The 142,499-nt window shown below is 37.0% G+C and overlaps 14 protein-coding genes and 1 long non-coding RNA gene across 26 annotated transcripts in view; 6 read left to right on the top strand and 9 right to left on the bottom strand.

The window, feature by feature from the left end:
- Positions 1-9,692, bottom strand: part of oxr1b (oxidation resistance 1b) — a 77,329-nt gene extending 67,637 nt beyond the window's left edge. For both annotated transcript variants that reach the window (XM_067425966.1, XM_067425967.1), the window contains exon 1: positions 9,594-9,692. In XM_067425966.1, coding sequence (XP_067282067.1) covers positions 9,594-9,679 — 86 coding nt within the window. In that variant the 5' untranslated portion in view covers positions 9,680-9,692. The remainder of the gene's footprint in view (positions 1-9,593) is intronic.
- A 766-nt stretch (positions 9,693-10,458) lies between these two features.
- naxe (NAD(P)HX epimerase) lies at positions 10,459-16,627 on the top strand. 4 transcript variants are annotated; one of them, XM_067424894.1, is made up of 7 exons: positions 10,459-10,547; positions 11,163-11,337; positions 14,160-14,268; positions 14,356-14,466; positions 14,569-14,679; positions 15,830-15,977; positions 16,183-16,627. In XM_067424894.1, exons 2-7 carry the CDS (start codon positions 11,180-11,182, stop codon positions 16,383-16,385), a joined length of 840 nt encoding a protein of 279 aa, XP_067280995.1. In that variant the 5' UTR covers positions 10,459-10,547; positions 11,163-11,179; the 3' UTR covers positions 16,386-16,627. The 4 variants fall into 4 exon arrangements, with proteins under 4 accessions (XP_067280995.1, XP_067280996.1, XP_067280994.1 ...); XM_067424895.1 differs by having other exon boundaries at positions 10,478-10,558; XM_067424893.1 differs by having other exon boundaries at positions 10,480-10,616.
- A 537-nt stretch (positions 16,628-17,164) lies between these two features.
- On the bottom strand, positions 17,165-27,076 carry rab25a (RAB25, member RAS oncogene family a). Its single transcript, XM_067424896.1, has 5 exons — positions 26,861-27,076; positions 26,480-26,675; positions 18,908-19,101; positions 18,576-18,656; positions 17,165-17,703 (listed from the first exon to the last, which is right to left on the bottom strand). Exons 1-5 carry the CDS (start codon positions 26,895-26,897, stop codon positions 17,588-17,590), a joined length of 624 nt encoding a protein of 207 aa, XP_067280997.1. The 5' UTR covers positions 26,898-27,076; the 3' UTR covers positions 17,165-17,587.
- A 1,144-nt stretch (positions 27,077-28,220) lies between these two features.
- On the top strand, positions 28,221-32,550 carry sf3b4 (splicing factor 3b, subunit 4). The gene is made up of 5 exons (XM_067425369.1): positions 28,221-28,311; positions 28,631-28,759; positions 28,842-29,384; positions 31,822-32,148; positions 32,240-32,550. The coding sequence occupies exons 1-5, from the start codon at positions 28,278-28,280 to the stop codon at positions 32,404-32,406; spliced, it is 1,200 nt and encodes a 399-aa protein (XP_067281470.1). The 5' UTR covers positions 28,221-28,277; the 3' UTR covers positions 32,407-32,550.
- Positions 32,551-33,026: 476 nt separating this feature from the next.
- On the bottom strand, positions 33,027-42,854 carry gabpb2a (GA binding protein transcription factor subunit beta 2a). The gene is made up of 8 exons (XM_067424891.1): positions 42,649-42,854; positions 41,727-41,834; positions 41,323-41,490; positions 40,489-40,683; positions 38,863-39,004; positions 38,569-38,736; positions 35,100-35,212; positions 33,027-34,946 (listed from the first exon to the last, which is right to left on the bottom strand). The coding sequence occupies exons 2-8, from the start codon at positions 41,832-41,834 to the stop codon at positions 34,617-34,619; spliced, it is 1,224 nt and encodes a 407-aa protein (XP_067280992.1). The 5' UTR covers positions 42,649-42,854; the 3' UTR covers positions 33,027-34,616.
- A 722-nt stretch (positions 42,855-43,576) lies between these two features.
- On the bottom strand, positions 43,577-46,984 carry mllt11 (MLLT11 transcription factor 7 cofactor). Its single transcript, XM_067425340.1, has 2 exons — positions 46,825-46,984; positions 43,577-44,401 (listed from the first exon to the last, which is right to left on the bottom strand). The coding sequence occupies exon 2, from the start codon at positions 44,393-44,395 to the stop codon at positions 44,141-44,143; it is 255 nt and encodes an 84-aa protein (XP_067281441.1). The 5' UTR covers positions 44,396-44,401; positions 46,825-46,984; the 3' UTR covers positions 43,577-44,140.
- A 5,148-nt stretch (positions 46,985-52,132) lies between these two features.
- mindy1 (MINDY lysine 48 deubiquitinase 1) lies at positions 52,133-66,891 on the top strand. Its single transcript, XM_067426039.1, has 11 exons — positions 52,133-52,358; positions 52,630-52,693; positions 52,851-53,934; positions 56,392-56,449; positions 59,099-59,163; positions 61,317-61,475; positions 61,549-61,651; positions 63,856-63,998; positions 64,362-64,550; positions 64,774-64,914; positions 66,283-66,891. Exons 3-11 carry the CDS (start codon positions 53,311-53,313, stop codon positions 66,364-66,366), a joined length of 1,566 nt encoding a protein of 521 aa, XP_067282140.1. The 5' UTR covers positions 52,133-52,358; positions 52,630-52,693; positions 52,851-53,310; the 3' UTR covers positions 66,367-66,891.
- A 2,384-nt stretch (positions 66,892-69,275) lies between these two features.
- LOC137048223 (uncharacterized) lies at positions 69,276-70,084 on the bottom strand. The gene is made up of 2 exons (XR_010899345.1): positions 69,971-70,084; positions 69,276-69,764 (listed from the first exon to the last, which is right to left on the bottom strand). It is a non-coding gene; the product is annotated as an uncharacterized lncRNA (long non-coding RNA).
- A 1,899-nt stretch (positions 70,085-71,983) lies between these two features.
- LOC137047400 (uncharacterized) lies at positions 71,984-73,199 on the bottom strand. Its single transcript, XM_067425031.1, has 3 exons — positions 72,612-73,199; positions 72,281-72,403; positions 71,984-72,124 (listed from the first exon to the last, which is right to left on the bottom strand). Exons 1-3 carry the CDS (start codon positions 73,173-73,175, stop codon positions 71,984-71,986), a joined length of 828 nt encoding a protein of 275 aa, XP_067281132.1. The 5' UTR covers positions 73,176-73,199.
- Positions 73,200-76,611: 3,412 nt separating this feature from the next.
- rfx5 (regulatory factor X, 5) lies at positions 76,612-93,005 on the bottom strand. Of its 5 annotated transcripts, none has more exons than XM_067425247.1 (10): positions 92,929-93,005; positions 91,468-91,615; positions 89,197-89,230; positions 88,767-88,849; positions 88,446-88,565; positions 87,608-87,724; positions 86,563-86,641; positions 86,230-86,428; positions 83,903-83,988; positions 76,612-82,482 (listed from the first exon to the last, which is right to left on the bottom strand). In XM_067425247.1, the coding sequence occupies exons 2-10, from the start codon at positions 91,557-91,559 to the stop codon at positions 81,487-81,489; spliced, it is 1,806 nt and encodes a 601-aa protein (XP_067281348.1). In that variant the 5' UTR covers positions 91,560-91,615; positions 92,929-93,005; the 3' UTR covers positions 76,612-81,486. The 5 variants fall into 5 exon arrangements, with proteins under 5 accessions (XP_067281348.1, XP_067281351.1, XP_067281352.1 ...); XM_067425250.1 differs by lacking the exon at positions 92,929-93,005 and adding an exon at positions 92,861-92,905; XM_067425251.1 differs by lacking the exon at positions 92,929-93,005 and adding an exon at positions 92,740-92,754.
- A 791-nt stretch (positions 93,006-93,796) lies between these two features.
- mrpl24 (mitochondrial ribosomal protein L24) lies at positions 93,797-96,903 on the top strand. 2 transcript variants are annotated; one of them, XM_067425252.1, is made up of 6 exons: positions 93,797-93,940; positions 94,138-94,324; positions 95,493-95,588; positions 95,686-95,789; positions 96,407-96,537; positions 96,651-96,903. In XM_067425252.1, exons 2-6 carry the CDS (start codon positions 94,142-94,144, stop codon positions 96,785-96,787), a joined length of 651 nt encoding a protein of 216 aa, XP_067281353.1. In that variant the 5' UTR covers positions 93,797-93,940; positions 94,138-94,141; the 3' UTR covers positions 96,788-96,903. The 2 variants fall into 2 exon arrangements, with proteins under 2 accessions (XP_067281353.1, XP_067281354.1); XM_067425253.1 differs by having other exon boundaries at positions 93,804-93,940; positions 94,141-94,324.
- Positions 96,904-97,642: 739 nt separating this feature from the next.
- On the top strand, positions 97,643-107,938 carry prcc (proline rich mitotic checkpoint control factor). Its single transcript, XM_067426025.1, has 6 exons — positions 97,643-98,250; positions 98,327-98,374; positions 103,855-104,334; positions 104,428-104,520; positions 106,654-106,800; positions 106,931-107,938. The coding sequence occupies exons 1-6, from the start codon at positions 98,020-98,022 to the stop codon at positions 107,081-107,083; spliced, it is 1,152 nt and encodes a 383-aa protein (XP_067282126.1). The 5' UTR covers positions 97,643-98,019; the 3' UTR covers positions 107,084-107,938.
- A 3,527-nt stretch (positions 107,939-111,465) lies between these two features.
- Positions 111,466-113,887, bottom strand: mrpl9 (mitochondrial ribosomal protein L9). The gene is made up of 7 exons (XM_067425724.1): positions 113,604-113,887; positions 113,184-113,343; positions 112,988-113,112; positions 112,241-112,294; positions 112,039-112,140; positions 111,774-111,857; positions 111,466-111,668 (listed from the first exon to the last, which is right to left on the bottom strand). The coding sequence occupies exons 1-7, from the start codon at positions 113,709-113,711 to the stop codon at positions 111,555-111,557; spliced, it is 747 nt and encodes a 248-aa protein (XP_067281825.1). The 5' UTR covers positions 113,712-113,887; the 3' UTR covers positions 111,466-111,554.
- Positions 113,888-114,099: 212 nt separating this feature from the next.
- lix1l (limb and CNS expressed 1 like) lies at positions 114,100-125,233 on the bottom strand. Its single transcript, XM_067425135.1, has 6 exons — positions 124,537-125,233; positions 120,364-120,527; positions 120,021-120,161; positions 119,123-119,218; positions 118,957-119,034; positions 114,100-117,588 (listed from the first exon to the last, which is right to left on the bottom strand). The coding sequence occupies exons 1-6, from the start codon at positions 124,868-124,870 to the stop codon at positions 117,334-117,336; spliced, it is 1,068 nt and encodes a 355-aa protein (XP_067281236.1). The 5' UTR covers positions 124,871-125,233; the 3' UTR covers positions 114,100-117,333.
- Positions 125,234-130,546: 5,313 nt separating this feature from the next.
- On the top strand, positions 130,547-141,878 carry pbxip1a (pre-B-cell leukemia homeobox interacting protein 1a). Of its 3 annotated transcripts, none has more exons than XM_067425131.1 (11): positions 130,547-130,914; positions 132,350-132,441; positions 132,536-132,620; positions 133,531-133,607; positions 134,234-134,855; positions 135,430-135,660; positions 135,869-135,892; positions 137,421-137,452; positions 137,556-137,618; positions 138,030-138,207; positions 139,791-141,878. In XM_067425131.1, the coding sequence occupies exons 2-11, from the start codon at positions 132,376-132,378 to the stop codon at positions 140,729-140,731; spliced, it is 2,319 nt and encodes a 772-aa protein (XP_067281232.1). In that variant the 5' UTR covers positions 130,547-130,914; positions 132,350-132,375; the 3' UTR covers positions 140,732-141,878. The 3 variants fall into 3 exon arrangements, with proteins under 3 accessions (XP_067281232.1, XP_067281231.1, XP_067281233.1); XM_067425130.1 differs by having other exon boundaries at positions 130,548-130,914; positions 133,531-133,625; XM_067425132.1 differs by lacking the exon at positions 135,869-135,892 and having other exon boundaries at positions 130,549-130,914; positions 133,531-133,625.
- Positions 141,879-142,499: the final 621 nt, after the last annotated feature.

The following is a 142,499-nucleotide window of genomic DNA, read 5'->3' as shown; positions in this document are numbered from 1 at the left end:
GTGGACAAATATGATGATCCTTCACCATAGATAATCCTTTACAACGAACTTGGTTACAGAGCGGCAATTTATTTGTTAAATAAAATACCTTACTCACCCGTTGAGTAATAAAAAAGCAATCTCTGTGTCGCTTTTACAACATTTCAAACACCTCAGTTATTGGCATTTCAGAAAAGGCAAGCAAATGTTGATTCTGGTTTTATTACGAGCTCTGTCACATTCTCTTTTTGCCAGCAGGCTCTCGTCTGTAGCTCCTCACAAGGCTATTGCTCCTACATAAAAGATTATTTTTTATCAGTTCTTGTCTATTGGTCGTTATATTTCTCAAAGATTTCAGCTGGCTTCAGCACTGCCACTCTGAGCTCAATTGCTATGCCTGAGGTAAAACACGCTAGCCTGATGTGGTCATAGTCAATTCTAGTCAGAATATGAGTCTGAAACTGCTCCATTGGGCTGTGATTATGGGGCGTGTTTCAACCGAACCAGGAAAGACCTCAATTGGATAGACCTACAACCAATCAGAGCAATGAAGCGACGCATTGTCAAATGTCAACAGAGTTCAACTGCACTGTGTTGCCAAGTCCGCGTTTTTTCCACGGGTTGAAACGACTATTATGTGATATATAGACCCATGAGTGCGAATTTTAGCAGGCAACCTTGCCAAAATAACACACATTTAACCCCCCAAACGCCATTTTTTTCCCCGGAGAAACCCCCGAGAAGCTATTAGGGCTAGTAGTTGGCGCGTTTTGCTGTAAAAACTTGGCAACCCTGTCTGCACGCGCGCTGAAATCAGGCTGGAATACACGATCTTTGCCAGTGTTGTAAAATAATTTAATGATACACAGAGTACTTACCCAACATGATCATCATTTCTGAGAGAAATTGAGATGGCGAATGCAGATACAAACAAGCTCTCCGTTTAGGATTCAAACACATATAATCCAAGCCCCTTTGATGATGTGCATGATTACGTTAGGCTACTGTTTATCATCTGTCCGTCATCGTCTAAAGCCCGCCCTGATGATTTCATTGGCCCGAACAGTTTCTGTTCGGAGCTAATTACTCCTCTATGGAGCGATGCCAGACCGAACTGCTCGGCCTAAAAAATGTGTGGGCGGGGCTAAGTTCGGCTGGCATCCAGGCTAAAAACACGCCCCCCAAATAAAGAAATATAAATAAATAAATGTGGAAATAAAGGTTTTACATTTCTTCTTTGTATATTCATTCATTTATATTGTCAGCTTTTGGAATTCCATATATGATCAGCGACTAGTCGGCGTCAAGCTTAAAGTGTCATGATAGAGCATTAAAGTCAAATAGTCGGTGCAACCCCTAATAGCCGGAGGAACTATTCTCTTTTGACAGATACGACAAGACACACACGGCTAAGAGATGCATGTTTGCAATTTCCTGCAAAAACCTGACATGATATACAGCAGGTCTAAAATATAAACACTTATAATAGGCTTACCATAATTTTTAAACATATTTTGGAAGAAGAACTGACGATGAATTGACTCATTATTTACCTTTTGAACACAGTGTACCTTTAATTCTTTAATGAGTATCTCATTAAATACTGAAATGTTTAGCTTGTTTTCTGTTGCAAACAGTTGTTTAATTTTGCACAAATTAAACAACCGTAACCAAATACTGTAATAACAGATGCTTTTCTTGTGTTCTAAACAGGCAGTGTGTCTTCAGGTAATCAGGTAAAGGCCAAACAGCTCTCAGCTTGATTTAGATGGTGTGGATTAGTTAAACCTGCCACTGTGATCCTTATTCACCTGAACCAAGAAAGCTGTAAACTAACACCTTTCTTTTCTAGACTTACGTCATGTACTGACGTAGTTACTCCATTAGACGAGACAAATCCAGAGATGAGTCTTGATAATACTGTGGAAAACCTTTCAAAATGAGCAGTTCTGAACTCTTAACACCACCCCTTGTAGTTTTAATATAATCAATAGGAAGCTATAAAAAATGTGGAAGATATCTTTTCCCAAGGAATCCATCACTGTTTCTTGCAGAGATAACAGCCTGGTACTGCGGATAAAAATAACTCAAAACAACAAAGGACCTCAGACTACCTTCCAAACAACCCGAAACACCACTAAAATAGGCATGAATGCATTTTAACTGGCACAAAGGAATAACTAACCAACAGTATATAAATAAAACAATCCCAAAAACAGTCATCAATAAAACACAAATGTGGTCCTCTTTAATGCAATTGGCCCCGCCATTAGAGCACGTCTGGAAGCCTTAAGGAGAATATTTCATCCTCATAATAGTGGAATGGAAAGTGCATATGGAGAAATGGAGATTATGGCATCCATCAAGCAGGACGACAGCTGTGTAGTGAGGTGGGGAGGGGGTGTTAGGGGTTAGAGAGGATTATGTAATCCTCTTGAGATTTTTACGCTTGAACCCTTCAATGATGCATCGCAGGGCTAAAACAAAAATTCAAGAGCCCTGCTCCTGCTTATGTTCAGCAAAGTCTCATTTACAGCCTGAATTTATTCCAATCCAGGAGTATCTTCACCTGGGGTCTACGCCATTTAAATGATGACGCTTTGATCTCATCTCCTGTGGTTTCCTACCAGAGCTCGATTCTCATCACAAAGTTCACTTTTAGAAAACTCACTGTCCTGCTCTGCCACGAACGTCAACATCTCTTAAAGGGATCTGCTTTCGTGTGTGTGCGCCTAAAGCATGGTGCAGTCACACTGAATTCATAAGTATCAAGTCACGTGGTCATACTGATTTATGGGCAATCAATAATTGTATGATGCATATGTTTTGAATGTAAGTCTAACAAGAATGTATACTGTTGTTTCGGTCCATGTATTAAAAATGATGACCACCAGCTTTTGTAAATAAATGACCATTGCCTGCCACTTCCTAACATATCTACCACTACATATAATTGTTAAAAATCCTGTAATAAATAATAATTGTATCCCTTTAAACTCATATTTGATCACCAAAATTACATATTAAAAGTTTTCTCCTGTAAAAAAAAAAAGCATTCATGCCTTAAAATAGCTAATGAATGTAACTCTACAGTCTTGATACACGCATCTATAAATATGCAAATGAGCCCGCATCCACTCACTCATACAGGCTCAGATGTATCAGAATGGTAATGCGTTTTATGTATCGCTCTCTACAACGCTGGACACAGCGGTAATCAATGATTAGCCTTTGGCTTGACTATGTTATCAAACAGTTAATAATGTGTTGCTAAAGTTATACAAACCATGTTTCTGTTTGCCCTCTCAGAGTCAGACAGCTGCCTTCTAAAAATCTGCATCCAGAAATACTTTGAACAACGTAGAACATCAGTGGAGAAATGCATGTAGGTCATTTATCAGCTATATTGCTAAATGTTCCTGATTTTTCATATCAACAGAAAAATATACTGTGATAACCTGGCTTCTCCTGCTGCAGAGTATAGTTAATGATATGCTAAAGCCCCTCCTGACAGGATTGGTTACAAGTTAGTTTGTGATTTAAGAAACACTGACGACTTCAAAATGTGTTTTTGTCTTTTTTCACTGCAGTTTTAAGGAGAAAATACTAATTTGAGCATTAAAAACACCACGTAGACACATACAACATTAAAAACTTTAACAAAATTATCTTGATTTTGAAAGTGCCTTTACCTACATTATCCCTCTTTAGCATTTGTATACAAATCAGTTTGCAAATGCATGACACTTCCTTGTACCCAATAATCACAAAACTCCGTTATACAACGTTATTGAGTTGTAGGTGGTTGCCATGGTGTTGCTATGCAGTTGCTAAAATGCTTACCAGTATTTTGGTCTCAAAATATGGATCTGATCCCTCCTTTATATAAATCTCAGCTTTTTATGATATGCTTCGAAAAGTGATGGCACACATCTCAATCAATTGCACAATTAGAGGTTTCATTCATATGCATAGTTACACATTAATTTAATACTTAGGATAAGTGATTTTGAATGTACATTTAAGCCTAAGTATGTGCAAAATCATGCTTGACTCCAAAAAAACATGTACAAACGGTGTAAACCACTGTGTACTGACCTCTTTGTGTTGAACATTCTGAGTCCTTGTTATCCTGTGTTGGATGAGTGACACAAAGACAGCGATAGGCCAGCTCTATGGAGTAGACCTGAAGGAAGAGAGTATGGTTACAGGGAGAGGTTCAATCAACATCTCATGGTATCAGGTTAAAAAAGAATCCAAGGACCAATAACCTCATCTCTGTAAGGGGTGTGACCTCTACGGGTGAGCAAATTACAACTGAGAGTCACAATCCAAGAGACTTGAGCAAAATCAGGGGGAAGCTGGACATGTTAGTTTTATGTCCACTAATTGCCGAGCAGATGGTGTTTACCAAGGGATTAGTTTGTAGATTTCCTGTCTACAGTCTTATCTTTTGTTATATAACTTCCCCAAAGAGCAGAAGAGAACATGATTATAAATGATTATTGTCTTCTTTGGTTGAAAGCACCAGAGCTAACTTTGTGCTAACTCGATTAACAAGTCAATAAGAAACCAAAGATCAGCTTTAATAGACCTGCCTTAAAGGCAATTCAAATACAAATGACTATAATTCTGTTTTTCCACTCTCTATTTAAACGCATGACATTGAATACCGGTATATGTATATTTAAATATTTGCAGACACCTGCCATTGCAGGTGTACACTAGGCCCCAAAACTTCTCGTGCTCGTCAAAATCTTTTTGTTAGCTAATGAGATCAATGGCGAGATAAGTCATATGTCAACTAGGGCTGCCCGTCCAAGCAGAGTGCATCAATAATGTACGAATACGGCCAGTGTAAGACGTAGGCACTCGTAAACCCTCTGTTAGTCTACTAGTCTATTAGTCAACCTACCTCAACTACAAAGCTTAGGTGAAAATCATTGGTATATCATAGATTTTAATACGTCAAGCAAAAGATGCGATTCATCTCTGGGATGAGATTGGGAAAGTAGAAAGCATGTACACAATGGACACCAGAAATAGCATGGCTCCTGGTCTGAATATTGATGAAAAGAAAAGGAGATATTAACTGAAGACTGCCTCAAATGCCCCTCGTCTAAGAGGTAATGGATAACTTTATGAATGGAAATGGATTTTCCTTTAATTGAGGATGACCTTCTGGCCATCTGGTTTCATTAGAGTGAGCCATAGCACGAAATGACAACGGTAATTGTTCCGACGGTGATGCAAACAGAGCCAGTAGACTATAATCGAATTGCCTAAGACCATGACTAAACATGGAGGACTTCAGGCTGATGCAAACAAATAAATTCACTGTATTTTGCCAATGCGTGCCATGCATACAATCCATTACAATTCTTCAGCATGTAGTCATAATAACATTCAACTTACTGTGTCAAACATAAATTACATGCACTTGTATGTGCATGTGGCAAGGTATAAATACAAAGTACACACATTTGCATTGGATTAAAAGTCACTAATGAGCCTCATTAATAAACATCTGGTCCATATATCGCACAACAGCAGGGAAAGATCAAAGTGCACCACGCTAGACTGAAGGGATGTGGCCCCTGGGAGAGAATAGCTAACACTCATTACTAACAGTTGCTGAGTTTAGTCAATTACTCCATGAATGGCAATTTCCACCACTAGCGGATTAGAAAAATACATTTTTGTTCTTAACCACAGCACCGTTTCGACAGTGGTGGGTTATAAACAAATGTCTTTTTAGTCATTCAATTATTTAAGGTAGCTTGATGGGTTTCTCCTAAGAGAATAGCAGTTTCAAATGTATTATAAATGTAAATGCAAGCGTGTGTCCCTGCAGATAGTTTATGGATTATCTACAGCAGACTTCAAGACTTTTCACTGCACCAAAATACTAGAGAAGAGTGGGATAAAATGTATCACTTTAACTAGTGGTTGAAATGGGTACTGCAGGCCAAATTCAAAATATAGTTTGCCCCGAGCCTCCTCAGACTCGATGCTCACGCGGGTTGCCAGTTTGAGGACATGTAGCAGAAACGAGCGCAACTGACAATGAAAGGTGAAGAGACTTACACACTGTAAGTTGATGAGTTGATTTATCCGCATTTTAATGTTCTTTTTTAGATTTAAAGGTGTCATGAAGTGACCTTTAAAAAAATGTTATACTGTTGTCTGAGGTCAACTAATGACGTTCGTACGGTTTTTACATTCAAAAACATCATAACTAATAAGTAATAGGCCATTTTCTGCACTGGTTTTGAAGCTCTCTCCAAAACGTTGGGTTTTGATGGGCATGCATCACTGGAGACTTGGAAGTAAACGCCCACAGCTAGGATTGGATAAGATTTGCATATTTAATTTTGAAAGTGGCAACCGGAATGATTCAAGTACGTCTTTATCAAACAACCACAATGATTTATTTCTCATCCACCCGCGACTGATTGGACTATAATTCGTGGATAACGTAGCCCGCACGATTGTTCAATATAAGCACGAACCGCACACACACACACACACACACATACGTGCGTGCCCTTCAAACGTCAAGTCAAGAAAGAGAGAATAGAAGAATAAGAAAGGAATATTATTAAATTCATCGGCTTGCTGATAGGCTTACGTTTTGGTAGCCTGTCTGGAAAACACACAGCCCCGGGACATTGGGTTTTGCGAGCCCTGGCCCATGCATGTCTAGCTTGTCCAGCGTGCTAAAGGTATGTTCCATTAGACACGTACACATAAGCAAAATGATCTATAACAATGCAATACTGTTACATATTAAAAAAAAACAGGTGCAGCGTAATGCGCTCTGATTGGTCGGTTGGCCCAGTGTGTTGTGATTGGTCAACCACTTTGAGTGTGTTTCAGAAATGTCACACCCCTTTACCATAACTACTAACACAACACAACCAAGCCTCTACCCCCTTTTTTGCATATGCTTTTGGCTGGAATTATTTCAATGAGAGATATTGTCACATGTTCTTGCCTAAAAGCGAATTGCAACTGCCCTCCGCTCACTTTGGAAACATAGAGAAGCTATGGTGGCCGACAGGACAACGGGTTACTGTAGAAACATGGTGGGCGAATAATGCGACACTATCATAAATGCATATATTCATAAATTAGCCAGGAAAGGTTTGAATGAAAACAACAACATTTTGAACAAGTAGTTGCAATATTAAAATAATTTTGTAATACAATGTGTTGCATTTGGAGGCTAGGCTTACATCCATAATAATTAAGTCACTAACACACTTTATGTGATACCTCGTGGTTGTCACTGTCCGGTGGGAAACCGTATCTCCAAAAACTCAACCTTTCAAGAAATGTCTTTTTAAATTATTTACACCACGTTTTCAAAGTTGGTGGTGTGGCATGTGGTAAGATACTTGAATGTGTCACTATATTAATAGCATTTGAACAAAATCAAGCTCAAATGGAGGTACGATGTTTTTGACCAGCGAATTTCGAGAATTTGTATTGAGAATGGGGAGATGGCCTACCGTAGGTGTTTTGTCCATTATTATAACAGCCGTATCTGAGGTAATGCATTACTTTTTCACCAACATACACGTTCAGTGTAGTTTACGGCTATGGGGATTATTAAAGACGAAGTGTTATGCACAGGAAAGCATTGGATGACTCGATAAATGCTAGACTAAGACACTCTTCTCCGCTCCTCAAATAAATAAAACATTAGTATTATTTATATATATTTTGTTTCTTGAGTAAAATAAAACGCTATGCTTATTCAAACAACCAGTTCTTTAATTACCTTGCATTGCAAACAAGCAGAGTCGGTTCAGCCTGCGTGTGGCACTTCGTTCACGATGGAGGAGGGGTGGAGTTATGAGGTTTGATTGACAGTGTTAGGATCCAATGGAATTACGAGGTTTAGACGCAAGCTCTTTTAAATTCTTTTCATTGTTTAAATAGTTGAGAGACATAAAGGGTGAACCATAGCTATATGAAAAAAAATACGAATTATGAAAATATAAGAATGCAAAGATATTAAATAATAAAAATGGTTTTGATACACTCACAATTCAACATATAAATATTTTCATTTCACCAGCCATGTATAACTTTTACTTGAACTTTTTATTATAATTTTTTTTATTACTTTTTTAGCATTAAAATGCTTTTCATTGTCCTAATGTGCATCAATCAGATTACATGCAGCTGTATATGAATGCTAATTTCTAAATACACATGATGAAAAACATGCAAAAATGTGATTGTTAGAAAGAAGAGACACCATTTATCCAACTCTCCCCAACACATATAATTAGATACATTATGGAAATATAATTTTAATTATATGACTAATTCTAGCCAACCTGAAATCTGTCCAATATGAAATCGGTACTGATTTCAGCACTGGACAGCGGCCAACAGTTCACAATCACATGATTTCCCTCTTCAGGCATACGCTGTTGTTTACAAATCTACAAAAGTAGTCTACATTAACATCGATGGTATCCTAAGAGACAAGCATGAGCCACTAAAAGCTCTTGCTGGAAAACAAGATGGCATTATTGAAGTGCAGCAGCCATGACCATTGGAGCACAATGAGCATATTTATGTAACAAGGTTAATTTACAGCAAAACAGCACTCATCAATAACATTGATATAACAGAGCCACTTCAGTTTGTGAGTGCATAGCTCTGTACAGACTGCTCTTCAGTCATTTCAGTGGCTGGATCTTTACAGCAATGTGTCTAAGCCATGCAAACAGGCCATCTCTTTGGTAATTTATAGACAGCAGCTACCTAGACATTATTATTCACTGGGTTTCTCTATGGCAGCTTTCCATGAGTGTGGATGTGAAAGCACTGCTGCTCTGAGATCGATCAATCAATGAGGACATACCAACAGCAATACAGCATCTCTGGGTTTCAATTACAGAGTTTGCATCAAAATCTTTTGGTACTACCGTGACACCCTTTGACAGAATGGCTATATATATACTTACTTAGTGAGATTTAGTGTCATATTATGTTTAAATTGCATGACCAGACGAAATTATGGGGGGGGGGGGGGGGGGGCTTGCATATTTACCAATAAATGCAAGCATGTTTTTTTTTTCATTAACAGACGGATCAGTTATCTCTATCTGGAAAGTGCAGATATAATATTTTAAAGTAAAACAAAGTATTATCAAGACAAAACAGAAAAGAGATTTAAAAAAAAAAATAGTTTTTTATTTTTTCTATAACATACTCAACAACATGTATACAAACATACAAACATACATATACAGTAAACTTCATTTCTGGATTCCTTAAATTATGCAGCCCCAAATAAATACTTTTATAATAAAAATAAATGAAATGCAGTGTATAAAATGAAACTATAGTGCAACAATATAGTCCCATTGGCAATTTCAGCTCCCCAAAAAATGTCCCTCTTGTCATCCAAAACTCCAAGAAAAAAAAGTACATTATTTCCTGGACTGTTATTCTGTCCTATACGGGTGCTGCCCGAAGAAACAGTCAAGTTCAAGTTAAATAAGCTATGTTTTCCTTCATTGTTTTATTTACATCCAGACTCAACTGTTCATTCTTATAACAATTAGCACTTGAAATAAATTCGTGCCTACCTTAAGCCAGGTAATGCGTCAGCAAATCCAGTGAATGTGTCATACCATGCAGTGTTTATGAATACACCTGCCAGAGACTCTACCATTCACACTATGCCAGCATTAGCGTTCTGAAAGTGCTATTAAATGACCGGAACATACCATCACATCCTGAGGTAAAGGGGTGCGGAAGATCCCATCCCACCACAACGAGACCAAACATAGACGCATGGATGTGAGCTCTAAATGCGTGTTCCATAATTATGGAGACATATAGAAACACTACATATACACGATGATATTCAAGGATACATTAACAGAGAAGGCAGGGAATAATTAAAAAAAAACGTATGTTTTCATCCACACATCCCTTTACACACAAATTACAGACCAATAAAGTTTATGTCCTGGAAAAAGCTCTAAAATAAGAGCTTGTTATAAGAATTGTTATTATTATAACAAATGATTATGAGGAATATCTTCATCATTGTATGTGATAATTTAATTTAATTGGAGACATATAGAAACATTACATACATGATGATATGCAAGGATACATTCACAGAGGAGGCAGGGAATAAATAATAATAATAATAATAATAATAATAATAATAATAATAATAATAATAATAATTTTAATAATTATAATTATAAAACTTCTGTTTTCATACATATGTTTATCCACACATCCCTTTACACACAAATTACAGACCAATAAAGTTTATGTCCTGGAAAAAAAGCTCTAAAATAAGAGCTTGTTATGAGAATTGTTGTTATTATTATTTTAACAAATGATTATGAGGAATATCATCCTCATTGTAAATTATAATTTAATGTAATTTAATTTTTAACAAAAGTCGGACTATTATTATGAAACGCGGCTGAAGTTCACTAACCCGGATATTGTTTTTAACTGTCTTTCAGCAGCAGAGGTCTGCAAGTATACTTGCTGTTTAATATAGGCTACTTCTGCATGTTTGTATCCTGTAAAGTTGAATTTTTGTTTTGTTTATTCTTCCGAAAGTGTCTTGAACATTTCTAAGTGTTAGTGAATGTTACTGAGCGTTTAACCTCAATGAACTAAATGCTTCTGGGTTTTATATATTTAGATAAGCTGATTCTCCCCTGTAACAGTCTTTAACCCGATGATATCGTTAAAAACCGTTCTAAATTGTTATTTTAAATGTGTAATATCAGTTTTTCTTTTGATAAAGTTGCCCAGGTTAAGTTATATAAAATGGTTATATATATTATATGTATATTTATATTAGCCTACATATAAGTATACACAATATTGTGTTTATTTAATTTATATCATTTGTATATTATAGAATCACACAAACAAATATGCATATCTATATGTAAGACATCTGTTCAATAACCTTTTGGATAAGGACGTATGTGTGTCAGCCACCTTACCAGAAAGTGAGTGACCGAGTTTAGAATAAATGGTTTGCAGTTTATTAGGTTTCTCCTCTCAACATTATTACTGTCTGTGCCTTTCCCAGAATACAGCAAGATAATTGGGCAGAAATCAATACCATGCACCATCCTTTCTTTACAACTTTCCTATTGTTTCTCCTCGTTCAGGTGCTTAAGCCAGGTGAATGTTGGGAGTTCGAGCCCTGTTCGGAATCGGTCTTCTTGTGACAACACGAGGAGGCTCTGTCCTGACACATACAGGAGCATGTGCCAGTAACATCTACAGTAAAGGTCCCGCTCACAGACAGGCTTGCACTATGGCCGGTACTATTAAGTACCTGGGGTGAGTGTAAATGCACTACACTCTCTGATAAGTATTGTTGCATGTCAGTCATTATTAGTCAGTTGTAGAGTTAGTCCCATAGACTGTAAAAAAAAATAGGTTAGTCCATAACATAATGTTACATTACTGTTGTTTTGAATATCAGTAATAGTCTCTCTGACATTTGAGCTAAGCTAAAAAAAAAAGTATTGTACTAAGTGTATTGTGCAAATGCTGAGAAATGCTGCGTCCATAGGCAGGATTAGGAGGTAGGAAAGTAACAAGACACCAAATTTAGTCTTCAAGCCACAACCTGATTACTTAGACATCTTCATCTGATCGATTTTTGAAGGCAGTTTATATGTATCCTTTTGTGCCTTTGATATCCTACAATCCTGTGTCTTCCGTTCCATGACAGTTACGCTAAAAAACAAATATGGAGGTTAGTGTGTGGTTAGTGGTCAGTTTGTGTGTAAATCTAACACACTGACTAAATTTTCCACCTTTGATGCCATTTCTAGTAAGAAATTACTATTGTAGTAATTCATTAAATATCCGCTTAGTTCTCACCAAAGCTCTGTGTATTTTGCTGTAAATCATTAAATGTTACACCGTCTGTCCGAAAACAGCTTTGTGAGGTACCTTTGTGCGCGAACTTCAGAGTCATTGCCAGGCTTGGCAAGTCTGCGTAACACAACTAGTCCAATGGCCAATCAAAAATAGCCCAATGGCCATATCCCAAATATCAAAATTCTAAATATGCTACATCCATAAATGAAATACATATTTTACAGTCACTGTTCAGCAAATGGAAACCACTATAGTAGTGATCATAAACACAGTTCAAAGTCTCCATATCAGTGGCCATCCTTTCCAAGACGTAACATTTAGCACAGTTTTTTAATTCTCAAGAATATAAAATTTCAATAGAAGCATTTCAGTTTAATTTAGCAAACCTTTAACCTACGGGGGAATAATAAACCTGGGTCAATAGTTTAAAAGTCAGCTGTCTCAGCTTTCACCATTGAAGCGGTGTTATTTTAGTATAATTGAAATACTATTGTAATAATGTCTATATATTTTATTTTTATTTTTTTTAGTTATTTTAGTACATCTAGTTAAACTAAATGAGAATGAGAAATGTTGCCTTGACATGTAGGTGAAATAAAAAAATTTTTTAAAAATATTTTATTTTAGTTCAGGTTTGTTAAATTTCAGTTAATCAAAAACTAATCTAAATGATTATCACCAGCTATTTTTGGACATAAGAGAAATGTTCCTACAACATACTCTAATATACTCAGATGAATCTAAGAGTAAAAACCAAAGTACAGGGCCCGGTGGCATAAACTGCTTATATAAAAGTCTTAAAAGTTAGTCATATAATTTTTTTCTTCAAGACCGGTCATAACTTTAAGTCAGTTACATAGAAAAGGTTGATTGGTCTAATTTAAATCTGAAAAGTAAGACTGATTGCCACTTGACTAACTGCTGGTGTGCCAAATTAGTGCTTCTTTTATTGGCATTAAAGTTCATTGAGAAGAATTTTATATTATTTTCTGCTGGGTACCAGGCCACTCAGGAATATCTGGTAAGCAAGGAAGCATTACCTACAGATCCAGTAAATGCTTTATATCTTTCACAGATCTGAGACCAACATTAAATATATGCACCAAACATAAAAGAGAAATGGAATGGGACCAGTGACATCATTTTTTACAATCAGGAGAAAACTCACCAAAGTGTACATCTTATCAGAATCCACTGTCCATTAAACATATTTTTCTGGACTGTAATACTTCTACCCCTTTGAGAAACGTATTTTATTCGTTTGATGCTTTCAAAAAGTAAATCAATATTTTTGAATAACTAAACCTTGCTCACGCCTTGAGCATAGCCATAGAAGCTGGATTGGCGTTAAAGGCGTTATATATATATATATATATATTTGACGCTAGAGGTCGCTTATTCAAAACAAAGGCGTAGCTTGATGACGCCTTGATTCCGTTTTATTATGCCGCAGATGAACACTTCCGCTCATGTGTATGTGGGGTAACGCAGCGCTGTTTTATCATATCAGATACATGATTTGAGTGTGCTGAAACTTATGTTATAATGCTACTCTGTGCGTTCGCTCAGTGGCTATGAGACACCTGTTGCACACACATGATAAAACATTGAACTCGCTGTAAATCAAGAAAATAAGATTTAAACAATAAGACTAACTGTGTTGAGATATATAACAATGATTCGTTTTCTGTCGATGAATGTATCCAAACAGTTGCTCACTTGTCTAATAAAACACATATTAAAGCGTTTTTTGGTGTTTCCATGGTTTCTACAAAATAAATCAAGGAACTCGAGGGTAGCTCGGGTATGATGTCATTGATAGGTGACACACGGATACAGTCCGTGTCCTGATTTAAATAGTTTATTTCTCTGATTTTAAACATTCTTGGAAACATTTGGTATAATGAAAATACATGAGTCAACAAAATATATAACATTGTTCTAGTGGGTTTTTGGATATTTTAATCCAAAAATCTTACATATTGTGCCTTTTAAAGGTGTAGTAGAAATTCCCCTATGCACCTGACTTATGTTTACATGAGTTGTCTCCTGCTTGATGCTTACAAATGTGTCCTCTACCGCATCTCCTAATCGACGTCGGCTGAGTTGGATTACTAAGGAGAGTTTTTCAGGGTCTTAGATTTAGTTAACGCCAATAACCCTGCATTGAAGATACACTGTGTTGCATTATTTGCCATTAAACTACAGTATGCAAAGGTTTTTTGCACAAACACAACCATGACCATTTTTATTCCTGGTCTTTGTAATTACAGACAAGAAGAGGCTCAGCACATTGACGAGGAGCTGTTTAATGAGTACAGCTTCAGTGTGGATCAGTTAATGGAGCTGGCCGGGCTAAGCTGTGCCACGGCTGTGTCAAAGGTACATCTGACGCTTCATCATGCAGAACGAATCAGTCTAGCTTATACACATTATACTCAATCAATTTAATAATCATTTACGTCATAGGGCTATCCTCTACAATCATTGCTCAAGAGTCCACCCAGAGTGCTGGTGATCTGTGGGCCTGGAAATAATGGAGGAGATGGGTTGGTTTGTGCTAGACATCTCAAACTGTTTGTGAGTTCGAGTTATTGCACCTTTCTCAAATCTTTCCCTCATTAAACTGAATATTTTATGAAGGCGTATTGATTTTATTCATATTGCATGTGAATCTCCTAGGGATACGAACCATCTGTATTGTACCCAAAGCGCCCCAGCAAACAGCTGTTTCAGAATCTTACCACCCAGTGTGAGAAGATGGATATATCCTTCCTGACAGAGATGCCTGAGGTACAGTAGTCAATACCACATTTTTTACACCATGGGGGTGTCCGATTTTTCCTTAATATGGGTTCCCTCTCCTCATTAATAACTGATGAAATATTATGCTGACTGCATTGAATGTCCCAGGGACACCTATCTGACATTTCAATGTTTTAAATTTTGTACCTTTACATAAAACATTTATTTATGTTAATTTATTATTTATGCTAATGCATATATATGTATCTTTTTGTATATGTGCACAACCATTTATAAGTTTGGGGTCAGTATTTTTTTTAAAAAGAGAGAGAACTTAATACTTTTATTCAGCAAGGATGCATTCAATTGTTTAAAAGCATCAGTAAAGACATTTATAATGCTACCAAAAAAATCAAGTGTCCAATAAATGCTGGAAATTTACTATTCGTCAAAGATTCCTGAAAAAAAATATATCATGGTGTATCATAATATCACAAATATTATGATACAGCACAGTAAATGATGACAGACTTTCCATTTTTGGGGGTCAGTGAGATTTGTTTTTAAGAAATAATTCCTTTTACTCAGCAAGGTTGCATGAAATTGATCAAAAGTGACAAATATTTTGTAACCTCTTAAATGTCTTCACTGAATAATTGAATCCATCCTTGCTGAGAAAACCTATTTTTGGGGGATTTTCTGATGAATAGAAAGTTCAAAAACAGCTTTTATTTCAAATATTTTTAGTAACATTAATTGTCTTCACTGTTTCAAATATTTATATATTTTTTTAACTTTCTAATCATCTAAAGATCTCCAAAAAAAGTATGATAGTTTCCACAAAAATTAAGCAGCACAACTGTTTTCAACATTGACAATAATCATAAATGTTTCTTGAGCAGAAAAACCTGTGTATTAGAAAGATTTCTGAAGGATCATTCAGGAAAATTCAGCTTATCATCACATTAATAAATTACATTTTAAAATGTATTCAAATAAAAGTTATTTTAAATAGAAATAATATTTCACAATATTACTGTTTTTACTGTATTTGTGATCAAATAAATGCAGCTTGGTGAACATAAGATAAATCTTTCAAAAACATCTTGCCATCGGCAGTGTATATATTTAATATGTATACCATACTATGTGTACAATATACTGTGTGTCATGTATATTCCCATCATGCTCTCTTTAGGCTGATGTGATTGATGAAGCTTATAACTTGGTTGTGGACGCCATCTTTGGATTCAGTTTTAAGGGTGCTGTGCGAGAGCCGTTCGGTGGCATCCTCTCCAAACTAAAGAAAATTACTGTGCCCATTGCTAGTGTCGACATACCTTCAGGTGAGAATGCACACACACCATAATCAGGAAGAAATAATCACAAATTTTATTGCAATACAAGCAAATATTTGGGGTTTATTCAATTGTTTGATTAGCATTTAAGAGCCAAAAGGCATTTTTAAATTGCATAAAATGCCTGGTAATGATCAAATAGTTTAAAATAAATGCAGTGTAATTATGACAAAAGATTTATTTCGCTCTTTAGGCTGGGATGTGGAGAAAGGCAGTCCTGATGGGATTCAGCCTGACATGCTCATCTCCCTCACAGCACCTAAGAAGGCAGCCAATCACTTCAAAGGACGCTATCACTTCCTGGGAGGACGATTCGTTCCTGCTGCACTTGAACAGAAGTACCAGCTGAATCTGCCTCAATACCCAGGCACTGACTGTGTGTATCAGCTGAACTGAACATTAGGCTTTCATGTCAATTCATGTCAGTAATCAAAAAACCTGGAATGAATATACTGATGGGTTAAAACTGTATGGTTTATCATTCTGAATACTTTTGCTTTTCTTATATTGGGTAGATATGGACTTGATTATAAGCATCAATGTTTAATCATAACATTGCCAATGATTGTTAGAGAATGTTTCAAAGGAACCACTCTTATTAGTTGAGGATTTATAAAAAATAAATATTTAATTCTGGATTTTGATGGTTTTTCGATTTCATGACCAAGCCTGAATGATATTACTTTATTATTGTAAATATATGAATGTTACATATGTAAATATGTAACATTTAAAATGGAATAACAATAATAAATCTATAACTGTTAATGGATATGTTTATAGATAAACACATCCACACACACACACACACACACACACACACACACACACACACACACACACACACACAGGCAACTGTATTGAGCAAGTCACACAATAAGTCCAGCACATTGCTGTAGCTTGCATAAAATATCCTATATTTATTGAAACAGCAACTTTTTGTGTCTGACTAAGGTCTTAAAACCAAAATAATTAATATAATTAATTTTGCAAGCTGCAGCAGTGTGTGCAAAGCTCTTCACATTTATATAATGAATTACATTATTTTTAGATCTTTAAGATTTTTATTTATAGTTAGATCACAGTGTCATCCTTTAGGATAATAAAAAAGTAATGCAAAAATATCAATAATCTATAATCCACACATACTTTCCATGAGAAATGTCTAATTGATCAGTCCAATATATTTATATTATTCAAAGACTGAGTTTATATTTTATTTAAATTTTACAAACCTGAAGTCTGTACTGAAATATGATATATTTTTGTGTTTATTTTAACACCATATAAATAGCTAATAATACATTAACCCATTTGTGGTTTATCTGTAAGAGTTATTTACAGTCATGTCTAGTCGTAATGAACTATCTAAAAACACACCATGTCTTACATCATGCGTTCCAATCTTACATCTTTTAAAAAGTAAAAAATAAGCTATAAAACAATAACTCTTAAAAAACGCTGCTCCCCTCCCAATTTTTCTCATTGATATGACATCCAGTGAAGGCCAAGTATGAAGAAGTACCTCCATACGGGTATGACGTGATCAATGTCATAGGGAAATGTCTTAGTTTTGCTCTTGATGGTCTTTCATCTGTTCAGGAGCCTTTACAGCAGGACTGTCTCTCTTCCTTGTACTCGCTGGTGGGCCCCAGGGTCACCGCGCTGATAGAACCTCTGGTGACCTCTTTACTTGCAACTTTCTTGTGTATTGCTGATGGATGAAACATTGAACATTGTCTTTATGCATTTAAAGTGAGTTCAAGTCAAGAGGGATTTTAAAATGGTTGACACCACACTGTAAACCAAAATAATTTGGCAAAACTAAAAAATTTGAGGCAATCAGTAAAGAACTCCAAAGTTTATGTAAGCAGAACTGGCAGATTTATATTTTATACATATATATTTTAATTGTTCTTAACTTGAAATGTTTGAGTACACTAATTCATACATTTAACTTTTTTTCCCCATGTAACCTCAATGTGAACATTTGTATTAGCATAAACATTGCTATCTATAACAAGATAATTCAGAAAATGCTAACTTGTTAATTTGTTAACATGTTAATAATAGCAGCAATATAAAGCATTAACATACTTGCTCTCAAACAAAGCCACATGCACTAACTCTCCAAAAACCCACAATAACAGAAACTCTTCCACATTAGCATAACAAAACATGAATCACTACTAAATCTCCAACTTAACATTAATCTTGCACAATAAAACATTATACTCTCCCTTTCGAGCCTCATGACAAAGCGTGCTGGGAAATAGAAATCCCAGCCCAGTTTCAGTTAAACTTAAGTTCATCTAAAGTCAAAGAAATCATTTCCTAAAACCCAAAACAATGAAACAGTTGAGCTTACCAAAAATATATTAGTTATGTTAACTTGAAACAAAGAGAAAGTGCTAAATACACATAAAAGTTAATTTGACTGAACTATTTTGTTCAATTTATGTTTGTCCTACAAAAACCAATGAAGTATTTTGAGTGTTAGAGTTTACAGTGCCTTATAAATATAAACCCCATAATAATCTGCTGTGCCTCAATGTTAATCAGTGACAAGGTCAAAAGAAAACTCACCTGTTAGAACTTCAAGGAAGGCAGATTCAACATTAGTTGACTCTAATGCGGAAGTCTCCATAAAAAGCAAGCCTTTGCCCTCTGTTTTATCAACAAACAAAAAAAGTGTTAATATGTCTATTTCATATTATGTCATAAAGCGATGAAAATTCTGTCATCACCTTCATGTTATTCCAAACCTGCTTGACTTTATTGTGCTTAGGGTCCAAACAACACTGGCCCCCACTGACTTTTATTGTATGTATAAAATTTATTCCACAAAAAAGTAAGTCAAATTTAGAACAACGTGGGCTGAAATGTCGAAAACAAAGGGTAATAAAATGTATTGACACCTGCAAAGTCCTTAGCCTCCTCTGTTGGTACAGTGCGTACGGTTGCCAGGTCACTTTTATTTCCCACAAGCATGACTACCATATGAGGATCAGCGTGGTCATACAGCTCCTTCAGCCATCGCTCAACGTTCTCATACGTCAGATGCTTGGTGATGTCATACACTAGCAATGCACCCACTGCTCCCCTGTAATACCTAGAAGAGCCCAACTATTCATTATTACACATGCACAAACAGGAAGTGTTGGCTCAGATTGTGCTTGATGATTCATCATTTGGCTTACAGTGAGGAGTAAGGTAACAAGATCTATACTACAAATAATGTCTACTGGAAAAAAAAGTAGAAAAATAATCAGAATATTTTTTGAACAGCAAATCAGCATATTAGAATGATTTCTAAAGGGTCATGTGACACTTAAGACTTAATGCTTAATGCTGAAGATTTAGCTGGAAAATAGACAACAGTTATTTTCACAATATTAATGGTTTTGCTGTATTTCCAATCAAATAAATGCAAACTTAGTGAGCGAGACTATTAAAACTACACTGTAAAAAATTTGTGGTGTTTTTTGTTGGTTTAACTTAAAAAAGTAAGTAACCTGGTTGCCTTAAAATTTTGAGTTTATTGAAAGTAAAAATTTGAGTTGATAATATGAAGGAAATTAGTTTAATAAATAGAAACTCAAAATATTTTTGAATCTGAACCACATAAAAAATGTGATAAATCATGAAAATAGCAAAATTTGGCATGTTTCACTGTGTCATCAGAAATAACATACACATAATTACCCAATATGCTTACAAAATCTTTGAAAAATCTTTTAATAAAGGCTGTCGAATCTCAAAAAATGTTCATTGTATTAACTCAAAATTTTAATTTCAATGAACTCAAAATTTTAAGGCAACCAGGTAACTTTTTTTCTAAATAACTTTTTACAGTGGATATATATATATATATATATATATATATATATATATATATATATATATATATATATATATATATATATATATATATATATATATATATATATATATATATATATATATAATTGTATTTTTTGTATTATATTTTTGTATTATATTATTGTATTATATATATATTTTTTTTAAATGGTAGTCAATTAGTTATTAAATATCACAACATAAGTAGTGGCTCCCAAAAATTATTCTGGACACTTAACACTTAAAAGTGTATCAATGTCACTATATTAGGTTCAGTGACAGAAAATATTAAAGAAAATGGGTTCATTCGGGGGTAATTTATTAGCCATAGTTCCGCTAATGTATGCCAGTAACATATCAGTTATACTTGTAACTATACCCAGGGGAAAAAAAGGATTGGCTCTGGGTGTGATGCTAATCATAAAATATAGCTGCAAGCAGCAATTCCGGGGCCAAGCGCAAAGAAGAAAATGAGGCATGCCAGCATGGCTGGAAGTGACCAGCTGCAAAAATGCACAGTTTGGTGTCAATATGTCAAAACATTGCAGAGATACAACCTTAAGAGTTATTTTGGCATCATGCCTCAGCGCAAAGAAGAAAATGAGACATGCCAGCATGGCTGGGAGTGACCAGCTGCAAAAATGAACCATTAAAGACCTATTAACATAAGCTGAAGCAAAAAAGACATACAATTATACATAAAGTTAAAAATTAATAATGTATCACGTTTTACCTATAGGTGGCGCTGTGACCAAATGAATGTGGTGTGGTCAGGGTGAGGTGACAATGACACATGCACAGTTTGCTGTCAATATGTCAAAACATTGCAGAGATACAACCTTAAGAGTCATTTTGGCATCATGCCTCAGCTTCGTCGCTGTGTTAAACAAAAACTATTTAATCTATTGATGTGAAATCAATAACTTTGTGTCGGGATGGGCTGAAGATGATACGAGTCAATTTTGGTGAAAATCGGACAAACGGCCTAGGAGGAGTTTGAAAAAGTAGGTTTTTAACTAATAACAAGATGGAGGAGAGGACGTTTTACCAAATATGGCAAAATTGATATCTATGTTCTCAGCAGTAGCCAAGGAATGTATTATGACCAGTTTCATCATAATAGGTTAATTTATTCAAAAGTTATTAGCCTTAGTGTAAATTTTGTTATACATTTTGACCACAAGGTGGCACTGCCCCGAAACTTTTTGAGCACCTTCAGGGCATGGTGCAGAAGACACATAACAAGTTGCGTAACGATATGCTAATGCATTCGTAAAATACAGCATTTTTAGACAAAATTCAAAATGGCCGACGCCCAAAATGGGTGATACGGGATAATTGGATATTTATCGACTCGGCATGATGTCCCGAATCTAACAAGACCACTTTTATGATTTTTGGAAAAACCCATCAGAAGTTATAAGCCAAAATAGGCATTTTTTGTATCTCCGGACCAGTAGGTGGCACTGCACTGAAATGCTGCAGATCACTTCAAGTCATGCTCGTGAGGACATGTACCAAGTTTGGGTTGAATACGATAAAGCATTGCAGAGATACAGCCTTAAGAATATTTTTGCAACTGCTACGTAAAATTTGTTTGCGCATTTATCAAAAACGATTCGACTAATCAACTTGATTTTAATAACTTTTTGTTGGCATGGTCTGATGATGATCTGGATCAATTTTCGTGAAAATCAGAGCAACGGCCTAGGAGGAGTTTGAAAAAGTAGCTTTTTTGAAAAATTCAAAATGGCGGGAAAATTTTCATGACGGAAAAGGACGTCATAGGGTGCAATCGAATCGGCTTGAGCCAAGGAATCAAGGGAAAAAAGAATTTTGTTTCTAGCCCTTATGGTTCAAAAGTTATTAGCATAAACATAAGTGCAACTTTGGACAGACGGTGGCGCTAGAGGGATTGAATTGGAGACTCAAAATTTGCTATATTGACAGATGGGACTGTCCTCTATCTGTGTGCCAAATTTCACAACTTTTTACCATACGGTTCTATGGGCTGCCATAGACTCAAGAGCGGAAGAAGAATAATAATAATAAATATAGCTGCAAGCAGCCATTATCGGGGCCAAGCGCAAAGAAGAAGACAAGACATGCCAGCATGGCTGGAAGTCTCAAGCCAACTGCAACAATGAGCCATTAAGGACCTATTAAGTTGATTTTAGGCAAAATAGCAGTCAAATTTTAAATACAGTCAATAATAATGGTTTAATGGTTTATCACTTTCGACCAATAGGTGTCACTGTTACGAAACTGATGTGGTTTAGTCAGATTGAGATGACAATGACACATGCAAAGTTTGGTGTCAATATGTCAAAGCATTGCAGAGATACAGCCTCAAGAGTAATTTTTGCATCATGGCTCAACTCTGTTGCAGTGGTATATGAAAACTGTTTTGTCTATCAATCCGAAATCCATAAGTATTTGTCAGCATGGTCTGAAGACGATACGGATCAATTTTGGTGAAAATCGGACAAACGGTCTAGGATGAGTTTGAAAAAGTAGATTTTTAACAAATAACAAGATGGAGCACAGATATGTTTGCAAAATATGGCAAAATTGGTATCTATCTTCTCGGCATGAGCCAATGAATGTATTATGACCAGTCTCATTACAATAGGCTAATTTAATCAAAAGTTATTAGCATTTTTGTACATTTTATTACAACTTTTGACCACAAGGTGGCGCTACCCCGAAACTTTTTGAGTATCTTCAGGACATGGAGCGGAAGACACATACCGAGTTTTGTAACGATACGCTAATGCATTCGTAAATTATAGCATTAGCATTTTAAACCATAATACTGCATTGAAGTCAATGGGAATTTCATGTTTTGTTTTATTATAGCGCCACCAAGAGGCACAATCCCACCAATTTTTTTATGTGTCCTCATAGTGAGCCCATACATATGTGTGTCAAGTTTGGTGAAAATATCTCATTTTGTTTTGGAGTTATAGACATTTATATGAAAAAACACGTAAAAAAGGACTGACACCTGACTTTGATTGGATTTTACTACCCCTTACTATCAATATTTTGAGATTTGGGCATTAGCGTATAGCTATCGACCTATGTTTCCGAACTTCTGAGGCTGGTTTCGTCTCGATCGGACTAGCGGTTTCGAAGATATCAGCAAATGTTTTTTAAGCACTAAATTACAACTCTGCGCAAACCATATGCCGAAACCTGGCAAGTCTGGTATCGTTGGAGTCGGCAAGGATTCAGGAGACCAAAAAACACACTCCCATCAAAATATGTCAACCACACCCAAAGTTATAAGCGTTTGAAAAAAAAAATTCTCCACTAGGTGGCGCTGTTTCGAAACTTCTCAGGCTACTTCAGGGCATCGTGGTGATGACCCATACCAAGTTTCATAACAATCTGTTCATGCGTTCATAAAATACAGCATTTTTGCACATAATTCAAAATGGCCGACATCCAAAATGGCCGACATGGTAAAATTGGATATCAGTCGACTCGGCATGACGCCCTGAATCTAATGAGACCAATTTTATGATTTTTGGATAAACGGTTCAGAAGTTATAAGCCAAAATAGGCATTTTTCGTATCTCCGGACAGGTAGGTGGCGCTGCGCCGAAACGCTGCATGTTGCTTCAAGTCATGCTTGTGATGACATGTACCAAGGTTGGTTTGAATACGATAAAGCGTTGCGGAGATATAGCCTTTAGTGTGTTTTTGCAACCTCCACGTAAAATTTGTTTGTGCGTTTATTGAAAACGATTGGACGAATCAACTTGAATTCCATAACTTTTTGTCAACATGCTCTGAAGATGATCTGTTTCAATTTTCGTGAAAATCGGAGCAACGGCCTAGGAGGAGTTCGAAAAAGTAGGTTTTTCAGAAAATTCAAAATGGCGGGAAAATTTGCATACCGGAAAATGACATCATAGGGTGAAATCGAATCGGCTTGAGCCAAGGAATCCGATGAAAAAAGAATTTTGTTTCTAGCCCTTAGGGGTCAAAAGTTATAAGCATAAATATGAGTGAAACTTTGGACAGGTGGTGGCGCTAGAGGGATTGAGTTAGAGGCACCAAATTTGCTATAGTGACAGCTCAGACTGGCCTCTATGAGTGTGCCAAATTTCACAACTTTTTACCATACGGTTCTATGGGCTGCCAGAGACTCCTATGGCGGAAAAAGAAGAAGAAGAATAATAATAGGAACACTAACGATTTCAATAGGTGCCTCCGCACCTTCGGTGCTTGGCCCCTAATAATAATAATAAATATAGCTGCAAGCAGCCATTATCGGGGCCAAGCGCAAAGAAGAAGACAAGACATGCCAGCATGGCTGGAAGTCTCAAGCCAACTGCAACAATGAGCCATTAAGGACCTATTAAGTTGATTTTAGGCAAAATAGCAGTCAAATTTTAAATACAGTCAATAATAATGGTTTAATGGTTTATCACTTTCGACCAATAGGTGTCACTGTTACGAAACTGATGTGGTTTAGTCAGATTGAGATGACAATGACACATGCAAAGTTTGGTGTCAATATGTCAAAGCATTGCAGAGATACAGCCTCAAGAGTAATTTTTGCATCATGGCTCAACTCTGTTGCAGTGGTATATGAAAACTGTTTTGTCTATCAATCCGAAATCCATAAGTATTTGTCAGCATGGTCTGAAGACGATACGGATCAATTTTGGTGAAAATCGGACAAACGGTCTAGGATGAGTTTGAAAAAGTAGATTTTTAACAAATAACAAGATGGAGCACAGATAGGTTTGCAAAATATGGCAAAATTGGTATCTATCTTCTCGGCATGAGCCAATGAATGTATTATGACCAGTCTCATTACAATAGGCTAATTTAATCAAAAGTTATTAGCATTTTTGTACATTTTATTACAACTTTTGACCACAAGGTGGCGCTGCCCCGAAACTTTTTGAATATCTTCGGGACATAGAGCGGAAGACACATACCGAGTTTTGTAACGATACACTAGTGCATTCTTAAATTATAGCATTAGCATTTTAAACCGTAATACTGCATTGAAGTCAATGGGAATTTCATGTTTTGTTTTATTATAGCGCCACCAAGAGGCACAATCCCACCAATTTTTTTATGTGTCCTCGTAGTGAGCCCATACATATGTGTGTCAAGTTTGGTGAAAATATCTCATTTTGTTTTGGAGTTATAGACATTTATATGAAAAAACACGTAAAAAATGACTGACACCTGACTTTGATTGGATTTTACTACCCCTTACTATCAATATTTTGAGATTTGGGCATTAGCGTATAGCTATCGACCTATGTTTCCGAACTTCTGAGGCTGGTTTCGTCTCGATCGGACTAGCGGTTTCGAAGATATCAGCAAATGTTTTTTAAGCACTAAATTACAACTCTGCGCAAACCATATGCCGAAACCTGGCAAGTCTGGTATCGTTGGAGTCGGCAAGGATTCAGGAGACCAAAAAACACACTCCCATCAAAATATGTCAACCACACCCAAAGTTATAAGCGTTTGAAAAAAAAAATTCTCCACTAGGTGGCGCTGTTTCGAAACTTCTCAGGCTACTTCAGGGCATCGTGGTGATGACCCATACCAAGTTTCATAACAATCTGTTCATGCGTTCATAAAATACAGCATTTTTGCACATAATTCAAAATGGCCGACATCCAAAATGGCCGACATGGTAAAATTGGATATCAGTCGACTCGGCATGACGCCCTGAATCTAATGAGACCAATTTTATGATTTTTGGATAAACGGTTCAGAAGTTATAAGCCAAAATAGGCATTTTTCGTATCTCCGGACAGGTAGGTGGCGCTGCGCCGAAACGCTGCATGTTGCTTCAAGTCATGCTTGTGATGACATGTACCAAGGTTGGTTTGAATACGATAAAGCGTTGCGGAGATATAGCCTTTAGTGTGTTTTTGCAACCTCCACGTAAAATTTGTTTGTGCGTTTATTGAAAACGATTGGACGAATCAACTTGAATTCCATAACTTTTTGTCAACATGCTCTGAAGATGATCTGTTTCAATTTTCGTGAAAATCGGAGCAACGGCCTAGGAGGAGTTCGAAAAAGTAGGTTTTTCAGAAAATTCAAAATGGCGGGAAAATTTGCATACCGGAAAATGACATCATAGGGTGAAATCGAATCGGCTTGAGCCAAGGAATCCGATGAAAAAAGAATTTTGTTTCTAGCCCTTAGGGGTCAAAAGTTATAAGCATAAATATGAGTGAAACTTTGGACAGGTGGTGGCGCTAGAGGGATTGAGTTAGAGGCACCAAATTTGCTATAGTGACAGCTCAGACTGGCCTCTATGAGTGTGCCAAATTTCACAACTTTTTACCATACGGTTCTATGGGCTGCCAGAGACTCCTATGGCGGAAAAAGAAGAAGAAGAAGAAGCAGAATAATAATAGGAACACTAACGATTTCAATAGGTGCCTCCGCACCTTCGGTGCTTGGCCCCTAATAATAATAGGAACGGCTACGGTTACAATAGGTGCCTCCGCACCTTCGGTGCTTGGCCCCTAAAAATTCCAAAGCCTCAAGAATCTTAAATAAGAATTCATTTGAACATACATTGATCAGAGGTATAGGATTAAAGATAGTTTGAGATGGCATAATGAGGGACTTACGCTGAGGTAATAGCTCTGTAGCGCTCTAGACCCGCAGTGTCCCAGATCTGGGCCTTGATGGTAATATTATCCACTTGAATGGAGCGAGTGCTGAATTCCACCCCAATGGTTGTACGGCTGTCATGATTGAATTCGTTTTTGGTAAATCTTGACAGTAGGTTGCTCTTTCCAACCCCTGATTCCCCAATTAAAACCACTGAAGGACACAAAAAGCCAGGCTTGGTTTTGTTCTAACTAACAAAATTAATACAATTCATATTAAAACACAGAAAGAGAACATGTATTCATGCATTATTCATTTATTATAGGCTGTATATTATCATGGGTTTCAATGATCATTGTAAAAACAGTCTGAGATTTAACCAAATGAATCAAACTTACCTTTGAAGACAAAGTTGTAGGCTAAATCTGTCCCCATGTTCACCCTTGCAGTAATGTGTCAGTCTGTATTTAGTGCTTACGTGTTACTCTAGCTTAAAATCCACTGGGAGGAGAAAAGCAGATGCTCAAGTTTCTGAAAAGCTTCATGAATCCATTCTTGTGCTGGTCTAAAGGCAGATTCCACACGGCCAGACTCTTCTTTGAGACAGTTGGGGTGGGAGAGCAGGTGAAACAGGTAGAACCACTGACACACAATGCGGGAGTGACTTAATGATCTCACACAAAACTGTTAAATCACAATCGCTTCTCAATCCAGCACATAATCCTGTTCTGAACATCTGCAAACCAGACATAAAGCTGAGTCATAAAACCAGCCATCCTGTTACAGGTCAAAATGTCAAATTCAGACCCTTATATATGTTCTTGTAAACATATAATAAACAGGGTTTTACGTATGACATGAAAACAGGAATGTCCTACTACAAAAACTTTAATTGAAAAAACAAATTGACTTTATTTTGATGAAAATGTACCTGTTTAGCCCCGTGTTTCTTTTATCACTGTTGAAAAAACAGCTATATTGCACACAGAAAAGGGTGTCAAAATACTACCTTTAGGGCAACAGCTTAGTACCATTGAAAGGACATATTTGTACTTTTTTACTCCTACAAGGTGCATATTAGTCTAGATTAGAGTACAAATATGTACCTTAAGATACTACTATGAACTTTTTTGTGGTAAAAGAAAAAAGAAGAAGAAGAAGAAGAAGAAGAAGGTAGCACATCTGCTGGCCCAGTTGTGCTGGTCCTTTGGTCATGAGCTGTTTTAAACCGGTCCTGAGATGGTTATAAGCTAGTTTTGAGCTGGAGCTAATTGGGACCAGCTTAAAGCAGCTCAAACCATGTCATGCTTCAAAACATACCAAACTAGCATATGCTGTTTTAGATTGTTAAAATGTACCTCTGCTGGTCATTTACTAAATCATTGTCATATTAATTATTTTGCATATTGATATGTATACAAAGCTCGTGGTGATATTAATAAACTGCCCTTTTTAAGGACAGTTTTGTTACTTTTTGTATTGTAAACAATACTGTAGCCTACTGTGTGCTAGGTTGCCCCAGACAGATGCCCAGTCAGTCTAGGTCTGTACAATCTAGGTCCTAAAACGCTGGTATATTTATTTATCATATTATAGTTATTGTATTAAAAGCAAAAAATAAGGCACTTTCATAAAAAAGAAAAGCCAAGAACGCAGTAAAACTAATTTGAGTCACAAAGGCATGAACGTTCAACCTCCTGTCCTGTAGGCGGCAGCACCGCGCTGACGTGGTGCCATTGTGTTGTTTTGTACCGCGAATCGCTACGGAGGAAAAAGAAGCGCTTCCGCCAGTACAGTACACACGCCGGGTTCATCATGGCGGCGGGACCGATTTCAGAACGAAATCAAGGTAAATTTAATGCGTGCAAATTCGTAAGGATACTTTTATATACTGTTCAAGAAAAGTATTGCGGCACAACTTTTTAAGATCGTCCTGTCCTCTCTACTAGCATTAAGTTGCTCACTTCCATTCATTCAAATACGCTTGCTTAAAACAAATAACAAAGAAAAGTGTGAGGTTTAATTTAAATGAAGTTACCAAAACAGTATAATATATGCATATACATATCGCCAGTGATAATAATAACAACAGTAATGCGTATTTTATAGACCGCCATATGTTTGTGTCCAGTGCAGTAGTGTTTATTTTGATCATATTTTATTTTCAGATGCCACTGTATATGTGGGTGGTCTGGATGAGAAGGTCTCTGAACCTCTTTTATGGGAGCTTTTCCTGCAAGCTGGACCTGTTGTAAACACACACATGCCCAAAGACAGGGTAACAGGGCAACATCAGGGTGAGTTTTCATATCATTCATTGAGGGTTCAGATGAATGATTTTGTTTATGCTTTAAATTGATGTTGGTGTCTGTTGTTCAGGTTATGGTTTTGTGGAGTTCCTCAGTGAAGAGGATGCAGACTACGCCATAAAGATCATGAACATGATCAAACTTTATGGCAAACCCATTCGAGTCAACAAGGCTTCGGCGCACAACAAGAACCTCGACGTCGGCGCCAACATCTTCATTGGCAACTTAGACCCTGAGATTGACGAGAAACTCCTGTATGATACTTTCAGCGCTTTCGGTGTGATCCTTCAGACACCGAAGATCATGCGAGACCCGGACACAGGCAACTCGAAGGGTTACGCTTTCATCAACTATGCCAGTTTTGATGCGTCGGATGCAGCTATTGAGGCCATGAACGGCCAGTATCTCTGCAATCGGCCCATCACGGTTTCATACGCCTTTAAGAAGGACTCAAAGGGTGAAAGGCACGGTTCAGCTGCAGAGCGCCTCCTGGCCGCCCAGAATCCACTTTCACAGGCCGATCGCCCCCATCAGCTTTTCGCAGACGCCCCACCGCCTCCCTCCATGCCCACACCTGTCATGACCGCCATGGGAGCAGGGATGCCAATGCCAGGTTAGATATTATGAGGGTATTCAACCCTTTCTGACGTTTTTATATATATATATATATATATATATATATATATATATATATATATATATATATATATATATATATATAATGCATATATATATATCATAAACCTAAACAATCTTCCTAAAAAAATCTTAATTCTTATTTTGTGGGGAAGGAAAGTAATCTATAACTTTTAAGATTTGGTTTAAAAAAAAAAAAACTCGCATATCAAATTAACAGAAGCAAAAAAGTTAAATTTATGACAAAAAGAAAATGTGTAATTTAACTTGGAATCTGCAAAGGAGTTGAAACTTCAAATACTTAAGACATTAAAAAACGTATAATAATAAACAAGCTTATGCGTTTCCCCCACAAAATGTGTTATTTTATTATAAACTGTTATTTTTACTGTAAGGATGTAGCAGGAAACATCTGGATCAGGTTTGCTTTTTTTTTCCATCTCTGGCCATAAGTTTAACCTTGAAATCAGGATTAGACATAAAATAATGTCATACATGTGAAAATCGCCTGAGACAAACGGTTGTAGGAATTATGGCATTGTCAAAAGCAAAAATGCTCCAAAGACTTGTTTCTTACTAATTTTGGTGTGTGAAAAACACATCACACTCTCTCACAAAGTGATGTGCACCATTTTTGTGTGAGAGAGTGACGTTTTTCACTAAGGCTGCACAATATATCAAAATATATCGCAAATGTACTTATCGCGATATGCATATCGCAACGGCACGTAATATCTGAAGGATTTTAAAAGGCTACTTCAACATTGTGAAAAGTGTACGCTTTAGGTCATCCACCCCTTGTTCAGGTTCAGGATGTTCTTGATATTAAGTTTTAGGTTAATATAACTATATGATATCAAGTCAAGCAAAGATTTTTTAGTATTTAAATATCTGCATTAGATTTTTTGTTTGTTTACATTGATGTTAAAATGATATTGTCAGATTTGTGACATACATTTTTGCTAAAACACTGCTGGTCACTTTCAAAAGTTGTAGCGATGCTTTCTTTTCCCAGAAAAATGTGAAACGCATAAATGGTATCATTCTCAGTTTTTATATATATATAATATTTTAATATAATTTAAATACATTTTACACACTTAAGGCAATATCATATTGCATTATTTAAAGGGATGATTCACCCAAAAATTAAAATTTGATGAAGATTTGTTAACCTGCTATCAATATGTGTGTATATATATATATATATATATGAGATCGTGCCAGGTTTTGACCTTGTCTAGTGGTAGTAATGGCGTTGGGAATACTGAGATTTGTTTGATATGAGGTAAAAAATAACATGAACTGTTTGGTTTCTCACACAACCCATCGTTTTGTGTCTTAAGACATCAATTGGTCGCCACGAGCCACAGGGTTTAATATGGATTCGTATGTCTGTGTGTTTTTTACTCTCAGAATTATACCCCATTGGGTGCGTTTACATGCACACCAGTTAGCTGATAACTCCAAAAAAATCAGCTTATTGAAATAACCTGTTTTCCTCGCTTACATGCAAACCAGTATACTGACAACACAAGTAAACCGTGTTTACATGACTTTATTTATAAACCAGGTTATTTCCTTGTAGTGACGTCAAAAATAATAATGTCCATATCTGACTCGGAGTATTCCAAATGTTACGTCAGTTTTGATGTTACATAAAGCATGCGCAGTGTCAGCGGAAGATTTACGGTTCATATTATCCCTCATGCAGTTACAGATGCAGCGTTTTGACTGAACCTCTTCTAGGCTACTTCTGCTGCATGAGAAAAGAGAACACCTCTTTAAAATTTTCTGGGTCTTAAACGAGTCTGCGTTTGTGATATATGTCCTTATTTCATGCAAAATGCTCGCTTGCTCTGTCTGGATGCATATCACACATGCGCACTTCAATAAGCCGACAGAAAGCAGGTTAATGCGTTTACATGCAGCGCGAAATCGAGGTAAGAGGAAGAAAACTACCTGTCCCGACCGGTTTATGCTTACGCTGTTTATGACATTACTCCGACAAAAGAAAACGGGTTACCGCGTTTACATGACCATGTTCATTGTCGGCTTATTGGGCATAATCGGCTTAAGAACGTGTATGTAAACGGACCCATTGACATGCATTATACGAGCAACGTTTGCAGTTAAAAATCTTCATTTGTGTTCTTCTGAAGAAACAAACACGCATACATCTTGGATGCCCTGGGGGTAAGCAGATAAACATCACATTTTCATTTTTGGGTGAACTAACACTTTAACAAGGTATTGCATTTCACATTTTCTTCAATATCGCACAGCCCTATCACACACCAAAATTAGTATGAAACAAGTATTGGCTTTCATTCAACAAATATGATGCTGGGAGGTGTTATTTTTGGTACAATAAATGTCTTTTGCATCAATTTTTCTGTACCTTGATCTTGCAGGGATGCCGCCTCCTGGTGCTTTCCCACCTGTTCCACCTCCTGGCACAATGCCACCTGGGATGCCGCCTGGTATGCCGATGCCTCCTGCACCAGGTACTCCCTCATCACAGGGTGGAGGGGGCCACCCGCCGGGACCCCCACCCTTCCCTGGAGGAATGCATCCACCAGGAATGCCACCAATGCCGATGCCTCCGTCGGGACCTCCCGGAATGGTGCCTCCTCCGCCTGGCCCGCCTGGATCTACGCAACAAAGAGCACCTACTCCACCCGGCATGCCTCCTCCCCCCATGGGTGTCCCTCCCAGAGGACCGTTCGGTCCCCCAATGGGTATGTGTGTAAAGAATTGGCTTGTGCATTTATACGGAAGCAAAATATACATAATGTTGTTGATGCAATAATTCCTCCTCTTTTTTTACAGGTCCACCAATGCATCCAGGTATGAGGGGGCCTCCACCAATGCCACCTCCAGGTTACGGTGCCGGCCCACCCAGACCTCCCCCCTTCGGATTTCAGAGGGGGCCTCCCTTGCCGCCACGTCCTCCTGCACCACCAAGGGGTCCAATGAGAGCACCAATGCCTCCCTAAACCCTAATGTGAAGACCTTTTTGAAACCTTTGTTGTTTTTATTTGCATTATGTCCTTTAATAGATGGGTCTTGCTTCTTTGTATACAGATTTCTTAATTTTGCTCATTGTACCTGAATTAGCAAGAATAAACAATTTTATATAACGGTGTCTTTATTGCAAGTTTTGTATCCTCTCTACTACCTAGTTTGGGGTAAGACATTTTTGAAAAAGATTTAACTGATCAAAAGTGACGTATATTGTTATAAAACAAGTCTATTTCTAATAAATGATGTTCTTTTTTCAAACTTTTTAATACCATATAATCCTGAAATGTCAAACAAATATTAAGCAGCAAAATTTTTATTAATAAGTTTCTTGAGCACCAAATCAGCATATTAGAGTTCCTGAAGGATCATGTGACCCTGACAACTGGAGTAATGATGTTTAAAATTCTCAGAAATTATTTTGATATTACTATTTTGACTGTATTTTTAATCAAATAGCCTTGCTGAGAAAGAGACATTTAAAAATCTTACCAACCCAAAACATTTGAACTGCATCGGTGACCTAAATGTGCTATGAGCTACTTTTGAGTTGAAAAGAATATGAGCAGTAGAAAATATACACAGAAGCCTACAATTGATATTTGCAACATTTTTAATCAAAAATAAGTCAAAAGCTTTATACATTTAAGCAAGTGGGAGAAACTCTAAACTCAAGGTTTTTCCTTTACACCAGTGGAGGTCCATAAATCGTAGTGCCAGTATATTACTGTGGTTCATTTTTACAAAGCGAGGACGGTGATGTCTTTACATAAAAAAAACATTCATAATTTGAGCGTTTTAAAAAGAAAATAATGACATTTCTTATGTGAGAAGCAATCAAAACTGATTCAAATTGACCATTCTTCTGAGGTCACTACAATTATGTCCTTGACACGCATCATTTATTATCACATTTTTTGTTATATAGCACAAAATCGAATTAAATTTAAAAGTCTTGCTAATGCATCAATATCTCAGATTATGTGCCTCAAAAAACTATTATTTTGTCAGCTCCGGGAGATGACATTACACAGTATAAAGGCTAGCTAGACGGATACAAAATCCTGATACTGAAATCTGACTTTCTACATTTGTGAAAGCGCTGTCAAAAGGATAGCTCACCGAATTGTTTTATTCTATCATGATTTACTTACCCTCAAGTTGTTCCAAACCTGTAAATTAATTTCTTGTTTACCACGCAAGATGTTATTTTGAAGGATGTCAGTAACCAAGCAGTTGACGGACCCCGTAATATGGAAGTGATGGGCCCAATCAACTGTTGCTGACATTCTTCAAAATATCTTCTTTTGTGTTCAGCAACAGAAAGAACAACAACTTGAGGGCAGGTAAATGATGACAAATGTAATTTTGGGTGACCTGTCCCTTTAACTGTCATTGTGAACAAGAGCTCTCAACTTTAGATTCAACGCAACTAAAACAAAATAGCAAACATATTATACATATTGAGAGAAAACAAATACATGTTACATAAGGAATGTGAGTTAAATGTTCAATGGGAATTATGCTTTATACCCATTTTAACAAATACTATATATATATATATGCAATAATTCATGTATAATCCTTTATGTATGACAACTAAACATGACCAAAAAAAACTCCAAGGCACTTTAATTCACCTACAGATTTTAAATGGTCTAACAGAAAAACAAAAAACAGATTGCCTACAAATTAAATTCTTGAAACTGGTGCATTCATTTATATCCAATGCATAGAACACATATCACTGCTGCATTCGGAGATGAATTTTCATTGTTTAATTTCAGAAGTGATGAAACTAACTGTCTGAATAAGGCAGCTACATTTCTAGGGGAGCTTGAAAGACATGCAATTAGCAAAAAGTTCCATCCTGAGTGAACCTTTTCCAGCTGTTTTGAAGAACCCCATCTAGGACAACTGATGGGTGACCACTTCTTAGGACACTGCAGATACAGACTCCCAGAAAGAATCATCTTCCCTGGTCAAGTGTGTGCATATGATGCACATTGTGGTTGTTTCTTTGTGAACTTTCATTTGAAGCAAGAAACATTAACCAAAACAGAACAAGGAAATAAATTACAAGAAAAAGGACTCAATTGCTGGAAAATCAAATGAACCGAACCAAAACCGTGCCGAAGCACTCTTTGGTTTCTTGAGCATGGAGTCCACCCTCTTGGGTGCTCTTTTATGAGATGACTTCCGTGTGACCCGCCGTGGCTTCCACTAGAGTGATCTGCTCGTCCATACACTCGATCTCTTCTGTTTTAATGACTACGCCACCTTCTGAAAACATGACAACTTCCTCTTCTCCCTCCGTTGTTTCTTCGTTACAGACTTCCTCCTGCACAAACACGATGTGCTCCTGGTCCAGAGCCGTGGTGCCGTTGGTCTGTCCGTTTGACATGGCCTCCAGTTTCATGCGGTAGCCCTCGGCTTCCTGCTCTTTGCGGAGCAATTGTTGGCGATAGGATTGGGCTTTCCTGTTAGCTTCCTGTAACTGCCACTGGAGATGCTCCTGGAGATTGAAGATAAAATGGACATGGAGTGGGGTGGGGTGATGAACAAAGTGATCAGTAACTAACATCTGATGGCTTTGCTCGTAAGGTTCATTAACATATAGCAGTATGCTTGTACACACACACACGGCTTTATATCATATAGTACTCACCGTTTCACCAGTCTCTGCATTATTGGATGAAACTTCAATTTTCCTTTTGCGAGCAGGAGGTTCAGAGTCCTCTACCACTTCCTCTGTGATTTGATTGGCTGGAACTGCCAAAACTGATATAAAAAATAAAAAAAAATCAAAGAGGAACATCCTTAATTCAAGGTATAAGAATGTCAAGACAGCAGTGATGTATAGATACACACACACACACACACACACACAATTCAATAATATAATGATTGGTTAAAGGACAACTCCGGTGGGAAATTAACCTAGGGATAATTAATACATGGTTACAGATAGGGGTGTAACGGTTCACAAAATTCACGGTTCGGTTCGATACGATACACTGGTGTCACGGTTCGGTTCGGTACGGTTCAGTATGTTTTAGATACAGCAAAAAGAAAAAATTGGCAGAAATTACCTTTTTTTATTATTTTTTTATTAAAACTAACAAAGTATGATTTTTTTTTGTATGATTTTACCCATCTTCTATGTAGTTACAGGAATAAGACATTAGCTCTTTACATTAGCGTGTGCGGTGCGTGTTGCGTTGCGTTGCGTGTGCGTTGCAGGAGCCCCACACCCTGTAGTGCTTTACATATGCTGTGTTTGCAGTCCGCAACTGATCCGCTGTTGCATATCACAAACACAGCATTTATTCATTATTTTTTATTTAAAATCCAAAAGTTTTTACTAAACATGCCTCGTCAGATTTCCAATTCTCTTTGTTTACTCTTTCATAGAAGTCAGGTTACGTAGCCTACTACATTTAAACAACATTTTATTAGATTCATTTATTCATATTTATATACTTTAGATTTAGCTCACACAAGTGGCAAAACATTTAAACATAGTTTATAGCCTTAAATCACAAACATTTTAAATTAGAAACTTACAATAGTCCATTCAAAAACAGCCGACTCTAGTCTTTACTTTCGTTTTTACACCCTTTTAAAAGAAATCCTGCAGGTCAAAAAGAACTTTGCTTTTCACCGCCAAGAGTGCTCTCCATTATGGCACTTTTTTTTAACCTAAATGCCAGGTAAGGTGTCGTTTTGTTGCTTTACTTGAGAAAAAAAAAGCTATGTGTTGACTTTGAAACAAGAGTATATTTTAAATGATATGCATCTGTGGTGAAATTACTAGATTTTCGCGTCAGTACATGTTTATTTTAATGCGAACAATGTTCTACCACTTTAATGCAGCAACGCAGCGCAGCGCAGCAAAAAATAGACTCGGTACGCAAACGATCCGTGCACTGCTGCAGACGCAACGCTCCTGGAACAGACTGACGGACCGCATCCGCGTGCAGTGTGAAAACTGTAATCCGTTAACATGGGTACGGAAAAAAATACGCACCGCACACGCACTGCAGACGGAGTATGTGTGAAACGGGCGTTAGGTCTCATATCCGCGGCTATAAATGGACCACTCGCCGCAGTGATGTCTTTTGCCATTTGAATAAGTTGGAAATGTCTGTCTAAATGCTGCGGGGATAGTTTGTGGGATAGTTTGTGGCTGTTTCTCCTTTTTATCGTCTTGTTGTCGGCGTAAAGACAACAAGATCGTCTTGTTGTCGACTTTGATTGACATGACATGAATTATTCCCGCTGCTGTACCATCAGCAAATGCGACATACCGTTGTTTTTTAATCCATCAATCTTGCCAACACCATCATAGCTTACCAAGAATCCAAAGTTCACCCAAACACCAGACATGTTGGTTATTGGAGGATCTTCTATTTCTGGTTTGTTAAACGCAATAGCCATTTTGCCACGAGCATTCAGCGCGTAGCCTACTCAGTAAGCGAGCACCTGAGCAGCCTAAAACATATTTGGTGGTTTTTTTTTTTCCTTTCACTTCGGCGGTGTCAGGGGCATTGCCGGTTATGTCGTTTTTGTTATTGGGCTACCTTGTTGAACGCATATTATTATATTTCACACACTTTTTTATTTTCCAAATCTAATTAATTAGTCCAAGAACCGTTCGGTACATAATGCGTACCGCGTACCGAACCGAAAGCCTCGTACCGAACGGTTCAATACGAATACGCGTATCGTTACACCCCTAGTTACAGAGTAGATCGTTCTCTGGGATGCGTTTCATGAAAATCGAATGTAACCGTTTTATCTCTAAAAACAGATTAGCTTATAACATGTGTATGGAGCACATGGTAAGAGAGAGCCCACTTTTGAAAAAGTGTGAAAGCCCTTAGGAGCGCAAAGTCACAAACTGTTTTTTTTCTGAATGCTGTATGATATAGCCTAGTGTTGTGTGATAAAGACTTGATTTATTCATTTATTTTGTTTCATTTTCTTAACAATTAAGAACTTTCCCAATAAAAATCCCGCCCTGGAATGCATACGCCTAAATGAGTTTAATGCATGGTTTTTCGCGTGCACTTTATGGTGTATTATACGCACAAACCAACCACCCCACCACCCCCATCCTACCCAAGAGCGTGTCATATACGTAGGCTACACGCCATAAAGTGTGTATCATATGCATGCGAAAAACTTTGTAGTATATGCAAGGCAAAACTCATTTTGGCATACATTCCACAAGATTGCACACTTGTATTATTGATACGGATTACCATGTGATCGTGTGGGACATTACTGAGCTAGGCTATATGCGTTTAAAAAAGGATAGCCTATTAAAATGGTAGGCTACAATAGCATTGCTCAGCTCAACGTGCTGGGAAATCTGGCATTTTGGGTCATGTTTATTTCAAATGACCTGACCGACCGCGACCAGAATATCATAAAAAATATTTTTGGATGACTCCTAACCACGGGTACCCACGGGTGACCACAGGCACCAGCACCTACACAAATGCACCACTTCGCTTCAGAAAGACTTTATTAATCCCCGGGGCCGTGTGGAGCAGTTATATGATGGATAGATGCACTTTTATGGACTTCAAAAATGACCCAACAAGTCATTGTCATTATAAAGCTTGGATTAGCCAGGACTTTTTTAAATATAACTGAAAGAAGAATGTCATACACACCTAGGATGACTTGAGGGCGAATAAATCATGGGATAATTTTCAGTTTTGGATGAACTAAGTGATAGTTCACCTAAAATTGAAATTCTGTCATCTACTCACCCTCAAGTTGTTACAAACCTGTATAATTGTCTTCCTTCGTGTTCAGAGGAAGAAAAAAATTCAGGTTTAGAACAACTTGAGGGTGAGTAGATGACAGAATTTCATTTTTTTAGTGAACTATCCCTTTAAGTTAGGGTGTATCAAACTGATCATGTGATTGATCATACATTGATCTGTAAAGATTTTTTTTTAATCTAATATCTCACAATTATACTGTTTTGCTATATTTTTGATCAAATAAATGCAGGCTTAGCGAGTGTAAAATACTCAAAACTATATATAAATCTTAAAAGTATATCATTGAGAAGTGCTCCAAGTTAGTTCAAAGTCCAAAATAAGAATAGTTATTTATACCTTGCCGTCCATCCTGCATTGTGACAAAGAACGGTTGGCCGAGTCCATTTGTCTGCAGGTTTCCATGTTGATCTGTTAATATGGTAATGACCCTCTGACCCGATTCATTCACCACTTGTTGGATACTCGAGTCCAAGGAACTGACAGCTATGGCCTCCTCTGTGTCTCCTAAACATCATGAGAAAGCAAAAAGCAATTGTCGTTTCAAATTTAATTAAAGATAATAAAATAGCCAACAATGTTCATAATTATTACATTCGTTTATTGCACAATTACTTTCTAGTCGCATCAAACCTGAGTTGGCTTTGATCAAGTCACTGAGGCTGACGACTCCCCCTTGGATGTTCGGGACGCCCTGAATGATGAACTGTGGGGTGGAGTTCCCGTTTATGATAGATGCTTCGGCATTCCTGTTCACCTGATTCTGCATTCCCTCCTAAAAGGCAAAATGAGGATATAGGAGTAACATTTCTTAGGGTGTTTTTCACACCTGGCTCATTTGGAGTATTTGTTTTGGAACCTGGTGCATTTTCTCCCTTAGTTTGGTTCACTTGCCCCCGGTTTCACAGCCTAGTCCCAGACTAAGATAGGTATGTATAAGCTGTTTTAACTGAAAGCAACTTGCACTGACATCTTAAAATTGCACACAAATTTTAAAAGATGCACACCAGTAATCTTTTTCACTAAGACATGTTTATAAATGTTACTTAAATGCCCTAATCCTGGGGCATTTAAGTTAATCGAAACCCTGTTTGTGAAATCAGGAAATTATGCTCAGATTCTCACCAAAAATTCGTCAGATAGCCTAAACGAGGTGATCTCCGCCCAAACTCTGGAGCGATTCACTTGTGGAAAGAGAAAGAAATCTGACCCATCAGACCATTGAACAAAGCTGTATCACAATATATGATTGTTAATTAAAGGTGCAATATGTAATCTCTGAGAAACGCTGTTGAAAGTGGATCGGACCGAGCAGCACAACACACTTGTAGCCAATCAGCAGTAAGGGGCGTGTCCACTAATAATGAGGGAGGAGAGACTGAGCAAGAGGGAGATTTGAAGAATGACTGCAGAAAGAAAGATGGCTGAGAGACATTACAAAAGAGAAAAGGTCAGAGAAATATCACTGGATAAAGACGGGTTCTGATCAGGCAAGAGCATTAGGTTGTGTTAATATTAGAAAAGCATTCCAGCTCTGGAGATACTAAAGCAGGAAGGCCTGAAAACGGACGCAAAGGTTGTATTGTTTCTACTTCATACATGAGTAACACTGGGTTTGTCGTTTCAAAGAAACCAAGATATGCTGTTGTTATAATGTTAGCAGGACAGCACACCTAGAGAAATTAAGGGAGGGGTTTGTTTGTTTGGGGTGATTTCAAATATCATAGTTTTTTTTCTCAGAAATCACCTACTGCAAGTTTATATATGTAGCAGCAGTGCTTGTTTAGCTAATGCCTCTCAAAATAAGTCGTCAGTTAACCTGTAGCAAAGATAAAAGTGAAATGCCTAATTGAACTTTGGTCATATGAACATATTTAAGAACAAATGTTCAAAACTCAAAAACACCAATGAATTTGACACCTTGACTCTTGCTCAAAATGAAAGTAAAATACCGAACGCTTCAAAGAAAGCTTGCGGAGCTGTTGTCGATCCATCCTGACGGATGACCGTTATGAGCAGAATCCCGAAACATTATCAGGTGCACTCTGACCAATGACAGGACAGTTTACTCACGTGTCACTTGTATTAAAAATGTTTTCCATTTAGAAATGTTGCATAGTGAAAGCAAACCAAACTAAGAAGAAACTGCAACATTGTAAATTTTAATCCCATTTAGGAACAGAGTAAACGTGGTCTACAGGTGTAAGAACGCACAAAATATTCTCTAATGTTTTGCCGTTCTCTCAAAATATGACAAACCTGTAACAGGTGTATGAGTTCTCCATGTTGTATGTCGACTGCGATGTCAAAAGCGGACTTATCAAACTTGCTGAGGGCATGTACATCAGCGCCGTGTTTGATCAACAGCTCTGCGACGTTCTGGTGGCCGTGCTGGGCTGCCCAGTGAAGAGCGGTCATCTTCAACATGTCTTTGGCATTGATGTCAGCACCACTCTAAAACATACAAAGAGACTTTTATCAATCTCCCCAGTTTGACAAATTGGAATGTTTTACAGTACATTAAAGGGTTAGTTCGTTCAAAAATTAAAATTCTGTCATTATTTACTCACCCTCATGTCGTTCCAAACCCGTAAGACCTTTGTTCATCTTCAGAACACAAATTAAGATATTTTCGATGAAATCCATGAGCTCTTTCAAGATCCAGAAAGGTAGCAAAGACATCATTAAAAAAGTCCATGTGACTCCAATGGTTCAACTGTAATGTTATGAAGCATTGAGAAAACTTTTTGTTCGCAAAAAACAAAAATACTTCATTTAACAATTTCTTCTCGTCTGGTCAGTCTCCTACGCTGTTGACGTAGTAAATACAGTGCAGTGCTTCTGAATTACGTCAGAACGCTGGCTTACCATTGGCCGATGCTGTTCATGTGAGCGCCACGACGCATGCGTGTGATGCTAATGCAGGAGCTGGCCAACGTAAACTAAAAAAAATACCTTAATTTGTGTTCTGAAGATGAACGAAGGTCTTATGGATTTGGAACAACATGAGTGTAAGTCATTAATGACAGAATTTTCATCTTTGGGTGAACTAACCCTTTAAACCATCACAACACAAGACAAGCCTTGTCTTACCCTGATTAATAAATCCACGATGACCTCATGGCCCTCTGTAGCTGCCATGTGCAGTGGGGTCCTGTCCACTTTGGTTCGGGCATCTCTGCTGACACCCGCCCTCAGCAGGACTTCCGCAGTGGAGTAATGACCATGCTGGGCTGCTAAATGCAATGGAGAAGTTCCAAGCTGCAAAATAATTACATGTAAAATAAGCTTCTACATCTCTATTTATTTTACTGCCTTGTAGTACAGCCTTGTGACGATTGGCAGTGCTATTCACAAGCAGGTAATGTCAATGACATATAAGTGCCAGATATGATGTAAGGATTGTGTCAGATCTTTATAAATTGGCTTATGATTCTTAAAAAGCATTGATAACACCGTTTTCCAGATTGATTGTTTCTTGTGATAACATGACCAACCCAGTCAGTAGTGAACGGAGCTCCGTTGGCCATCAGTGTCCGGACCTCATCATCATGACCATTACGGGCTGCTTCTAAAAGACGCTTTCCCAAATCCACCAACGACATCTAGGCAAAGACAGAGATTAGACATACCATACTGGGACTAAAAACTGTGTTATTATATGAAGATAGTGTCATTAATCTAATAGAGATATTGGACTGAAAAATGTATCTGCCACTGACCAATACAAAACATCATTAACTTAATTTCAAATTGTGTAGTGATTGCCTGCATGCAAATTTCATTTGTAGTGTGAGATGTGCACCAAATTATGAGATTACAGTTTTCATATTGACCGATATTTTACATACATTTTTCATTTTTTTTTTTTGGAAAAGTGGATGTCTGAAAGAATAGGAAGAAAATAATGTTACCAACTCTCCTTAAAGATATCTGTACTTTGTATAAAACATTTGCATCAAAATGCTAATCGTTTAAGCACAGATCTCGACGCGTCATTCGCGTTTATTTTTCAGGGGATGCTTAAAAAACACATCTGATTCATTTACACTAGTGCAGTAACTGCTGAACAGAGCATAAACCAAATGATCAAGAGGATACTGGAATAAGTAAACTAGTAAACAACAGCCGTTCTGCCCATATCATTAGAAAATGAGTAACGTTAATGATAACAGGGGACAGAAATAGCAGGGGGAGACTCCGCATATATCAAAATAACTCATATAAAAACACATACAACGAACTTATAAGCAGAAACATATGTTTGCATCAGTAAGCAAATATTTAACGGCGCTTTTAAAGCACGTATTTTACATTCCAAACTCATGTGCCATGTGGAGTCAAAAACAGAGCCGAGCAGATCACACACATCCTCCATCTGCGCCACGAGCTAACGAGGACTGCGCATATCAAACTCACCGTTATAGCTTGTCTGCCGGACGTCTATAGGGTGATATTAAAGTACTATATAGTTCTCGCTGCTGTTTTTCTGAACTGGCTGCACATAAACATGTCTGTGTTTAAAGCGCATTCAGATATGGCGGCTGCTTTAACCCCGGAAATAAAAGTGAAGCTGTTTAGACGCTTTGGACGTGTCTCAAAACTAGAAAAGCTACCTAGACAGCATGTTTGGGCCTAGTAGGCGAGGTTACCAGAGAGAGTTGCCCATTTAGACAGCATGTTTTGGCATGTTAGGTGCGGGCACTACCGAGCTGCCTACTTAGACAGCGTGTTTTGGGCCTATTGTGTGCGTTTGAACCCTCAAAATAATGCAAGAGCCTATAACGCCCAAAAAATGGTGACTAGGTAGGCAGCTCGCTAGGTTTTGAGACACAGCCAACCCATTCAACTATATAGATCCTACATATTTTACTATTTTATTTATAATATTTATTAATATCTATTTTGTTATACATATAAATGTTACATTTTTATTTACGTTCTATTTTTTATTTATGTTCTATGTTTTAAAATATGTATATGCTTTTCTTTCTTTGTGTGGTTTCTTACTATGGATGTTTAGAAATTACTCTTGATCTTGAATGTGTAACTTTGCCTGGTATAACACACACACACACACACACACACACACACACACACACACACCTTTACATTATGCTGTATAGCATTTTCCTTGGCTACTCAGCTGTGACATAACACTTGTGATTATCAGCTCAGCACAATTAACCACAGGGAAAGAAGAAGAAAAAAGATCAACTCAACCAGAATCTACTGCAGTTAAATTATGAGTGACATACTTTTGTTTTTTTGTATACTCTCTCCTCTCAGTCAATGTTCAGAAACAATGCATTTTATACCTATATATAAAAATAAAATAAAAAACATGAACACAAATGCATTTTTCATTCATTTAGCAGCAAGCTCAATTTAATTGGCATCTGACACTTGTCATCAAACATGGCGGGGAAACAGTGAAAAGTGGTGTGCATTATTACATGGACATCTTTTCAATACAAAAACACCTTCAAGTGGAATTTAAGTTTAGCTAAAGTCACTGTATGCATTAATATTACAAATAATTTGCCATACAATAATATTATACCGTTGTAGATTTACCATTTGTTCTGAATCCCCTTGCCTTTAACATGAAATGAATTGGCAGATTTAGGATCCGACTATCCTAATCTTATTTCATGTGCACAACCAATTGAGCAGTCATGTAGAATTTACAGGGCAGTAAAGTAGTGTACATAAAACATCCATATTCAGTAATGCCTTAATAGTTTTAGCAAGTAATCACAGTTGCACTGACATGGCTTAACAAGAAAAGACATAATACATGACTCTTGTAATTAATTCATCAATATCAGATCGGTGTAGAGAATTGGTGCAGCCACATTGGCATTAAACACAGATTTTGGGCGGAAACTGATTATTACTTTGCAGTGTCTTATAACAACAGGTTGAAATCCAAGTTCTCAATACTAGCGATGGGCTCTTTCCAGAAGTTGAAGGTGGAGTACTTCATCAGTTCCGAATCTTCTTCCTCCTGTCCTGGGGGTTTTGGAAAGCTCTTGGTCGACTTTGCTTCCTTGGATTTGGACATAGAAATGCCAAGGTCTTCCAGCTCTGACAGGTCCAGTGATGGGATGGGCTGCCTCCAGTACAGGAAGGAGTTGAACTGGCTGTTGGCTGTGTCTAACATTTCGATCTGTACATAAAATAAAAAAAGGAGATTACAGCGTTTTTTTTAAATAAAAACGTTGGCATTTTGGCCATTAATTTACATGACAATGTTTTTCAAAATCCAAGTTGTTGAAAACAATACCGTTATCGTTTCTGTGTAAACTACAAAAATGCACATTTTGTGAACCGTGATTACATGTTCAGTCAAGGTGTGTAGTGTTTCTTTACAAAGTTACATCGCCAACAATTGGCCTGGCATGCATAATACTGCATTTTAAGTCTGCATAATTAAGGGCGTGGTTACAGGTGGATAGCTATTTGTCTGCCGTCTATAGTCATTGCGTCACCTGAGCTCCGCCCACATCCCACCTTTTGCCCATTTTCTGTTATCCGAGAGTGACACACGATGACTCGCTCGCAAGATGGCAAAGCCCAGCTCGCCCCTACTTTAAGCTTCAGAACGGCTTATCGGAATCCTATGGGTGACGTCACGGACACTACGTCCATTTTTTTTTTACATTTTATGGTGTGAACGGAATCGTTTTGACCAAGTGTACCGTACACGTCCTGAAAAGTGAAGCCAAAGCATCTCGATCACTCCCAGGTGATTGTGAGACCAATCTCATTGAGCCCCATGTTAAAATGCCCAACTTTACATCAGAAAAAAAAACATGTTTACAGTCTGGTACAAATTGTGGTTTTGGTCTATACGGCTAATTTTGCACTTCATGACAACAGTGAGGGGGGTGATATTTTTTTTATAACGCATTAATTTACATGATATAAAGCCTTAAAGTTCTGCATAATTAAGGGCGTGGTCACTTTGAGTGACAGGTGGATAGCCATTTATCCGTTGTCTGTTAGTCATGGTGTCACCTAAGCTCCGCCCACGTCCCACCTCTTTGCCCGTTTTCTGTTATCCGGGCATGACGTTCGATGATGCGCTGCCAAGATGGCAACAGCCAGCTCGTCTCTACTTTAAACTTCAAAACTGTTCTTCAGAATCCTATGGGTGACATTACAGACCCTACATTTTACAGTCTATGAATGACACGCAAGACAAACTACAATTTTTACTACGACAAATTACACGTTTTTTGATGGTTTCTGTCATTTTAGGTTGTTTATCACTCTGATGCAAGTTCAAGTGTTTGTTAAAAAAAAAACAAAGTTTAGTTTTAGTTAGTTATTTGATTCTATAAAAACGGGGGTGTGACATCATGATTGACAGTTTATCTGAGTGAAGCATTTCCTTTTTTTGGAGGAGATTGGAGCATTAGCTTTAATTTATACATTTCCATAACTGTTTATTTCACACCAACATAATGAGTTGTTCTGTAGTAAACCATTCTAAGAGATACTGCAGGAGTGTGAGGCCGGGGTTTTGATGTCGCGGCTTAAATATCAATTAATCCAAATATTAATTTGGATTAATTGCATGCAATGTTGCAATTAAATAAACACAATAATCGAACTAACTAATTTCACAGAATACACTGCATTGCTTGCTATTTAAAAACCTGTTTACATTTTCCCTCAGCGAGCTCCTGCCTGACTTCCCCATGAGCTATTTTCAGTTCCCTGCTATTTCCAGGGAAACCTGAGCAATTTACATCTGTAAAACATATGCAGGTCAAAGGCTAAAATATACATGTAAAATAAAAAAATATATTAATTACATTGTGATATTATAATAAACTAATATATAAATTACGATATAAATTAATCAAAAATAAAGCAATTAATATTATGAACAAAAATATTATTTGCGAGTTGTAAATTGGCTAATGAAATGTATAAGCAATGTACTGAAAAAATACTGAAGAAGCCTACTAATAATAATAATAAAACAGCTTGTTATTTAATATATTTATGATCGTTATAAATTGTGGCATAAGAAATATAGTATATGCAATTCAGTCATGCAATTTGGGAGCTGCGATTTAAAACCATGTGAATTCTAATGAAGCTGTTCTGATGAGCTGAACTATACATGTCTCGCGCGTCGATCGTGGGATGATTTAGCTCTGCTCACACAATGCAACGGCGGAATACGCCCATATATCCAGAGAGAATCAGTGGATGAGGTTTCGAGACATGACCATCATGAACAGCCTTGCATGTTTATTGCAACATCTCAAAAGAACGTCTATTAAAAGACAAGCTCGCGCAGCTCCAAAAATAGTGATGGCGCATCTCATGACAAAGCATTTTAGAGATGCTTCAGTAACACTGGTAAGAATGATTTACCAGCAAGCAACACACCTAACGTTAAACAGGCCTGACGCAAAAACATTAACGAGTAAAAAAAACGTTATACTATATATATAGTATTTTGTAACCTTGGACATCATGCCTATTTATTTGCCTATTATGAAATGCTTTAAATAAATTGGACTAAAAAAATTGAAATATTGCTCAACAAAAGGACATTTTAATAAAACGTACCCCTAGTATGTGGTCGGGTTCTTTCTCTTGGAATTACAAGCAGTTTTGTCGTAATTCAGATTTGAAGAAGAACAGACGATGCTGTTTGGGCTCAATCTTCTAGCCGGCTGCTCAGCATGAACCAACCGCACCCAACATCACTAGTGGGCGATTTGCATTAGTCCCGCCCCCTTTCTGTGGGCGATTGAGGGACCAGTGGCAGGTGCATAATTGGCGTCAGTGGGCGTGGTCAATCTATTGTTTTCTGTTGAAATAGAGAAAATTAGTTACTGGATTTATGGTTGTATGTTAGTAGCTTTTGTGCTATATTTACCATTCGTGCTTTCCATTTGCATTTGTTAACGACCCCTTCTTCTTTTCTTCGAGTGGAGTCGTCTATTGTGAGATGTAAGTGCTGCTTGTTGATTGGCTGAGTCCAGCGTCCATCAGGTCATCGACCCATCTTTCCACCGACTGAACTTGGCGCCCTGCACGCAAAATGGAAGTTTTTTTGGTATTTTCAGTGGACTAAAATGTACTTGTTGATCTTAAAAGCAGTACAACTTTCGTGTGAATAAGTATTTGATTAAGTGATGCACAGATTGTACATTTTTAGCACATAAATATTAAAATAATAAATGTAACTATGTATTTTAAGGAAGTCAGAGAGTTACAGGAATATAAAGACATCTCTAAAGAAAAGATAACAAATTATATAATCATTCAATAGAATATTCAATACATTGGAACATGAAATTATTTGATTTGCTGCATTTGGTCAGTGACCTATAATGCCAGGATAAAAAAAAAATACCATGACAAGCTACACAACACATCAAACACACAAGACAAAATAAATGATTTACATCTGCCAGACAATTCCTAGTTATACAAAAACTTAATTGGTAAAGTTAAACATTTACTAAATATGCACCCTATATTGTGCATGCAGCAAAGCAGTCAGCAAATAATATAATATTATAAAATATAACATAGGCTAATATAATGTAATATAATATAGGCCTAATACATTATATTACAATATAATATAATGGTAGTTATGTAGCTGCACTCTAAACGGTTTTAGTTAAGTTTATAAAAGTTTAATTATTGATGTGTTTTACAGGGTTAATCAAATGCATTTCAAGGACTGTTATTTGAAGATATATCATCATCAGTATCTGTCTACTTATTTAAAACTGATGCCAGAACAGGATTTGGGCTCTTGGATTTGGATACTAATGGCAGGTTGCTTGTATATAAAAAAATAAAGAAAGACAATTTTGTCATTATTTTCTCACCCTCAAAACTTGTATGCCGTTCTTTTTTTATATGGAACACAAAAGATGTTATAGGCAGAATGTGTGGAACTGACAGCCTTAGTCAACATTCCCATTTCATTGTATTATTTTGTCTATACAATGAATGTGAATTGGGACTGAGGCTGCCATTCTTCCTAACATTACCTTTTTTGTTCTGCTAAAGAAAGAAAGTCGCATAGTTTTGGAAGAACCAGGGTGACTAAACAATGACAGATTTATTTTTTATTATTCTATTGTATTCTATTCTACACAGAACCAGCATAACATTATGATCATCTTTCTAATATTGAGTTGATTCCCCATTTTGCTGCTAGAACAGTCCTGACCTATCAAGACCCCTGAAGGTGTGCTGTGGTATCTGGCACCAAGATGTTAGCAGCAGATCTTTTGATCACATGCAGTCCCATACACAACAAACTGTGATGCGCTGGGTGTTGTGACACCTTTTTCTCAGAACCAGCATTACCTTCTTGAGCAATTTGAGCTACTGTCTGTTTTAGCAGAACACATGGGCCCGCCTTCACTCCCCACGTACATCAATGAGCCTTGGCCGCCCATGACCCTGTCCCAGGTTCACCACTGTTTCTTCCTTGGATTAGGGATGGCTGACGCGAACCTGTCGTTTCGACGCTGTGTCGAGATCCCGAAGCGCAGATGTTTCGAAACACTGCTCCGAGCTGTGATTCGACACACCCATGTCACGTGACTACCGCTAAACGAAGCGCTGAAGTGTTTCATCAGGTGCGCCTGTCGAAACCAAGCCTGCAGTCTCCCTCTCATTTACTGAAGCTTTCGGGCCTCGATTGCCCCCCGGTGACCGGTCCCAGTATAGCCGCCCCTCTGTGATTTCTAATGGACGCGAGGCAAACTAAATAATAAAATTACAGTTCAAAAATTTCCCCCCAAAGTTAGTTTATGTCACTGAAGGCAGTTATCATCACGATGATTTCATTTCAGGTGTTCGTTTTAAAAATAAGTTTAGTTTGAGTTAGTTATTTGATGCTATAAAAACGGGGGGTGTGACGTCATGATTGACAGCTGAGACTGACGGCTTCTCTGAGTGAAGTTGTCACTGAGGCACTAACAGACTTTTTTCGAAATTTTTGGGAGCAGATTAGAGCTTTCGCTTTAATTTATACATTTCCATAACTGATTATTTCACACCAACATAATGAATTTTTCTGCATCTGCGAGAGTGTGGGCGGGCTTTTGATATAGCAGCTGTACTTCCTGCTCTACTTCCTGCACTCTACTGCGCAACTCCGGTCCCGAAATCGCTACTGCGCAGACTCGGTCCCAAGATGTCCGCGCCGTGCAAGGCCGCCTGAAAGCTTCAAATATGGCAAGCGGAAACGGATGATGTCGAGTCGTCCATATTTTTTTACGGTCTATGGTCGAAACTGCTTTGATTAAAAGGGGCGGGAACAAACCACACAGTCACACATCTGAATGAACCTCATTCCCCACAGTTTAAAAGAGAAGTTAATCCATCTTCACCTCATGGGTTTTGTGAGAGGAGAGAGATTGTGATAAAGCCTAAGTGAGATATATTGTGCATAGTAACACATTCACATAGGCTAACTTAGAATTATAAAATATGTAGAATTATATAGATATATAGAAGATATATCCTAGATATCCATAGGTAATATATATTTCTATTTTATTCGTTTATTTAATAGACCAAGCATATTCATGAACATTGTTGTAGGCTATAAAAATTCACAATGTAAATATGCCAGAATTAGTAAAAATAACTATTTTTCGTCTGCAGTCCCTGCAGATAACATAAAAATAACAAAGACAGCCAACAATCATTCAACATCATTCACATTCACCTAAAAAATAAAATAAAAAATACACAAATGGCAAGACATTGTTCATTCACCTCTATACTACATTTAGATTTACAGTGTAAGTGTACATACTATTGATAAATGTATGACAGTTAAATATGAGTACACCTCTGGTTTCAAGAAGCCACTGTTTTAAGAGAGTTTTAAAGATGTTGAATGTAGGACATTCTCTTATTGAAAGGGGCCCGTGTACCACCTCCACTGTCAAGTCTTTGAAAAAAGCCATGCAGTGGAGGGGGAGCAAGATTATGTAGCCTAATATTTTGTATACTAAAGAAGTGTAGGCTACTTAAAACGTTTGCAATTATCAAAGCTTAAAAATGTATGCCTCTCTAAAATATTGCAATGATGAAATGACAATGCTTTTTTATCAAAAATCTCGTACTACATCTGGTGTGGGAGCATTTCCATTTGGAAACACTACATAAAGTGAAATGTGTGTATTGTATATTGACCCAGAATGCATGATCCATTAACTTAATTTTCAGTAATTTTTCCTCATTTGTGTGTAGGCTACTTGATTATAAAATTATTTGAAAAAATAGTTTTTAATCATTTTTTCAAAGGCTGGAAATTATATGTAAAAAAAAAAAATCAATCAAGTCCTTCAACAGCAGAGCAATTCATATTTTTTTGAATAAAAATGTTATGTAACAAATAACACATTGTGGCTTTATTTCTTTTAATAATCTTAATTTTTCATGACAAAAAAAACTAAATTTATTTACAATGAGGAGGCTACAGGTTACAAAAACAAGTAGTTGTCAGACCGATGTTAAAAACGTTTTTTACATAGTAGATCACTTTCAGAGCAATACACGCAAGTGTCCACTAGATGGCGTCGTGGAGACGGGTGTCGGGTGTTGTTTCGAAGCTTCGGCACATTTGCTTCAACTGTTTCAGTGCTTCACGAAGCCTCGGTCTGCCCATCACTACCTTGGATCACTTTTGATAGATACTGACCACTGCAGACCAGGAACCCACCATAAGAGGTGAAGTTTAGGAGATGCACAAACCATAGACAGTAAAAGAAATGGACACAGCGACCCCATTGACGTCTACGGCGAAATAATGAAGTCAACCTAGGGGCACTCACTTCCTGATGGCTGAGCGAACTGCGCAGGCTCAGACTGAGCTTGACGACGTAGATGTGACGTGAGCCTCCTGTCTGACAGCTGTGAGTCTTCTAGTAGATGTGGAAAGCGAAAGCTGAATCACGTTGTTTAAATATTTTCTCCCGTTGCTTTTGGCTCACTATGGGCTTCTACCCATTCTTCCCCCTTGACTTTATCAGACTAGTCTCCAGGACATGTCTCCACGTCCCCCCGACTGTCTCATAGACAGTAAAAGATTGCCTGCGAGCGTCTCCTCAGGTCTATACGGTAATTTCTCAACTGTGCGACAGGGTCGCGTTGGTTATGACGCAATCGTTAGCCTATTTTTACAAAAACAGCTTCTGCGGGGCGATAGTGTAAGATACAAGGTAATGGAGCCTTTTATACATTGTCGTGTTTCTTTAGAAATATACAATGGACAAATGGAGTCTTTAAACGCCTCTGATGTAAAGTTATTCACTGTCAAAGTGACTCAAAAATGAATGGGAGTCAATGGGATGCTAACAGCAGGTGATGGTTTGGTTAGCAATGGCAGCCCCTAGGGGTGGAACGCTTTCCGAGCGCTAGATTACCCCCTTGGCACAAACCCAGTTGTCTAGCAATCGCACTTTGGCCCATGTCAAACTCTCTCAAATCCCTTCACTTGCCCATTTTTCCTGCTTCTAACACATCAACTTAAAGGGCAAAATGTTCAATTGCTGCCTAATATATCCCACCCACTCACAGGTGCCATGATGAAAAGGTAATCAGTGTTATTCACTTCACCTGTCATAATGTTATGCCTGATCGGTGTATTCTATTCGCATTTCCACCCCTAGGACCTGCATTTCCATCCTCCAACCACCAGATGCCACTAGACACCTAATAATAATTTGTATCCCATACGTATTAAAATATCAAAACAAATTTTACAGCAGCATTCAACAGAGTCAACAAAACCCTTTGCCAATGTAGAGAAAATATTGCTGAGTAATAAATGGTTATTAGATATTAGCTTCCGACATGACGTCACTGTTTACAAACACAGGCACCGGAAGTGAGACAGGCAAAAACAAGATTACGGAAAGACAAGAGTGGCGAGAGAGAGCGAGAGAGAGAGATAGATAGAGTGACGTGCGCATGTTTCATCCGGACTGATAGACAGCAAAACCTGTACAATTTAGCCAGACACCTTCGCTAATTTATTGTATTAGACATTGTGTATTTTGGGGACAAAGAAGAACATTTTTAAAGAACCAAAGACCTGCAGAAAGGGCGCTATGGTAAGTAATGCAGGGTGAACTCTCATCAAGACTATTAGTATGTTTATAAAGTAAACGCATCACATACTCTACTGAGTAGGAGCTGCTTATTTTCAAATAGATTGGCTAGTGACTACCTTATTGTTCTGATAAAACACAATCCTTATGTTGTCAATTCTCTTATGATTGAAAGCTCATTTGCAATGTTTGTTTAAAATGACAACAAACGCTCATTCACACTTTTTAGTTTAGCCCAGGTATCTTGTCTAAATCTTCTTCCTGTTTGTTTCAGAGTTTTTTGAAATCTGAAATCAGAAAGTCTTCTTAACCCCAGAGCTTCACTCTTCAGTGATCAGGTGAAAACTTACCCTAAGGGTCTTCTATCTAGCATATGTAATTATGCATGACAGTTTTGCCAAACAAACTATTATAACTTTGAGGCTTGTATAGTTTACGTGCAAAGTAATGTTTACATGTAGAGTAAATGCTAAAATGCTTTGTGTGTGTCCACAGAAAGCCTCCCTGTGACTCAGCTGTTCACAGAATTAGGCAACTCAAAAACAACACTACTAGGCAGAGGTGTGCCGAAAATCTGCCTCTAACCGTTCTGTGCTTCATGCCAGTAATGGATGTGGCATGAAAGCAAAAGCGGTGCCAAGTTTTTAAACTTAAGAAGGAATTGATATAATATTTCGGGCTTTTTACGCCATTGATTTGTTTTTAAAGAGACTGCCACAGGTAGAAATCAAATACGTGGCAGCTGTAGATATCTCTCAAGTGCTAAAACTCAGGAATATGAAGTAAGCGAAAATAAATTTTTTGGGGAAAAACAAAGTCACTGTCAGATTTTTTTTATTTATTAATCAGCTACCTATACGTTTTTTTTTTTTTTTTTTTTTTTACGTGTTTGCTGTTTAGACCCAAATTCAGTTGTCTTTGTTAATTGTAAGCTCACAATCTCAGCTGTCAGGTCATGGCAGATTCTTGCCCAGACTCCGTTGATAGTGAAGTTATAGGCATTTCTGAAGTAAAGCAGTTAAATACATCGAAAAATGAGGACTTTGACCCTGGTAGACCACAGGACAAGGGAATCAGCCAAAAAGAGGGTGTTGCCACCACTGAGCAATCCTCTGGGAGTATGAAGGATGACCTCACACCATGCAAAGATTCCCCTACAACCACAACTTCCCTTGAAGACAACGCTAATGCGGCTCAGTCGGCCTCTGTGACCAGTAAAAGCCAAGACAAAACTGATAAATCCGAGATCATCAATAGCCAATCCGGCACACCAAGCCAGTCAGAGGTGACGCCCACTTTCTCAATGGCAAGTCTGGAATTCTCAGAGGAGACTAATGGGGTGCCTCCCGATGGACCTTTGAGTTCACCCAAATCTGTTCAGGACGGAAACCAAGTCCCCTCTCAGGGGAACGAAGAGGTTGGTGCGGGGGCTGCTAGGGCGTCAGAGCCTAATATGCCAGCATATTATTTTGTCAAGTGGATTACCTGGAAAGAGAAGAAGACGGCCATCATCACACAGAGCGAGAATGGACCCTGCCCCCTGATTGCCATCATGAACATCCTGTTGCTGCGATGGAAGGTTAGCCATTCAGCATTACCCACAATCACACAATATATGTGATGTTTGCGAAGACATGCATCACTTTTACTAAGTATTAAAGGGTTAGTTCACCCAAAAATGAAAATGTGATGCTTATCTGCTTACCCCCGACTGCATCCAACATGTAGGTGTGTTTGTTTCTTCAGTAGAACACAAATTAAGAATTTTAACTCCAACCGTTGCTGTGTGCCAGTCATATAATCATGTGAATGGGTAACGTTCTATGAGAGGGAAAAAAAACATGCACAAAGAGTCCTGTGGCTCATTACGACACATTAATATATATTAAGACAAAAAGCGATGAGTTTGTGTGAGAAATCGAGCTGTATTTATTTATTTATATAATTTTTTACCTCAAATACAACGCTACATCCTACAGCCTGAAACGTGCGTCACTTCCGGTAACGTCAATATCCACGCTCTGGCTCGTAGATCCCATATCCAGAGCGTGGATATTGACCTTAACGGAATTGACGTGCGTTCCAGGCTTTCGAATAGTGTTTTATTTGAGGTAAATAATGATATAAATATCTTCATATTTATAGAATACATCTCTCTGAGCTAAGCTCAGAAATGTATGGTTGCAAGCCACAGACTGGACTGACAAAACCTGCAACGACTATTAAATCATGGATTTGATGTAAATAATAGAGCTATATAATATTCACATATGCTGTTCATAGGGGCATAATAGCGTTACAGTTTCAGCATTAAAGGATATATAATGTTTTATATAGGTAACATTTCGGGCTGTCAAATGATTAGTCACACTTAATCGAGTCCAAAATAAAATTTTGTACATAACTGTGTGTGTACTGTGTATAATTATGTATATTTGAGTACACACACTTACTAAGAAATATTTGCTTTAATATAATGTGTATATATATATATATATATATATATATATATATATATATATATATATATATATATATATATATATATATATATATATATAAAATATTTTTTATATATAAATATAACATATTTTCTCAAACCTATACATACGTTTCTGTATTTGTATATACATTATAATTATTCACAAATATATATTATGTAAATACAAACTTTTTGCATGCGATTAATCATTTGACAGCATTAATTTAAACAACATTTTAGGCGCACAATTCATATCTCACAATTCAGATTTTTTTTCTTAGAGTTGCTAATTGATATCACAATTCTGAGGGGGAAAAGTCAGAATTGGGGGATATAAACCCACCATTCTGAGGGGGAAAAGACAGAAAATAAAATGTATATCTTGCGATTCATACATCTTCGTAGAATTGTGAAATATAAACCTGGAAATTTGAGACAAAAGGTCAAAATTGTGAGATATAAACTGGGAATGAGCTTTTTTATTGTTTTATTGCGTGGCTTCCATAGAGAGCTACTGCAGAACTGTTCTTTTCCGCCACCAGAAAGGCTCAAAATAGGTCTATTAAGAGCTAAGTCGACCTTCACCATGTAACATTTCATGCACGGTTTGTATTACTGATGGGAAAGCTGCCTCAAATTTTCAAAGTCATCTGACATTTCATTTTTACCCTGGTAACCCATAACTTTTCTTCGGGGAAAAAAAATCTGGGCAATCAGATTTTCTTTGTGACATTTAAAAATGTAGTTTATCTTTATTGGAGTGACTAAAATCTATGACATTTAATATTATATTTAATACAAATTATTGGTAGCACTTTATTTTTACAGTCCTGCTTTGCATATTCATGCTACTATACTGTACTTATTATATATTATATACAATTATAGTAATTGTAATAACTAGGTACTAACCTTGGGTACTGAACTGAACTAGGTACTGAACTTGCCACTAAACTTAGTTAACCCATGTAGTTACCTTATATTAACCAGTACTTCCTTAGGTTAGTACACTAAAATAAAGTGCAACCAAAATATTGTAAGGTTTTTACACACACACACACACACACGCATGCAAGCACGCACGCACGCTGCACTACTGTTTTTAACATTAATAATAAGTAATTCAGCTTTGCCATCAAAGGAAAAATTTAATATTTCACAAAATCTTTACTGTATTTTATTTATCAAATAAATACAGCCTATAAGTCTTCTTTAAAAAACATAAAAAACCCTACTAACCCAAAACTTTTGAACAGAAGTGTATATATAACTATACAGTATAATAAAATACAATACAATCTGACCAATATTTAGCTGAATTTTCTTTGGTCTAGTAATAGTCATGACTCTCTTTATCTGTTCCTGTGTGTTACTGTATAAACATGATTTCAGCTTACAGAGTAACACTGATAACATGTTCAGAAAAAACAACAACACTTGTGAAATGTTTGAAGACAAGGGTGTGCCATGGCTAAAAGCAGAAGTTGTTGTGCATGTAGTCTAGATCATTATATGCATGTAAAATATGAATTGAATTGTCTGTTTATTCTCTAGGTGAAGTTGCCGGCTCAGATGGAAGTGATCACCACAGAAGAGTTGATGGCTCATCTTGGTACGATGTTCAGAGCACTGGACTTGCAGTATCTGTTTCTATATGTTACATCAAATTACATTAAAACACAAAGTGCATGAGTCACACACATCTTTACTGTTAATGGACTGTAATAAGTTAAGGAGCCCGGGTAGTGCGCCACAGTTAACTTTATGGTTAGAAACAGATGGCTAGTGTGACTTGAGAAGAAGGGGGTGTGGTTACTGTGTGAAAACATTTGTGTTTCAGTACCACTAATGGCACCCCAATCAAGGATTATACCATTAAGTCTCTGCCCTTGGTGTAAGTAGTCATTTAGCAGACGCTTTTAGGTTGAGTGCCTTGCTCATGGGCACAATGGTAATACTTTTTGACCCCTCAATGGTTTTGAATGGTTCCTAGTCCAGATGTTTAAAGTGCCCCTATTATGCTTTTTTAAAGGGATAGTTCACCAAAAAATGAAAGTTCTGTCATTTTTTACTCACCCTCAAGTCGTTCCAAACCTGCATAAAGTTCTTTGTTCTGCTGAATGCAAAGGAAGATATTTTGAAGAATGTTTGTATCCAAGTAGATCTTGGCCCCCATTGACTACCATAGTAGGAAAAAAATACTATGGTAGTCAATGGGGACAGAGATTTGCCAAATATCTTGTATATCTACCCTTATTTGAGGGCGAGTAAATGATGACAGAATTTTAATTTTTGGGTTAACTATCCCTTTAAAGGTTTCTAATTTAGTTTTTGATGTCTCCTATAATAGGTTTACATGCATCAAATGTAAAAACAAACTAAATGTTTTCTCATAATATACATTGCACATCACCTAATTTCTCAAAGAGTCTGAAAACGGTTTGTTCGAAGATTCAGTCTCTCTAAACCTCCTTACCGCGAACCTACTCTGCTCTGATTGGTCAGATGGCTCAGTCTGTTGTGATTGGTCTATTGCTTGGTGAATGTTGAAAACGAAACGTCTATTACCATATCTGAATTTCAGCTCTTCCTCAGCACTTGATGCACCACGATACTAAACATTAACAATGGCATTGCTTTTTCCATATCAATTTCAATGCGGTTCCTCATCCTTTCAAAGTGGATTCACAATGCTGAGAACAGCATCTTCTCAACATGTTGACAACACAGATTATACTCTTCCAGTCTCGGCTACAACTATAGTGTTTGATTGCGGGACAAAGTAGAAACATATTTTTCAGTCCCTGCAAAAATATATCTTGCCTTCTCCTTCTTCCACTTCATGTTTCGTCGCACTTCCGGCCACAAAAGCTAGCATAAAAGTAAATAGATTGTTTTTATTTGTCCATGAAATTTTCAACCTACACATCCTAGGATAAACGCTCCTAGATAAATGATTTGTTATTAAAGCATCAACATTCACAAACCACTGTAAATTTCATATGAAAGCAAGCATAGGCTACTGCGTGCATATTTTGGCATGGCAGAATGCGCACAATCCCGACATCTCAGTTCATAATTGATAAATTATAATCAGTAAAACTATCTGCACAATGAATCTTTTTGACAATGAATGTCTACTCTTTGTTTGTTATAATCAGATGGTTTGCCAGCATGCAGAATTCAGCACTGAACAAAAACTGACGTTTTGAGCAGTGAGCGGTTAGATGCATCTGATTGGCTATTGCGTTCAAGAAATCAACATATATGTCTGTGATTGGTTACATTGCTCAACGCTGCAAAAATGTATTATAAATAGAAACTGCCTATGCTTGTGCCTATAAATCTTTTTTATTCTATTTGAGTTGTTCTTGTTACTTTTGTGCTGTAGAATAACAATGTATTAGCTTTTAGATGTTTTATTTGTATGTATTTCTATTTTACGGGAGTACCGCAAATCATTTTATTCTCCCGCAATCCGGACACACACGAGTACCTTACCGCCCGCGCCCGCATTCAGCCATCAAATCTAGTCCTGCGCCGCACTATTGCATCGGGACTACCCCGGGAGTGCAGATCTCTAGGTCAAAGTAGACGTTCGCGGACAGCCAATGAAGATCATAGGCTGGCATTATGCAAATTTGCGGAGATATGTTACGGAAGTGAGACTGGAATTGTTGACCACTCATTTCCGGAGTTCAGATTGAATTCTTTCTTTTAGGAGACAATAACTTTGTCATGCACTGTGATCTTTAAAACTTAGACCTTTTACATTCACAAACGGCTAAATTACTCACTGCATGAAAGGTAATATTCAAAACAAGCATAATAGGAGCACTTTAACCACCACTGATGATCAGCTATGGGTGGAGGTTTTCTTTTTGTGTCGCTAAAAAGTATTTGGAAACATTTTCACATGCATGAATGTCATTGCATTATATACAATTTCAAACCAGGTAGCAACCAACAACCCTATTAACCAACTGATTTGAATATAATTGTATATATTAATGCACATATATTTCTCTAATAGAATGGCATTCAAAGGTTTTGAGTGTGGCTTAAGTTTCCAAATAATTTTTGGTGCTACTTTGTCATCTTTTATTAGGTCATAGCTGTTGAGTGGTAGGGAGATAAACTAGTACTGATTTCACAAATACTACAAACATGAAAAGGTGACACTTCTCAAATCACGTAGTGGTGATAAACTTTGACAAAAAGCTGAATTGTTTTTAAAAGTCTGATTCTGTTCTCATTCCAGGTGAATGTGTGCTGTCCATCAAACCGCGAGAGAAAGCGGAGGGCATGGAGCTCAATTTCCAGCAGGTAAATCAAAGTGTGGTGGGTGAACGAGTGTAACAGGCTCCAGATCTTCAACACATGTCTAGTGAATTTAATTAACATGTTAAGCAGACGGGCTGTGCTGGAAACCTCAGAACCGAAACACATATACAAACAGATACTGTGAATGAGGCCTTCAGTCTATGAATGAAGGCTTGTGATCCCTTCATTAACAATTCCAACAATTACAGCGTGTGTTTGTGCTTATAGAGATGCACTAATGAAAGCATCCTTTTGTTTGTGCTGTTGATGTTCCTTTTTTGGCCATGATTGGAAATTAGATGGATTGAATAGAAGAATTCAAGCTTGTACTTGTGTATCTACATAGTGTATCTTGAAATACAATTTACATGATTTAAACTTAAAGGGTTAGCTCACCTAAAAATGTAAATTCTGTCATTGATTATTCACCCTCATGTCGTTTCCAAACCTGTAAGACCTTTGTTTATCTTCGGAACACAAATTAAGATTTTTTTGTTAAAAATCTGAGCTCTGAGCCCTCCTTAGACAGCAATTTAATAAACACTTTCAAGGCCTAGAAAGGTAGTTAAGACATCGTAATAGTCCATGGTTCAACATTAATTTCATGAAGCAACGAGAATACTTTTGTCTGGGGAAAAAAATAACCACTTCATGTCATGATTTTGCGTGTTAACATTGGACAGCTCCTGTGTCAGCATCGCATGCGTGGTAGTGCTCATGTGAACGGCATCGGCCAATGGTAAGCCGGCATTCTGACGTAACTCGGAAGCGCTACACTGTATTTACTACGTCAACAGCGTAGGAGACTGACACAGATGAGAAGAAATTGTTGAATAAAGGTGATATTTTGGGGTTTCTTTGCGCACAAAAAGTATTCTCGTCGCTTCATTAAATTAAGGTTGAAACACTGGAGTCACATGGACTATTTTAACAATGTCTTTACTATCTTTCTGGACCTTGAAAATTGTCATTAAATAGCTGTCAATGGAGGGGCCAGAGAGCTCTCAGATTTTATCAAAAATATGTTAAAGTGTTAGTTCACCCAAAATTTGATGTCATTAATGACTCATCCTAATGTCGCTCCACACCCGTAAGACCTTTGTTCATCTTAGGAACACAGTTTAAGATATTGTAAATTTAGTCCGAGAGTGTATCCAAGTGTATGCACAATATTTTTACTTTTTATTCATTTTTGTTATGTTTTCCTTTTTCCATTGTTCCACTGAATGAAAAGTGCGTTATAAATAAAATCTATTATTATTATTATACTGTCCATGTCCAGAAAGGTAATAAAAACATCATCAAAGTAGTCCATATGTGACATCAGTCAGTTAGTTAGTTAGTTAGTTAGTTAGTTAGTTAGTTAGTTAGTTAGTTAGTTAGTTAGTTAGAATCTCTTGAAGCGTCGAAAATACATTTTGGTCCAAAAATAACACAAACTACGACTTTATTCAGCATTGTCTTCTCTTCCAGGTTTTTTTTTCTTCAATCCTCAAATAAAGATTCAAACGGTTATGAATCAGTGGATTGATTCATGATTCGAATCGCCAATGTCACGTGATTTATTTTCAGCAGTTTGACACGCGATCCGAATCATGAATCAATAACTTGATTCATAACCGTTTGAATCTTTATTTGAGGATTGAACGCAAACCTGGAAGAGAAGACAATGCTGAATAAAGTCATAGTTTTCGTTATTTTTGGACCGAAATGTATTTTCGATGCTTCAAGAGATTCTAATTAAGCAACTGATGTCACATATGGACTACTCTGAGGATGTTGTTATTCCCTTTCTGGACATGAACAGTATAGTGTGCATACACTTTCATTGAAGAAACAGAAAAGCTCTGGGACTAAATATCAAACATCTTAAACTGTGGTCCGAAGATGAACAGAGGACTTACGGGTTTGGAACGACACGAGGGTGAGTAATTAATGATAGAATTTTCATTTTTGGTTGAACTATCCTTTTAATAGGTTAGCTAAAAGGAGTCAGCATGTTGTGTGGTAAATATTACTCATTAACATTTTCCACTTGACCTAAAAACCTCAATAACTCACACGCTGTGTCCGTAACATGACCATGATACATGACCTAAACAAATAACATGTATTTTGTGACTCTATTTTGATTCCATTTCTCATTTCCTTCACAGAACATGAGCGACGCGATGGCTGTGCTACCAAAGCTGTCCACAGGCCTCGACGTCAACGTGCGTTTCACAGGCGTGTCTGACTTTGAGTACACACCTGAGTGCATCGTCTTTGATCTGCTTGACATATCGCTCTACCACGGCTGGCTAGTCGACCCGCAGGTATGTCAGCAATGTTCTCATGTGTGACTTCTGTACACCCAAACAACACTGCAAGTGTTACATTGTTCTTCAGAGTCCTGAGGTGGTGTCTGCAGTGGGCAAACTCAGCTACAACCAACTGGTGGAGAAGATCATAGAGTTCAAGCACTCGACAGATAGCAGTCAAGTCAGTGAAGGTATAGTAAATGTTATTATTACAAACAAGATTTATGATCATGTTTTGTTTTTTTTAAATGAAAGGAGGTCCTATTGTGCTTATTTTTTTAACTTTCTTTAGTGTATAATGTTGCTGTTTGAGCATTGAGTCAGTCCAAAGGGAGTTTGTATTCTGAACTCCCTGAAACACCCTGATTGTAGGAATGAGTTTTCTTCTGGGAACTTCACATCACAATATTTCTCAGTTAAATAATTCCCTCCCAAGGCGTGAAAAAAAGAAAGAAAGTGCGGGCTGGTTCTAAACCACCTCCCCCATGAAAAAAAAATGGATTGCTAAGCAACCACTGAATAGAATAACACAAAATATTTTTCTTAATCTAACTCCTCTTTTTTATCTTTATCTAATAATTCTGATAAACTATTAACAAGTGCTGAGTCATGTCTCTAACTCTAAAAGGTCAAGACCATAAAGAGGCATCAGAAACTGAATTTATTAGGACCACAATTTATGCAATTTCATTATTATTATTATTTGTTTAACATGACTTTTATTTTTCATCCCCCAGGATACATCGCCACTCTGGGGGTATAAATTTGGGTATAAATCGCAATTTGGCAATGCGTATTACAACATCTTTAGCCAATTTTTAAAAGCATTTATTCTCTTATAACTTTAACATTCTTTGCAAAATTCTATTAAACAATAAGTGTAATGCCTATTTATGAATATGTTAGCCTACTGTATATTATTTAATACACACATTTCTAGGGCCTATAAATGATCAGTATGACCACAACTTTGCTGAAAACCCTCTTACACAATCTACTGCATGCCTTCTGTCCTCTGATTGATAGCTCATGCTTTTTATCTGTCGTTTCTTTTAAATTTTCTGGTGAATATGAGCCATATTCTTTTTTGCTCAGAAATATTTAATGATTTACTAGATAAACACAGAAAGACATTTACTGTACTGAAGCAAGCTGGGTTTACTTGATTATTCATACACCATTTTTTTATGTTAAAAAATCTTTTGACAATTTTTCATGTTAATGTATCAGGTTTTTGGGGAACATTTACTAGTCCATCGCTCAAATATCACATATGCATGCATATATATGCAATTTTTTTGGGTGTCAAGGGCTAAACAAAAGGCTACCTTGGTCTAAAATGCTGTAATGTTTGATTGCCTTATACTATCACCACAAAATTTGATCCAGATGCAGCTCGCGTGTAGGGGAACTTCACCAAAAAAGAATGGTTCTCCTGAGTTCTTGCATTTTAAATAAGAAAGATATGTAAATTTACCTTGAGCGCGATTTTTTGTCTTTTATCAACAGTTTCTCAGAATGAGTGTCCAAATGTAATTATGTATTTTTTTCTAAAAATGTTTCTATTAAAAAATACTATCTTTTGACTCTCCTTTCTATAGTTTTGGAGCGGTAAGTCTTTACTTTTGTGTATGTTACTCATTAAAAAAAACAGCTTTAAAATGCCTTCATGTCTTAAAGGGTTAAGGTGGGTGAACTTAGGAGACAGTGGTTAAAATATATTTTTTTTAATATTCCTCAGGATTGTATAACCACAGCCTTTTGTTGTGTTCTCCACTTTTTTTAGTGACTGCTTTTTGAACCGTGCAGTTTGATGCAGGCCAGATGTAATAAATGGCAATGTTATAACATTACATCTGAAATGTAAGAGAGGCATAAAATAAAGATTTGCTACTGTGAAACATCCTGCGCAAGTCGAGTTTGCGTAGGTGGTTCGGGTTGATCAGCTTGTTCTTTTTGATTTTCATTCTCGGACTCAGGCTTGAACTGATGCGGCATACTTAGCCTTGTTACAGTAGTGTTTTACATCGACTTAGTAAGCCTCCGGAGATGATACTCGCAGGTTACGGAAAGGGTAGTTACATTTCTAAGCTCTAAAACAGAATGGAGCTGGCTGACCAGTCCGAGCAGATTGTGGTTATGAATCAGAATCTGAAACTAGTGCTGCAACGAAGTAAATTATAAGAAGAAAAAAAACTTTTTTAACATTAAATTATGTAAATTTGTTGTAGTAGACCCCATAAACACAAGTATAAACCTGTAAATGAGCATGATAGGACCTCTTTAAAGCTATCGGTATACACTAAGGACTCAGATACTGTGTATCAGAGGTGTGTGAATTTCTCAGCATTGTATTTATGGCCGATGGTAAGCCTTAATCTCTGTTTGTTGACAGGTTTGATAGCAGAGCAGTTTTTGGAGTCTACAGCAACCCAGCTGTCGTATCACGGCCTGTGTGAGCTCAACACCACAGCCAAGGAGGGCGAGCTGTCTGTATTTTTCAGGAACAACCACTTCAGCACTATGATAAAACACAAGGTGTTACCACCCGTCCCACACCAACACTCTTCATAGCGCTAAGCTGATTATAACAACCCCAGCGTCGACAAGCCGCTTTAAACCCACCACCAAAACAAGAAAATACTTTTGGGCAGATTTTTATTGCAAAAATAGCACAGATGTAAATATCTGAAGACATTCAGTGTCTTTAAGAAAATCCAATAAAATAAAAGCTACAAGCAACACATTTCAAGTTAGATGATAATGATGGTTCTTGAACCGTATTCAGTTGCCTTACCTTCAAATTCTTTGGCATTTACATTTGAATGGCTTTGTTTCAGCTATTGTCAACCTTCATATTCACTGTATGGTAATCGTTCTGTTGAACGTGTGAATCTACAGGGTCACCTTTACCTGCTGGTCACAGATCAGGGTTTCCTGCAGGAGGAGAGCCTGGTGTGGGAGAGTCTCCATAATGTGGAAGGGGATGGGAATTTCTGTGACTCTGACTTCAGATTGTGTCACCCACCCCAGAAGCCCTCAGCAGCCAGCCAGCCCTCCGCACAGCAGCAGCAACTGCAGATCGACCAGGTGATTAAGGGTCTGTCTTTTCATTTTAGTACAATGAAAGTTTAATAGCAATTATAGCCTAAGATTTTGCACCTGCTCACAATCCAGTCAGATTCTAATGCAACATAAATCTAGTTCAGTGTTAGATTATTTCCTGCGGGTTATTCTGTTGAACTCAGAAATATGTCATTTTTAAAGACATCTAGAGAACCATTGGTTTACGAGTCATTCGTGTGTTTTCCAGGACTATCTGGTGGCGATGTCCCTGCAGCAGGAGCAGGGTGAAGCTCCGGGACCCTTGAGTGATCTTGAGCTGGCCAGACAGCTGCAGCAGGAGGAGTATCAGCAGCCACAAACTCAACAGAACCCACCGGCAGCCGGACAGGTACTGTCTGTGCTTCCCTTAGGAGGAAACTCTTGAGCATGAAACTTCAGGGATTGTTTCTTTGAGAGCAAATGGGTCTTATTCATAACACACTAGCAGAATGAATGTCTGTGTAAATCATTTATAAACCATTGTGTAAATTGTTGCATTCAATTTACATAAGAATAGATTCATTTGTGATTTGGGCGGACTTAACATAATGATGGCAGAGTTGCGATGGAAAATGTGTTCGGAGTTTTGTCGACCGGATACGGCAAATGTTTAATCTATCAACGAGCTCCGCTGGTGGGAAAACGCATGGGACTCAGCCACAACCCGCTTGTGATTGTGGTCTCACCACTGTTACCCCTTTTCCACCAAGGCAGTGCTGGTGCTAAATCGGAGCCAGAGCCTAGTTTCAAATCGGTTCTTTGTGTTTCCATAGCCAAAGCACCAGCTCCGAGCCAGGAAAAGTGGTTCTTAAGTAACACCAAAACATTGCTGGGCTAGAAGTAAGAACCGCTTGCGTCACCGGCTGGGGGCGGCGTTACCGTGATCAACAAGATGAACACAAACCTGTGGCCGCCATTTTTTCAATAGCAGCTAATCAAGCTAACAGCTGCTGGACTGTAATCTCCGTCTATACAAATCATGGAGAGCTGCACGAATGCGTTGGATTTGCGGCGTTTTAATGCTGATGTAGGATCATAAAGCCTTGAGCCACTGAGGGAAGGCTTGTTCGAGATGCATCGGCGTGCGCTGTGCAGACTGATTGCGTATGACATCAAAGTAGAGCGAGTGCCAACGACTCCTTATGCTTTTGAATCGCTCACGCGGTATTTTGATATCATACACGGATCGGTCTGCGCAGCGCTGATGCATCTCGAACAAGCCTGGTGTGTTTGTATTTCCCACTGCCTAGCTAGCATTGCTAAAACGCTAGCGAGAAAGATGAGACGTATACAGTGACGTAAGACCTAGCTCTGCGGTGGCTCTCTTACATGTGGAAAGCCAAACCGGTTCATAAAGGCTCTCAAGTCGAACCAACTTAGAACTGACACTAGCACGGGCTCTGAACTAGCACTCGGTTCATTCTGGTGGAAAAGGGGTATGACAGCGTTCTGGTTGGTTGTAGCGCTATCCAATTGCGTGCAGAGGGAGTTTGAAAGACAACCGTTTATCCCGCCCCTCGGATTGAGCCCTTGATGATCTTGATGTGGGTCTGGCGTGTCAGGCTACCTTTAAAAGCATAATACCCAAAAAATTTGTCAAATGCCCTTTCTCCAAACATCTCCCAACTCAGTTAAGGGTTTCCTCAGTAGAACAGAAATCAAAATTCAAGTGTTACTGAAACTGACCTCCACATGTACTTTCTTCATATCCCCACAGATGAGAGGTCAAGCCGCATCGCAGCAAGGAGGAGGACAGAGGCGCCGGGAAAAGAAGGATGACTCTGATTGTTGTATTCTTTAAGTCCGAGTCCACTCACCAACAAAACCAGACTCTCTAAAGCCAGTTGAGCTTCAGTTAACATGTTCTTCTTTACCACTACTGAACCAAGGGACTTCACTCTTAGCTGACCTGTCGTCCCGATGCCAAGCCTGCCTTTACAGTACAGTTGTCCCCCTCGTTTTGCCTTTCCTTTGTCCTCATGGTCAGAACTGTTACTCATCATTGTCTAAAGGACCAAATAAAGGTAGCAATTGTTTCTAAGCACTAATGAGAATCTGTGCGAGTGCTAGTATGGAGCTCCAAACTATGCCCTTGAAGGCCGTATTGGTAAATAATCAGGTATTGTTATAAGAATTTAATATTACACCGAAATGCTACTGTCTCAACTTGATCTGTACATAGTTACCCTTCATCGGCTTTTCATCCAAAGTGATGTACAGTACACTAAGTACACAGTACTCTGTGCTTTGATTCGCTCAGCACACGTGGAGCTCCAAGTATTCTGTAAGCTGAGCTAATAAAAGCTACTTCTGTGTTAACAGGAAATGTGTGGCCATTGATTTATGAAGAGTCACGTAACTTATGCTGGGCTGCTGGGTTTACACAAAGCAATAGTGCAGCATTTTTTGGTGCAGACATCCGAGTCATCAAATCATTTTGCCCACGTACACAGTTTAGTGTTACCAGTCAGAGAACAATTGCATGCTTCTATTTTGCATTGTTTTTTTATATCATAATTTAAGGGAAAAGTTGTTGATTCATTGGAATCATGAACATCAGACCATCAGATCAGTCTATTACAAATGAGTCACATGATCAAATGTTTCTTGAGCAGCAAATCAGCATATTAGAATGATTTCTGAAGGATCATGTGACACTGATGAATACATCACGATGTAATTAAGATATTAAAATTTAACATTTTAAATTGCATTAGTGTGTTTGGATATTGGAGGCATCACACACCCTCTAACATGCCAGGAGTGCAGAAACAGTGTTTGCTCGCTTAGCCTGGCTTCCTAGCCTGGATGCCAGCCGAACTCAGCCCCGTCCACAACATTTGAGGACGGGCAGTTCGGTCTGGACTCGATCCATAGAGGAGTGATTATGACCGAACAGAAACTGTTCAATGAAATCATCAGGGCGGGCTTTAGACGATGACGGACAGATGATCAACAGTAACGTAATCATGCACGTCATCAAAGATGCTTGGATTATATTTGTTCAAATTCTAAACGGAGAACTTGTTTGTATCTGCATTCACCTTCACTATTTCTCTCTGAAATGACCATGATGTTGGTAAGTAACTGTATCCTTAAATTCTTTTCTTTTTTTACAACTAGCAAAGATTATTTCAGCGCGCGTGCAGACAGAGTTTCCAAGATTTACAACAAAACCCGCCAACTACAAGCCCTAAACAATAGCGTCTCGGGGGGTTCTCCGGAAAAAACTGGCGTTTGGGGAGTAAAATGTGTGTTATTTTGGCAAGGTTGCCTGCTAAAACTCTCATTCCCACGGAAACAAATGCAGACTTAGCAACACAGTGCAGTTGAGCTCTGTTGACGTTGCTTCGTTGCTCTGATTGGTTGTTGGTCTATCCAATTGATGTCTTTCCTGGTTCGGTTGCAACATGCCCCATAATCACAGCCCAATGGAGCAGTTTCAGACTGTGTGTGCGCAATAGTCTGTGTAACAGATCAGTGTTGAGGTGGTCGTGTACAATTGGCATCCTAAGGGGTCGGTGGACTTGTTCTGGACAATCTGGCACCTGTAAAGACATTCATGGGTGGCAAAGGCTTATTGATGCGCATGGGAAGCGAAGGCTGGTCTGTGTGGTCTGATCAAGCAGATGAGCTACTGTAGCTCAAATTGCTCAAGAAGTTAATGCTAGTTATGATAGAAAGGTGTCAGAATACAGTGCATCAGTTTTTTGCATATGGGAACATCCAGAGTGCCCATGCTGACCTCTGTCCACTGCCGAAACTGGTGGGCATGTGAGCATCAGAACTGGAGCACGGACCAATGGAAGAAAGTGTCCTGGTCTGATGAATCCCGTTTTCTTTTACATCACGTGGATGGCCGGGTGCATGTTCGTCGCTTATCTGGGGAACACATGGCACCAGGATGCACTATGGGAAGAAGACAAGCCGGTGGAGGCAGTGTGATGCTTTGGGGAATGTTCTGCTGGGAAACCTTGGGTCCTGCCACCAAGTGGATGTTACTTTGACACGTACCACCTAACTAAGCATTGTTGCAGACCATGTACACCCTTTCAAGAAAACATTATTCCCTGGTGGCTGTGGCCTCTTTCAGCAGGATAATGCGCCCTGCCACAAAGAAAAAAGGGTTCAGGAATGGTTTGAGGAGCAAAACAAGTTTGAGGTGTTGACGTGGCCTCCAAATTCCCCAGATCTCAATCCAATCGAGCATCTGTGGGATGTGCTAAAAAAAACAAGTGCGGGGTCATTGTGTCCATGCTTGGATGGGTCAGGGCTGTTTTGGCAGCAATATAGGAGGACCAACACAATATTAAAATAAAATGTTATGCCAATCGATATATCGGTCGATATATACTGTTTGTTTTTTGCCTACATTATTTCTATAAAATTTTGAAGTGCTTTAAGCACCACATTGAGTTCTGTAGTAAAATATAAAGTCTTTAGGTTACATCCAGGTTGACATTCTACGAAAAGCCATTACATTTGAAGCATTTTGACATTGAGCAAAATTACAGCTGAACAAACGATTCAACTAATCTACTTTTTTAACCCTGTTTGCATCAGTGTAACTATGGCTAGACTAAAGAGGTCATCTTTCTTTATTTATATTGACTTGTTCTCTTAAATTAAAAAAGTTATATTAAAGGAAACCACCAACTTGAGACTGTGAAGCTTCCCACCTTCCACACAAAAGAAGAAAAACAAGACAGATCACATTTTTCGCTTTATTTCACTGTAATAACACCATTAAAAATACAATTTCTCTCTCTATATATATTATACTCTGGCCTGTCATCTGCAGTATCTTTCCATGACAAAATCCAATGGATCCTCTTTACCAACAGCCAGTCCTTTTCAGGACACTGGGACTTCAAAATCTGACCCAAAGTTCAGGATATTAATATCATTATTTATACATCCTTAATGGAAATGATATTCAAAAGTAAGTAAAGCAAAGTCATCAGGGTCATTTTGTGGCAGCAAATAATTGTTGTTCACTGACTTCATCCAGACTGGATCTCCACACAGAATTCAATCAGACTGAAGAATAAAAAAATCCTAATTATTATTGTAGCTCGCAGTTGGTGGGTTTGAGAAAAGAGAGATTGTCCCTTGGTTTGTTTCCAGAGCGGTTTCAGCCTCGAAAGCCTCTGAAGAACTTAGAAAACACAGAGAAATCATCCTGCATGTCAGAACCACCTGGAAGATACAGAAAATACATTACTGGGCGATCATTCAAGAATCAAAACTGATCTTGTAAAAGCTTGAGGAATATAACACTTTTTAAAAATGTCTTTACACACTATATAAACCACAATGCTTCTAAACATTATTATAATATATATATATATTTAATCTTTTACCTTTTAAGACCATAGGCTACATGTTGGCTAGAAACGGCTAACCTGACATGAGAGGACCAGACTGATCTTGCGGCCCATCTTGGCCACCTGGACCCCCAGAGATGGTCACTGTCGTCTCTTCATTACCTTCACCATCTCTGACTGTTCGCCTTTCTTACACACACGTACACGCATGAAATATCAATCAACTTTATTTATATAGCGCTTTTACAATGACGATTGCTTCAAAGCAGCTTCACAGTGTTAAACAGGACAATACTGCAACTAAATTAGATTTGGCTGTACAGTCGTTCTGGAGAAAACAGTGATGTTATCAGCTTATTTTAATTTATCATGTAGCGACAATGTTGGCCGATCAGTATAGTTTATAGAATTAAATAAGACGTAATGAATTAATTTTATTTGCATATTTAGTTGAATAACTTTGATCATAATTTCAATGTCCCCAACTGAGCAAGCCAAGCCAAGCCAAAGGCGACAGTGGCAACGATCCAAAACTCCATCAGGGCATGATGGAGAAAAATAAACCTTGGGAGAAACCAGACTCAGTCGAGGTGCCAGTTCTCCTCTGGCCTATTAACAAACAGTGTATGATTATTATTCTGGCCACATTACTGGTCAGAAATCATATTAGATCTGAATATTCATATGGGGACGTTCCATAGGAGTAATGGTTTTTGTACAAACCGTATTTTCTGTCCCCCTACACTGCTCCTCCCCCTAAACCTACCCATCACAGGAAACATTCTGCATTTTTACATTTTCAAAAAAAGTCATCCTGTATGATTTATAAGCCTTTTGAAAAGTGAAGACATGGGGAAATGTCCTCATAAGTCACCGTCTTCTGTAATACATATGTCATACCCATGTCATTATACACATTTGTGTGCTGATATGTCACAAAAAACACACACACACGCACGCACACAAAATTACAAAGAAATGGAGAACAACACATTGAATTAAACATGAAATGCTGTAGTATTTAATCGTATTTAAATAGTTTACAGTGTTGGCCTCATTAATGGCACAAATATTATAAATATAGATATGAAGATTACTTTCTTACTATCAAAACATAGACTCCGAAAAATTCAGCCAGGCATTCTCTGATCAAGCTGCTCTTGATTCTGCATCTCCTCAGCAGACGATCCATTATTTCTGCCCTCTGTACTGTCGGTGTTTTTCTGTTCTTTACATATAAGAGTAAATGTAGGCCAGACAGATGATTCTCAGGACTCCATTGAGGAGTTCTCGAATCAAAAGATCCAGTCAGCACCGTAGAGAACGCATGCTCTTCTGTTTAGATAATTATCACACCACATAAAAACGCAGACTGTCTGATGTGTGTGTGTGTGTGTGTGTGTGTGTGTGTGTGGAGAAGGAATGACAATTACATGTAGTACATTGCCCTTTTGTAATAAAACGATGAGTAGTTTATTGTTAACTTTTATCTGTGATGAACTGCTGGTTTATACATGACTCATATATATGCATAACTCATCTCTTCATTTTGAAACAAAAGTAAATGTTCTGTTTTTGCCAATTTATTCCAAATACTGTCAACATTTTCAAAAATGTGTGTTTTACTCTGACTCTCCCTCTCTATAGTCAGAATAAAAAGGTAAAAAATAATAATAAAGAGATACAGAAGATGATTTATGCAGAAGTGTCCTGCTCCTGAAGGGCCAAACATCCCGCAGGTTTGAGCTCCTAAACACTTGGCTGGGAGTTTCTAATACGTCTGAAGACCTTGACTGGTTTCAGGTGTGTTTAATAAGGGTCAGAGCTAAACTCTGCAGGATACTGGCCCTCCACACTGTAAAAAGTGATCGGTTGACTTGAATTAAAGTGAGGAAATCCATTGCCTTAAAATGATTAAGTAATAAAAACTATAATAATATTGTAATAAACAGCAGATGAAAATGATCTGTTATAACGCCAGTGCTAATTCATGTGTGTTGTCATTGACAAATAAATACACAGATTAGATTTCATTTTTTATTATACATTCATTTATTTAAGGCATGTATAAAAACAAACATTTTAAATATTCTAAATAACACAACATTTGGTAAAAATGTAGCATAAATAATCCATTTGGTCTATGCTGCCTTGATCTGACAGCTGGTCCTTGATTTTGATTTCCTTTCGCTGCTTTTTTTGGGGTGGTGAACGGTCCACACCTGCAATGTCCTGTTGAAGGAACAGACAGAATCCAGATTTAACTTAATCTAAAGAACACTTTGCTTCTATTATTTCGATATGAGGGATCTGTTTAAAAATGATGACAAATGATTGAAGTATTTAATTTCTAAACCTAAGTAAAACTGAGAGATAGGTGAGACTAACCAATGCTCGTTTCCGGGTCAGCTGGGTCCTGGGCTGAAGGCTGCTCAGAGTCCTCCGGTTCACTTTCGAAGTGTTTATCTGTGGAGCTTTGTCAGTTTCCACACCGAATTTCTGTCGAGGTGCCTGTTGAGTGAACAGATGCACATATGATCGTGAAATACTGGACAGGTTTGTGCTTCTTAGACTAAATCTAAAGCTGTATGTTTTTATCGTTTTGAAATATAAAAGGATTTTAAAGAGAGGACCTGGAAAACATCGTAGCATAGTTGAAGGTAGTGCTTACTTAAATAAATCTTAAAATAAGTCAATACAAGAGATAGAAGGGACTTACAGGAGCTTCTGTGCTCCAACCAGGCATGGGTGCTCCCTGGAGAGACCCGGGTGGTCGCTGTGGGGAACACGGTGGAACAAGTGTTCTCTTGGCAGGAACAGACTCTCCCTTTGGGTTCTTCTGCTGCTCCTGCTCCAACATTTCCCTCCACTTCTCCCTCTGCGGCCTACGGATTATGAGGCTTGAGGCAGGCACAACTGCTGGTGAATTCTGTAAACGCTGCCTCAGGAGCTCTTTGCTCCGCAGCTCAGGGTCTGTAACATGTCTCCATTCAGAGATCGTGTCAGTAAGCTTTGTGCAACAGACAGCAGGCTCTATCTTTAGGGAAGGGGCTAGAGTCCTCTGTTGGAGCAGCTCCTGCCTCGGTGGTTCAGGGATCTTAAGTTTTGGACAACCTAAGATCTTTGGCATGGGAGCCAAAGGTGCCCTTAGAGGCTTGTTGGGCATTGGTTTTTCAAATGAGGTCTTTTTTAGATCCTCACTCTGATGCAGAGAGACCCCGAGTTGTCCACTTGGGGACACATTGGGAACAGGTGCTTCCTGCTGCTTTTTCGGCCTCCGCATCTGAGTTCAGAGCCTCCTCAGAAGTATCACTGAAGACCATGGATGAGGCGAGGCCCTCCTGTTTGTGTCTGGATGGCACAGGTGCTTCATTTGTGGGTCTGGTTAGCACAGGTGCTTCCTTTGTGGGTCTGGTTAGCACAGGTGCTTCCTTTGTGGGTCTGGATGGCACAGGTGCTTCCTTTGTGGGTCTGGTTAGCACAGGTGCTTCCTTTGTGGGTCTGGTTAGCACAGGTGCTTCCTTTGTGGGTCTACCTGGCACAGGTGCTTCCTTTGTGGGTCTGGATGGCACAAGTGCTTCCTTTGTGGGTCTGGATGGCACAGGTGCTTCCTTTGCGGGTCTAGTTAGCACAGGTGATTGCACAGGTGCATGTGGGGAGCATGCAATCACCTGTGAGGCAGCCACAGGTGCTCTCTTTAGAGACTTGGCAGTTTCTAAAGAGGCCTCTTTCAGATGTTTAGTTAGATAATCAGGGATCCTGAGTTTTCCTCTTTTTGGGGATCTAGGCACATGTGGCTCCTGGTGTGACTCAGCAGGAACAGGTGCTCCCTGTGTCTTCTGCCTCCAATTCTTGGTGGTCTTCAGTGTTGTATCGGAGAAGCCAGAGTTCCGGGACTGAGCCTTCCCAGATGCAGCACTGAAGAGCCGGGATGTGGGGCATGAAGTTCTTCCTGCCTCCTCTGTTCCCCAACACTGGCCTGAGATGAGGTCCCCATGCATGAGGTCCTGAGGCTCGGCAGAGATGGGATCGGAAACCTCCATGATTGCCCACCACCGCCCCGCAGCAAGGGCCGTCATGAGCTCATCCGAGTACTCAGATGGCTGCTCTGTAATCTCAAATATGGTGGGCATAGTTGACATGTTGACACTCATGTTGATGTGATGGTGAAAGATGATCTACACGCGGACAATACTTTGATATCTAAAACTGTGAAATACTATCAAAGAAAGAGAAAAGGAAGCGATGAGTTGAGTAAACATACAGTATACATACAGCAGGGCTCGACATTAGCGCTTGTCCAGGACAAGTGGATTTTCTGAAGGGGCAAGTGAAAGAGAATTTTACTTGACTGACCGGACAAGCAGCCTGATTAAAACGTCAATAACAAAACTGGAAGATGCTTTTGACGCTCACGCAGCCTCTCGAGGAAAAATACAAAACAAATGAGCGCCGCTCACACAAAGAAACTTAGTTAACATACACAGTTCAAATTCTAAATTAGTTTTTATATTTATAACATATTATATAGTTGAGCAATATCACACGAACAAGAGTGCTGTTTTCCAGAATACCATCACAACTGAAAATGTGACGCTGATTTCAAATGACAATAATTCATTAACATTAAGTCACTTACATTTTCGATGCAAAATTGCTGTTTTTGTATATTTCAGCTAAAATAGTTCTAAACAAAGATCACAGCAGAAACATAAGGCGTCTCACACAGCAACAGTGTGTTACTGAATGATTCAGCGTTTTGAATTATTATTTTTTTCGGACAAGAACATTTTTTACTCGGACAAGTGAATGACAGATTTACAAGCACATGAACAGGTTTAATGTCGAGCCCTGCATACAGTACTTGCTATCGGATGATCAATGAAATATAAATGATCAACATTTACATAGAAAACTGTGTATACTGGTTTGATCATTATTGATTTAGATATCAGCCTAACTTTTCACACAAACCGCCTCTGTGTAGCATTTATTTATCTAAATACAGTAAATCGAGACAATAACATCCCAGTTTAAGCAGAGTTATGAAAAGATTAAAATTCAGATCCACAAACCCTGCAAAAGCATACTCACACACTCGCCGACTCGCTACAAAGAGCAAAAAGTCTTTGCATTAAACAATATACTCACCGAACGTTCTAAGAACTGATGCGGCGATCTGTGACGTTAAAAATCGAACACTCGCGTTTGTGACGCTGTTTTGTTGAATTAAAACAGAAAATGCTATACAAATACAAAGAGTTACTAAGCATTTTTAAATTCAGGATTGTTTATACAAAAACTAGTGCTGTTTATTATTATTAATAGCATTTGCAGCTGGTACATTAATGGGAGCAAGTTGGGCAATACAGTTATTAAGCAACCACTCAACCAAACTCAGTCAAACAGATATTACAATAAAAGCACATTTCTGAAACAATATAATTCACAAAAAAATCTCCCGCAGTTCTCCTTGCTCCGGGATATTCAAATACACGCGCACACAGATGTCAAACTGCAAAATGTCCTTCACATGAATTATCTCGCATGAACACAGTCGGTTATGGCTTAAGTGTACGTAAACAGGTGGGTAATAACTGGATATGTGTCAGAATATTACGTCCATACATTCAGCAGCCCAATTAAATACCTGTCTATCATAATTTTAGCTAATCAAAAAACGATGAATACATATTAAATAAATATATATTAGTATCTGAATTTTTATTTACTATTGTTTTTGTAATTTGCCTATTTTTTATTTTATTTTTATAGGCTATAGCCTAACTAAAATAACTCATACAGGGCTCGACATTAACGCTTGTCCGGGACAAGTGGATTTTTTGAAGGGACAAGTGAAAGAGAATTTTACTTGCCCAACGGACAAGAGCCTGATTAAAAAACAAACAAAAAAAAACTAGCGAATCACCAAAATGCAGGAATGATTGTTCATTAATTTAATGTAAGTGGCGATCGATAGTGGATAATAATGTATAATGAACTGACGATAACAAGGTCTCGCTGTTGACGCTCATGCAATCTCTCGAGGAGAAATTACAACACTTGAGCGAAAGCTGTTTTTCTGAATACCATTACGACTGAAAATGACAAGTAATAAGTAATAAAAACAAGTAATTTACATTCACTTACATTGACATTAACAAGTCACTTACATTTTAGATGCAATTTGAGTGTTTTTGTTCTATTTCAGCAGCGAAAATCGTTCACAGCAGAACCGTAACGCGTCTCACAGCAACAAGTGTGTTACTGAGGGATTCAGCGTTTGAATGAATCGTTTGAATGAACGACTCAATGACTCACTCATTAAGACGGCCACCTGCTGCCACCTACTGGAGGTTTAGTTTCATGTTTAAATATACTTTCCAACATTTGTTATTCGTCTATTCAAAACTACAAATCTCAAAACATTATTTAATGCAGTTGTAATTTTTCAGTGTAAATTATTTAATTTGATTGGTAAATCTTCTAAATCAGGTAAAATCACACAAAATCAAGTCATTTAAGCATGCCAAAGTCAACTTTAAACATATACAATGTAATTTCCAAACAGCAAAATTGTGGCCATATGCTGAGTGGCTAGTTACTTTGGAAAACCACTAGCCACAGTGGCTGGTGAGTAAAAAAGTTAATGTAAAGCTCTGTATGAAACATGTTTCACATTACTATACTCTCTTTGCACGAGTTACACTTTGCTGTGATAAACCTTAAACACTTTTAGCACTTCTACTTCCCTACAGCTCTGACTCTGTGTTGCTTTAAGCACATCATTCTGCACCCAGGATGCGCATTAGCGCTTAGTGTCGCTCTGGTTTGAAGCGTTTCATATGGTTTTGTGCAGTGAACTATTATTAGAAGCCTATCTTGTTCTCTCGTGTCTATCATATCTTTGCTGCCCTATTAAAAGCTGCACATTACGTTTACAATAAACTTCTTGTAATGTTATGCTATTTTATATGGGAGTTTATAATTCTAACTTCGGTATTGGCTACCTCTCTTTTTTGACCATACATGTTTTTGCATCCCTGGTTATCATAAAACATTATAAATGTTAAACATGGGTAAAGTAGTTCACAAACACTTGATATAAAGAAACACGTCATACATATTGTTTATTAGTGCTGATTTATGAAAATGTGCTCACAGTCAGAGATAATTTCATTGTTTTATATGGAAGATGTCCAATTGTACAGTTTTAACATGAAAAAACATGAAATACAAAAAAAGAAACCTTTTCAAAAAGAAGACTTTATAAGTACAAAAACAACGTACAAGGTGCTGCATTTTATCTTTTTCTCCCCCTGTGTGCTTTCCGTTGAGAAAATAAAGTGCAAGACAAACACCAGGGTTCAAATGTTTTAAAAAGAAACTGCGCAACTCCGAACAAACTTCAGATCCTTTTCTAACTTTTTAAAAACATATTCAATACACAAACCATGCAAGGACTGAATAAAAAAATAAGAAGGTGGTACTCATAACTATGGTAAAATGGCAGGGTCAACTCATGGCATAGTACTGACACACGCACACAAATGAACACTTGCAGATTCCACTGGGTTGATAGAAAAACTAATGAACACTTCTACATGACTCTGTGAAAAGTTAATGTGCTAGACATGTTCGTGATTGTTTCTTTTTGTCACAATGAAACATAAGAATTACCAACACTGATGGGTAATTACAACACACGATCGTCACCTTGACCACTCGTGTGATCAGCGTGTCATTTTGGTTTTTCTTCTTTTTGAGGGCAACAGTTTTGCGAGCCTTTACCAAACAGTAAAGACAAATAATCCACTCGGTGCTTCAGAGTGTAATCACAACCTCATAAATAATGCAAAGAAAATGGATATTTACAGAGCACAGTGGTTTGTATGAGGCACTGATGTTGTACTGAACGTTTTACATTTCTGTGGTGTGACACTGTACTTGCAACAAAAGAAAATTACATTATTTGTCAATGGACTATGAGGATATGAATAATCCATTAATGGACGCAAGTGATCATATGCCCAAATGTTTTATTTACTCCCATGGAATAATATGGAAGCTAATTTCCACCAGGGAATTAAAAAATAAAGAAGGTAAATGTGACATTTCATCAAAAAAAAAAAAAAAAAATTTTTTATTGCTATTCTAAGTTTGTATTTCACAATTCTGAATTTTTTTTCTTTTCAGAATTGCGAGTTTATAATATAAATTAAAAGTTTATATTTCTCAGTAATTAGCTCAAAATTGCAAAAGTAATAATTGCAAGTTTATATTTCGTTAGAATATAACTCACAATCGCACGTTTGTATCTCGCAATTTTGACTTTATTCTGACATATCTCGCAACTGAGATTTTAACAGGCAATTCTGAGTTTGTTTCTCAATTCTGAGAACTCACAATTGCAAAAAAGTCAGAATTACAAGTTTATATGCCACAATTCGGAATTTAATTTTGCAATACGAGTTCTCTCAAATCTCTCAACTGTGAAAAATAAACTCACAATTGCGAGGAAAAAGTCAGAGTTGTGAGGAAAATGTCTGAATTGCGAATCTAAAAAACCTATAAAAACACACACAAAAAAAAAAAAGAGTCAGATTTGCAATATATAATCAACTGTGAAAAAGTTTATATCACAATTCTGAAATTGTGAATTCATGAATTCTCAATTCTGAGTAAATTAAAAAAAATCTGAATTGAGTGAAATACAAATGCGAGATACAAACTCAAAACAGAGAAAAATCACAATGGCAAGAAAAAAAATAAACAATTGCGAGATATAAACTCGCAACTACGAGAAGTTTTTTTGGCGAGAAAACCTCAATTGCGAGGAAAGAAAACAACAAAAACAAAAAAGCACAATTGCAAGATATGAACTCCCAATTGCAAGAAAAAAAAACAATTTGTGAAATATAAACTCACAACTGTGAGAAAAACAATTGCGAGATATAAACTCACAATTGCGGGGGGGAAAACTATTGCGAGATAAATACAACATGAGATATAAACTCATAACTTGGAGAAAAACTCAATTGCGAGAATTTTTTTGCTAGAAAACCTCAATTGTGAGGAAACAAAAAAAAACAAAAAAGCACCAACTATCACAACTGCCCAAATTAAAAAAAAAAACAAATTCTGAACTATGAGATAAAAAGTCATAATTAGAGTGGTTATTTTATTCCCTGGTGTAAACAAGCGTCCATAAGATAACCCTTTTGAACTGCTTTCAATCACTTTTCAGGTATAAAAATGTACATATCTGCTTCAGATCGGTCAAATCGGATTATTTACACTCATTCTTCAATTATGTAATTTGTCAGATCCATATTAATCTAATGTCCCAGCTTTCAGTCATTCATCTGAGCATAGCAATCAATTAAATGACTTCATTAACTGTTTGCGGTTTATTGATGTAAATTACACGTCTATTGTCAGTGCGTTCTTTAAAAAACAATGCAAGTCTGAGATTTGTTTCACAGGATCTGGAATTGCTATTGTCAGGCTATTGAGATATAACATTAGTATTCGAATCTCAATGCTGCAAATGAGGCAGAATATTAGAACTGTGCAGTGCCTTTAAAAGAGAAAACAAATCACAAACCATCAAAAAGCAACAGGCCCTCCCAAATGAAAGCTCCTGCATTTATAATAAAGATCTCAATTCATTTTGGTTAGAGTCGAAATTTAGACCTTGAGTAAACCTAGCAGCTAAATTTATTCAGAATTAAACATTTATAGCACATTCATTTCACGAGCCTAATGTAATCTATGGGGCTGTCAGACAGCCGGTTGCCGTTCTGCAAACATTGTACCGTGGTGATTCTCCTCAGATTCAGCACCAGTGAGCAGCGGACGTGAAGTGCAGTCAAACTGCCGATTGGTGGAAAATCACAATCATTCGCGTAGTTAAACCCGTTTCGCTTTTTTAAAGCACCATTACTCCACAGTAATCACTTATACTCATTTCCCATCTCACATATATTACTACAATATTTGAATAAATAACATCTGACTCCAAACCTCTTCATATATAATTGGAGTGGCTTTGTTTTTAAATGAAGTGCCTCTTTCACCATCAACAGCCTCTGCTGAGATTATATCATCTCCAGTAAACTTTAAAGGAGACTTTTTTTACCCAATTGATAGCCTTTCAATACCTTATAATTTAATAAAGCGCATCAAATAATATTCATAAAGCAGTTACAAACATCTATTGTCCCATCCCATTAATTATTATTATTATGAAATCATAAATTAAATGACAACACATTCTCACATTTATGGATTTTTGGCTAAGATCAAGTGTAATATCTGAAACACAAACCACTAATAAAGATAGTGTATTTCAAGGCTATGTAAATAGAGCAAAATCCTCTTTTAAGAGATGATCAAAACAGAGGAAACTGTTGTGGCGCAAACTTTGTGGAATTTGCATACTTATTATAAATAATTAGTACATATTTCAGTCTAAATTTAATTCTTAACTTCTAATTTTTTTGTACATGCTTTTAGGGTGACAGCGCACACTTCCCTAGTAACTAATAAGAATAATGTTTCATAGTAGCAATATAGTGACGATGGCTATACATTTGGAAAATAAAACGTTTTAAATTAGTTCCGGTATGCTTTACCGGTGAAGATATTCTTCTGGGCTTACAGATAAACTATGTACATCTGTTAAGTGCTATTTGTGTTGCTGAAAGAAGACAACTGGACAGACCTGAACGAGGGGGCGGGTTTGAGAACGATCCCGAAATCACAGCCTCATTTGCATATTTAAAGGGACTTAAGAGGTCTTTGTTTATCTATCCATCTACATTGTGCACCATCTGAACCAGTAGTGTCGTCCTGACCGTCGCAACAGCAACTTAATGTAGTAATTTCGAAGCTTTGTATATCTGTATCTATTTGTGACGTTAATAATTGTAAAAACAAAAACAAAACTGAACGCTTAACTATTAACCCAATCATTGGGTGAGGGACTTTTTTTTTAAACCCTGAAGTTGCAAACCCGTAATATCACTCTTTGTCATCTGAACAGCTACAAACACACTCAAATGTTTCAATTCATGTTTACAAACACAAACATGCAAAGATGGTTAGAGCAATAAAGGATCGACTGCTCTTTTGTGGCACTGAGCATGGTGACAAATGCCGACGGATGGCAAGCAGTTCTTCGGTAACTATGAATCGTCTTTTTTTTTACATGTTTATAACTGAGCTGGACCAGATTGGACTGTTTTTTGCGAGTATATCTGTTCAATTTCCAATGCACTAATGTTCCTGTCAAAACATTTGTTTTAGGTCACTTAAATTCATAATCTCTTTAAAAGCATTCCTGGAATCTTCAGTGTTATTAATATGAAAATATGAGTGTAGTTGCTGTTTGAAGGCAACAAAGACAAGTTTGTACTTCTGTACAAATGTTTTTTTTTTTTTTTTTACACAAAAAGCAGACATACCCACTCAAGCTCAGCCAAGATGGTAAACCTCAGTTTGACCAGAAGCTAATATGCAATTCACAGAAGCACTGCAAAGGCATTGAGATCACGGAGTCTCAGAGAAAGGAGACGGTTGCTGTGCTGCTGTTACGGGACGTCGGGTTTGGGGGTTTCTCTGGACAAGGAGCCGAAGCAGGTGGGGATACCTGCTGAGTTTGGCATGGAATCGGCCTGTGGCTCCACGGGAGTCAGAGTAATTTCCACTTCTCCTTTGTCCTCTAATAACGTTGCAGGCGGGAGGTACGAGATGGCGGTCTGTGGCACTTCTAGGGGAGCGGACCTTCCTTCTCTGGATAACGGCGCACGTTGGATGACCATCCTCCGGCTGGTCAGCTCGTAACTGGGTTGGTTGGGCCCTTGCATTAACAGGACGGACTGCTGCTTCTCAGGTTCTGGTGCAGGTTGACACTGCACCACTATACCCCTATTCTCAGCGTCTGTCACTTCCTGGATGGTCGGAAGTTGGCTAAGCATCAAGCTTGGCTGGTCCTGGATCACAATTTCGACCAACTGCGAAGGAGTTGCGGGAGCACAGGAAGGCATGGCCTTTTGGATGACTCCTCTTGTGAGCAAAGCTGGATTTGGATTCGAGGTTGGGGCTGACTGTACCTGTGGTGCCATGTCTTCAGGTCTTGGCTTCCTGGGTCGTCCTCTTTTGCGTTTTGGAGCTACACCAGCGGCTGACACTGAGGTGGATGGGTCAGGACCCCTCTTTGGAGCCGCCGGTCGCGCTCTCTGGACAACCGGGGTCGGAGCAGCGGAAGTGGCGACCGTGACGGAAGTTTTCTCACGCTCAGGGTAAGAGAGGCTCATGCCCGATGGCAGAATCATAAGAGGGACGGTGCCGCCTGGTTGAGAGGGTATCGTTGTGACAGTAATAGGCAAAGTGACTTGAACACTTCCCGAATCGGCTGGTGCCAGACACGGTGGGGAGGTTTTCTCTGGAACGGTGCCTCTGGGAAGGAGCTGAGGCAGTTTCTTCATGTAGGCCTCCACTCGAGCTGACTCCACCTTGTTGGTCTGTTTATCACTGACCTGCTGCTTATTGGAGGATGGCTGTTCCACACCGTCTTTCTCTTTTTGCTGCCAAAAACAACACAATGATGATTTTTTTCTTAAAGTATTAGATTTACTATGCATAGTATGTACAACTGCTAATATGAGACATACCTTTTTGTTGTTTTTTTATTCACAAAATTAGCTCTTAAGGGCTTTATGATATTAAGCATGTTTGCATGCACACCAGTAAACTAATAACTCACAAATATCAGCTAAAATAATGAGTTTTCCCCATTTACATGCACATCAGTAACTGGACAACACAAGTAAACCCCATTCAAATGACCTAATAAATCAGGTTATTTCCCTGTAGTAACATCAAAACATAATCATTTGCGTATCTGACTCGGAGTATTTCATACGTTATGTCAGTTTTAATGTTAAATAAAGCAACATGTCAGCAGGATTTCCAGCTCATACGTTATCCTCTCCTGCGGTTACAGATGCAGCGTTTTGACTGAACCACTTCTACTGCATGAGATGAGAACACATTTTCTGGGTCATGAAATATTCTGCATTTGATATGTGATATTTCCTTGTCTGTGTGCGCTAAAATCTGAACTAAGGATGTGTTCTTGTCACTTATCACACATAAGCACTTCAATAAGCCGACAGAAAGCAGGTTAATGCGTTTACATGCCGTACGAAATCGAGGTAAAACGCAAAAAAAAAAAAAAAAAAAAAAAAAAAAAAAAAAAATCACCTGCATCGACCGGTTTATGCTTAAGTTGTTGATGACCTTACTCTGTTAAAAGAAATGGGTTACCATGTTTACATGACCACTTGCGTTGTCAGCTTATTTAGCATAATTGGCTTAAAGGGGTACTTCAGTGCTGGGAAGATGAATGTCACCGTGCACTTAAACTGGGTAATTTATGCAGGAGAAATCAGAAAATTTATTTTTGGCTCATGTGGATGAAAGACAACTCCCAGAATGCACTTGCTTCGCTGCCCTATGAGGCCACTCCCAAAGCCACTGCTACTGGTTTACTGGATCACTTGCCCACCGTTGCACCGCCCCTACCGTTGTTTTTATTTTCATAGTAAAACAATTTTGTTCAGTTAGAGAACAGATTCAACAAAATATAAAAATAAAACTGAACGTGTCTGTTCAATATAATGTGACTTATCTATCTGACCAAGTGTCACAGTACACATAGCATTAGAAACATAACAGTACAGAAAAATGCAGATATGTAGGAAATATGTTGCCTGGGACAATCATCAATTATATTGTTTAGCGGTTTATACAGTGACTATACAAAAATATCTGACAAATATTTGCAGCAATCAGAATCAACTATTCTAGAAAGTAATACAAACATTTCTTTTACTTATAAATAAATATGAATTATTCTGATTATTTTATTTGCATAGCATTTTCTTTTAAATTAGCAGGGATAGAATTGAAAACTGAAATTTTTAGATTTCAGACCAGTAATACCTTATTTTCCGCACTGCCACTATCCTCCTCTGCTCGGGAAGTTGTTGAAATCTTTTTGATTACCTTATGAGGTTTGGAAGGTCCACCTAATGAAAAAACAGGCAAAACCATGGGTTATTATCGTTAACTAAAGCGTTTTAAAAATATTTTAATTTTCACTGCTTGAAATAACTGAAATAAGTTAATATAAAAACTTAAACTTATTTTATTTCATCTAGCTACCAAGGCAGCATTTTCCCATTTCTCTAAAATAACACTACATAAGCCCTATTCGAACTGGGTTAGTTTAACATGGGGAGATGGGGGTAAAGTAATTATTACCAGAGGTTCACGTGATTTTAGTCCCGTCCGAATGTGCCATCTCGGTAATCTTTACGGACAATTTACCTTCTGGAAAAATGACCTCGGGTAATACCATTCCCGTTCGAATAGACCCGCTGTAAAAATGTATAGTAAATTTATTCCGCCATTTATTGTTTAAAAAAGCGCGTTTTGCAAGCATGGAGGCGCTTGCAGCATTCGGTTGTGTTGTAGGTGGTGGGACAACTCTGTGGCAAACCTCCAGTATTTTCTGCATATCAGTTAAAGCAAAAAGAAGATCAAAAGCACTTATTAGAGGCACAACACTTATTTTAGCTCTAGGAAAGTGTCTATTACCAACACAATCCAATCAGAATTGTTAGACCTAACTGTTTTACAAAACAAACACACACACACATATATATATATATATATATATATATATATATATATATATATATATATATATATATATATATATATATATATATATATATATATATATTTTTTTTTTATTTTTATAAAACAGTTAGGTTTAGGTCAGTTGTGTGTTTGCTCACATGATAACAGCAAAGTCATACTGAAGGGGGGAGTGGGCCGACACCCTTGCCTCTTCATCATATGCATCTTCATCATATGCATCTTATCCTTTTGAATGATTTTTAATAACCTCATGAATTAAATAATCAGTTATTATCCTTTCAAAATAATTAATTATTTTGACAATCAATTTTATGTGATCATTAATACATTTAACTATTATTGAATATGATTTTGACTCTATGTCTACTCTATGGTTTCTAATTTGCTTTCCAGAGACGGTCAGACAAAGACAGTCTGACCCCTATCTATGTGCCCTGACATAGATAGCCTGACCTCTATCTCTGGGTCCTGACCAACAGGGCCTTGGAGAGAAAGTTAGAACTTCCAAGAGGTGAATCCTGCCTGTTATTAGTAACCCCAGGACAGGAAGGGGTGGGAGGATTTGAGTCTCCCAATTGGGATTTCTTCCCATTTATATAGTGTGATTTTTCCCATTGATAGAAGTACATTTTTGTCTTTATATTTCTTTATAGAATGAGGTAGATGATATTAGTCATACTTTTCTTTCTGGAGATGTGTTTGTCATGTGGTGTTGATATCTTGTTCTGTTGATAAGCTCACTGCTGCGCTAACCTTGGAGGAGAGATGTGCCCTAGAGTCTTGTGTGTGTGTGTTACATGTTCTGTGCAGGTCTATGGACTGGATTGAACCGCTTTTCTCACACCATAGACCTCTTGGCGTCTTTCTAGGACTCCCCTGAAGTCAACACTACCCCAATCTTGGGATTGTCTGATGTATACATCCTGATCAACAACAACAACATCTCCTATCTATTCTCGTGTGACACATTGTTTAGACTTTATGCCTAAACAGTAATATCCTTTATGCCTAAACAGTAATATCAGTAAAATCAGTAATATTCCACGTGTTTGTAATGATGTAAATCATGCCCTTGAAATTGGTATAACTGGTGTGGTAATTTTGTGTAGAGGAGAGTCTGGCCTGACACCGCCCTGAGAGACTCTGAAGCTGACTCTACTGATGAAACTGCAAACTATTCTTCAGTAAAATTCTCTCTGATGATTGAACATCCTGACTCCTGGTCTTCATTTCGCATATCTGGTCTATGGGTCAAAACTGTAACCCCTAACAATACGCACATGACGACAAGGAGGTTACTGTGGTGCGTAAAGCAAGCTACCCCTCCCACTTCTGCAAGTTGTCTTATCACGTGCGAATTGGCTATTAATATTACAGACGTCCTGAGGTAAAATTACTTTACCCCCACCTCCCCATGTTAAACTAATCCTGTTCGAATAGGGCTATAGACATTAAAAAAGAAAACCTACAAAAAATATGACAAAAATACATTTATTATAATAATTTTTTTAACTAAAATTCAAACCTATAACAGTCTATCAATGATACCACAATACGACAGAGTAAAATGTAACATGCCATTTTACTATTGACTTTAAATGTACCTGCAAGAGCGGCTGAGGTGACGAGCTCGGCTTGGCTGCAGCGTGGATTGACGATGTGCTCCTGCACGAGGAAGCGTGCGATTTCTACCACTGTGTCAAAAGAACGCTTTAGGATCTTTTGGGCCCAGTCGCAGATGAGTTCACAGGCTGCTTCGGTGACCTCTTGCTTGTAGGTTTGCACCAGTTCTGTCAGTTCAGACTGGAGATGGCACATCAAAAGGGTATATAAATAGAATGTTTAAGCATAATGCTAAAAATAACTGATAGATTATATTATTTTCATGCTGTGAAAGCTAATTAGAGAAAAAGTCAGTAGTAAGAAGACAGTCATACCGGGTCATTTTTGAGGTCCAGGTTTGGCAGTAACGGCATGTTTAACACTGTCTTTCGACGTATCCCACTATAGCAATATGTGCTGGAAATTACGTTAAGGGACAATATACTATAAATTAAGTTATCAAATTAAAACATTTTTAGTTTGAATTCAGTTGAATTATCAATTGAAAAGTTTGAAGCAAAAGTCAAAAGTATTAAGATATCTAAAAACCTCTCAAAACCAAACCATTACAGATATATTCCATCATGAAAAATAAAAAAGGTAATTATGACTTTTTATCTCAAAATTTTGACTTTTTGTTAAGCGAATGTGAGTTTATATCTCAGAATTTAAACTTCATAATTTTCAGTTGCAAAACATCTGAACTGAGATATAGGGGCCTATTTTAACAACCTAAGAGCTTGGTTTGAAGCGCACGGCACTATAGGCATAAATTACTAACCCAGCCATTATATAAAACAAAAATACTGCACTTTTGACTTTAGACCAGGTTTCGGTTGGTCAATCATGCAGCCATTTCAGTTGCCTCAAAACAGCAACGCACAAACAATGTGCCTGAATACACCTCATTTTCAGATCAGCACGCCCATGGGCGAACAGATGGGCGAGAATGCATTTGCGATTTAAACAACGTGGCACTGAACGTGAAAATTATAACTGCATCAGACTGAAACACTTGCGTTGCACCTGGCGTCTTATTGCACCCGGTGTATGATAGGGCCCATAAACTTGCGATTGCAAAAAAAAAAGTCAAAATTGAAAGAAAAAAAAAAAAAGTTGCAATTACCTTTTTATATTTTTTAAAGTGTTTCAAGTGTTGAAATATGCAGAAAGCCAGAAAAGTATCTAAAATATTGTAAAAATTATTTAACGGTTCACACAGAATGTTTGCGTTTTCATGATATTGATGAATCACTGTACAATCACTCTTGACGACATGGTGTATTGGACAACACTACATAGAGTTTTGGAATTTTTTTGAGGCAATAATGTTTGTCTGTGTTTTGTTCAAATTGAATGAAATCAGGGACAAAAGGATATTTGGACTGTCCTCTACCACCCAGTCTTCGTGCTTTAATGTTAGGGAAGATGTCTCGGATGATTTTTCCAAAATTTGCTGCACTTAGAGGCCGATGCTGCAAGTTGTCACAGTGCTTCCTGTTTAGATATAAAAAAGGCCAGTAAGCAATCATTGTATTTTTGTGAAAAATTGCAAACATGGACAGAAAAAAAAGCAGATAATGGACCCTTAAAAGTCTAGGAAAAACAGCTGGAAAGTGTTTGCCTATGTAAGATATCCCTTTCTTAGATATAACCACAAGTAAATCTGCCTATTGGAAGTATCGTAAATACAAGTTTCCTAGTCACAAATTAGACATTAATGCCCTCTAAAGACGTATTTACTACTGGATAAACTCTAATTTTGATACCCCGAGTTTCTGAGTTGGGCACCCCCACAAACTTTAAATGATTGCTGCTGCAACTGGTATTCTTTATAAATTTTTTCCACAACAGTTTACACGACGAGGTGTACTACATTTTGCTTACAGATGACAAGATCACCAAGATATCCTGGCTTAATCCCTTATCCTAGTTTTGTGCAATAGGCCCCTTGTCTTGTCCTTGGTGGAGGATATTTACATATATGAACTTGAAAAAATGTTTTATACACACCGAAAATAGCATGTATTTGACCGAGATTCCAGAATAGTAAGCGAGTTGACCATCTAGCACGGTCAATGTTGTATAAATGGGATGCTACATTTTATTCAAAATTATATATTTTTGGCTTTAATAAGATTTCCCCTAGAGATAGGCAAGAATAATCCTGGTGTCCTCCATGATTCCTAAACTTTTCCGACAATAAAGTGGTCCTTACCGGTATGTCTCGTAAACATCTTGTTTAGGCAGGCAGGTGTCAGGATGTTCTTCCAAGTGGCTACGGATCCAGTTACAGGTGTGAAGCTGATCTGCTGTGTTGACCGAGTTTGAATCACCACTGGTGCACACAGACAGAGAAGCAGTTTGTAAACGTGTTTCACATATAGCATTTCTTGTCACATTTGTGTTATTTCTAGCTAGCCTGAAAAAAGGACGTAAAATATTTTACTATTCAGAATTAATATATTTGAAACACAGCATTCCAGAATAAACCACTGGATCAAACTGAAGTATGTTTGTGTGATTTCATGACCTGTACCTCTTCTCTCCTGCACTTGGACCTGAGGGTAGCTGTAGATAAAGGTAGAGCTTGTCGTTGTCAGAGAAACGCTGTACATCTTCCTGAGAGAAGACAAATCACAGGGAGAAAGGAGGAATGAGAAAAAAAATGTGCCCAAACACACTGCAAACAAACAAGAGTTTAATATTATACTATACAAAAAGACACAGTTGTAACACAGTTGTACACTTCTAATGTAATAGTTGTGGGTTCAAACATAATCTGCCATCATTGTGTCTTGATGAGATACTTGAAAGTTTCTCAAGTGTTCACACTATGGCTAACAAAAACTGTCACCCTGTTAGATCCTTGTTAAAAATAAGAATATAATGAATACATCTGAAACTACACTTGATATCCATTATACAACTTCAGAAGACTGAAATCTCATTATACTTTATCCACTTACCAAAATTTTGTCCACTTTGCCTTGCACATTTTTACTGTGAAAAGATAAAAAAGATAAGAAACATACATACATCTGTTCAAATGAAGATGGAAAGCAAAATTTTTCCTTTAACATTTCTGGTCATAAAAAAATAAAAAAATAAGTGCGTGTTATTTCTGTGCCACTAGCAAAGTAGTCTCAAACTCAGTTTCTGGAGGGCCACAGCCCTGCAGAGTTTAGCTCTAACCAGCTACAACTCATGCTGCCTTCACGTGCTTTTGGAAATTAGATTTTTGAACTCATGATTATGATCTTGTTGCATTCAAGTGCTTTGTTGTCATAAGGAACAGGAATCATAGAGAACACCAGGTTTATTATCACTTTCACTATTGGGAAAATCTTATTAAAACCAAAATGATATGTAGTATCACATGCACTTACAACCATATAAACATTTACAATGCTATCCAGATATCCACTTTCTGTCAATTCTGTAACTTCAGTCAAATGCAGGCTATTTTCGCTGTGTATAAAAAAATATGCTTCAAATGATTACTCATATGTAAATATTAACTATATTACTATATTAATGACAAGACGATCTAGCTGTTTTGGGGGAAAAAACTAATAAATCTAATATATCATACCTGTCACAGCAGTAGTAGTTTTCCCCACCACCATGTTTAAAGTTTATGGCATGGCCATCTCGGAAATTTGGGTATCAAAATTATTTGCGAACTTCCCAGTGGTAAACATGACATCAGAGGTCGTTCATGTGCCATTTTTACCTAGGAAACTTGTTTTACTATAATTCAGATAGCAAGTGAAGGCAGCATAACATCTGCTTGGATGTTTCTAATAATCCTGAGACCTTAATTAACTGGATCGGGTGTGTTTCATTAGGGGTGGAGCAAAACTATGCGGAGCTGTGGTCCTTCAGGAACTGAGTTTGAGACCACTGCACTAGCATCAATAATGACAATTTTCAAACAGGTTTCCCAAACATTACACCAGACATTCTTAATCCTGGTCCTCGCAGGCCACTTTCCTGAAGAGTTTAGCTCCAACCCTAATCAAAGACACCTGAACAATCTAATTAAGCTCTTCAGGATTACTAGGCCCTTTCCCAAATGGCACCCTAAACCCTCATGGTCTTCCTCTGAGTCCGCACTTTCACGACGTACTGCTGCTTTGACTGTCGGGTAGAAGTCCTCTGCGTAGCTCGCAAACTTGCGGGCTCAGCTGAAGTGTGCATCGAGGGCGCATAGCAGCCACAATGGGGGCGCTCACGAGCACCCTTCTTTTTCGCTTAAATGACGAATTGGACAGTCTACGGTCTTGTGGACTTAACGGACACGCGGACACAACGGCCATTGTAAGTCCACAAAACCAAAAGTGCACATGAAGTGTGCCATTTGGGACAGGGCCTTAGAAAGCTACTGGCTTGTGAGTTTGATCAAGGTTGGAGCTAAACGCTGCAGGAAAGTGGCCCTGAAAGTGGTACAGGAAAGTTATGTACACACTTGCAGTTTTCACACCTACTTGAATACTTGGGCCAAATAGAGGAAATTCGCATTCAAGTCGACAATGGTCAAGTGCAAAGACCGCAAGTGTGGGTATTTAGACAGGGCATAATTCGCCATTTTTGTTCCCCATTATTTTGCTTTATTAAATTCATTTTCATTTTGATGGATTAAAAAGTTATTTACATCTTAGCGAATAAAGAAACATTCATGCATGAAAAAAAGTGTGGAAAGTGTTTGATGTTAAAAAGAGTTAAACACAATAAGCCACAAAAAAGAACAATGCACTACTCAAGCCTAAGGGTGGGCACACATAGCCGCCTTTCAAACAGAATTCGATCACAACTTGTCTAGCATATAAAGCAAGTGTGTCTCTTCAGACAATTTTGACTAAACCACTCAAGAATATGGATTAGTTTTACAATCTCTTTATGAACTTTTTGAAGCATCAAAGTGGTAGTTGGTAGTTGCGTTGTACAGAAATCTGTCAGATCACAATTTGTGTTACAAAGTTGAATGAAAATCTTACGGGTTTGGAATGACATGACCCAGCCAGCAATAGCCGTAATTTCACTGTGTCAGTTAACTAGACTCGGCTATGAGTAACCCGCTTCTAGCCAAAATAGAGGGTGAGTAAATGATGATAGAACTTTCATTTTTGGATGAATTATCCATTTAATTTTGAATGTAATATACCATTTCTTCAGGTAATAGATACAGATCCGATCTGAAGCACAATGAAGAAAGAGTGAAAAGTAGTAGTTCTTACGAAATGTTGCTCTTGAGCTTCTGCAGCAGCATACTGGGCTCCGTCTCCCCCTCCCCAGCCGAGGCGTCTGCCTTTAACTGATCTTCTGCCATGTCTCAACCACTCTGGACTGACAAACTGCATTCAGAACCCTCCTGGACCTGAAGCTCTAGATATGAGATATGAGGCAGATGTTAGTATGTGTTCATTAGGTTTTGACTAAAGTTCTAGAGTATAAATAGAATTTATAAAAAATAAAAAGAGTAAAATTATTATAGGTTTATTGAGAAATGCAACCATGGCTGGTCTAACACAAGTCCACTGTTGATTAATGCAACTATGTCAACAGTAAAAGTTGTTGGGTGTTTGCAGTTTTTACACCATATTTGTGTTATTAGGTTTTTTTTTAAAGTACAATTGTTGTTTTATAGTATTTCTTTAATATGCAAAACAACAAAGTGCAGGCAGCTTGTTAAAATAGTCTTAGAATAAACTGTTTACAATCAATTCGTCACGTGTCTGTAAATGAGCATCAGTTTCACTACAAACTAGCATATTTAGGCCAGGTTTACACATACAGCGATAGACTGTAAACACGCAATAAAACCACGCAAGCGCCTACATTCTCCCACATCTAAACGCTCAAGACATTTCCTCGTTTTGAAAATACAGCCACTCATGAAACTGTTGTCAGGTCAATCGGATAGCGACCATGCCCAAATACTGCAGGGCTGTTTTTCCTGCCCCAGTCCAGACATTCCCTCATATTCAGCAACACACGCGCCCAATGAAGATCTCAACATATGAAACTGATGCTTTCAGCCGGTGTATGCCTGATACCAGGATAAAATCCGATCACTCATAATCACTTTAGTGCATGATTCAATCTAACATACGACTAGCATATATGAGACATGCACAGTTCTGGTTGATTACACCCATGTGTATCTCTTTGTGGGCGTACTGACAGGCCAACCAACCAGAAACTAGGCGAGGACATTGGTTATTTATGACCAAAAGCTCATTTTAGCGCAAGTTAACTAAATTCTCAAACGCAAATGCTTATTAATTATTAGAAATAAACCTCACAGCAGCCTGGTTTTAATGAGCATGACATAGCGGCTAATAGGCTAACGTGAGTTCGAACAGGCCGAAGAGACGTCGACTTAACAAAACCGACATAAAATGAACAGTTATTTGACTATAAATCGAAATGTAATGACATACATTGTAAAAAATAACTTTAGAATTTAGTATATGTATGCACAAGCTAGCTATCGTTAATATCATTACCCATGACTGTTCCTATAGAACTAGCTAGCTACACTTGTACGCCTCGAAAACCTTCGATTATTACATTCAAATACCTGGCTTTTCTCATAAACCATACCCATTATCATTGTACAAAGTTTACCTAGTGCAATATCTCAGTCAAATACAAAATAATTGTACCGTTTATTTTATAAACGAAAAAGAAACTACCTGAGACAAATATAGAGCAAAAATCCCCTTTCGGCTTATTTTGTGATTGGACGACTGTGTTATGTCTGCCTGACTACAAAGCAAAGCTCGACGCTAGTTGGCTGGTCTGAGTCATCCTACTTGGATACAGAATGAAACGGCGATTTGATTGGTTAACGATTTAACGCGAGTAATAAAAAAAAGATTCCTTTTAATATTCTGTCAGGCAACTGTCATTTTTTGTATACATTTTCATGAAATATAAACAACTAACGTTACATTGTTATATAGGACATAATCACTGACTTTTTATTAGAATTCAGAAAATGTCTAATATGCTTATGGTGATATGAATTAAGTCCCAAAGTAGTAACATTTAATATTTTTTTGTACAAATTCAAATGTTCCTGCCCAAGTCTTTACCGGGCATTTACTTGTATGCAACGAAAAGCATTAAATCATTAATACAACCCGGTCAATGATAAGCTCAGCTATTTTTACTTGCACACTTATTTTATTTATTTCACTCCATTTGTCTTTTTTTTTTTAACTTGATTTATTGTGCATAGTTTACCAAACGATATTCTGTAAAATTATACAGAATTGTACTCATTTATTAAGTATATTTAGCATGAAAATATTATTGAGAAATTTCCTCCCAAAGCCAAAAATATTGACATATATTAACCTCTCTCAGGGATTGAAAAACGTTATGTAAGTGCCAACAAAACCTTTTAGGAAGATTTTTAAAATTATTTAAAAGTATTATAATTCAATAGGATACCTTAGCGCATAATTTATGCTTCTTTTTCTTTATTTTTTTTTTAAATTTGTTTTTAATCTTTTTTTATGTGTGCCCTACGGTGCCCTATCGAGACCTTTATTTTGACACTTACGTTGCTTGTCTCGAAAGGAACAGGAAGTAGAGCATGTTCTACTACACAAGTTTGACCCTTGTGGATGGAGAATTTAGGATTTCTACAAACTAATTTAGTTATTTTATTTAAATGTGCCTCTAAAAGCAGCAATTCAGGTAGGGAACCGTACAAAGACCTCACGCATAAACACTCATCAAAGCCCAAGAAAGTGTAGTATTCGGAACTGTCTGAAGAATATACCATTTAAATGTGTTGTATTTTTTTACAGAATAAATGCATAACATAACGTTATATGTTGTTCAAGTGTAGATTCAATCGATAATTTATTTATGTATTGTTGTTTTGTCCACAGCAGCATGAGACTGACAGCGCTGCTTTCGATGGCAGCAAAAGCTGCATTTCCACATGATTATCGGTACGGGACAAACAGACCGTGGACGATCGCAGCCAAGCGGCTCAATCCACCAGGCAAGAAAAGAAGAAAGGTGTTTGTTGAACCGATTGCAAAAGAAGAATGGCATATCGTGAGAGGAGACACAGTAAGTGACCATTTCTGTGTTTAAACTTATAAAAGTAATAAATATGTGGGTTTGATCTTTTTTTTTTCCCTTCTCTCATATCATAGGAATATTTTAGTCTACTGAAATACAATAGTACTGATATTGTTTAAAAGGGGGTTTCAAACTAGGGGTACTGTGGAACAATTTACGGGACAAAAATGCAATTTAAGATGAAAAAAATTAAATACATTGTTCATTAAAGTCAGCATGAGTCTTTTCTTCTCTATTGTGATGTGAATCCAAGTGAAACGGTTTTTCGAAAAAGAAGAAAATGTAGATTGGATGGTTGTAGTTTGCTCTTGCTGTGATGTCATGTGATTGACAGGTTGACCCACCCTCACGCCATCAGAGAAGAGATTTTGCCTGAGTTCGAAATCGCATGCTCTCTTATTTTGAATATGTACTTTGAAAAACTAAAAGTATGTTCTATTTAATATGAATGTGTGTAGTATGAATGTAATCTGGACATACTATATTCGCCATGTCATTATTATGTGACCTACGCATTCACAAATCCTCTCCCGTGGCCTCATGGGATAGTTAAGTGTCCACCGTATCCACACTTCAGAATTTCGCCAGAAGTAGGAAGTCATCAGTAAAGAGTGTACCCTGTATTCGGTAATGAATTCGGACAGACTACTTTTGTTATACAGTATTTTTGCCTACTGTATAGTTATGAAACGGCAACTGTTGTTGGAAGTGGGAGGGGCAGTTATTTTGATTAAAGTTTAAAAGAGCACATGAATTTAAAAAAAAAGTGCAATAATGATTATAAATAATTTACAATATTCCATAAAAATACTAATTTTGATTTCATGGTGACTTAACAATTAAAAAATAATTTATTAAAATAAAAATAAAAAAATTACATAAATAATACATTTAACAGTACATTAATTACAGATAGGGAAAAAAGCATAAAAATAAAAAGTACTAAAAACTTTTTCAAATAATATTTGTATATAATATTAAATAGGGGTCCCTCGCACAAGGATGATTATATTTGGAAGTCCATGGCATCTAAAAGATAAGATAATCTCCCTGTTGTGGATGTTTTAACACCATTTATCCCCTAAACTTGTGCATGTTTTGAATTATTTTACAACGCATATCTGCATAACATACCATTTTAATCTAATTCAACTAGGTGGAGATTTTGTCTGGAAAAGACAAAGGAAAGCAGGGCAAAGTTTCTCAGGTGTTCCGGCATCGAAACTGGGTCATACTCGAGGGCCTGAACACGGTAAGTGTAAAACATGTCTATAATAAGACTCTTTTCTGTTAGCAATTCATTGAAAAGCAGCAATTTTAATTGTTTAAAAATGTTTTTTTTTCTCTAGCATTACAGGTTTGTTGGCAGATCTGGAGATTACCGGGGTACTTACATCGCCAGTGAAGCCCCTCTGCTGCTGAAGGATGTTATGCTTATTGACCCTACTGACAGGTGAACACCAAACATTAGAATAATACACTGATCCGGCATAACATTATGAAGTGAATAACACTGATTATCTCTTCATCATGCGACCATTACTGGGTGGGATATATTAAGCAGCAAGTACATGTTTTTAAAGTTGTTGTGTTAAAAGCAGGAAAAATGGGCAAGTGTAAGGATTTGAGCGAGTTTGACAAGGGCCGAATTGTTATGGCCAGACGACTGGGTCAGAGCATCTTCAAAACTGCAGCTCTTGTGGAGTGTTCCCGGTCTGCAGTGGTCAGTTTTTGTCAAAATTGCTCCAAGGAAGGAACAGTGATGAACCGAGCGGCCAAGGCTCATTGATGCATATGTTAAGCGAAGGCTGGCCCGTGTGGTCCGATAAAACAGACGAGCTACTGTAGCTCAAATTGCTCAAGAAGTTAATGTTGGTTCTGATAGATCGGTGTCAGAATACACTGGGCATTGCAGTTTGTCGCATATGGGGCTGCACAGCACACCTTCAGGGGTCTAGTAAAGTCCATGCCTCAATGGGTCAGGGCTGTTTTGACAGCAAAATGAGGATGTTAGGGGGATAATGTTATGCCTGATCGGTCTATAATCTGTTTGTGTCTAATATTTCTTAGGAAGCCCACAGATATTGAGTGGAGATACACTGAAGAGGGTGAGCGAGTGCGCATTTCTGTCAGGACAGGACGAATTATTCCAAAACCAGTCTACCAGAGAAAAGATGGCATCATTCCCCAGCAGTGGAAAGGTGGGGTTTCTGAGGAAAGCGAATGGAGTAGAAAGATTAAAAAAACAATCCATTTCTACCTTATGTTTCATGTATACAAATATTTAAATATGGAGTGTTTATCTACCTTACAGATGGACCCAAGGACACATCACCAGAGGACACGCTTCTGAAAACGTACATGCCATCTTTGAAAACCCTTGAGGAAGAAGTTATGGAGAAATTAAACATTCAAGAAGATAGAAGGCCTCGTAAAAGCTACTGGTACTGAGTTACCACAGAGACTGTGTATTATGTTTGAGCTCAACAACAACAGCAAGATTATTTATCATGGTGAAATAATGTATGTGTCCTGCAGATTTTGTCAATAAAACTAACCAAATGTTATACTTGGCTTCCTTAATTTTATTCCACAAACACATGCTACCAACTAATACACACTGCTTATTTTCCGTACAAATGTACAATGTGGTTCAAATGTTTGGGGTCAGAGGCAGTTTTTTAATGTTCTATACATCAAAGAATCTTGACAAATGTTTACACAATTATTATAATATTAAGCAGGAGAACTGTTTTCAACATTGATAGTAAGAGGTAAAGTGTCTTGAGCAGCAAATCAGCATATTATAATGATTTCTCAAGAATGTGACTGAAGACTGGAGTAAAGATGCTCAAAATTCAGCTTTGCGTCACAGGAATAAATTACATTTTAAAATATAGTAATATTTATATATATAATAGAAAAGTTATTTTACATTGTATTAATTTTTAACAATATTACTGGTTTTACTGTATTTCTTATCAAATGCAGCTTTGGTGAGCATTAAAAACTGAACGAACTCTACCTCAGCAACAACAAGACTGTTCAAATGATATTCAGGTAAAGAAAAATGTGTGCTTTATCTATCTCCACAATAATTCCCAGTTTCCCTCGCTGTAATTTATAGCAATAGATACTCGAGCTCCTCCAGTAGAGCTATGTGTGAATTGTTTTTTTGCAAGGGTTTTATATATAATGACATTGTCTTTTCAGTGTTTATTCGATGATTTATTGTCATGGTGCGTCACGTTTATTGATCAGATTCCACTCCACGCCAGTTGGTGTCAGTGTCGCTTAATCCTCTGAAACAGTGCAGCGGATGTTGAGGAAATCCTTCACGATGGTGGAAGAAAATATGTTTATGGGTCTAAATGGTTAGAGAGGAAGGATATATGTTTATAAACGGTTATTACTTGTTTGTTTAGACTAATATATTCATGTTTTAATCGCGTTTTGCAATGAAAATATTGTTTTAAAAGCGTAGCAAGCACGGCTTCTGCTGCAACCGTTGAATTATCCTGAGGCGAATTTGGCATGTTGTGTCGATATTTGTTTATCCATATAAACCTGGAAGGACAGTACAGAATTTTATGAGATCAGTTGTGCTGCGTTAGTTAAAGTGATGCTCGTCAGCGATTCTTGCGTCTGATTTACTCTCTTATGAACACATCTGATCGGTGGCGATGTCTCTAGTAGCGTACGACAGCAGCGACGACAGTGATCGCGACGACTCGCCGGGTTTACCCGCTCGACCTGCGGGTAAGACCGGCGGACTGTTCGCTTCTCTGCCCGCGCCGAAAAAGACAGAACAGGCACCAGCTCCTCCACCCAAGAGGATGACTATGGATCTGCCGAAACCCAAGAAACGCACTGAACCCGTTAAAATCAGCGTACCTGTAATAAAACCAGCAGATGTGAGTTTTACTGATACATTAAAGCCAAATTATTTGAATGAACCTCTTTCTGATTGATGGTGTTTGTCTGTTTTAGTCTGACTCTGATGATGACGAGCCAGTACGAAAGAAACGAGCTCCTCAGGTATGGGTAAAACGTCCCCGTCTTCTCACATTTTAGAAGTCCACTTGTTAGTAAAGTTTTTATTATTATTAGGGCCCAAGCCCTGAAAGGGCGCAGAGCCCTATTGTTCTTCTAAGAATTATTTTTTTTTGTTATTATTATTATTTATTATTTTTTTACGCGACTATTTGGGCATTTTTGGGCCCCTTCCCATGCTCGAAAACTCTTGAAACTTTGCACACGCATCAGAATGCGCGGCCATCAGGGCCGGGCTGAGGCTGGGACCCGGGCGTGGCAGGGGGGCTCGACAGCGCCCCCTAAAGTGGGCTCTGAAAACGGGGTCTATAAATCAAACACACTTGCACGTACATATATGAAACTCGGTACACATATAGAGCTCATCGGGCCGAACAACTTTCGTGCTCTAAGTTATGCGTCAGCCCAACAGGAAGTGAGCTATTATGGGTTGTTCGGAAAACGCATGCTGTGGAATTTGCGATACTCCTCCTAGACGATTCCCCCGATCAGCACCAAACTCGGTCAGCATGAAGTCAAGACACTGAGGATGCTAAATTGCAAGCAACTTTTTGATATCTCAAACGGTTTGGCCGTGGCGAAGAGACGAATTTATGGCGAGAAAAGGCAAACAGGAAGTATATTATAACTTCTGCATACATTAATTCATTTTGATGAAACTTCAGCTGTGTGTTCGTTGTAAGAGGACGATCACATGGATATGACTTTTGTGAGTCAAAGTTATAGCGCCACCAACTGGCAGCAGGAAGTGTGTCACTTTCAAAAATGCTTTAAATCCCCATCTTATTTTCACCCGATTTACTTCAAACTTCATCAGTATAATGTCAAAACATAGCAGATATAGACATATAAATGGATTCCTGATTCTTGAAATACTGTTGTCATGGCAACGTGTCAAAGTCCAATAATCTTTTTAGGTGTTTTTGAGACACTTACCATGCTTGAAATTGCATGAAACTCAACACACACATCTGACATGCTGTCCAGAAGATGCAAGCAAAGATTCAGAAACGGGCGTGGTAGAGGGGCTCAGTAGCGCCATCTTTTGTCCAAAGTGGGGGGTTAGTTTTATGTACATTCACCAAACTCGGTATATATATTGTACATTTCGAGCCGGACAACTTTCTAATTTACAGTCATTAGCTCTGACCAACAGGAAGTCAGATAATTTGGTTGGAAGATAACAAGAAGTCGAAAGCGAGCTCTGAGTTTTTACCTTCTCCTCAAAAGCGATTCATTCAATCTCCTCCAAACTCGGACAACATGAAGTAAATATACAGAAGATGCTAAAATGTGAACGGTTATTGGATATCTCAAACGGTGTTCCTGTAGCAAAAGCCTAAAAAATACAAAATATGGACACAAGTACCTGGTTCATAAATAAGGCTATACTCCCACCTGCTGGTTATTCTTTATATCACACTGTTTTTTTTTGTTTTTTTTTTCAACACTTATGCTCTCCCTTAAATGACCAGTAGAGGGCAATATTGTATAAGTTTTCAAGAAAAAAAACTTGCCTCTGTGTGTGTGTGAATGATTTTCTAGCCTGGTGGGGACTTAAACCTGAATGCACACAGACTCATGGGGACTTCCCAATGGGTACAAAAGCTTATAAATCAGACAGAATGAGTTCTTTTGTAAAGGTGAAAATGCAGAAAGTTTTGTGTGATGGGTAGGTTTAGGGGTAGGAGCAGTGTAGGAGGACAGAATATATGGTTTGTACAGCATAAAAACCATTACGTCTATGAGTCCCCAAAAAGATAGCGAACCAGACATGAGTGTGTGTGTTTGTGTGTGTGTGTGTGGAGGGGGGATGGGCTGCAGCTTACACACACACACAGTAAGCTGCAGGTGTGTGTGTGTGTGTGTGTCAGTCACTTTCTCTTGATGGTAATAATTGAACCGTTACAAAACATAGGCTAATACAAATGTAAAAAATAAGTTAAAAAAATAAAAAAAATACTTTTGAATTAAATACAGGTTTCTTGGACTTACAAAATATTGCCATTCAAAAGATAACTTTGCACATATTTGAAAATGACCTATTATATCCTATTACATTAGAATTCATCTATAATTAAATTACATCATAGGTGTGGCTTGAAACTTTTCCCCACCGTTTAGACTTTACTATTATTGTTTTGCTGAAAAATATGTTTAATCTAAATCTCACTTTGCCCCTCTCTCTCTCTCTCTCTCTCTCTCTCTCTCTCTCTCTCTCTCTCTCTCTCTCTCTCTCTCTCTCTCTCTCTCTCTCTCTCTCTCTCTCTCTCTCAGTATGTGTGTGTGTGTGTGTTTGGAGGGGGATGGTGCCAGCTTCATTTTGATTGTGAAAAGATAAGCTCATTGCTGTGTGCTTTGGCAAGCATTAAAGGATAAAAAAATATATTATTCTGGGTTACAATAAAATTATAGAACCAGTTAATTTGTAACAATAGAAAAAACACATTTGAGTTTCCTTTTCAAACAAAGAAGTTTGTGTAACCTAAAAATAAGCAGATTAATGCCTTTTATTTGTGGACGAAAATGAGAGCGGTGGGGAGTATAGCCTTAGTTATGAACCAGGTTGGATATGTCCTTGAGAACACCGTTTTGAAGATAAAACTATTGTTATTGCAAAACAGTGTTTCCAGACAGTGAAGAAAAAAAAACTTTCTCCCACTGTTTAGATTATCTTGTTTCTTTCGGAATTAGACTCTGTCTCTCTGTCTGTTGTTCCCCTCCCCCCTCACTCTCCCTCTCTGAGTTTCACTCTGTTTGGGTTGTTTGTGTGTGTGTGTGTGTGTGTGTGTGTGTGTGTGTGTGTGTGTGTGGAGGGGTCTCACTCTTTGTGTGTATCACCTTGTCTCTTGATTGTCATAATTTAAACCTTCATATCACAAATAACTATCACTTTAGTGTGAAAAATAAGTTTTAAAAAAACAAAAAATATACTATATCTTTAATTAAATACTGGCCTTCTGAACTTACAACATTTTGAGCTGCAAAATATACATTTGCACATAATTGAAAGTGACCCATTATATCCTAATACATAAAAAAAAAAAAATCTATATTTAAATTTCATAATAGGTGTGGCTTGTGATCATAGGGGTACCAGCTGCTGTGATACATGTGGCATATTAGAGCAATTTTCAAATATTCTCCTGTTTAAATGCATATTGCCTGTCGTGCACATTCTCAGCGGTATAAAAACATGCTGCATGTTTTAGAGAGGTCGACTTTGACCAGTAAATATATTCAGATGACTTTGATATCGTTATTTTAAATTTAATTACATTTAAACATTTAAAAGTGGCTGTTTATAACACACTTCCATAAAATGTATGCAGGCATATTCCTCTTACCTGACACTGATATTAAAATAATTTTTGCGGCTTCTGTGATTTGGCTTTATTTTTATTATTTTTTATTTAAAAAAAATATTGAATGCCACACATATTGAAATAAAACAAGCATGCTTTTTGCTGCATAAAATTGGTGAACAATCACAAGCTACGGTAGGTCAAAAACACATAAAGAGAAGTGTAAGGATAATACAACTTCAGCATTTGGACAGTATTCTGCACTCATTTTGAAATTGACATTTGACATCATCTGACATAAAATTAATGAATAAAATGTAATTGATCTCATAGATGTGAGTGTTGTGGTTCCTGGTCATAGCAGCACCAGTGGCTGCAGTTAATGAGGTGAATTCAAATGACTTTGACATAGTCCCATTATTTATTTTTTCCCATATTAAATGCCTATTGGCTTGCTGTGCACAGTTAAACTGATGCCACCGGGGTGGCGGTGCCCCCGGCTTGGGCCCGTCATCGCTGCTCGCAGCTTTAATTATTATTACAGCTTCACTTTATTTTAAAATAAACATTCCCCACCTTCTTCTGACCCTTAGAATGTTTTTTCTTCATATTTAAATATATAAAGTTATAATTAATATGTACAATTAGATGTATATTATTTTTAAATAGTTATGTTCACCAACAAACTTCTGGGTGGAACAACTACATTACCCATGATTCTGCCCATGATCTCCACCCATCAGAGAATTGCGTTAAAGCTGCAGTCTGTACTTAATGATAAGTACATAACCAGCTGGTGTTACTATTTCCATACCGTAGCTTGATTCACAATGGTAAGCTTGTAGTAATGTATTATAATTTAAGTGGTGCTGGTGGATTTCTGTGGGAAATTCGAGCATGTCTTTGCGTCATTATGTCACCTCTGTATACATTAGTCTGGCTAGTAAGCTATAGAGCATATCAGGATGCTGCATTAATAATCTTCTCTCACAGCAGCTGGAATAATTAAACATATCATTTTGATGGCAGATTGTAATCCAGAAAGTTTCAAACGAGGACATCAGTGACAACTGGAGATTCACCCGTAGTCAAAAGCAAAAGATTACACTGTACAAAAATTAAAATCTACAGGTAACGCAAAGTCACGCAAAGCTGATGTTGTTAACATCAACTATTTGAGAACAAAGTATAACAATAATTTGCATGGTTTGATGTGATGTGAGCTAAACGATCGATTTAATCACAGTTCAAGCGCAATTTATTGTAATGCTTTTTTTCTCAGTTGGTCAGAACAAAAGTGGCAGACATGTTACTTGTTAGACATTTACTTAGATTAAGTATGACAGAGAAAGTTCTTATTTTGGTCGTACTTCCAAGATGTAGAATCTGTGATTCTGAAGTACAGTATCCACAGCGGTGAGGTGACTGACAGCCACACATAATCCTAAAAACATTAGATTCATCGCGCTGAGGAGTCATGCCGATGCACAACCGAAGACGATAATTCCACAAATAATTGCGATTTCAGGTTTCAACCAGAGATGGCGACAAAGAGGCAAAACATACAGACTGCAGTTTTAAAGGGTTAGTTCACCCAAAAATGAAAATTCTGTCATTAATTACTTACCCTAATATCGTTCGATACCCGTAAGACCTCCGTTCATCTTCGGAACACAAATGAAGATAGTTTTGTTGAAATCCGATGGCTCAGACGGGCCTTCATTGACACCAATGTCATTTCCTCTCTCAAGACCCATAAAAGGCACTTCGCAGAGATCTCTGCAAATAACCTTGTTGTAGTATATTAGTTTGATTCACAGAATTTTTACTTATTTATTTATTTAAAATCACTATGGGAAAAAACTATTAAAACTAATGGCTATGAAAAAGTGGCCGGGACTTGCACTCTATATGTAAATGTCCTTACTTATCATTGGATAACGTTTGAAATAAGTCTCAGTGCCTCAGTCTCCGTCTAAATTTCTTAATAATAAATAAGCATTTATGTGGGCGGGCATATGTTAATGAGCTGTTTATTGCGGCATCATCATCACAACATTTTCTGGATGGCCCGTTTATCATTTTTTTGTGAAAGTATAAATGTTCTGGGGTGGGACCTACTACTTAGTAAATAAGAATATTTTTTTCCATATTCTTCAGGGAGGTGGTGGTCTGTCCTCTCTGCTGCCCCAGCCTAAGAATCTGGTGGTGAAGGAAATGCAGCGGCCCCTGGTGCCGCACACCCTTACCAAACGCCCTCAAGCGGATAAGCCGAAAGTACCCGCAGCAAAGTCCCAGGGTCTTTCTGGAACCAGCCCGTCCCCGTCCGCCATCAAAGCGGCAGCAAAGTCAGCGGCGATGCAGTTAGCACGGCAGATGGCCGCGGATGAAGACGGAAGTGACGATGAAGTCGCTCCGGAGAACTACTTTTCCCTACCAGAAAGCTCAGCAGAGCCTGTGATGTCTCTAAAGCCAGATTCTCTTTACATTCCCTCTCTACACCCTCCACCTGCTGTAGAGGATGCCCCATTGGACTTTAGTTCTAATGCGGACAGTTCAGTCGGAGCCGTGCAGGACTGTCAGAAGGAAGAATACCCACCTCAGTACCCTGAGAATCCACCGCCAGAGACTTCTCCGCAGGTACTTCAGACATGAGTCCTTATGGATATGCACCATACACCATATTCCTTTCCAATTTCAGCAGCTGATGCTTTATCAATATATGTTTGACAGGAGTACTATGGGGAGGGATATTACCAAGACCCGAACTCTGCAGCTGATGAGCAAGATGGATCAGGGTCCTCTTCAATGTTCAATGATGAAGCAGTGAGTTGTTTGTACTAGTAACTCTTATTACTGAGGAATGTGTTTTTTTCTGTAATTATATGGATATATATAATTTCCATATTTTTTAACCTGAAGTATGACACATAATTTGCTTAAAGGGATAGTTCCCCCAAAAATTCTGTCAACATTTACTCACCCTCAAGTCATATCACACACGTATGACTTTTTTTTTCTTTGGAACACAAATCTTTTTGATGAAATCTGAGAGATTTCTATCCCTCCATTGACAGCTACACAACTACCACTTTAACACTTCAAAAAGTTCATAAAGACATCGTAAAACTAATTCATATGAATTGAGCGGTTTAGTCAAAATTTTCTGAAGAGACTCGATCGCTTTATACGATGAACAGATTGAATTAGGCTTTTATTCACATATAAACATTCATCCACTCACACATCAGTTGTGCTAAATAGAAGCTCAATAATTTTTTGATGAACATCAGCAGTATTATCAAATACTTAGTACTGTTTATATATTATATAAATAAATATAAATATTAGTAATGTAATTGAATTATTCTGTAAAACAAAGTAACAATAATCATTCTGTTTTTTTAAATTGTTTTTTTAAATAAAATTCTCAAATTTTATAATTAGGAATGAATTGATAATGCATTTAATATTTATTTATTAACAAATTAAATAATGTTAATTGTTATTAAATTGTCATTTATTACAGTCCAATAGAATTATTGCAGTTGTAATACATTTACATTTTTAATACATATAATTTTATAAATTAACATTTAAAACATATATTTGTAATACATATACATTTTTTTGTTTTAATAATTTAAATAGTAATAAAAAGATTTGTATTACTTTGAAAGTTATTTTCTACATTTCACAGTACATTAATATTATTGCAATCATAATATATTTAATTGATTTGTCAGTTTTACTCATTTCAAAAAAAAAAAAAATGTCCCTCCATTTCACAGTACATTAGTATTATTGCAGTCATAATACATTTATTGATTTGTCAGTTTTAGTCATTTCAGTAAGAAGTGTGTGCAGGCAGGTTGGAATGGGTGGAGAAAAGTGTCAGGTCTGTTGTGTGATAAAAGTGTACCAGCAAGAATGAAAGGAAAGTTGTACAGAACAGTAGTGAGACGAGCGATGTTGTATGGTTTGGAGACGGTTGCACTGAGGAAAAGACAGGAGGAAGAGCTCGAGGTAGCAAAGCTGAAGATGTTGAGGTTCTCTTTGGGAGTGACGAGGATGGATAGGATCAGGAATGAGTACATCAGAGGGACAGCACATGTGAGATGTTTTGGAGACAAAGTTAGAGGCTAGGTTGAGATGGTTTGGACATGTTCAGAGGAGGGAGAGTGAATACATCGGTAAAAGGATACTGAGGTTAGAGCTGCCAGGCAGGAGGACAAGAGGAAGACCAAAGTGGAGGTTTATGGATGGAGTGAAGGAGGACATGAAGGTAGTCGGTCTGAGAGAAGAGGATACAGAGGATAGGACTAGATGGAGGCAGATGATTCACTGTGGCGACCCCTGAAGGGAACAGCCGAAAGAAAAAGAAGGAATAAACAAAATATTTTGAATAATCTTTTTCTATGTTACAGTACAATTGTATTATTGCAATAGTAATATATTTTATTGATTTGTTTAATTTTTGTATTTTAAAATATTCTTTTATTTGACAGTACAATAATATAATTGCAATAGTGGTAGTTTCATTGATTTGTAAATAATAATAAAAAAACATACAAATATTATTTTGAATAAATTATAAATAGATTTGATCTTTAGTCAGTCACATCCCTGATTGCTATTGCTCATAGTAATATCATTTTTTACTTGAGTTTTAATCTTTGGTGTGCATTTGGTAACTTCATTGGCATCATGCATCTTGTCGAGGTGTGTTGTTACTTTTCCAAGCAAATGTATTTATAAATTTGCCTAGTGAATGTAAAACAGGTGCAGAATTCAAACAAAGGTTGTAGTGTTGTTATTTCTTGGGCCAGTAAGTAACCGCCTAGCAACCACTAAGAACACCCTAGAAACCATCTAGTGCATCCTAGCATCATGACGGTTTGCCATCACTAACTTCTGATTGATCAGGGTTAAATTGTAACATTCTTTGTATTTCTCCAGTTCCGGCGGCTGCAAGGCAAACAGAATCGCGGGAGAGAAGAAATCAAGTTCCTAGAGATCAAAGGAGACGATCAGCTCAGCGGCAATAAGCAGTGGATGGCCAAGAACATGTCAGCCGAGGCAGAGCCACGCAAGTCCTTCAGCAAGGTAAGCACCTCCAATAGCAGGCACTAAATGAGGACGTTTCAGTTCAGACTGGTGCGGAAGTTACTAGTGTCCATTTCCTGATGGATTGAAATAAATGAAAGAGAGACTGACTTTTCCATCTCATTTTCAGAAAAAAGGAGATCAGCCAACGGGGCAACAGAGACGCAAGCACCAAATAACGTATCTGATTCATCAGGCCAAGGAACGCGAGCTGGAACTCAAGAACAACTGGGCCGACAACAAAATGACTCGACGACAAACGCAAGCCAAGTACGGATTCTAATGGACTGGACATCAAGATGTTACGCACACCTCTACCTAATGTTGAGCAGATTTTGTTGGCTTGTACAGAAAGTAATGCCATTTCGTATTGTTTCGGAAAGTACTGCAAAAGCTCTATTGGCTGCTATTACAAAGTTTAAGACGGCTCCCAAATGTCTACCTAATACCGTCTTTCCATTTGAACAGCATTGGGTTTTGTAACAATTGTCAAAAATCACTTGTAACTTAACAGTATCTGTGTGGGTTCTCATGATTTATTATTATTATTATTATATGTTTGCGATATCATGACTTGTTTGTCTGTTAGGGTCTTGTCTTCCACACTGCCATCATGAGCAGTAGCATATATAAAACATTATAGATTAGACATGTGGGAGAAAAAGCTGGTAAAACTTTACAATAAGGTTCTGTATGTTGATATTAGTTAATGCGTTATGTATTATGATTTTTTAAATAGCATTTAATTTTGGTCAATGTTGATTTATAAATATTCTATTGTATATTATTATTCATAATGCATTAACTAATGTTAATGTATAAAACTTAATGTTTGTGCAGAAATGAATTCATGTTAATTTATACAATCTTATTGTAAAGTGTTACTAAAAATCCTTGTAAATCTTTAAAAAAGAAGTGTTTGGTCCTGGTTTGATTCTTTTTACTGCTTATTTTCATTTGAATGTAGATTGTTAATCGAAGACCCTTGTGTAGAGCCATGAGTGAAGTGTAACGGTTTCATTACACCTATAGGAAATGTACTAAAATGTTTCATTTTGTGTGTAAAACACTTTTATGTGTGAAATAGTTTCTATATCACTGCCAGAAATAAATAAAAAATACATAAACCCGAGCAATATACGGTTGGTCCACAAAATCACTTGACATTTGCAAGATTTTTACATAGCCTTGCAAGAGAAAATATGCGGAAAGATGTTTTTTATTTATTAAGTGTGTAAATATATGTCTCAAAAAGTAGGAATGGGTTAAAGCCACAAACATTAAATTGAACAATGATTTAATGTTAATTGAGTTTGGGTGTTTTATTCAACTTTTAACAATTTAAAATATTTTAAAAAATGACAATTTTAGACTAAAAAAAGATGGACGACGCACCTTCACTCTTCCCAAACCGCTGATTCGGAGCCCGAGTCTGCGCAGAGGAGCTGCGGATCAAGGCCCCGCCCACACTCCCATAAAATCATCTTGTACAATTTACTGCAGAAAAACTCAAGTCGGTGTGAAATAAACAGTTATGGAAATGTAGAAATTAAAGTTAAAGCTCCAATCTCCTCCCAAAAATGACTACTTCACTCAGAGACGTCTTTCTCGTTTTTATAGCATTAAATAACTAAAACATAATTTAATAAAAAAAAGCATCAGAGTGACAAAAAAAGAAAACTATGTAAAATAACAGAAACTGCCGTGTAAAGTGTAATTTAATTGTTTAGTTTGTCTCACGTCCCATTCGAGTACATGGAGAGGGCGGGGCTTATGAGCTATATTGGGACCAGCCAATCGAAGCGTTTTGGCTTCACTTTTCAGGACTTGTGCGGCACATTTGAATTTAGTGGTGCAGATATGTCACTTTGTAGGCCATCTCTGGTTCCCTCAATAACAATCCAGTAGGATTTTCCACAGGCTTTCGAATTATCACAAAAACAAGCTCTGTGATCAACAAGAGTATGTGATGCCTAAACGATTTGTCCATCAAGATAATTATCCCAAATGAACACAACTTGTATGAATTTTTGAAACCTAAATGCAGTCACCAAAAGTAAAATCTAAAGGTAGGCTAATAAACGAACTACACCGCGGTCCCGCGATTTCAACGTCACCATCACTATCCAACAACTCTTAATTTTTATCTCATAACATTTTCCTAGAACATTTGAGTTCGAATAGTTTATAAGAGCACAATTAAAAAGTAATTAAAAAGTAGTCCCATTTAGCCATTTGTTAGCAACTGCCTTTTTTAAGACAGTAACAGCTTAAAAAAATCACAAGTGGAGTAATACTGATGTATTTTATGTCAGAGTAAAACCTAAAAGTGTCCTGAGTTTGTGTTATTTCAGCTATTAAAACAAAATCCCATAAAAAAAAAAAAAAAAAAAAAAAAGACTTTGGGACAATGGAACTGGAAGTGCTAAAATGCTAACTCGCTTCTGCTTTTTGGCCTACAGAGTGATGTCATAACTGCACACCTCTACACATGGTTTCAGACTTTGCTGCCAAGTCAATTGAGCTACTTTTAAATTGTTGCCACGAGTTGATGGGTTGATTTCAATCTTACCACCCCCAACTGGAACGTGCAATTTCCAGCACCAGCTATTTTGGGGCAAATGTTGATTGACCATTAGGCTAGTTTTGTTGCACAGACCTGGCAACCCTGACTGTTGAAATGGGTCAGATAAGTACTAAATAAAATCAGACATTGAGAAGTTTTCTGGCATATTTTGAAGGCACACCCTGTACAGTAGAAATTTTGAAGACGATTATTAAGGTAAAAGTTGCCATCACCAGCATGTTGGAAAGATCAGAATGTCCCTTGACTGATGACAGGACAGGAAGATTGGTTGGGTGGCACATTAGGTCCCTTGATGCCAAAAGACTGTGATTAGTCTGCACCTGCACAGCCTGCTTTTGCAGCCCTGTCTGGGCAGATGACCAATTTTCAAAAGATGCTTCCCACAGAATACTTTTCACAAAACACATAATGAAAAGATGACCTAGTGAAAATGGCAGTGATTTTTCAGTACTCCATTTATAATATAGTAGAGGTGGAACAGGACGTTTACAACTGAAAACTCTCAAGTCTGTATGTTCACGTTCACAAAGGAATATCTCTGGAACTTTATTTTAAATTCACAGAGTGAGGAAGAGGATCTTCTGGAGGCAAAACTATCATGCTCCTCAAACATGCAACCTAATAACCAGTGTTATTTTAGTTAAATTATTAGCTTGTATTTTTACATTTCATGTTTTGTTTTATTATTCAATCATTTGGTTATTTAAGTTAAAACATGTTTTTTTTTTTTTTTTTTTTTAAAGTTAATAATGTTAGTGCTCCAAATTAAGTAGTTTATTGCCATGGAAACATTTCAAATTTTCATATAGTTTTAAGTTTTTCAACTAATATTTAATAGTTCTCCGGGGAAAAAATGGTGTTTGGGGGGTAAAATGTGTGTTATTTTGGCAAGGTTGCCAGCTAAAATTTGCACTCATGGGTCTATATATATCACATAATTGTCGCTTCAACCCGGGAACATAGAAAACAATCCGCGGAAAAAAAAACATGGACTTGGCAATACAGTGCAGTTGAGCTCTGTTGACATTTGACAACTAACGTGATGCGTTGCTTCGTTGCTCTGATTGGCTGTAAGTCTAGACAATTGATGTCTTTTCTGGTTCGGTTGAAACACGCCCCATTATCACAGCCCAATGGAGCAGTTTCAGACTCATATTCTGACTAGAATTGAGTATGACCTTGAATATGTCAGGCTAAGTGAAAGAAGCTCTTTTTGGGCAATTTTGGACAATTTCATGCTCCCAACTTTGTGGGAACAGTTTGGGGATGGCCTCTTCCTGTTTCAACATGACTCTTCACCAGTGCACAAAGCCAAGTCCACCAAGTCCATGAATACATGGATGAGTGAGTTTGGTGTGGAGGAACTTGACTGGCCTGCACAGAGTCCTGACCTCAACCTGATAGAACACCTTTGGGATGAATTAGAGCGGAGACTGTGTGACAGGCCTTCTCGTCCAACATCGGTGCCTGACCTCACAAATGCGCTTCTAGAAGAACTGTCCTAAAACTCCTAAACACACTCCAAACCTTGTGGAAGGCCTTCCCAGAAGAGTTGACATTTACATTTATGCATTTAGCAGACGCTTTTATCCAAAGCGACTTACAACTCAGGAGTACAGGAAGCGATCCGTCAAGAAGAGGCAACGAAACACAAAAAGTGCCCTAAATACCAAGATTTGTACACTGCTCAGAGTAGCAAAGACCAGAAAAGGAAAGAAGAAAGGAGAAATAGAGGGGGAATTTTTTTTTTTTTTTTGAAGCTGTTATAGCTGCAAAGCGTGGGCCAACTCCATATAAAACCCTACACATTCAGAATGGGATTTCATTAAAAGTTTGTGTGCATGTAAAGGCAGGCGTGCCAAAACTTTTGGCAATATAGTGCATGTTAATGTTACCGTTATCGGTCCGATAAGAACATTTGGTCGGATATATTTTTTGTTAATCTGATAAATAATTCTTGTGATTATTTCCTTCATCTGAGACACTTCAGATGCTCACCGTTTACTGAACATATTCATATGAATGTTCATTTATTCATAAGACAGATGTAAGCTAGAAAATGAAGACTGTACAGGACGAAATAAACAATCATTTTATTTGTACAAATTCCTTGTGTATATTCTCCAAGTAGTTTTTCTCCAACACACTGAATTTAGAAAATAAAACACTATTCAGAATCCGACTGTTCCTGCTTTTGTTGTTTCTTCATCAGCATCAGCTGGCTGGGCTCCACATACGGCACCACAGACATGGGCACCCTGACCGTGTCCACTCCATTCACCTAAGACATCAAATACTGTTCAGATGGCAAGGTCTGCCAGCAACGATTGAATCCCAAAAGAGGACATGTGTAAAATGATCATTAAACTGTACTGTTTGCACTTACCGTGACATCACACCAGTATTCTCCTTGCCCTGTGATTGGTTCTTCTGGAAGTGTCAAGGCATGAGTCGGCACAAACACACCGAGCTGTGGACAGCAATACAGTAAATTGTACAAAACCACTGCGAACAATGTAGGTATGCATTTCTTCTGAATTCACAAATACACTTGCATTTTATGATGTTCGTTTCTGAAAATTAAGATTCTGAGTTGACAGAATTGTATAATTCCAAAAAAAAAGAAAAAACTTTCCTTTTTATTATCTTACCCGTCTAAGAAACTGTCTGCAAACGATCTCTTTTGTGAGCGAGTACTGAACTGAAGTGTGCATGGCAACTTCAAGCTGTGTTTTCTTCAGGAATTCAACAGTCTGCAAAACGAACGCAAAGACTGCTCACATTGACATATAAAACCTGCCATTTTGTTTAAGAAATAATGTTTTATAGTTTCAAACACACAAGATAACTCACAAGCTGTCCTGTGCGTGTCTGGATTCGGTCTTCTGGACGTCCCTCACGCAGTAGCTAAAAAGTAAACCAAGCAAACTGTGAACACTTCACGTTATCGAAAACCATTTCCACCATATAAGAAGAACAATGATGCTTTGGTAAATCTTCATTATGACATAAGCCAAAATGATTACATTAAAAGGTCAAAATTGACAGTCAATTATGTGATGAGTCGAAATTGACAATGATGAAATGATGACATACCACGTGTCAGAATCATGACAAGTCAAAATTACGATAAAATGACGATTCTAAGAATAAACGTTGAAATTATGATATTAAATCATAATTTCAACTTTTCATGTCCGAATTATGAGATTCAAAAATCTAAATGATGAACTATTAAGTCATAATTCACTTAGTAAGTGAATTTTCAATTTGTCAAAATGTAGTTTTTTGTAATCATTTAAAACTTGTCACAATGACTTTTAAAGACAGAATTCCTCATCTTATGTCAAACTTTTTAATGTCAATTATGACTTAAGTGATTATTTTTCTGGTATGCAATCATTTCGACTTGTTATAATTATGACGGAAATTTTACTTAATATGCCAATTATCTCATAATTATGGCTTATAATGTCAATTTTGAATACTCATTATGACATTTTGACTTTTTGTCATAATTAAGCAAAACTTTTATTTTTCTCATGTGGGTATCTATATGAAATATGTCAATGACTAATTAAAATGATTTGTGTAACTAACCCTTATTTCTTCTGTGAACATGTCTTTATTTTCCTGTGAAGGGTAGACAGCCAGGCCTTGGGGTAGCAATTTGTTGCGGCCCAATGATTTTTTCACAAAAACTGTGTCGCCTCGTCCGCCAAGCTCTGTAAAATAAATATTAAAGCAAAAATCCAAATATGAAAAAGTTATTTTTTTGTAAGGCAAGAGCACTCACTGGCCACGGTCTGAGTGAGGATGAGCTCCATTTTGTCCTGAGAATTGTGTTTTTGGTCCTCAACCATGCGGTACACCCTGTGTCGACGTGGATGTAGCTTGGCTGGCTTTCCTTCCTTTGATAGAGGAACCTTCCAACAGCGTTCAACGACAACTGTATTCTAGAAAAAGATTACATTTGAAATGGATGAGAACAAAAGTCAAAAGGTGTCCATGTATTTTCATCACAACTCCATCTTTAAAATCATTCCAGTGTCACTGCACACATATGTGCTTTCATAAACTATTGTTTATCTGTTTAACTATTGGTTATCATCAGACATAAAGAGTTTATCAAATTATGTCTATTTGCAACTAATAACAGTCAGAAATCAATACAAATCAGCCCTGTTGTCAAAGATGTTAATTTCTTTCACCTTACCTTGCATGCTGTTTGTGACAGATTCTGTATTTGACTCAAGGAAGATTTTAGATTTGAGAGATTCCAGCAGCTTTGAAGGACAAACCTTGATGATGCTACAGCCCACATGATTAATATAGACGTTGAGACTGAAAATTAATGCATCTATTTAGTTACAAATATTAAATATAGCCACCACGGCGTATATACTTTATCTAAATTCAAAAATATTTCAACACCTATGTCTCAAAATCTGTCATTGCATTCACTAAACCACATGAACGGCGCTGGCTACTGGTATGATAAAGGACCCCCAAAAGGTAGTAGTGTATTTTGCCTGACAAAAATGTCAGCAAGTTTGTTTAATACGCTGAATTTATAACTCACTTTTAAATACCAATAAAGCACAACATGTTTGTTTTCCAAATTTTTATAATATATTATTTAAAAAAGATATAGAGGTATAAACAAAGAGTTAACTCATATCACTCATTGGTTTCAAAATAAAAGTCCGCGCTCATTAAAAGTCTAATTTCTTCTACGCACTCAATGTATTTACAGAAGAACATTTGACTAAGTTATATTTTTTCTGATTTTGTAACCTTCATGGACCACAACCAGTGGAAATGTTAAGTTTTGTATATTTAGTTTTTTACAGTCACAATTGTGAGAAGTTACACTACATATACATGTATATGAAAAGGCTCTTTATTGATTTGTAAAGAATATAAATCAACAAAAAATGGCTACGCATCAAAATCGTATAAAACATGTAAAATGGCAGTTAGACTATTCATACAAAACAAATAATGAATGTACAAAATGTCTCGACATGCACTGATTCAAATTCACTACCTTAAGTATTAATTGAAAAATAATTTTGGTAAACAAGAGAGTAAAAACAGCAGGGAAAACACCCAACAAATTGTATAAAATTAAATGCAATGTATATGCATTGCACATGTATATGCAATTTACACTTCAGTAAAATATGATAGAGTCATAAGACAAATAAAAAAAAAACAACAACATAGGTTTTGAAAAAGAACATTTAAAATACACTCACAAAGAAATTATTTTCAGAAGCATATGATATGATTCAGATAATAATTACATTGAAAAAGATATTTAGATAACTGCAAATAATACTGTTAGTATGGCCCGTCTTTCACAAAATGTATCATTGTCATTTCACAAAATTCATGGTCTGAATAAATAAATAATTTGTAGTGATCGAACCTACATAATCGCCTGCACATCATGAAGGTTTTAAGAAAGGGGCTTGTGACAAAGCTGTATTTTGACAAAATCTGTGTGTGAATAGTTTATTGAAATAATATTTTTTTTAATGCCATGTTAAGAACTGTAATATAGTTTGATGATACCAGCCTATAAACTGCCAGGGCTTTAATTGTATTATTAAGACAGTTCTGCAGTTTAACTTTGATGTTTAGGACCACAAATGCACAACTTTAAAACACACGTGTTTACAATTAGCCCTTAAAAGTATAATTTTCAGAACTGAATGGCTAATAATGACAATCATTGATGTTCATTACACGCACATCCTTCATTGATCGTCTTTATGATGTGATGACTTAGTATCAAGACTTAGCAGCTAGTCCTTTAGAATTCAGTTCAAGCAGACAGCAATGATCCTGAAGCTGATCTAAAATGATCTGAAAGGCAACTGACTGGTGACATGCCGTCGTAGCCTCCGATACTGAAGCAAATGACTGAGATAAAACATTAACAAGTTTACATCATCACTTCACCCAGTAATGCATGATAATCGATTATAATACAATTAATTATGATGATGGAATAAGAAAGGGTTACATTTTAAAATATTTGATTGTATTTTAATGATTTAATAAACAGTACAGGCTATAAGGACCGTTTTGTGTCTATAAGAAGCCATATACACTGGTGGCCAAAAGTTTGGAATTAGACTTTTAATTATTTTTAAGTAAGTCTCTTATGCTCACCAAGACTGCATTTATTTGATCAAAAATACAGTAAAAACAGTAATATTATGAAAAATTAAATAAATGTTTTCTATTTGAATACATTTTAAAATGTAGCTTATTCCTGCGACGCAAAGCTGAATTTTCAGCATCATTACTCCAGTCTTAAGAGTCACATGATCCTTCAGAAATCATTCTAATATGCTGATTTGCTGCTCAAAAAACATGTAAGGAGCCCCACATATGCAGACAAATATATATTCATTGTGGGCACAAATTAACAATTTGTTCTTGTTTTAGTAAGTCAATTTGTTCCTTTGTTTTAGTTCAATTGTGGCCATTAATTATGAATAAGTTCCCACAACTTAATTTTTCCTGGATGTCATGTTCAGGGCTCCGTAGTAAACATATATATACATATATATACATATATATATTATATATGCTTAATATTTTTGTGAAAACTACCATTTAAAAATATGGGGTATGACAGAAAAAAAAAAAAAAACTTTTATTGAATGCAATAAATTGATTCAAGTGACATTAAAGACATGCGTTGCAAAAAAATATTTGTATATTTGTATTATTTAAAAAAGTCCCACTTTTCTTTTTGTTTCCACAAAAATATTAATCAGCAAAAAAAAAAAAAAAAATCACCATTGATAATAAGAACCATCATTAATAACAGAGCACCAACAATGACTGACAGTAACCGAGCAGCATAAGAGACTTATTTCCAAATCATTCCAAATCTTAATTATTCCAAACGTTTGACCGCCAGTATGGTTTTTATTTCCTGTTGTTCCCAATGAAGCACCTCACTGCAAAGCATTGCTCATCGAAACGCAAATCCCATCTGCACTTGTATGTATATGGTAAAAAATGTTCACAACAGCTTTGAGAAAGGAGGTAGATATAAAACGTTGCCTTGAAATGAGCATGATTGCTCTACAATCACAAAGGTAACGGAAGGCAATCTAATGAGGGCACAGCTTCAGCTTTCCTTTCAATAGGCTGAAGGAAACAGCCTTGGTGTGTTTCCTGGGCTGGGATTTCGGTGCTATGACAGTGTGAGAAAATCTGACCTTTGTGTTGTGAAATATAGTCCGGTTGCTTCTTTAGCAAACACTTATGGCTCTCGTGGAAAAGTTTAGTTAACTGAAAAGTACTGTATATAAAAGCGTGTTTACATGAACATACTTCAGATTAACATTACAAAGAAAAGGTTTGTATATTCACCAAAAGCACATATATGTAGCAAATAAACGAGCAAGCCTATTTTGTGAATATAAATGCAGAATATTGGAAATTGCTGTATCGCTGTGTCCATGTAACAAAACTAATGGGCAGTGCTTTGGCGAGACAGCTAAAAATAAAAGAAGCAGTGCCCATGCGTAACAGGATTCATGAGAAACACAATGCAAAGATTTTTAAAAAAGGCCTCAAAACTGATTTTCCCGACTCAGACACAGAAGGTCCATTCGCCAGTGCAGTCAGTCAGTAACACTGGAGGATAATACTGGTATAGTAAGAAAAGCAATATAGCACTTGATTTAGTTTCAAGTTTAAAATGACTTGAAACTGATTCAATATATAAAAAAACCCGACAAACATATAATTCATTGTAGTTTTTGTCTGTGGAATTATTCAAAATGCTGATTTTTTGACTCCTTCTCACATACAAACACGCACACACACACACACACAAGTTAAAAAAGACTGTTTGAGTTTTGGAGTGCTATCTGGAACAATCATATGCCACGTCTGACACGTCTTCATATTCTTCAGCATGTGCAGGGCAGAGTTGTAGTGTTTGACCCACCTAGCTGCCCCACTGCCATTAGCAGAATGTCTTTCTTTTCTTTATAAAAGCGCAGCTCCCGTCCCGCCAGACGCGCCTCTTCCAGCTCGCGCTCGGTGGCGGCCATCTCTCGGTTGATGGTTCCAGATAAAGTGTGTTCTCGGCTGACCCAGTCGGCAGCCATTTGTGTACGCATGTCATCGTCTAGCGCTCGGTGCGAGTAATGAGCAAGCACTTCCTGTTTACAAAAGAGGCTAATTGTTATACATACTGTAGGCAGGTCAGTGAAACATATCAATGCGTCAAATAAATATTTACAAGGGACTAATAACAAATAGAAAACTAAAAATCTATATAAATAAATAAATAAATAGTGATTTTAGTCAGTTTCTTTGTGTACATTTTGCCAGTATTACCAACGAGATACTATGATAGCTTTTTTTAGTATTATTCAGATACTATGATTTTATTCATATTTAGAATTGTTTTTTATTTTATTTATTAAATGTCCTTTTTTATAAACATGTTTGGCAGTGTTGTTGAGATACTATTCTAGAATTTATTACTTTTTATTTGTTTTTATTTTTATATTATTCCATATTTTAGTGTTATTTTAGTATCATTCAGATACTATGATAGTTTTTTTATTAATATTTTGAATAGTTTTTTTGTTTTGAGATTATAAATATTTTGCCAGTGTTATCACTGAGATACTATGATGGTTTTTATTGCAATTTTCTTTATTTGTTATTATCTTTACTAAACTTTTTTTTCATTAACATTTTATATTTTCATAAAAATTATTAAAAATGTTATTTTAGTATATTGACATACTATCATACTTCTAATTAATATCTTTAATTATAAATAATTATAAAGTAATATTTTTAATGGTGTCTATATAGTTTTTATTAATTTTTATTTTATTTTAACTTATTTTAGTATTTATTATATGTTAAACTAAATGAAAATGAGAAATGTTGCAACTAGCTTGAATAGAAAAAAAGTTTAGGTTTTTGTATATTTTATATATAAAAGGAAAATTGCTTTTTTATGTTTTTAATAGGTCTTTCAAATGATTAATTGGGAATTTTTGCATCCAAAATAAAAGTTTGTGTTTACATAATATGTGCGTGTACTGTGTATAATTATTACGTATACATAAATACACGCCTACATGTATATATTCAAGAAATATTTGCATGTATATACCATATACATTTATAGACTTAAATATTTTATATATATTTTAAAAAATCTTAAATATATACATGCTATAATTTAGTTATAACAACACACATTTTGCAACATCTCTCTGATCCTAAATCTGTCAGGAACAGTATAAGGTTTGGAGGACTTTCCCACATTTTTATTTCTTTTCTAGTATTTGGAATAATAGCTATGCAATTTCTTTCTTTCGTTGGTGACGTAAATTTGGGCGATCATGTTAGAATAATTTTACATTGTATTTTTGGAGTAGGTTTTGAGATCTAAAAAAGTTACAGCGTGTTCTCGTACTGCACTAAACTTTTTATCTCAAAAGATAAAGGACATGATTCCTCACATGACATTTTTTTGCGACTGAAAATGGAACATTTGACTTCACCTGACGGGAGCACTGCCTTTCTCTCATGGCTTTGAGACTACCATTCCAATGCAGAAGCTGAAAAACTGTCATCAGTTCCTAAAAAAATGTTAAGTATGTGAATCTTTAAGTCACATGAACATATAACTCGCATCTTTCCATGCAGTCCGATCATGATCTCCCTTACCTGGAACTCCAGCATGGACTTCCCCTTATTAGACTCTAACATGAAGCGAAAAGCACCGATGCCTGTACTAGGGTTATCAGCTTCTTCTCTGTTTCCCTGCATTAAATAAAGAGGAGTAAAGTTAAACAATGTCAAAAAATACACTACTGATTTTTAAATATATTTATACTTATATTCAGCAAAGATGCATTAAACAAATCAAGTGACAGTAGTCAATTATAATATTTCAAAATATTTTCAAAACAAAAATGCTGTTCTTTTAAACTCCCTATTTATGTAAAAATGTGGACAAAATGTACGGTTTACACAAAAATATTAAGCAGCACAACTGTTTTTAACATTGATAATAATAAGAAATGTTTCTTGAGCAGACAATCAGCATATTAGAATGATTTCTGAAGGATCATGTGACACTGAAAACTAGAGTAATGATGCTGAAAATTCAGCTTTTCCATCACAGAAATAAATTGCATGTTAAATCTATTAAAATAGAAGTGTTATTAAATTGCAATAATATTTCACAATATCAAATAAATGCAGCCATTAAAAACTTCTTTGGTTCACATGAAATAAAAATTCTGTCAGTTCTCATTATTGACAAGAATGCTATTTTGAGATTTTTTGTGTGAATGATTTGTTCACTAAACAGTCTAGATTTTTAAGCCTAATTCTTATTAACTAAAAACCTCAACATTTCTTTGACTACAGCCCATGAATCACATGATCTACTTTTATTCAGCTTAAAAGCTCCAGTGCATTCATTGTAACTGCGTGAGAAAAAGCAATCAGTGTGTTCCACAGAAGAATTGTTTTGAAGTGTTGATGGTGAGAATATTATGCTGGAATTTGAATTCTTTGGATGAACTTTAACCGAATAAAGATAACTGTGAGCACTCACGTTAAAAGAGGCTAGAGCCTCGCACACACTCTTCTCTATAAACTCATCTGTGATGCGTCGAGATGGGTGCTCATTGAAAACAGAATTCATTAGGGCAATTTTGGCCGCGCTCCGTCTTGCTTCAGCTTTGGTCGGGCAGAACTGAGAAGATCAAAGATGCTATTTAACCACACTGTAATCGAATCCTGAAGATGCTCGCAGAATTTATTTCCAAGAGATCCTCAAGAGAAAACATTAGACAGAAAATATGCAGATACAGATGGCAACCAAAACACAATTATTTATTTTCGGAAGATCTGAGGTTCTTGGAAAATGCAAAGGGAATGTAGCATGAGGTTCTTGCCTGAAAACTCCCGAAGCAACTGCCCCCGGGGAGACTGACGTAGCAGACGTATGGAGGGTTATTGGATGGGACCATCTCATAGACTACAAGAGCGCCGTTCCTCAGGTCAGCACCCCGTGACTGCTTCATCTGCCAGAACTCCTGTAAGGCCTCCACGACATTCACTGTGGGATTCAGAAACATCATATCAGAATATACAGCACCATTCAATTATACTTTAAGACTCATGTCTATTTTAAGACTTACGGTTCAAATTCAATACGGTTCAAAACGTGAATAACATTTCACATTCACATATTGAAGTATATAAGTAACATCCAAATCATTGAATTCATGCGTTCCAATCATTTCCATGGCCACGGGTGTATAAAATTAAGCTCCTAGACATGCAGATGCTTCTACAAACATTTGTAAAAATATGGGTTGCTCTCAGGAGTTTAGTGAATTCAAGTGTGGTACCCTGATAGGTTGCCACACAGTGCGCAGAAGTTGCCAACTTTTTGCAGAGCAGCTACAGACCTCCAGACTTTGTGTGGCCTTCAGATTATCTGAAGAACTCTAGAGAGATTCATGGAATTGATTTCCATGGCCGAACAGCTGCATCCAAGCCTTACATCACCAAATGCAATGCAGAGTGCCAGATGCAGTGGTGTAAAGCACGCTGCCACTGTACTCTAGAGTAGTGAAGACGTGTCCTCTGGAGTGACCAATCACGCTTCTCTGTCTGGCAATCTGATGGATGAGTCTGGTTTTGGCAGTTGCCAGGAGAACCATACTTGCCTGACTACATCATGTCACGTGTAAAGTTTGGTGGAAGGGGGATTATGGCATGGGGTTGTTTTTCTAGGGGGTTGGGTTTAGCCCCTTAGTTCCAGTGAAAGGAACTCTTAATACCCAGACATTTTGGACAATTTCATGCTCTCAACATTGTGGGAACAGTTTGGAGATGGCCCATTCCTGTTCCAACATGACTGCACACCAGTGCACAAAGTACTTTTTTCTTTTGAAAAGGAATATCTGAAAATCAATTAATGTTTAAACTAGAAATGTATCTTGTGTTTTTCTATCAATACAATTGCATAGAACATACCAGTCTGAGTGCAGTTATTTGGCGGACCTCTGTGAATACAGTCAACTGTATTCAAATACAACAAATACAGTATAACTCTGATCTCTGTGCTTGCGTTGACTGTATTCACATTGGCGATTTGCGTACATTCCCAAAATATATATAAGCGTGTAGTATTTACATGTTCTGAATATGAAGTTGGTTAAAAAGTTGGTATTGATCCATCATTGAGAAAGAACTTTTGTGCAAATCCTGTGTTTTTCTGAACCTCATTTTCAAAGCAGCCAGTGTACATTCATTGATTCACACAAAGCATTCAGTAAATGTGATAGAAGGGCCAAAATAACATTCTAGGTTGTTCCCTTATTGGTCCTGCAAACAGTACGGGAATGTAGTGTAGAGACCACTGCACTGAACCAGATATGTTGCACTGCAGTCCCAAATGAAACGTACCCATCTGACTAGGGAACCGCATGGGATTTTTCTGTTAATGTCCTCTTTGTAAAGTTGCTGTGTGTAGAATAACCAATATGGACCATCCCCCTAAAGTCATATAAGGAAAGTTATTATTTGGCTAATAGAGGACCATGTGGGAAAGTTCTGTTATTGTATCAAATGTCCTCTTAGTAACATTGCTATGTGACCACAGAATAACCAATATGGGACGCCCCCCAAAGTCATATCAGGAACGGTACTATATTACCAACAGAGGACCATGTGGGAACGTTCTGTTAACGTCCCAAATATCCTCTTTGTAACATTGCTGTGTGACCATAGAATAACCAATATGGAACATCCCCGTAAAGTCATATAAGAAACGTTATTACATTTACATTTATGCATTTGGCAGAGGCTTTTATCCAAAGCGACTTACATTGTATTCAAGGTACACATTTTACATTTTTGTCAAGTCTTGCTTTCCCTGGGAATCGAACCCATGACCTTGGCGTTGCTAGCGCCATGCTCTACTCATTGAGCTACAGGAAAGACATGTTATTACATGACCAATAAGGAACCTTGAGCTGCAGCATTTTCATAACCAAAAGAGGACATTTTAGGAACGTCCCAAATGTTCTATAAAGGTTCTGTACTTTCGTCATCTTTAGAGAACATTGACCGAGGTCGCAAGAACGTCCCCTTCAACGTGGGTGGGTATAGCCTTAGACGGCAATGTGCCCAGTACATTATGGGTGTTGAGTTTTAAAGGGCTGGTTCACCCAAAAATTCTGACATGAATTACCGGAGGGGGTAATTCCGGTATCAGTTTTGGAAGAAGATGAAGGGGAGCACCTTGTGCCCAACCCAAGGACAGAATATACAAATCTGTAGTTTTCACAAAAGCCCTGGAGCTGTCTAAAGTCAGCCGAATGAGAAGTCCCCCTGATGACTTTAGCTGACCAATAAACAGGAATATCTCTGTCCAGTTAAGACAAAGAACGAGTAAATGTAGTTCATTTTCATATACTACTGACATTCAAAACTTGCGCTTTAAGTTTGTTTAGAGGGCAAAATAAATCAAGCTAAATATCTACAATGGCTCTTTTGCAAAACAGTTCATAAATCTTTCGCTATGACTGTCTCAGCAGCACAAAATGAAAAGCACATGCTCATTTCATGCCTGATATAAAGGAAGCTTGTTGTTGTGGAATTGCTTAGATACTAGTATCTAACAGAAAATAAGGGTGGTGTATTTGGACGAGAGTAATGTGAAGATCATCACAATTATATAAAGGTCTTTCATCAGCAAATGAAAGATGAGCTTGTTTACATTCAGATGTTCTGAGGTGTCTCTGAGGTAGATTAAAACACTTAACCTGCCTCTGAAGTACACAGGCAACAGAATTTATCCGACAATAATCCCTTCGATGTATTTAGGTCAGCATGTCAGGGGACTCAATCTGCTTAGAGTGATCTAATCGAATGTTCAAACACACCTACAGTGCTATAGTCCAGTTAGTGAGGTGAACCCCATGAATGACATATTTGGGTTATTTTTATTTCAGATAATATTTCTAGGTAATATATACAAATACACTTTTTTTTTTCTTTTTCTTTTGCAGTGACATTATTTCCATAATTAAGCATACCACCATCCCCTGACCTTGTTATTGTTATTGATCATTCTCAACTTAATTTAACTCAATGTAATATTTCTAGATATTATAAAAATATATATTTCATATTATGCCATTTTTTAACATTACAACAATGATTATAAGGAGGTATGTGCTTAACCATCATGAAATTACTGACATAATGAAAAATATTCTAAATATAGGGTATTTCCAGCTATATATATATATATATATATATATATATATATATATATATATATATATATATATATATATATATATATATATATATATATATATATATATATATTTTTTTTTTTTTTTAGAGTGAAATGAGATTAAAACTCATATTGCAGAGACACGGACAGAAGTTGAGGCACATTTTCTGAATTTGTTTACTTGAAATAGCTTGCATTTATTTATTTATTTTTTCAAGATCTAGCCTATTAAATAATTCAAAAATACATTCAAAATGCAATCCTTACAGAGAATTTGAATCATCATAGAACTCTCTTGATGACCATGTTTTAATTTATGAATTAAAGTCATTTTTTATGGCTTAAAGTGGGTGGTGTAAATAAATTATAGCCTATATTAATATTTGAAAAACGCAAGTCTGCCAAATTAGTCAGTGCAACCAACATCCAGAAAGGCAATTGTTGTGAAAATGACAAAACAGATGTGAAAATGACAACCCCCCTTGTGTTCATATAGCCTCCGTTCTTAAATATGGTAGGCTACATTTGTGCTTTTTATGAAATATACTCTCACGTGTGTTCAAGTCGCATGTGAAATTTTTATATGACGGTTACACCACTTTTTATATTTTTTACACTCATTAAAACCTTTAAAGCAAAAAAAATACAAAATGGTATACCGGAAAACTTAAATAGAAGAACCAAATTGAAAACAAAATTACCTTTCTAAGCACGTTACATTTAGAACTATATTTGTAAAAGCTGTGCCATTATTTATCATTTACACTTATGCTTTCATCGTGCAAAACATCTCCATGTTGACCCCACATACCCCTGCCGTATCCTTGAGTGTGTTTGGCAAAGCTCCTGACCACCGCGTCCACCGCCTCCCTCAGAACCGCCGGGTTGGTGGGATTGGACAGACCCAGACCTGCCGCCATGTCCACCGAACCAAACCCGCTCCCCATGATACCGGACCCGAGGCTGTGGAGCTGAAGGGGCGGCAGTGGTGGCGGCGGCCCCGGGGAAGCAGACACCGACATATGGGAACCCTGTGCCGAGGAAAGAGTCCCGGTTACACCGGGCCGCAGGGACCGAAGAGTCCCGGTTGCGCTCGCTCCGTATCCGATACCGGGCTGCAAGCGCTGATGGCGAAGAGACTCCATTGTCTCGAAAAGTGATGCAAAAGAAACCAAGACAAAGGGAACGACAACTACAAACGATTACAAAGCCGATTAAAAATGCATATGACAGTCATAAAAAGTGTCCCTCGGAGGTATGCGCTTTGTTAGGCTGATTGGGCAAAATATTATTTAGTGTTTGGGGCGTAAAACTGCCATAGGGAGGAAAAAGGAGCAGCATATGCTTGTGTTTGACCAATGGATGGATTCACGCTGTGTGACGTGGCACGTCCGGCCAAACCTTCCTAAATGCACAAATCTCTGTAACCAAATCAATGTAAGCTAAACAACGCAATTTTGAAATATTTCTTATACATATTAATGTATTTGTGTAAATAGAGTAATATTTAAAAACTTGAATTAAAAAATACAACAGAATAAAAGTGCAACTTCTAAACATGGTTGACATAATTAGTTTAAGATGGTGTGCTTACATGCTAGTAGATGAAGTAAACCATTTTGTAAAAGTATTCTTCTTCAGACAAGACATCACAGGTGAGTAGGGTAAAACAAATGTATAGCCTATATGTTAGCCAGTATATCAGGTAATACTTTCACATTAGACACTTTTTTGTTTTAATTTTTTTGGTAAAATGTAAGCTATATAGTTTAATAGCAAATGTAAATTTGATTATCTGATTATATTTTGCAGACTTCCAATCTATCCAATCTAGAAATTTGAAGAAAAATGGCTTGAAATGTCATTGTTTTAAAGATTTGTTTTTAATTTTTTTTATGCTGGACAGTGAGTTTAAGTTTCTTGTCCAGAAAAGAAATCTGAATATTGAATAAGGCCAACTGTTCCATTTGGTTGACATAGTTATAGAGGAAATTTTGTGTGTGTATGTATGTATATATATATATATATATATATATATATATATATATATATATATATATATATATATATATATATATATATATATATATAATACTGCCAACAGCCAAATATAATAAATACATTTTCACAGTTTTGAGAAAACAGCCTTTGTATTGCAATTGAAATCTACAAATTTTAATTAGGACGTTTTCTTTCCGTAAGACTGAAAGAAGACTTGTAATAGAAAAAAATGCCCAGTGTAAAACAATGCAACAATAGCAATAAATCACATATTAGACATTCAGCAGTGTTGAGTCTGTTTCAGTAACAAAAAATACCATGAAGATACTATAGTTTTTGTATGCTGGTTTATTCATATTTCATGGTAGTTTCATTGTATATTTTTTAATAGTATTTTAAAGTATACCATGTAAATAAGAGTGGCCTATGCACTTTTCAATTAATTCCTGATTGTCATTGGCTGGCATCATGTGAATCAGAATGCTCTTATTGTTTAATTTGAGTATATTATACATGTTTATACATGTAGATATTTTCATGCAAACACACCCCCAAAAATCTTGGCTTAACTCTGGAAGCTTTTTCTTACAATAGCAGTCTTTGTACTTGATGTCAATTTGCACTCACCACATGTTTATGTGATCGATTAAAAACGAGTCAGTTGATTCCTTCTGCACTCTTTTATGTTCCTCTGTTTATGCCTGTGAGTGCGTTACCATTTTTCACTTTAATTCCCCTTGGAGCAGTACTGATGATAATTAGAGTTGAGCTAAAGTCTCATGGGTGATCATATGTCTATCATGTCCTTCTGCATGGTTTAAAACAAGCTGGTCTTTGCTGTCAAAGGAGTACGATTGAAATATAAAACTGGCAAGAACTCTGGAAAGTTCACTGAAAGTATGTACAAAAATGGCACAACACACTTGCAATGTCTGAGCTGCCGTGATTACTCATCGCTCTGTGGTTCCTCAATGATCCAGTTGCAGGCATTGAACAAGTTCCCTCTATAATGGCAGTAGAACATTCTGCAAGGCCTTATGGTCACCATATGTTAAAAGGGGCACTGCTGTTTGAAGAGGCATGATTGAATGTTGCTGATGTAAATATAAGACCCAGACACAATGCAATAGAATGCAAAATGCTCAGTACAATATAAAATGCTTTTGACAATAGGCTATACAGTGGCCCAAAATGCCTATTTTGGACACTTAAAAAGCTTACAAATTTAATTACATCAACAAATATCAACCATTTGACATCTGTTCTGCAAACAAACCTTTTGCTCAAATTATTTCAAATCTAATTTTGCAATTCATTTTAGCCAAACAGTCCATAGGAATTTTTGAATGTAGCCTATAAAGTAGCCTACGTTCACAAAGGTGCTCCCTAGCATAAATACAAAAAACTATGGACAAAAGTTTTTGGTTTGCTTCAGTAAGTAAATTTGAAAGACATTCCTAAGTGCACAGAAACGTGCAATAGTCAACAACAAAATACCTCAAATGTACGCCACAGTATTGATGATTTGGCTCTCTGGAATAATTGATTCTAATTGGTGAATAGTGCCATCCAGCGGTTAGATATTTATAATGTTTTCCATTGTCAAAGGTCAATGCTGTATCAGTCCGCTCATTCGGACGACTGAAACCGGCGCTACTTTCTGTCTTTCGTAAAGTGTGGCCACTTTTGAAACTGATTTATGAAGCTTCTAAACATTTACAAATCTTTTGTTTCGAATGAGTGGTTCGAAATGCGTTTCAAGCTCGCCAAGTCACGTTATACTTTTTCGAATCTTGGTTTCAAATCATTTAAAAATGTGATGGTTCACTGCTAAATGCCATTGACAATTGACAGTCCCTATACTTATGCAAATAGGTCAATAGAGTAGCCTAACACAAAAAGGTTTGTAAACTGACATTGTTCAATAATAATAATAATAATAATAATAATAATAATAATAATAATAATAATAATAATAATATAAAAAAGTGAATTGCATAATGTCCTCTAATAGCTCTAGTTTGCCAATTCCTGCCTATAATAGACCAAAACAATCACTAGGCTACACATTAATTTACACAATTTACAGAACCTTTATACTGAGTTGTATTTTATTATTAAGTAGATTACATTAGACTTTCATGAAAACATTTGCTCTTGGTTTGTGAAGGTGTTAATTTTGGCTGAGTTTTCAAGGTTTCATAGCCTGCTGATCACTTAGCCTGACAAGCCAGACCCACATCAAGATGTTTGGTCTAGAAACTCACCATAGACAGGGCTCAATCCGAGGGGCGGATAAACGGCTGTCTTTCAAACTCCCTCTGCACGCGATATGATAGCACTTCAGCAAAGCAGAGCAACGTGAAGAGGAGCTCGTTGATAAATTAAACTTTCGCTGTATCCGGTCAGCAAAACTCAGAACACATCTTCCCTTTTTAAGAATGACTTCAGTGCCGCTCTTTGTTCTTTTCTCAGAGAAAAGCTTAACTCCAAGTCTTACAGAGTCGCGGCCAAAGCCGATCCGTTCGCCAGCTTCTGTGTTTACTAGTAGCACACAAGGGCAACTCTGCCATCATTATGTTAAGCCCTGCCCACTGACTCTATACACAATGGGATTGGCCTGACCAGAGTTTGGTTTTTACAGCTCAGAAGTGTATTGAGAGTGGCTAGATGACACTCGCGGCAGATTAGATTGCCGCGTGCGTCTAGATTTCTAGGCTAGTGATGGCTAACAGACAGCAGACAAACAGCAATCCACCTGGCCACACTCTTAATTACGCACAACTTTAAGGCGTAATATATTATAATATACTGGATGAGTTATAAAAAAAAATCACCCCTTCATAGTTGTCATGAAGGACAAAATTAGCTAGGCCGTATAGACCAAAACCATGTTTTGTAGCAGGCTGTAAAAAAAAATTTCTGGTGTAAAGTTAGGCATTTTTAGCCTAGAAATCTAGACGCACCCTAGCAGCAGCAAATCTAATCTGCCCGTGAGTGTCGTCTAGCAACTCTCAATACCCTTCTGAGCTGTAAAAGCCATACTCTGATCAGGCCTATCACATCGTGTATGCAGTTGGTGGGCGGGGCTTAATATAATGACAGCCGAGTTGTGCAGCTGCGCTTGCGTGCTACTAGAACATAGAAGCTGGCGAACGGCGGTCTTTCGAATCGGCTTTGGCTGCGACTCTGGAAGACTTGGAGTTAAGCTTTTCTCTGAGAAAAAAAACAAAGAACGGCACTGAAGTCATTCTTAAGAAAGGAAGATGCGTTCTGAGTTTTGCCAAACGGATACGCCGAAAGTTTAATCTGTCACCTCCCCTTCACCTTTGTTCCTCTGGTTGGTTGAAGCGCTATCCAATTGCGTGCATGCCGTGCAGAGGGAGTTTGAAAGACAACCGTCTATCCCGCCCCTCGAATTGAGCCCTGTCAATGGTGAGTTTCCAGACCAAACATCTTAAAATGGGTCTGGCTTGTCAGGCTAGGGCATTTTAACATGGGGGCGAGACAGATTTGACTCCCTTTTGGAGCCTGTCTCTAGTGGGTAGTTGATGAAATGCAATTTAAGTCACTTCTGTGTTGGCTTGAAAAGAGACCACGGTACTCTGCTTGGTCAAAATAAACTTCCAGATGGAATTCCCCTGAGAGGAAGTGCTTAGGGAAGTTTGTGAGGATGTGTCTAAAAGTGGAGTTCATTCAAAGACTTTCGAAAAAGACAGTGCACTTTATATGAATGGGAGAAAGTTCAACATGGCGGAATTAGTCCCACTTTTCTAAAAGAGCCACTCGACAATTGGTAAAGTCATTACGTCACCATACAGCAGTTAGAAGTCCCGGCTGCTTATTACATATGTATTGGCTTCGGTCCAGTCTAAAAAAAATAATAATTGTAAGCTTGGTGGACAGCTGGAGAATTTGATGTTTCCCCATTCAAAAAGAGAGGAGCTGCACTTGCATGACTGAAATAGAAGCCCGAGAGGTGTTAGAAAAGATGGCCGCTGAGTGAAATTACTTGCCTAAGGGTCTTTGGTTAAAAAATGTAGTGTGGAACTTGATTTTGTTTATCGGATAATGATGGGATATTACTGCAAAAAGGAGGGAAAGTTATTTTTGATTAAAGATTACAAGTGTGCATGTATTAAAAAAAAAAAAATCAAAATGTATCACGTTTTAATCAATCTAACAACTGAATAAGTGTTAATTTATTTTAAGCAAAACTATATTGTGTATATTGTTACAAAATATACTATTTTAAAAATGCTGTTCTTTTAAAAAAATGTATTCATCATAGAATCCTGAAAAAAAAGTATTAAAAAAAATATTAAGCAGCACAACACTAATAATGATTCAGCATATGATTTCTAAAGGATCATGTGACACTGAAGACTGCAGTAATGGCTGATGAAAATTCAGCTTTGCATCACATAAATAAATACATATTTTAAAGTATATTAAAATAGAAAACCATTATTTTAAATTGTAATAATATTTCACAATTTGTTTTGTGTGTAAAATAAAAGCAGACTTGATGAGCATGAGAGACTTCTTTCAAAAACATTAAAATAGTAATGTTTCCAGACTTTAAAAACAATGTTTTGTTGTAAATTGAATTATGTTGTTTGTTCTTTTATAATAACAAAATTTCTTAATAAAGATGCCACCATGTAGTTTCCTAGCTGTAGCATCGCTACAGTCTATTTGCTTTAGCTCGGTAGCGATGTGTTAATTACAAAAGAGCATGTTGCAACACAAGAGCAATGTTTATTTAGTCCAGTCCAGCAGACAGGCATTTGGGAAGTCCCAACAGATTTAGCTCTTGCTCTGTAGACGTGTCAGAACACTGCTGGAGGAGAACATGTCTTGTCCCTATATATAGAGACTTCATGCATGTTGTTGGGACAGTCTTTACTTCTCCTCAAGTCAATGATAAGAGAGCACTTCACGTTTAGATTGTCACTTTCACCTGCGTTTGTCAGTCACAGCTGAAATGAGCTGTGTGTCTGCGCGACACGACGCTTTATTCCCATTGGCTGTGAGCGGATCTGAATCGGAGTCCCATTGGAGAGAAACGCTAACTCGCAATTCCCGAAGTTGCGAAGTTCGTGAGACGGATCGTGCGCGTGGAGAAATTAAACGATTACAGGCGGAATAACGCGTGCGCAACTCGACTGAGGCCGTTTTAAGCACGGTAAGCATTTAATATCAGAACATCCGTGTATATGGTGTGTAATGCGTTCGTAAGGATCCTTATTTTATGCGGAAGAGGGCTGTGTTCATTCAGCATGGCGTGTGGTGTTACTGAAGGCTGAATTGGCCACCGTTCACAATGTAAATACGCAGCCTACGCTGTGCATCACCATTATGACAGCGCGTTACCGAATCTAATATCCGTCTAAACGCGAGAAACAATAGGCCAGGAATGCAATGAGGCCGTCCGACCATTTTTGGTCACATTTCAGGGTGGCTTCATAGAGTGCAGCAGTCTCTTGTGTATTGTTTGTGGCTTCTGTGTTGTTATGTAATATGTGTAATCGCTGTCTGCATTGGTTTTCTGTAATTGAATAAATGAGTTAGGCTATACTGTCCGCCAGTGTGGATTATATAATTCACTGATGAGGCTTAAGGAATGCAACAAAGCATGCTAAAACGGATACAAATATGTATATAATATATTTTCTATACATATGTTAATATTCTGATGTATTTACCTGTATTTTCTTTTGGTGAAAGATTCCTCCATTTTCTCACAAATTGTGATTTTATTTTATTTTTCCTTTGCCTGTCACTCAAAATGTGTCAACTCTGTCAGATACAAAGACAATGTGTCAAATATGTAATCTAAATATTGACAAGTCTAGCATTCACGTCAATGAATGAATGAATGAACTGAGACTATACAGCTCTAAATTTTCTGCTACATTTATTATCAGAAAATATTACATTATTGACTAAATAAAATATTACCATTAGTAACCATTTGGTGTCAAATATTGCTGGCAGGTAATGAGACTCATTTAAAATGAAGGACATTTTCTACATATTATACTAATTTCCTTACAGTTTGTGCAAGTTGATAACATGGTTGTGTAAAAACATAAAATATGTTTATTTACTTTTTGATAATTGATAATGTCTTTTGCTCACCCTTCCCTATTTGTTGGAATGTATGTTATCTTGTTATATTTTAAAGACAATAAAAGGTTAACATAAAATATAAACCGTTACTTAAAATGAAAACAGAATAAAACTCATCAGAGTCTGTGTAATTATGTTTTATGGCTGATTAATGAAGCATTATAAACATAAAAAATACCTAACAGTGTTGTCATATATAGATGTAATATATAATGGCATTTTTTGTTAAGTAATTATCTCTGATTAATTTAAAATTGTACCTATTTTTAAAACGAATGGCAAATTTATGTTCATAAGAATCTCTGTCTTACATATTTCAGCCAAATATCAAAATAGTACAATACGGTGTGCAGAATGTTGCTAGAATTATCAAACCAAGACAACATTAATGTATGCCAGCAGCCCAGCACTCATTTTGCTGAATATGATAATCGGTGCAGAACAGTAGATATTGGTATTAAACTAATCTGCTAATTTTCATTATGAAGGTGCTGTGCAGAGCCACAAGAGGGCCATGTCTGATAACAGCACCGGCAGCACCGGGTCATCCAGTAACAGCTGGACTCTCCTCTCTCCAGAGGTTTGCAAACCACATACTTAAAATGCTTGTGTCAGTGATATTGTCTTCTTTTTATGAATTAATCAGGTGTAGTAATGTGCACTTTTTATTACAGGAGGCTGCCGCCGACCCTACAGCACCAGTGGATGATGGGACGGAAAGTGTTGGGGATGCACCCAGCCTTTCAGAGGAAATAGCAGGTTATAAGCCTAATTGCTTGTTAATGTTACTTTTGATTTAATATCAGTATTATTTGTAGGTACACAAAGATAATATTTAAGATTATATTTATATTTTTATTTAACATTTAAAAAAAACATATATATATATATATATATATATATATATATATATATATATATATATATATATATATATATATATATATATATATATATATAAATAAATATATTTATAAATAATTTTTTAAATATATTTATACAAATTATAAATTATAATTTGATAAATAATGCTGTTTGTACTTTCTATTCATCAAAGAATCCTATAAAAATGTGTCATGGTCTCCACAAAAATATTACGCAGCACAACCTTTTTCACAACTGTTATTCTTATCATAGATGATAATAGTAACAAAATGTTTTTTGAGCTCCAAATCATTATATTAGAATGATTTCTGAAGGATTATGTGACAGAAATTATACTGAAAATTCAGCTTTGCATCACAGGAAAGAATTACTTTGTGTGTGTGTGTGTGTGTGTGTGTGTGTATGTATGTATGTATGTATGTATGTGTGTGTGTATATATATATATATATATATATATATATATATATATATATATATATATATATATATATATATATATATATATATATATATATATATATATACACACACACACATACATAGTTTTTTTCAATATTCATTATTCTATATTTTTCTTGGTGAGCATAGAAGACTTTCAAAAACATAACCAACCTCCAACTTTTGAATGGTAGTGTATATTAATCTGCAGTGTATAGGGACTTTTAAATGGTAGTGTATATTAATGTGCAGTGTAATAGGGACTTTTGAGTGGAACAGCATCATTTCAATATTGGTGATAGTTTTAACTTTGGGTTTTGTAATTTGAAACTGTGTTTTTTCCAGGAAGCTCTTTGGAAGTGAGGTCGCATGACCCTGAAACTCCAATGATGGAAAGTGTTTTGTCAGAGGAGGGTCACCAGGTCAGTGCATCACCACTGGTATGTACAGCACACGGCTACAGTTACCATTCTCTATGCCTGTCTTCACAGTATCTGTTTTGCACACTTTGCATAGATTATACTTGGTTTTAAAATTCAACCTTTCAATTGTAACTGCCTTTTTGCCAGTGATAAAGTCTGATTTGTTTGTTCAGACAGTGTAGCCAATGTCCATTCATGCATGTCCTCAAAAATCTGAAAGCACTACTACACACTTCAGAATAAAGGTTCTTAATTGACATTTGTGATTCCATTGAACATCTATGGACATTTTCCATTGCACAAAAGATTCTATATAATGGAAAACACATCTTTAGATTATTCAAATTTGCTTCACAGTAAGAATTATTATAATTTTTTTTTTGAAGAAATTAATTGAAAGCTTATTTGGGGAACCAAATATAGTTTTTAAAATGGGATCCAACTAAAACAACAATATTACTGTAAATATTTTAAATGGATTACAAACCTCTTTTTGCTCTTGTTAACCACTAATTCTACTAAAGGTGGTGGCTGTCATCTGAATTTGGATTGCAGACTGTTTCTCATTACTTGATGTCAAACTGTTACCTCCCACAACACTTAGTTGTTTGTTGTCCGATATCCAGATTTGCCAGGAAACATCACCAGATTTCTTTGAGGAAATGGCAGCATCTGGCCATGCAGATGTTGAGCTTGATCCTGAGATCCATGCTCCTGTCATCCATGACACCATCACCAGTTCTCCCCCTGACAGTGACCTTCTGGGTGCTGTTCCCTTCAGCATCACTACAGAATCAGCCTTCCAGTTTTCAGAGGAGACAGTCCTTGAGGAACCTACTGAAGAAGACATAACTGATATCTACCCCGGCCAGCACGTCCCAGTCCAAGAAAGCCCCCCCCCGGAACCAGAGCCCAAAATAACCTTCACTCCCGAAACATTCAAAGATATTAGCTCATCCTCACTTGATGTCTCTGACGTTACAGCAGACATAAGCCCCGCCCCTAAACCCAGGGATTCTTCTGCAATCACTGTGCTTGATATTCACGCTGATGTACATCCTGCCCCTGAAACCCCGCCTCTGGCCCCGCCCTCTGAGGACGATATAGGTTTTGGTTCCACAGCAGAAAGCCCCGCCCCTGACAGCCTGTATCCAGAAACCATTGGTTCAGTTGAGACTGAGGAGGAGCCTTCTTTTGAAAAAGAAATAGAGCTGCCAGAGAAATTCCCAGATGTGATCAGAGAGCCAGGTATGACATTCAAAAATGTTTAATAATTAATAAATGAACTATTTTTCCTTTCAGCTTTTTTTTTTCTTTATCCATTATATTTAATCTTTGTGCTGTTTTACATTTATATAAATAAATAAATAAATATGAACACATAATAGTTTAATTTACATATATATTTTTACATTTTAATGTAAAACATTTTAACAGATTAATCAATTGACCAGTACGCTATATAAATAAACATATGTATATATATGAAAAACAGGCTATATAGAATACATATAAATATTTATATTATTTTATATATTAATTTATATATAAAAAATATTTAGCTTGTATTGGTCACTTAAATAATTAGAATCATTATATATATATATATATATATATATATATATATATATATATCACTTTATATAATTATTAAAAAATAAATAATTTAATTATCATTATCAAAGCATTATGTATTTATTTTGAATAAGGAATCACACAGAGTTTCATGTTTTTAATATATTATATTAAATTGTTGAAGCAAAAAGTTCAAATTCTACCCACTTTTACTATGTATCTCCTTATTTTCTTCTGTATCATTTAGAATCTCTTGGTGCTGAACTTCCAGTGGAAACCTCAGCAGAAGATGATGGTCTGAGGCTCAGACATGTGCAACCCACCATGGTGTTGAAGCGAAGCTCTGATGAGGAGGAAGAGGAAGAAGAAGAGGAGTTCAATCTGCCAGTGAGGAAAGAGGAGAAACGAGGTTTCTCTTTGAATCAGCTGATAGTGGGCTCATTGGTCCTGCTTTGTGTTGGATCCTTCTTTTTCTCTGGTAAATGGGACACTGATGCACATTTTTCTGACACATTTTATAATTGGCCCTACAAAACATACAACATATATCACACTTCATATGTTGACATAACCATTGAGTGATTAATATTTAGCCAATAATTATGAATATGTACCACATTATGCGATAAAGACAGACCATTAATATCCCATTTTCAGTGGTTGCATTCATGTTATTATGCCTCCAGGTTCTGTGGTTGACCAGTCTGATGGTAGGTTGATAGTTTGAGCTGGGTGCCAGTATATGCTTGTGCTTGTGCTTGAGCTGTGGATAGGAGTTTCCCTCCAGTGCTAATGGTAGAATTTGTTCCCATCACATATTCACATATCACATATTCAAACTTCATCAAATGAGTGGGTACATTTACCTAAGGGCAGCCTCTAGCACCAGCCTAAATCATCACCCAGGATACACTGCTTTACCAAGGGGCTGGTTGTTTCTACACTTCCATTTTAGAGTTGAAGTGTATAATTTCTGTGAAATCCTTTGCCAAACACTCTTCAATTGCTGACAAACAGGTAGCTCCTCAAAACGTATGTTAGTATTCAGGCCACTCAAACAAACAGATCACAATTTGGTCCAACTTTTGGTAGGAAACTACACACTTCACATTTGTAATTCTTTAATGCCAGTTGTGGCTGTCTCAATCTGAAATGGCTTAAAGGTGCAGTGTGTACATTTTGGTGTAATCTAGTGGTGAGGTTGAGAATTGGCCTGACCCACCGCGCACAGAGAAGCTACGGGGGCCGACACAGGACAGGAATGTCGTCATCAGGGAGAGCAGAGAGCGACTAGCGCTCTGTAGAGAAGTTTGTCCATTTAAGGCTACTGTAGAACATGATGCCGCAAAATGGCGACATTCTAGAAATTCTAAGGTAATAAAAACATAATGGTACCTTATGTAAGATCTTTATAAACCACTGAAAACATAGTTATGTATATTATATTGCATTTCTGTCAATAGAGCCTCATAAATACTACACACTGCACCTTTAATGCTGAGATTCTGCAGAGATTGCCATGTTTACTAAATCAAAATGCAACTCTTAATAAGGTTTTTGTGTAAACTGTTGAATTTGGTAATGCACAATACCATACAAAGGTTTGGCGTTGGTAATTTTTTTTTTTTTTTTTTGAAAGATGTCTTCTACCTCTTGAAAAATACAGTAAAACAGTTATACTGTGAAATAGTATTATAATTTAAAACGACTGTTTCTATTTTAATATATTATAAAATTTAATTTATTCCTGTGATGTAAATCTGAATTTCAGTGTCACATGATAATTCAGAAATAATTTTATCAATGCTGATAGGATAATATTTTTTTTGCGGAAAGCGTGATAGATTTTAACTGGGTTCTATTTGAACAAATAAACAACATTTATTTGAAATAGAAATGATTTGTAACAATGTAAAGTCTTTACTGTCTTTTTCTGATCAATTTAATGCATCCTTGCTGAATAAAAGTATTGATTTCTTCAAACAACAACGACAACAAAAAAAGACTTTTTGCTGACCCCAAACTTTTGAACAGCAGTGTGTTACAGAGAGTCCTGGTTCATATATCCAGACTCAACATGGCCGTGAAAGACTAACCAACAACAGAATGACTGCAGTTGCACTAACTAAACTGACTTGTACTTCCATCATTTGAGTTTTTGACTAACAGTTTCATAATTCACTTCGCCTCGTCTATGCAATCTCAACAAACATTACAAATTCACTTTCTCTCCTGTAGATGATTTTGACGGTACGGAAATAAGTGACCAGGTTGGTGCATTGCCTTATTTTCTGTCTTTGCTGTGTTCTTTTATTATTGACAAGCATGTACAAGTTGATTTCATCTGTGGCATTCTCTGATGATCTTTTCCAGGAAGTCCTTGATAAACTTGCTCAAGAAAATAAACAAATTAATATACTGGAGGCTGAGATTGAGGTTAGTCTTTCTCTAACAATGTATATAAAGTTTTTCCTCCTAATGCCATGGAAGTATTTTTTTTTTTTTTTTTACTTTTATTGTATGCTAATACATGGTGGTCTTAAAGGGATAGTTCACCAAAAAATGAAAATTCTGTCATCATTAGTCCCCCCACCACAACCACCACTGTAATAGTCAATGGCTGTGATGATCTGATTGGTTACAAATACTCTTCCGGACATCTTCCTTCGTGTTCAGCTGAACAAAGAAATGTATACAGGTTTGGAAACTTGAATGTAATTAAATGTTGACAGAATTACACATTTGGGTGAGCTATCCCTTTAATGCACTTTCTATAGAGTATACCGGGAGATTATTTTAAAATGTTGAACTTAGGATATGTTCTTTCTTTGTCTTTATCATGTTCAGTCACAGAAACAGAAGTTGGACCAGGCTCTGAAAAAAGCAACAGATATGCTTAGTTCTGAGAAAGGAGTGCTGGAAAACGAGAACACTAATTTGAAAGAACAACTGTCTGAACTGCCTGGTTTAAAAGACGAACTACAGACACTAAGAGCACGAGTTGCTGAGCTCACAAAGCTTACAGGTACGACGAGAGAGTGGGAACGGCACATGCATGCATAGTATTTGAATAGTAAAACTCAAGATTTAAATTTGCATCTTGTGGAAAGGGCTCTGAATGTGCTTGTAAATTCAACAGCCTAAAGACATCTTTTGGTTTACTAAGATGAGAATGAGGTTGTTTGCTTTTCTGTTAGCTATTACACCGCAGCTCAAAAGTCAGTATGATTTGTAAAAGAAACAGCAAGGTTATACTAAATGAATGAAAAGTTATACTAAAGAGACGTATAATGTTACAAATTATTTCAATAAATTAACTTTTTTTAAAAAAGCATTTTAATGCTTTTAACATTGATAGTATTGTCTCCTAAGCAGCCAATCAGCATGATTTCTGATGGATGTGACAGGAAAAAGTATCAAAATAGAAAATGGTTATTTAAAACCATGGTGTAAAAGTTCGTATTTGTATTAATAGTTTTACTGTTACTGATAAAATAACAAAACATTTTGTCATTAAAAAGTCTTACCGATCCCAGACGTTTCAACTGTTGTTTATATTTATATGCGCAATAAATATTGGTAATATAGATTGATATTGGTAACATGCTGGTGATCAGCTTACTTCCCCCCCTTATTTATTGGTACATGTCAATATTGGATATTTCATTGTGCATGCTCTTTAAATGTAAACTGCCATTCAAAAGTTTGGGATCAGTAAGATATTTTCAATTTTTTTTTAAAAGACGTCTCTTCTGCTCAACAAAGCTGCATTTATTTGATCCTAAATATAGATCCTAAATATATTTTCTATTTGATATATTTAAAAATGTAATTTATTACAGAGATCAAAGCAGATTTTCAGCATCATTACTTCATCGTTATTTTTACATCATTACCAGTCTTCAATGTCCCATGATTCTTCATAAATCATTCTAATATGATGATTTGCTGAACAAGAAACATTTCTTCTTATTATTGTCAATGTTGAAAACAGTTATGTATTTTTTTTGATGAATAGCATTTATTTCAAATCTATTTAATTTTATTTCCAAAAAAAACAAACAAAAACTTTTGAACAGTAGTCTATAATGTTACAAAAGCTTTCTATTACAGATAAATGCTGTTCTTTCTTTTCAATTTTTTTAATTTACACTTTAAAATAATAAATTACATTTTAAAATGTATTCAAACGAAAACAATTTTGATAAATTGTGATACTAATTCACAATATTACTGTTTTATTGTATTTTTGGTTAATTAATGCAGTCTGGATGAGACTTCTTATCGATCTCAAACTTTTGAAAGGCAGTGTATATATCATACAGTTTATCTATAGAAAACACTAATAAAAACTTACTGTTAAATGCAATCTTTAGCAAATCTTAAAATGAATATGTTTTATTCATTTATCATTCTCTTCGTATTTTCTTACTGTTCATTATAATATTGTAATGCCTAAATACACTGGTAGCATTTAAAATGTCTGGTTTTAGTTTTAGTGTGATATTTTTTATTTATTTAGACAAAATAGTGTGTGTGTGTGTGTGTGTGTGACACACAAGTCTGCAAATATCTGCAGTATATTCAGTTTTTTTTTCTCTCTTTTAGTTGAAGAAGATCTTCCTCAACAGGTCCATGACTCTGGGTCTCTGCCTTCCACTGCCGAGTCTAGTCCAGAAGGAACTGAGAAACACTGGGATAAGAAAGAGGAACTCACGCGTCAGAAAGATCTTTTGGAGGAGAGCCGGAGGAGGCTGGAGGGAATGAAGAAACCGGGCTGGAACAAGCAGGGTTTGAGGGAGAGCTTGGTGGAAATGCAGAAGAGACTCTCGAAACAGGTGGACCAGCTGGGAAAGCGGGAAGACAGGAAGAGGAAACACCAGGAGCACAAAGGAGAAAAGAAGGAATGGGGCAGAAAGAAAGAACATGACAGCCGCTGGAAGAAGGATGAAGCGGGAAGCGGGAAAGAGTGGAAGCATGGTAAGGACAAAAGGAAAGACCATCTCAAGAAGTACAAAGAAGAGTGGGACCACAAGAAGGATGAGAGAAGGCAGGAGAGGGAAAAGAGACAGAAGGAAAGACCATGGGAGGCTAAATCTTCCAAGCATCATCAACACCACCACCATCATCACCACCACAAGGAGCAGGTAGACTTCTGGAAACACCAAGAAGAGAAACTCAGGAGGAACCGACATCCTGCCGAGGGCTGCCATGGCGTGTCCAACTGCGCTGACACAGAGGGGCTTGTTCCTGTGAAGCTTGTGGAGTTTCAGGACCTTCTTGAGATCTACATAAGCAAACTAGAGGGAGTTCCTCAGGAAAGCAAGGAGTCTCTCAGCCGCCTCACTGCCCAGTTCTTCAACGGCGGCTTTTTCGCCCACGACAGAATGCTCTTCAGCGAGTTCGCCGAGGACGTTGCGGATATCCTGGAAGATCTGGCAGATGGTTTAGAAGATAAGGAGCACGAGAATGACAATGATTCCCTTGAAGATGAGATGGAGGAGTTTGAGAAAGAGGCACTGTTAAAGTTCGCCGCCCCTTTGGCGTAATTGGTGCTGCCCCACCCCAGAAACTCAGTTGAACGAATGGAAAAAAACACTAAGCGAAGGAAAACATAAAGAAACAATCTTAGCTGTTACTTTCCCCGGTCTTTACGGACTGTAGATGTAGTTAAATGCATTGTGTTTGAGGAGTTTCTCCCTTTGGAGTCTTGTCATTAGTGAAGTCCCACCTGTGTGTTGGGTGTTTTGTTGTAAGCTACCTCCCTTAGTCCTGTTCTTCAACGCCAAACCCTTTGACTCTTGCTTGCTGTGTAAAGAATCAGTCATCTTAAGCATTAAGTGTTGGCATCCGAATGAAACTGCTTTACCTGCAGATAGATCAATCATCTAGTACATGTGGAGTTGTGAACGAAAGGAACGCTAAACTGGGAAAGTGCAATGAGTTCGGAAAAGAATGTCCCTCTTTAGTTTCCTGAGCTTTACTTAAAAACAACGTAGAATGTCTGAATTTTTGAGTTATTTAGGATTTATTATATCTTTTGTTTTTAATTATTAAAACCCTGGCTTCTTTATACCTACCCACGATTGTGCTTACTAAGCTGGTGTCAAACTGGTTTCTTTTTAAGTTTTGTGTTCGCCAGATTTTAGAGGTCATTGTAAGTTTCGGGTTTTCTGGTTAAACCCAAGTTCTGCTCACACTTAATGTAAATGACAAAACAAAATCATTGAATGTTTTTGTTTTCTTTTTGGAATTTGATATGTTAGATTATGTGCCTTTACTAGTGAGCAAAGAATGCTGGGACTGAAACGAAGCCACACGAATTAAATGGAAACTGAGAGAGCTCCAATAATGGATTTGTTTGCACCGTGGTGATGTGGACATTTATTTATATCCTCTTTCTATCTTAGGAAAACAGCCATTGTAATGAATCATCAAGATCATTCGATTATAGCTGTCTTATTGTTTTGTTGCACTCTTCTGGGACGAGTCCCATATAATTTTATGCCTTTTCTTGTCCTATTTGTAAATATGAAAAGGAAAAAAAAGTTATTTAATGGAACTTATAATTTAAGGTAAGTTATCATATGGCTCAGTGATATTTAATATGAAAAGAAATTTAAAATGAAAGGTAATACAAGACCAAATGTCACAATGTATCAGTTTTTGATGATTATTAAAATTATGTTCCATTGCCATGAGAATTCTTCTTTATTGAGGGATTGCATTGTTCATTTTATTTCATGGTTTATTTACAACCAACAAATCAGAAATGGGTGATTCCTTGAGGATTTCTGCTCTCATTTGTAAAACCATACCTCCCCTTTAAAATGATTAAATTCACCTTGTTTTTTATATTCTGCATATAAGCACATTTATTACTGACCTCTAAAACTGACGTGTTGGATGGAGACGTATTAGTGATGTCTGTTGATGCTGAGTAAGTTTTGATGGCGTTATCAGATGAAGTTTCCCTGATGACAGGTGTTTGGATTGACAACATTTGGGAAACCTGATAGCGAGGTGTAGAGTAATCAACCAGAAGGTTAGGTTATCCTTTGAAACAATCTCAAACAAATATAAATAGTACATTTTCTCAGTATCACAAACCACAACGCTAGATACGGCATATTTTGTCTTCTGGATTTCTATAAATGTAGTGTGTGTGTGTGTGTGTGTGTGTGTGTGTGTGTGTGTGTGTGTGTGAGTGAGAGAGAGAGAAAGTGAGAACTGGTAAACCCATTGTTTTAAGGACAAAATGCAAAATGGAAATTGTTTGTCTCTGATGATGAATGACATTTTTTGAAAATATAAAAA

This window comes from Pseudorasbora parva, chromosome 19 (assembly GCF_024679245.1).
Source record: "Pseudorasbora parva isolate DD20220531a chromosome 19, ASM2467924v1, whole genome shotgun sequence".
NCBI classification, from domain to species: Eukaryota; Metazoa; Chordata; class Actinopteri; order Cypriniformes; family Gobionidae; genus Pseudorasbora; species Pseudorasbora parva.
Note: the sequence above shows the minus strand (reverse complement) of the source record. Positions and strands in the feature narration are given on the sequence as shown.

Coding starts and splice junctions, on each gene's coding strand:
- lix1l (XM_067425135.1), bottom strand. CDS start 124,870: ATGGAGTCTCTTCGCCATCAGCGCTTGCAGCCCGGTATCGGATACGGA. Junction 119,035..119,122: donor AGTCCATGCTGGAGTTCCAG/GTAAGGGAGATC, acceptor ACATTTTTTTAG/GAACTGATGACAGTTTTTCA. Junction 117,589..118,956: donor AAAGGCAGTGCTCCCGTCAG/GTGAAGTCAAAT, acceptor TTTTGTAAACAG/GAAGTGCTTGCTCATTACTC.
- mrpl9 (XM_067425724.1), bottom strand. CDS start 113,711: ATGTGGGCTGTAGCATCATCAAGGTTTGTCCTTCAAAGCTGCTGGAAT. Junction 113,113..113,183: donor CCTCACTCAGACCGTGGCCA/GTGAGTGCTCTT, acceptor TTTATTTTACAG/AGCTTGGCGGACGAGGCGAC. Junction 111,669..111,773: donor AATACTGGTGTGATGTCACG/GTAAGTGCAAAC, acceptor TTGATGTCTTAG/GTGAATGGAGTGGACACGGT.
- gabpb2a (XM_067424891.1), bottom strand. CDS start 41,834: ATGTCGTTGGTGGATTTGGGAAAGCGTCTTTTAGAAGCAGCCCGTAAT. Junction 40,684..41,322: donor TCGTGGATTTATTAATCAGG/GTAAGACAAGGC, acceptor TGTATGTTTTAG/AGTGGTGCTGACATCAATGC. Junction 35,213..38,568: donor AATGCAGGATGGACGGCAAG/GTATAAATAACT, acceptor TTTTTATATCAG/TTTTGGCAGTTCCAGCCAAT.
- rab25a (XM_067424896.1), bottom strand. CDS start 26,897: ATGGGGACAGATTTAGCCTACAACTTTGTCTTCAAAG. Junction 26,676..26,860: donor CTACAACTTTGTCTTCAAAG/GTAAGTTTGATT, acceptor TGTGTCCTTCAG/TGGTTTTAATTGGGGAATCA. Junction 17,704..18,575: donor CTTCCTTGAAGTTCTAACAG/GTGAGTTTTCTT, acceptor TTCATCCATCAG/CAATACACAAGAAAGTTGCA.
- naxe (XM_067424894.1), top strand. CDS start 11,180: ATGTTGGGAGTTCGAGCCCTGTTCGGAATCGGTCTTCTTGTGACAACA. Junction 11,338..14,159: donor GGTACTATTAAGTACCTGGG/GTGAGTGTAAAT, acceptor TTGTAATTACAG/ACAAGAAGAGGCTCAGCACA. Junction 14,269..14,355: donor GTGCCACGGCTGTGTCAAAG/GTACATCTGACG, acceptor TTTACGTCATAG/GGCTATCCTCTACAATCATT.
- mindy1 (XM_067426039.1), top strand. CDS start 53,311: ATGGCAGATTCTTGCCCAGACTCCGTTGATAGTGAAGTTATAGGCATT. Junction 63,999..64,361: donor GCACTATGATAAAACACAAG/GTGTTACCACCC, acceptor GTGAATCTACAG/GGTCACCTTTACCTGCTGGT. Junction 64,551..64,773: donor AGCAACTGCAGATCGACCAG/GTGATTAAGGGT, acceptor TGTGTTTTCCAG/GACTATCTGGTGGCGATGTC.
- rfx5 (XM_067425247.1), bottom strand. CDS start 91,559: ATGGCAGAAGATCAGTTAAAGGCAGACGCCTCGGCTGGGGAGGGGGAG. Junction 88,850..89,196: donor GCAAAGTGGACAAAATTTTG/GTAAGTGGATAA, acceptor GTCTTCTCTCAG/GAAGATGTACAGCGTTTCTC. Junction 86,429..86,562: donor TGGACCTCAAAAATGACCCG/GTATGACTGTCT, acceptor TGCCATCTCCAG/TCTGAACTGACAGAACTGGT.
- sf3b4 (XM_067425369.1), top strand. CDS start 28,278: ATGGCGGCGGGACCGATTTCAGAACGAAATCAAG. Junction 28,760..28,841: donor GGTAACAGGGCAACATCAGG/GTGAGTTTTCAT, acceptor TCTGTTGTTCAG/GTTATGGTTTTGTGGAGTTC. Junction 29,385..31,821: donor AGCAGGGATGCCAATGCCAG/GTTAGATATTAT, acceptor TTGATCTTGCAG/GGATGCCGCCTCCTGGTGCT.
- mllt11 (XM_067425340.1), bottom strand. CDS start 44,395: ATGTTAGACACAGCCAACAGCCAGTTCAACTCCTTCCTGTACTGGAGG.
- mrpl24 (XM_067425252.1), top strand. CDS start 94,142: ATGAGACTGACAGCGCTGCTTTCGATGGCAGCAAAAGCTGCATTTCCA. Junction 94,325..95,492: donor ATATCGTGAGAGGAGACACA/GTAAGTGACCAT, acceptor TAATTCAACTAG/GTGGAGATTTTGTCTGGAAA. Junction 95,790..96,406: donor CTTATTGACCCTACTGACAG/GTGAACACCAAA, acceptor AATATTTCTTAG/GAAGCCCACAGATATTGAGT.
- pbxip1a (XM_067425130.1), top strand. CDS start 132,376: ATGTCTGATAACAGCACCGGCAGCACCGGGTCATCCAGTAACAGCTGG. Junction 137,453..137,555: donor GTACGGAAATAAGTGACCAG/GTTGGTGCATTG, acceptor GATCTTTTCCAG/GAAGTCCTTGATAAACTTGC. Junction 137,619..138,029: donor TACTGGAGGCTGAGATTGAG/GTTAGTCTTTCT, acceptor TATCATGTTCAG/TCACAGAAACAGAAGTTGGA.
- LOC137047400 (XM_067425031.1), bottom strand. CDS start 73,175: ATGCGGAGGCCGAAAAAGCAGCAGGAAGCACCTGTTCCCAATGTGTCC. Junction 72,404..72,611: donor GTTGGAGCACAGAAGCTCCT/GTAAGTCCCTTC, acceptor TTCACTCAACAG/GCACCTCGACAGAAATTCGG. Junction 72,125..72,280: donor TGACCCGGAAACGAGCATTG/GTTAGTCTCACC, acceptor TTCCTTCAACAG/GACATTGCAGGTGTGGACCG.
- prcc (XM_067426025.1), top strand. CDS start 98,020: ATGTCTCTAGTAGCGTACGACAGCAGCGACGACAGTGATCGCGACGAC. Junction 104,521..106,653: donor CAATGTTCAATGATGAAGCA/GTGAGTTGTTTG, acceptor GTATTTCTCCAG/TTCCGGCGGCTGCAAGGCAA. Junction 106,801..106,930: donor CACGCAAGTCCTTCAGCAAG/GTAAGCACCTCC, acceptor TCTCATTTTCAG/AAAAAAGGAGATCAGCCAAC.